The 131,109-nt window shown below is 40.5% G+C and overlaps 5 protein-coding genes across 6 annotated transcripts; 2 read left to right on the top strand and 3 right to left on the bottom strand.

The window, feature by feature from the left end:
• Window positions 1-57,838: 57,838 nt before the first annotated feature.
• pus7l (pseudouridylate synthase 7 like) lies at window positions 57,839-64,661 on the bottom strand. Of its 2 annotated transcripts, none has more exons than XM_022749484.1 (10): window positions 64,600-64,661; window positions 63,313-64,124; window positions 62,653-62,812; window positions 62,224-62,443; window positions 60,767-60,865; window positions 60,461-60,542; window positions 60,001-60,166; window positions 59,070-59,205; window positions 58,577-58,630; window positions 57,839-58,492 (listed from the first exon to the last, which is right to left on the bottom strand). In XM_022749484.1, exons 2-10 carry the CDS (start codon window positions 64,100-64,102, stop codon window positions 58,160-58,162), a joined length of 2,040 nt encoding a protein of 679 aa, XP_022605205.1. In that variant the 5' UTR covers window positions 64,103-64,124; window positions 64,600-64,661; the 3' UTR covers window positions 57,839-58,159. The 2 variants fall into 2 exon arrangements, with proteins under 2 accessions (XP_022605205.1, XP_022605206.1); XM_022749485.1 differs by having other exon boundaries at window positions 59,079-59,205.
• A 3,915-nt stretch (window positions 64,662-68,576) lies between these two features.
• LOC111224900 (tetraspanin-8-like) lies at window positions 68,577-74,933 on the top strand. The gene is made up of 9 exons (XM_022749597.1): window positions 68,577-68,781; window positions 69,704-69,772; window positions 70,221-70,328; window positions 70,496-70,573; window positions 71,578-71,673; window positions 72,577-72,669; window positions 72,780-72,851; window positions 73,326-73,409; window positions 74,145-74,933. Exons 1-9 carry the CDS (start codon window positions 68,722-68,724, stop codon window positions 74,268-74,270), a joined length of 786 nt encoding a protein of 261 aa, XP_022605318.1. The 5' UTR covers window positions 68,577-68,721; the 3' UTR covers window positions 74,271-74,933.
• A 1,505-nt stretch (window positions 74,934-76,438) lies between these two features.
• LOC111224942 (tetraspanin-8-like) lies at window positions 76,439-81,966 on the bottom strand. The gene is made up of 9 exons (XM_022749648.1): window positions 81,790-81,966; window positions 80,942-81,007; window positions 80,229-80,342; window positions 79,946-80,020; window positions 79,706-79,804; window positions 78,610-78,696; window positions 78,263-78,322; window positions 78,016-78,099; window positions 76,439-77,910 (listed from the first exon to the last, which is right to left on the bottom strand). The coding sequence occupies exons 1-9, from the start codon at window positions 81,907-81,909 to the stop codon at window positions 77,806-77,808; spliced, it is 810 nt and encodes a 269-aa protein (XP_022605369.1). The 5' UTR covers window positions 81,910-81,966; the 3' UTR covers window positions 76,439-77,805.
• Window positions 81,967-83,746: 1,780 nt separating this feature from the next.
• Window positions 83,747-89,906, top strand: LOC111224709 (ras-related protein Rab-19-like). The gene is made up of 4 exons (XM_022749308.1): window positions 83,747-84,639; window positions 87,289-87,472; window positions 88,478-88,581; window positions 88,682-89,906. The coding sequence occupies exons 1-4, from the start codon at window positions 84,445-84,447 to the stop codon at window positions 88,862-88,864; spliced, it is 666 nt and encodes a 221-aa protein (XP_022605029.1). The 5' UTR covers window positions 83,747-84,444; the 3' UTR covers window positions 88,865-89,906.
• A 1,223-nt stretch (window positions 89,907-91,129) lies between these two features.
• LOC111224966 (leucine-rich repeat-containing protein 17-like) lies at window positions 91,130-115,212 on the bottom strand. Its single transcript, XM_022749683.1, has 5 exons — window positions 115,141-115,212; window positions 105,878-106,262; window positions 103,925-104,423; window positions 94,760-94,915; window positions 91,130-91,898 (listed from the first exon to the last, which is right to left on the bottom strand). Exons 2-5 carry the CDS (start codon window positions 106,148-106,150, stop codon window positions 91,462-91,464), a joined length of 1,365 nt encoding a protein of 454 aa, XP_022605404.1. The 5' UTR covers window positions 106,151-106,262; window positions 115,141-115,212; the 3' UTR covers window positions 91,130-91,461.
• Window positions 115,213-131,109: the final 15,897 nt, after the last annotated feature.

Below are 131,109 nucleotides of genomic sequence, written 5' to 3'. Positions count from 1 at the left end.
AATGCCATTAATGCCTGGATCAAATCTTTGACCATACATATGACTGCTCATCTACTTCTCTGTGTATAGATTTTAAAGTTAGTACCTCACTCTTTGAGTTAATGCTAAACTTCTCCTATATGACACTGTCTAATATTTAAGCCTTTGCTGACCCAAAGACCACCACACATGATCAACTCTCCACGGCAGTCAAACAAAGGAGTGTATTTTACATGGATTCAACATTGGGTGTATTTGAAAGCTGCAACCTACAATATTAATGATGATAGATTCACCTTGTGTTGCATTTGTTAAGTTACAATTATTTACTGAACTTATTTACTGACTCCTGTGACAGTTATGTCACTTATTTGTGTTAAACACGGTTTCCGAGCAGGAGCTCCTCCGAATACAAACTGAACTGTGTGTGTGTGTGTGTCTGAGAGTGTATTGGTGAAGGGGGTTAAACAAATGAGCCTTTTGGCTTGGCGCTTACTGAGGCGAGCTAAAAAGCAAACAGCATCAGGCATTTAGGCACGATGAAAACACACACAAACACACACACACACACACACATGCATACATGCAGATAGAATGACAAGGGGTGGGGAGCCTCACTGGTATGTTTCAGTCTAATAAAGAAAGAAGCCCGCATCGAATCACCAGTCTTTCACATACATCAACTATACGTGCGTACCGGAGGTTCTTGTTGAATTTTATGTGCGTTCTGTGTATTCTGTAATCACAACTAAAGATTTTATGTACCTGTGCATCTTTTTATGCATTCTTTGAAAGTATTTCAAGCAGTGAGCCAACCTCCCTCCTCCCCCTCCTCAGGGGTTTTGGCCTCAGGGAGGAAGTGTGTGACAGCACGTAGCTCCTGGACCATACTGAGGAATTTGCCTCACACATACACACTCGCTTATGTACGAGCGCGCGCACACACACACATAAAATCCAAGGGATATGTTAGCCAAGAGCAAGACTGGAGATCAGAGGGAGGGGGAAAGCGGGGAAGGAGAGGAGGATGAGGGATCAGGGAGAGGAAAGGAAAAGAAAAGAGAGGAGAAGAAAGACCTTCGGTTGCACTCTCGCCTTGGGAGGCCAGATAGAACAAATGTCTTCGACAGTCCAGAAATGAATTTTCCTGCCGTTGTAACAACCGCCGCCAAATACGTCAAACCCTCCCTACAGTCCCCAGACCACAGCATGTCAAAGACAGATAAAATATTAGGAAAATACTTTATTTGAAAACTCTTTGAAGGCTCCCTAACTGAGGTGTCCCAGGAGACTCTGTGTCTTTCTCTTGCAGACGAATTGTTCGATTTTAAACGGCTGTATAAAACAGTTTGGTATCCACTTGGAAACAATACCATCATTTTGCCCATCAAGTTGCTGACTTTACGAGATGATGCTCTCTTTTGGAATGGCCCGCTTGACATGAAAGAAAGAGTTAGGCATTTTGGGAAATTTACACATTTACCTTTTTTAATTTGTGAGCTTTAGAGTTGCTGGAGGGCAGATTTTATTTACCTTCACCTAGCTGTTTTCATGTACTTTGTGCTAAGCTAACCCACTGCTAACAGTAGCTTTAGATTTACTTTATGTTCAAAGTTTATATTCATATTTATTGAAAACTTTATATTTACTGGGAATAATTTCTCTTAAGTCAAGAAGGCTACTGTGGGTGGTCAAAAACTGTCAAGTACTCTTCCAGCACCCCTGCTCGCTGTTGTTCATTCAGTTATACTTGCAGTCAGAAGCATTACGCTTCTCTTCTTTGCATCTACAAGGTCATGTAACACTAGAGGAATCTATTTTTCAAACTTGTCTCATATCTCCATTTGCACATAAACCCAGCGGCTTTAGAGGTGAGAACCTGGCTCAGATTGGCAAATGAAACTCAATGGATCCCAATGAGAAACACATGTTACACACACAGACAGTCTCCCTAATGTACAAATGAGTGCTCTAACCCACACACACTTGCGGAAACTCATAGCCGTGTTTTGTTTCAGATGATATATGCGCAGAAAGTATATACACAGGGTGTAATCAGTGATCCAGCCCTCTTAACATACAGGTTATGATAAATAAAGTGATGATGCAATGCTGTGTTTTATGCCTTCCTATCAACCTACACCCAGGGAAATGTGCGCTGTATGCCCTTAACTAGCGCTCACAGCCATGTCCAGCAGAAAACCAGGCTCCCACAGGATCAAGAGAGAAAACAAGTGCAGATTTGGGCCAGATAATGCAGTCATTATTTTCCTTGAGGAGAAACAAAACACTTTTTGGCAACGAAAATGTGCCTGGCAATTTCACGGAGTCCTGCACCAAATCATATTGATTTAATGTGTATGGTTTCAGGAGTTCAATGAGATAGTTTGATGCATCTTTTTTCTGCATTATGTCTGTTGCTCACCAGTTTAAATTACTCTAGAAACTGTCATCCGGTCCAAATCTTTTAAAAAATATTTTCATATCCGATATCAGTTGCTTGATGACAGCAAACTTATTAAAAGCCCAGGGCTTTCCAGTGGCTGTGTAGTGTTTAGCAGAAACATTTTCAAATATAATACTCAGAATTGCTCTGTATTAACTGCCAGATAAGGCACAGTTACAAGACACAACCCAGATAAAGATGAAAAAAATCGAAGAATACTATTTCTCTCATATGCATGATCATATTAACACAAGGGGGACATCCACTCTCCAAGTTCCATTAATCATAAAGAAATCAAGAAGGTGGAAATAAGCTCAAAACCAGATGAAGGTATCCGCATTAGCTGGCTTCATTATGGCTGCTTCAAACTTGACTTGCAGAAACTTTAAAGCTACACAGCTTTGGCCCTGTCTACACTTGGCAGTAAAATGGATGATGAAGTCACAACTGGACAGCTTTGAACCCTAAGAAGCAAAATGGGATTAGATCACTAAAGACAGTAGTTCTCAACCTTTTTTGCTGGTAACTCCTTAAAACAAACGGCTGTTCATGTGAACCTTTTATCAATGGTTGTAACCAGTTGGAACAGAAAACGATCAATGATCATGACCCCTTGTGTTGATCTTCCAAATTCAATGAACCACTTACTTAAGACACAATCGCAGGTCATCAGCCATGCAATTTGTCCAAATTTGTAGTGTTGTGTGAACAAGATAATCCTAAATGATCAGCTTTTCGTTACAGTACAGTTGAATTTCCAAATCTTCTGGAAAAATGTATCAAGTTGAATGCAGATGAAGGCACAAACGTCGAACTGCGTAGATCTGATGATCACTTAAGGCACATCATGTCAAGTGTGAACTGCAGTTGTAACTTTGGTAGGTGTGTCACTGACACCGCACTCTGTTATCAATACAACTGGGGCTTATATTGAGTAACCCAAGAACGTATTTGGTCACATGGTCGGAACAGGGTCTCCGTGGTGGAGCCCGTGGGGTTTGCTTCTGTAGAGCCTCACATTTTGGCTGCATTGCACAAGTTTCATTTAGCAGCCTCATGAACGGAGGTGACAAGACTTGAATCGTTTTCAGACTGAAAAACCAAATTTGCATGACATCAAGGTCAGTTCGCTTTCTTGCTGAGATTAGATGTACAGATGCCACTCTTATATCTGCATGCCATTGGGCGATTAGCTTAGCTTAGCACAAAGATGCAGCAAGAGTGATTAAGTATATTTCCTAAAATGTTGAACTATTCCTTTAATAAGAATTAGTCTTACCGGCACTGATTACAGGAGAGAAGGCTACTCTACTGTAAGGTCAGACAATGCATCAGCACACACACAGGGACAACATGGACATCACAAAAACTCATTGAAGAATCTTTCTGTACGACATGCTGACTGGCTCTGGTCTTCACTATATATTCCATCACAATCTCCCCAGCCCAGGTGGGTACGGTAGGGTTGAATTAATCCATTCAACATGTGTTCTGCGTATGGGTGAGCATGTGTGTTGGTGTGTGTCCAGAGGCTCTGGAGGTTCGTCTGTGCAACACGTGCCCGGGAAGTTCTGTCATCACCTCTGTGAAGAGTGGAGCAGAGAGGGAGAGGAGCGGCGAGAAGGAAAGGGAAGAGCGGAGACAGATGGAGGAATATCAGGGGAGGGGAGAGCTATAAAAAGAGAAGGAAAGAAGGGGGAATATGAGGGATAGGGGAGATACTGGTGGGACGTACAGAGTTGTGAGGAGGGGCCGGGACTCTCCAGAGGAGGATCTGAGAAAGCTCTCCCTGTTGCTCCTCCGACAGAAATCTTGGCTTGTATCCACTGAGTATGCCTCCTCAGTGCCTGGCCCATCTATCATTCTGTCTCTAACACCCCCCGCCCCTTTCGTTGCCTCGTCTCTCATCCATCTCTTGAAAGTATTGAAAGCATGGCCGAGCCAAGTCCGGACACTCTCATAATCAGACTCTGAATCACTCTATATGCCAAGTGCAATAAATGAACAAGGATTTGTTTTGGTTTAGAGACCGAAGGAGAGGCAGATCAACAAATAATGAGTAAAAACAAGCAAACACTGGAATGCTTGGCAGAGGGGCATCAGGATAGTACAAAATATATAACAGACAGAATGCTATATATATCTCTATAAATACACATTCAAAATTCAAACTGTCGTTCTGCAGCTGTAGAGAAGCTAGTCTCCACAACTGACTTGGACAAGGGCAAATTGTAGTCACTTATTGTACACTGAGCTAACCCTAACCCGCTAAATATGTAGTTAAATTACATATAATCTTTTTGTAATTTGCAGAGTGTGTTTGAACACAAAGGGCATTTTTAATATTGACATTTTGTATATTTTCCACCAATTTTACACACACACAAAAAAAAATCCAACTGTTGGCAGGGCAGATAAACTAATAAAACAGTATTTAGACCCTGTGGGGGTTCCCTACCATTACTAGCTTTGAATGAAGAATAAATTAATAACTTTACAGAACAGTCATATGATCCAGTCATGTGCAAATACAAAAAATAGTTGCAGTGTGTAGCTGCAGTCAGTGATGATTCCACGTGACTGCCCTCTGGGAACTTTATATAACTTTATCTGGGTTTTGAGTCTTATCCTGGTTTTGCTCATATTTGGTTCAGCATCTGATGGTCTGTGTACAGTCTGTGTCATCTCAGCCGTTCCAATAGAGAATGTTCAAAAAACCGGGATAAGATGTTTACGTGACACAGGATCCTGGTTTCTCTTCTCCCGGTAGTATATACATGTTTTCTCATAACTGGGATAAGATGTTTACATGCACGCATACTGGAGGTGGGGTGAATTCATAATATAGGGTTTATCTTCCACTGCACTGTATTATAAACAATGGACAACCTACATATCAACAATGATGGTGCAACATTTTAACTCACCATACCAATATACATGTCTCCTCTTGTCTCAATCTATGGATTTCTGTCATATAGTCCAGCTAAAAATTACAACATGTCGTACAACATGCAGATTTAACACCACCTATTCTCCAGCTGGCTCAACAGAAAACACCTCACATCAACATACTACAGTTTCACAAGTCAATAAGACTGATGGCTCAGCTTTCAGTGAAGTAATAACAACTCGGCAGAGTTAAGCGCACAACTTCTCAAACAGTGATTAGTGAGTAGAGAGGCGCCAGTTTACTCTAATGAGCTGTGGCTAATGGTAAAGTGTGTCAGTGATGTAACGCTACACCTGCCTGAGCTCTCCTGGGGCTGCTGCTGGGGGTAGAATAACACACTCGCAGGTGGGCTCTGGTGTGTGTGTGTGTGTGTGTGTGTGTGCAAGAAATCGAGCGAGAACTCTTAGTGAAGGCTGCTCTCAGTCATCCACAGTCCCACAGAGCATCTCCCGACAAATTACCTTTAAGTAAAAGATGCCACCCTCGGGAACCCATATGTTGTTTACGAGCTCGTCTCTGCGGCACGGGGGAACACGAAATAGGTGTCATAATGACTCTGCATCTTGTCGGATCGTTTCATTTCACTCGGTCGGTATCTGAAATTGTTTGCATTTGTAGTGCGTGCATACTGCAAACACTTTCATCACAGTGATTTACAGCAGAACAGCCGTAACTGTGAGTGAATACTTTGCTCTTTATGGCAACAAATGAAAGGCTGTTTGGAGTGAACTTGTGACCTCTATGTTACAGGAGAGTTTGCACCTTCTCTGCATGTGAACAGTACATCCAGTATGATTCACCATTACAGCATCTAAAGTGGTATCTACTAATGTGGAAAGGGATCTAAAGGGTAATCGGAGCAGGCCATGCCATTTTCAGATGATGACTGATCTGATTTTGTGCAGACGTTCTTCATTTGAGATAAGTCCGCTCCCTCTACCTGATCAGTGCTGCGGCTCACCATGCTACATTAGAGACCAATGAGGCATCAAGCCAACAGAGAGGAGCCAGAGCTATTCTGTGCTGTGCTAACCAGCCGTGCTCCCCTCAGCTGACGTTCACAGGTTGCCCGAGTACTGGAGAGTAGGGAACAATCATTGATTTTCCAGCTTTATCACGTCTTTAGATCATTAATAGGGGCTTTTAATGCGATCTATGAATGCTGCCGTGTGCATGCAGGCGCACAGACGCTAACATGCACGCACACATTTGTGCATGTGGCGCACCACCATAGATTTCTGCACCCAAGCACAACATTCCCACTGCCTCAAGTATGTAAACAAAGTGATCACCAGGAGGCTTAATGCCGCCTTCTGTCGAGGTTATTTGTTTGGCTGATTGTTCACTGGCTGTTGAGGCACGGTGTTTCTATGGGTTTGAACTCATGGAACTTGTTGAAGAAGAAATAATTACACACAAAGAAGAGAGAGAAATATACAAACTGACGGAGACAAAAAGATGGAGAATTTAAGCTCATTAACATACTGATTCGAACTTCAATCAGAGAAACGTCTGCACTTGCACTGCACCTGGTTTCTTCCCTGTCTGGACCCCTGTGGTGTGTGTGTGTGTGTGTGTGTGTGTGTGCATGTGTGTGTGTGTTGTAATGACTGGGTGCCATGGCTCCTTGCTGTGTTCTTGCGAGCTATGACTCACAGTCACTGCCGCACCAGGCTGCTGCCTTGGCACCACACACACTGAGCCACTGTGGCAGCCAGCTCCCACGGAGTGTGTGTGTGTGTGTGTGTGTGTGTGTGTGTGTGTGTGTGTGTGTGTGTGTTATGAGAGAGAAGGAGAAAAAAATAATTTACACTGAGAGAAAGGACAAGAGCTGATGAAAAATATATTTTTGCTAAAGCCCAAATCTTCCACTCTGATAAAGGTGCTTTTTAGGGAACTGTTTGAAGGAACATAACCATCTGCGTGCAGCAGCAGGAAGACAGGAATTGAGATAAAAACCTGCCGCTGAGATCAATGAGTCCCTGAGGACTGAAGCCATCAGAAGATGCCCCTGTGGATATGCTCTTAATTTTGTCCCAAATGCTATTCAATCCCCTGCACCCTTTGATTTACGTCTAATTTTGGTTCATTTCCTTGAGAGGTGTTTAAATGTTGTTTGGCTCACAGTGAGTGCAAAATACAGAAAGGAGGCATGTCAATAATACAAGTAATTGTTTGGATAGTGCTTTTATGCAAAACCAAGGGGTGCTTAGTAAAGATACAATCATCAAGACAAAATATATAATATGCTGTTTCAACTTGTTACAACTAACAACTTTGATTTAAAAAAAAAACAACAAAAAAAACAACATAATCCTGACTTGCTTATGTATGAGCTAGTCAGTATTTTGTATTTTGTTTTTGCCGATTTTCCATATCTCAGTTTAACCTAACCCTGGCTTTAGTATTACATAAAGGAACAGCTTGAAGGACAGCTTGAAAAAAAAAAAAAAGAGGCCAGAGATGGTTCAGTGCAGCAGCAGGACTTAATGATTAATTTACTAACAGATGACAAGCCTACAGGATATACACAGATTACATAAGGTTAGAGATCCCTCTGTCTACACGCAGACACACACACACACACACACGGAGAGACTCGCACTGTTAATGATGAACTGGTGTTGTCTGCAGTTAATTGGCTGCTTTGCACCGGCGCTGTGTGACTGTGAGCGAGAGAGCATTTGTTATAGTTTTGTCATGCGTGCGCTCACTCACTGTAGCTTCGTCCACAGGAAGCTAAGCAGCAAACGTGTAGGCAGAAAGCAATTGCATACATTAGCATTTCAGTGAGATTGTGCTGAATAAATGAATGCATTTGTAAAAAGGTCATTTTCAGTCATGGGGCAGGTGGCCTGTAAAAATATGAAAAGTGGATGAGGTGTTACTCGAAGAACCTCTTGGAAGAAATTCAGAAAAGTAATTCTTGCTAATACATGAATTTCTGTCATTAGCATTTTATGGTGACATTTGATTCAAGAACCTAGTTCATGAGTTTAGTTATTTTCAAGTCAGTTTAAACATTGTTGACCTAAAGACTTTCTCCATTCAGTTAGCCTAACCTAGCATCAGCATGCTAATATGCTCACAATTGAAACCTTTCCATGCTGATGTTTAGCAGGGTAGTATGGTATTTGCCTGGGTCAGGTTGGTTTTACATGCATGCTAATATTTTTCATTAGCACAAAAACACATCAGGGAATCACCAAAGATATTAGTATTCATCCTCTGGGGACCCTGAATGTTCAACAACATTTCAAAACGGAAATACTTCTCTAATAGCTGTTGAGATATTTCATCCTGGACCATAATGGTGGACTGAATGGTAACATTTCCATTCCTACTGCTAGCATGGCTAAAAATGGCACCTGTGCCATTAGCCTTGGGCTTTGGTTTCCCTTTAAAGGGGAACGCCACAGATTTTACACATCAAAGTTTGTTTACAGGTCTTGGGGAGTACTACTTTGCATGTGACATAAAGTTGTACAAAGCATTTTGGGACTGCAGAGAGAGCTGCGCTAAGTCTGATAAATAAAAGGATGTAGCAGAATGCATTGAATAAAAAAGATATCTCTGGTTTTGCTGATTTTCTTTTTTTTATAGTCCATCTGGCAATGTTATAGGAGTGCAATGCAATAATCAGTGGAGTACTCTTCTTATCTAGTCTTTGTAATTAATAGGTCGATGAAGCCAATATAGCAGAAGCACAGAAAGGTACAGTCACTATAACCCAATATAGCAGATAATGAACACTTAAAAGATAAACTTGATGGATTCAAACAAGTTGAATTAAGCATAAATTAATTTCAAACTCGTTTTAATGTTTTATCGCCAAATTTTTTTGGGTATTTTTTCCTCATCTAAGAGTTATTCAGTATTTATCACAGTCTTAATTTAGCTGAATGAACAGATAATAACCAGGCAGAAAAGCAGAGGGTGCAGGAGAGCCCCCTTGGGCAAAAGGCATCTTCTGTAAAATTAACCAACCACATTAATCAGATCCACTGAGTAAAACACTATTGCATCACATCAGCACATAGTAGCGTGCTGTACTTTACCAGGCTATCATTAAAGCCTTGGAAAATCATCAACCTGCTGTATAAAGTGCTGCATGTATTGTACACACAGCAAGCCTGTAACCATGAATCAGTGGACTGCAGCTTGAGTGTATGACAAAATGTAAATACTGGTACATGAGGTAAATAACCTGGTAAATTAATGCATTTGAAATGGAAACATAGCGGAGGAGACAGATACTGCATGAGACAGGTTATGTGAGGTGAAGCAGAAATGCCCCTTCTGAAACTTACAGCGCTTTCACTTTGACCTGCCAAAGTCATCAGCTAGGTCAGCACTTATTTGAAAGGTTTGGTGGGTGAAGGTGAAGCTGGGAGGAATGAATGAGAGGTTAAGATAGGGAAAAAGAGAGCAGGGAGGGAGAGGGGGGGAGGGAAGAAAAATCTCTGAGTGTGAGAGAGAGAATTCAGCCTAGGGTTGATGAAACTTGTGGTCTGTTGCCAAATACAGCAACCCTGATGAGAGAGAGCGAGAGAGACAAACAAAAGCCAAGTGAATGGGTACACATACACAAGCATGTGTGCGTTCTGTCGTGTACATCATGCTGCCACAACACACACACACACACACACACACACACACACACACACACACACACACACACACACTCACACACTTACTCACCTTTCACAACCAATCCTCCCTGATTCCTAATGAAAGCTTTCATTATGTGTATATGGCCACTACTTAGAGCGTCTCGCAGACTAATGATACCTATTTCCACCACTCTAAACCCTGACACCAAAGACTCGGGCTGTAAATCACTCGCTACTCATTGCGCTAATTAATAAAGCCGTGCCAGACTTAGTGACTCTGGGGAAATTTAATAATGTTCACACAAAAACCTTCAAAGTCAAACTTGATTATTAAAACGAGGCAGTTTGTTTTTGTTGACTCAGCAGCAGAGCGCTTGGGAGGTATTTTAAATGTGTTTATGCATGTGAATGTGTGTGCATGTGTTTGTCTGAATGTGTGTGTCTGTGGCCTTGGGGTGGGGGGTGGGGGGGAGTGGGGTTGCAGGCCTTCAACCCTCTCAGTGGGAATGCACCCTTGTAACTGCTGAGGTCAAAGCGTGATGACCCCCAGGCTACCAGGGGGGTCAAAGGTCACCCGTCCTCAAGAGAACCAGTGGCGACAACCCAGACCTACAGGCTTGACTCAACAGTGTGAACACCACATCGAACTTGACAGCCCAACCAAGGAGGAAAAAAAATTAATCTCATTCATCCCAACAGATTTATTAATTGCATAAATTGCATGGTGTAGGACCAGGTCTGCTGAATAATCAGCTCTGAGACCCTTCAGATGGACTTTTGTCCTCTTTGCAACTCACCGGGCTCATTTAGCTCGCTATTAGCCTGGGGACAAAACACACAGTGACCTCAGTTCACCACAACCAAAACAAAGACATTTACAAGGTCGCGTGTGTTAAATTAAATGGTTTTGAAATGTTTTGGAGCCAACAGAAAATGCAGAGGGAGCAGTTTCCTGTTTCCCTGCCAACAGTTCTCAGAAAAAGAAGAGATTTCAAGTTTCATTCCAAAACTTTTGGAAAACATTTGAATACTTATTGGTCTGTATTTTAAAAGTAGTGAAGGTAATGCACTTAAAGTGATAATCCTAAAGACTTTCATTTTTCATACTATTTGTGATCAGCCTTTTGTTCTGCAAAAACCATTTAAATTTTTTTCATTCAATAATTCTCTTTCTATATAATAGCTTTTATTTGTGGTGGTGGAATCTGCCATTTCTGTGCTGGATTCATGTAACCCAGCACACGTTTATCTCATTGATACTCTTTACATGTATCAGAGCTGTATTAATTACTGCAAACAATGCTCTTCCTAATGCTGCTGCTTCACATTAAAAACATTCAACTGGTGAAACAGCCTTTTATTGTGAAGCAGCCACAGGAACCGTAAAGTGTTAATACAGGAAAGACAGGATGAGGACGAGCCTGATTTGGGCAGTTTGTCGAAACATTGCTCTTGTGAGACTTTCCCATTCTTTAATTGGCTTCTTTATATAACGTGAGTTTGTTTGGCAGAAATTCAGTTGATGAGTAACTGGTGGATCTGTTTGCAGCCAAAGTAGTTGCTCAGTGAGTTGGTATTACTATTAAACCACACTTTCTGTCAACTTAGTAACCATGGGTGTCACAAAATCAACCAGGATTAAAATTTTGTGGAATTACAACGTAAAGGTAGTTGATAAAATTTACATTCCTACTAGCAGTGCCAACTAGTGGGTATTTTATGTTGGGAAAAAAAAAACCTAAATGTACTTATTTTGAATGACCTTCAACTGTCCAAATGCAGTAACACAAAGGAAGGCTACTTATTGCCATCACGTGCAAATTTCGTTTGCAAATGCCCTTTTGCAAAAGTCAATCAAATTAGACACAATTTAAAGTGTTTTGTCAGAGACTAAATAGGTTGGCTGTTGGTTTGATGGATGTGCATTTCCTGCCAACCGGCTCCCAGTCCGACACAAAACCATACATCATGTTTGATTATGTCTCGCTTTCTGTGCCCTACAACTCTGACACCTCCTCTAGTTAAACTGATTGCTATACCAAGAAGTGTCAGAATCAAAAGTCTGCAGCTTTTAAAGTCACATGTATGTGCCGGCCAACAGGCTGGTAATCGCATCACAGCTTTCTAATGTTGTTATTGAGCTTCCTCCAAACGGCACTTTTTTTCAAGGCAACCTAAAACAGGTTTTATGCACAGCTAATCTTGTCATTTTGAATAAAAAGGCGAGGTTTCCGTCAGTAATTCACTTGACGGCTACAGTCCGCACTTGAACCAAGACCACCTAGGAGATATTTTTGAGTAGATCTTTGCTGCAGCCATCCAAGTGGAATAAAGACAGTATTCACTGACTTACTGGCCCGATTACTGTTGACTTAGGCAGAGGGGGAAAAAAACACGAAAACATATGCTGATTTAGACTCCCTGACAACCTCCCTGCCCTGCCTGAAGTAATTCCAAAGTGAGTCCTGAGTAAGCTAGCTCAAATAATACAATTTCTCAGTGCTATCCATTTCATATGAATTAGATCAAAAGCAGTAATGCATGAAACAACATTACTAAAAAGACATGAAGAAGAATGGTTTATGTCTGTAATCCTCTTCTCTTTGACCCTTCTACTGTATTGCGTGATCTTTTAAGTGTGTGTAAACCTCTCCAATCCTGCGCAGTTTGTCCCTCACACCCTCTGATCCTTTGTTTACTGCAGATCATCACTTAATGCTCAACTGTGTCCTGCAGAAAGCCCATGCTTGTTATTCACACCCTATCGATTCACAATGGAGCCCAACGTTGGGCCAAGCACAGCATACAGCAGCACAGCCATTCTCTGCAGGCCCGGGGGGGGGGGGGTTCAGTACAGAAAGGAGGGAGGAAAATGACCATTGTGAAGAACACATGGTACAGCCTGTATGCTTTTGCTCCCTCTCGCTCCACATCATAATGTCCTCTTCTGTCAGCTGGCACAGCTGGGGAGGAGGGCATCTTAAGAGATTGCCAGAGAGTGGGCTAAAGGTCACAGAAAAGCTGTCTTAATGTGAATGTAAAATCAGTGTAATACTCCTACTTTGCCTTTCACCTTGGTTCTCAGATAATAATTTGGCAACACTTAACAACATCCTGGAATATTGTGATGATTTTTCAGTATACTCAAATTTACTAAACCCATCCTCTTGACGGAGACTGTTGGTCAAATTTTCCATGTCTTTTACAAGGATAATGACTGTATGTGGCCACCAAGTGCATATTTAGGACCACAATGTTCCTGTTTTAAACTAGAAACATTAAAAAGTGAGAGGCTGAGTTTTCAACCAACTCATGAAGCCAAAGTTAGCTTAGCACAGTGGCTACAACAGAAGAAAAATCTCATAGGAAGAAAGGTTGCCAGCTGGGAATGAGCTGCTTTTGTCTACCGCTGTCACAAAACAAGAACCCATTGTGTCAAAAAAAAATAGAAAAGGATTTCGAGTGATAAATACACCACATTTATTGTAAAACCGACTATGTTGAGAGAATCAGAAGCTTGACCGGTGTACCAACTGTAACTCAGGGTGTGGGTGAGAATCAGCTAATCGTGTAAAGTGCTTAAACAAAGTGGTAAAGATGGAATCAAGCAACCCAGCTTCACCACAGACTGAAGAAGGATGCACTCACAACAATTACAGCAGAGGGGGGCTGAATCATGCTAGCTTGATTAACCTGGTTTGCTTGAGTGACCATGAGTGTGTGCACCACACGCATACGTGCGCTTTCTCTTTGTGCGCAGCCTGGTTATGCTGTCTTTTGTGTGCATGCAAGTGTGTGTTTATGTGCGTGTGTAACTGCCGGCTGTTGCAGCAGCATTCATTAAAGCCGTACCGGTGGGGTGGCTCCCTGCAGCTCAAGGCGTAATGTAAATACAAGAGCCGGGAGCTAACGGGGGCCGTCTTACAGTCGGAACCTAAAGCTCTTCAAATATCTGCTGGGCTGCAAAGCATGAAGCTAACCGCACATCCATCACATCAAGCGACGTCAAATTTATTTATAAAGCATTTTTAAAATAAACAGGTTAATTACAAGGTGGTATGCAGAGCAACAGGCGACATCACTCCACAGCCTGGGGGACTATGTCAGCCAACATCAACCACATTAAGAGAGGCATTGTAAGTAATGTGGTTAAAGTGTGGCGCAGTTCTGAGAAAGTAGCGACAGTCTTGTACAGTGAGCTCTTTAATACAAAGAGCTGCTGCACATTAACAAGTGATGCTCCAAATTCCACAGAGCCCCAGGATTAGTCGAGACTTTATTTTATAATCTATGCATTCCGGATTAAGGGTGCCGCACGTTCATTATATAGATTTACTGTACATTGAGTGATTATTTGGCAAGAAGGGCAGGAAGACACAAAGACTTCATTATGCTGTTATTCTTAGCACAAACAGAAGTGTCTACAGTTTTCCACCACCACCATGTGAACTCTCTCTTTTTGTGAAATGTGTTTATTTGGTAATGATATAAATTATATGAGCAGTTTCCTTTCAAAATAAGATATCCTACATTTCCTCACTACGTTTACAAGCACTTAGGTAATTTGGTTGTTGTTGTATTTCCACGGATAAAGCAGATTTCTTAAATGCAAAGCCTGGTAAATTGGGGTAAGGGATTAAGAGAAAGTCGACATTACTGATATTCTGGTGTCTCAAAGGGTCTTTTATCATGTACATGAGCATGATAAAAGAAAGTAGTACATCAATGAAAGTCATTTTAGAGATGTTAAATGATGATTTACTCACATTTGCTAAAGAAAAATGAAATTGCACAACCTCTTTGAATTAAAACAACGGGATTAGTCATTTTTCAGTTTCCTTTTTTGTTGTTTAGATGATAAACGCTTCTTTATTTGTTTTTGTCCAACAGGGCTCCACTTTGATGCGAAGCCTTTACATGTTGGATTAAATCATGTGGAATTCGCTGTGGAAAGCTCTTACATTGGCAGCAGTGTGTATCAACATCAGATGAATCCATCCAGTCACATGTCTGCCCAGATCAGCTAAATCTAGTATCACCATGAGAGCTACAAGGCCAATCCATCCAGTCAGAATGATAGCAACAAGATGGCATGTTTTCACCTTCACACACACACACACACACACACACACACACACACACACACACACACACACACACATAGAAAACACATTTCCCCTATCTTGGTTTCTGTCCAGCAGAAATAAAGTAATCATTATATGCAGGCTAACAGCTAATCTGATATCTGTGTGTGTGTGTGTGTGTGTGTGTGTGTGTGTATGTGTATGTGTATGTGTATGTGTATGTGTATGTGTATGTGTATGTGTATGTGTATGTGTATGTGTATGTGTATGTGTATGTGTATGTGTATGTGTATGTGTATGTGTATGTGTATGTGTATGTGTATGTGTATGTGTATGTGTATGTGTATGTGTGTGTGTGTGTGTGTGTCTGTGTGTCTGTGTGCATGTGTGTGTGCACTTCAGAGCCTTGCATCAATAATATCCTTTCTTTCACCACGCCCTGTTATTATAGTCTTGCTGTGCCCTGTTAGGCCTACTGCTGTTTTATAATGCTGCATATAGTTGGTAAAATGTCAATATCATGCCATGGAGTTTGCATTCCCGGCTCACCAGCTTCAGCTATTTCTGGAGTCTCACTGGGTTTGTTGACATTTACTCCTTTTCCGGTAATGATTGTTTGTCTGGACTGAGGGGGGACTGATCAAGAGACATATCAATCAATAGAAAATGTATTTATCAATGGTTCACCACTGTTGTTTTATTCTAAAATTTAGTGTCTGACCACTCTGTTTTGGAATTACCTCTCTATCATCATCATCATCATCATCATCATCATCATCTTCTTCTTCTTCTTCTTCTTCTTCTTCTTCTTCTCAAAGCTACACATTAAACATTTTGTTTTTAAGTCCTGTCAATGTTTTTGGAATTTCTTAGACATTGATGGAGACAGACAGATCTACAAATCACTGCGTCCGCTTCACATTCCTAGTGAGTTTTCCTCTAACCTTTTTAATATGTGTGACCTTCGTGGCACTTGAATGCCAAAAAAAATTCCCCACAGTTTCAGTACCGAGCTCTCCTCAGCGGGACACACTGAGCTGGAAGTACAAACCTTGTTGTTCACTTTTAGCTGTGCCCTTTCTGCACGACTCCGCTGAGATTTTCACATTATGCGGGAGAACACTTCGCATCGATCATCTGACAGACAGACAGACTGACAGCTGTGTCTGAACTCCGGGTGACTTTTGGTTCGTCCTGAAGCAAAAAGCCCATCAGTCTCAGCTTGTAACTGTCAAACTGCAGTTTTACTCCACCTATGACACATTGAAATTCATGTGCACCTGTAAGAATGATGCTTTATTTTTAACAACAGCTTTATGAACTTCAGGCCATACATAGACTTAACAAAATATAACGTGATTTATGATCGAATGCACACCTGCTGTTATTATTATGATTCATTCATGATAATAACAGCAGGTTATTAATGTTATGTTTTTTCATACAGAGGATATTTTTCACTCCCACTCTTCAGTGCGTCCCTGGGCCAATGGCATTTTATTCATAATGCAGTACAGATTTAAGAATATTTTCTTTTATTGTGTATGACCTCCTTTCTGTGAATAGACATCCTGAATTAGGATAATGCGTTGACTCGTCTGACCACAGTGGCCCTCATACAAATCATTTGTGACAGGTTCACCAGCCTCACCTTCACTGATTACTCATCTCATTACCAAGTCCTGTTTGGTGAAGGCAAAAATAACTGAATCTCATTGGAAATGACAAATGTTACCTGAACCGCTTCAGATAAATCCCCGTCCCGCAGCTTAGAATCTGGTTTAAAAGTGACAGAAACATCATGAAATTGGTTTTAATTAAAGATAAGCTCAGTAGGAAGTACGCAATCATGACATCATAAGATAACAACCCGAGTAGCCAATCGAGGTCACCAGGGCAATGACTCCTCGGGTTCAGGTCACCATGGAGACTGATCAATCGTGTATGTCATAGTGTGGTTGTGGTTGGCATGGTATTGACACTTCAGCAGCATCACATGGGAGGAGAAGGCCTGCGGCAACGATGTGAAAGCAATCATAGGTTTATGTAAACCACATATACACAAGCCCGGCAAACCCCTAACACTTACATGACTACGCACAAATGACAGAAAAGAATAAGCGCATACAAAAACAGTAAATAAAATGAAAACTACTTCTTCACAGTTATAAAGTTTTGCTACCCAGGCTCATGCAAAGCAGAAGCTGCTGATATTTTTGCACATCTCCCCAAAAATGACAAATAATAACTAAAACTTTGCTGTCTGTATTTTTCTGATGTGAGGGTGCAAAAACTTTCAAACCAGCATCTTTTACTCTAAAATATCCATGAAATACAAATGATTTTCTAGGCTCCTTCAGGCGTGGGCCACCTGAAGCTCCTGTGTAACTATTGTTGAAAATCACATGTCAATACAGAGTTCAAAGAGTTGTTGTGTCAGTGGTTACAGAGAAACCCAAAAACCACAGTACTGTCAAATTGACAAACTGGTTCATTCTTTGTGAGAACTGTGAATGTTTTAAGGTATAAACATAAAAAAAAAATAAAAATATAAGGCACAGTCGATATGACTTACAGAAGAGACAAAGTTTCCTGAACTTAATACCCATTTCCTTTTTACATGCACAGAGAAGATTTCCTATGAGTCCCTGGAGGTTTGCTGTCAGACACGGTCCAAGTACCGGTAGGTCAAAAGCCCATCCCAGAGACCTGCATCTGCTGGGCCCCACAGAAAAAAGTTTTATCTCACGATGAGATTATCCACCAAAGACAAGACCTGTCTTTACAAAATGACATGACACAAAATGACACATTGTCACTAGGTTCTAGGGGTTTTCTAAATTCCTGAAATATGTCTGGAGCAATGAATAAGCCAGTATGTTTTAATGAGGCAGAATCCACAAACAAGTGACTCAGTTCATTCATTTTCAGCGATGAATATAATCATCCTGTGTCCCACATACAGGAGCCCTGTCTACTGTTTTTCCTCATTATCACGGATTACACAAAGACTGCGAGCAAGTAACCGTCCAAACCCCCTCCTTCCGCTGACGACTCACCCTTATACTGTACACTTACTTGTGATGCCCATCCCCCACCCTCAACCTTTTATGTTTGTGACGCTGCACCCTGCTATAACTGGTGGACCAAGTTTTCTCCATAGCTCTCATGCTCTACTTTTATATTTTTAGACATTTTGCAGATACTTTTATCTGAAAATGACTTCCAATGAGTCAGTGAGTGTCAGATCACATGTCCAAACCTTGCTGAAGGACACTTCTACTGGATATACATTAAGGCAGTCTATCTAATCACTAGACGCCCCCCCTCCCCATCCCTCCATCATTATCTGCCTTCATCCTAGTAATATACAGACTGAGCCTCAGCCTTAATTTGACCCCGGTCGCATCCCAACCCCCCAACCACTGTCTGTATGTCCAGATGATGTGGGACAGCTTGAGAAACAATAGGGAAGTTTTCGAAGGTCTGTCTGTGCCGTTTCTTTGTTTACATCCTGCTGGTTATGTAACACCTGATAGATCGTATCTCAGTATCAAAACAAATTAAGTCCTGAGGACGCTGTCAGTGGGTTTCTTAAAAGCCGTGAGTCATAAACCTGATCGTAAATCTTCAATTAAAGTAAATAAAGTCTAAACATACTACAGAAGATTTAGGTGACTGTAGTTGTGACCATTAGTGAACGACAATAATAAAAAAGTTAGTGGCTAGATAGTGAACATAGTGGAACATTTAGCAACTGAAGAGCCTAATATCTCCCTCTGGGGTTGGATTGTAAAAAGAAAAAGTTACGTTTAAAGTTAAGTGGACACAAATATGACTCCAAAAGAATGCTATATTCCTTTGCAACTGCTGTATGTGTAAATCAGGGCTACCAACTCTAACGTGAGTGCCAATTTTTCTTACACTAAGTTTTTGGTCTTCACTCCCTCTGATGTGAAATGTCTGATTTTCACGTGAACGAACAGCAGTGTGTGCAACAACAAATCATTGTGATGCGCTTTCTGGTGGAACAACCAATCACAATGGTTTTGCGGTTGAGCTACTAACCCGCTGAGCGTGAATGGAGAAATGTTCAGGAGAGCCGGACTCATTATATCAAATGATAATTTTACTGTATGTGGCAGTAATGTGCCAAATGGTGCGTAATCTGCCATTAAACCTGAAGAAGAAGTAACTAATTCATGAAGAAGTTAAGTGTAATGGTCATCTTTTGTCTAATGGGAACAAATCTCACAGCAAACTGAACTCAAAAGTTGGCGTAAATAAGCGACCGTTAGCTAACATGTTTGCCATACTGTGTCAGCTTTATAAGCTTATATGTGAATGCTGTGTTAAGAGCTGTTTGTTGTGCTGCCTTGAAGTGGCTAAAAAATGGGTTTTGAAAATGTTATTTACCAAAAATACTAGAATCATTTCTTAAACTCAGCTGAGCGACGATTAGTTTATCCACTGTGTTTTTTAGCTGTATAGACTAGCCACTAAATTCACTTATCATGGAATCAAGTATATTTTTTATTGATGCTCTATTCCAAACTTTCCAACTCCTTCACAAAACTGTCAAACATGGATTCATTCATTATAAAAATATCTTTCAGCCTTGCTGCTACAAGTTCTTTCTCACTTTCCAGACAATATTGTTACCCATTCTTTGTGAATGATCGATTTGGGACATATGGGTGACTTTGGTGCCTGAGTTCTCATCACTTCACGGGGATCCCGAGCAGCAGACCTGAGCATATTTCTTTAACACAGACATGCATCTCAGCAGACTCTCTGAGGACTGGAGATTAACGAGGAGAGAGGCTGAGTTGGAGAGGTTTTGGTGACAGCGCTCTCTATCTCTGTCTCTCTCTACTCGACCCCCTGGAGTCTCACAAAACTCAGAAGGGCCCCAGTTGGAAGCGGGAGCTCTGCATGAAGCCATACCGCACACATGACAGAGGCAAACACACATTGTCTTTTCCTCTGTCAGACACACTCTCCTCTTGAGGCAAGTATATAAAACATTTAATTGCAAGCTTTTCTAGGCAGGGGATAATCCTTGAGTGTATCTGCCCAGCAAGGACATATTTTGTGGACAGCTGGAGGATGAATCACTAAGAAAGAAAAATAATAGGACAAGACCAAGAGAGAGAGAGACAAAAGAGAGAACAAGCGAGACAGAGATCTCCTACATGTATGATTAGCAGAGGAAGAAACAGTTTTGTGAATGGATAGAGCCTCATGTGTTCTTCATGTCAATTGTCATTTGGCACCAGAGCACAGGAAAGACATACAGCTTTAATTTCAGTTGGTCTCGAGGCCACTTTGCCCTGGCCAGTGTTTGTGCTCCGCCTGATAGAAATCAGTTACATGTGTGGAACATTTGTAGCCTAATCCCCCAATGATCCACTTTACAAATATGGAATATATGGTTTTAATTGATCCCAGGAAGCTTTTCATGGTTTTAGATCAATTATAGGCAAAGGGATCATTGAAGGTTTGTATTCTAAGGTATATCTATATATCAAGTGATGGCAATGTGATTGTGTAGGTGCGTCATGGTCATGAAATTCAGACATTCATGGTCCCCAGAAGATGAAACCTACCAACTTTGGTGCGAATGCATTCTTATGACTTTCGTGATCCCTTGACCTTTCCTCATGCACCACCAACAGGTTGACATTTTTGATATGTTATTCACAAACTTAACAACTATTACAAACGTGCATGGTTCTCAGAGGATGACTTATACAACTTATAAACTAGTGACATCCCCATCAGCCTCAGCTGTACTTTGTGCCCATAGTGCTGATTAGTGATTATTAGCATGCCAAGCTAAACTGAGATAGTCAGCATGATACATTCTAAGTATTAGCATGTTAATGTTTGCATGTTATCATGCAGACTTTAGCATTTAGCTCTAAGCACTGCTGTCTGTAAGTACAAGAAGATTATAGTCTTGTTCTAATACAGCATATATAAGAGTTAACATTGGTATAACATGGACAAGTGGAAAGTCAGTTTGTAGGACCATATGTGTAAATAGTGGTACTAATGATGGGGGTTATTATTTAATAATATTAAATATCTTGTGGATATATTCATACAGTATGTATATCTATATGTACATAGTGGTTATTCATTACCAGAAACAATAGCAACAGGAGTAATAGAGGTAGAAGCAGAATCACTAACAGTGCTGAAGGTGTCGACGAGTTTGAGTTTACATGTACATTAGTAGGTATATGTACATATGTGTGCATGTACATATGCGCATGTGCTGTACATGCTCGGATACAGAGAGAGGCTGTTCTCAGGACCCTGTCCCTCCCCATTCTTCTACAAGTCCACATGTGTTTTATTAGCAGGCAGGCCCATCGGACTGTAAATTCCAATGGCGGGCTGGCCTGGGGATACGCACAGCCCTGAGGTTGAGAAGCAAAGATCACAGAAAAAAAGAAAAGAAAAAAAAATGACAGGCATGGGAGGAAATCATTTCTCTCCTGTCTTCTCCCCATTTTCCTTGTGTCTTTTCGCATGCCTCCCTGCTTCTCTTCCTCTAAATTTTCCTTTATTTTTACTCTTTTGGATCGTCTCTGCCTTTCATTACATGTATATTCCCTCTCTGCTTTTCCTCTTTTTTTATGTATCTGTCTCTCATTTTTCTCTCATATAGTTTATTTAATTTCCAACTCTGGTTTGCATGCAAATTCTTTCTGGTTCTTTGTCTTTCTGTGTCTCATTCTGTATGTGTTTTTCTCATATTTTCTCTTGTCTCTGCAGCTCTCCCTCTCCCTCTCTTGCTCTCCTGTTCTCTCCATCTGCTTTCCTCTCCTCATCACTTTGTTTCTGATTCCGTTAGTGTCACACTACGTTCTTGTCCTGTGACTCCAAAACCGCAGCATTCCCACTACAGCAAACACTTAAGAGACAAGAGCTGTGGCTTAAACAATGGTTTCCGTTTGCCCCGGGACAAAATAACTCACTCTCCTCCACCCCTACGCACACAAACTCTCTCTCTTGCTCTTTCACACACTCACACACATAGAGCAGTCAAACACGCACACACTCCCACATTCAGATACACATAACCACAGCCCAGTACCTATCATTAAAATTTATGTTAGCTTGCTAATTTTCCAGTCTCTTTCCTCTCCATCAACATGACAATCACAATTAGAGCGTGACATAGCAGGTCATGACCTGCACCCCTCTGATGCCCCCTGAACCCTGACACCCTCCTTAGGGTGATTGGCTTACACACACAGAGAGAAGAGAGCCTCTGGGTGCAATGGTGGGCTCTCGCTTTGACTGTGGAAGTATGGTGCAGGCAAAGTGTGAAAGAAAAAAGTGCAAGTGATAGGGTTTAATCAATAAACTGGATGCTGTTTTATTTCTCTGCATGCAATTTGCATATATGTTTAATAGTGATCCTAGCTTATCTTAGCCCAGTTAGTGGATGTCTAGGGATGCCAGTGGCAGTTTCACTCAAAGGTAGCAAGATACATCTTTACACCTATCCAAAAATAACTTTCAGTACAATAGAACTTTATTGTTCACCTTGAAATTTATCTTCTGAAACAAAGATGTGGAAGTTGCATTAATGAATTTTTTTTTTTTTTAAATTGGTACCTATTTAAACATCCACCAGACACAAGGAGTCTTTTTTCTGGCCAGCAAATGAATCTAAATCCAAAATTCACTCTGCTTTTAGCAGGTTCCGACTGCTGCTGGGAACAAAGTTCATTAGAGCTGTCAGAGTGAACCTAAACAGTAAAGTTACAGGTTGTAAAACCAAAACAATGATCTGAAAGATGCTAAAATGTCCATAGAGCTGAGGACAACAACAGTTGGGTGATAATTCTCTCTGGATTTGTCACGAGGGGCGACATTCCACAAGTCCCTTCATCCATTGTTATTATCAAAACACAGCCTAGTGCAGCTTCAATAATATCATCTATAACATTAAAAAATAATGATATGTACAGTGATTTCCGAGATGTTAGGGTTCCGGTTTGAATTTGAGCATATGTAAGGACACCCAGTCACATTTTACACTGCTGTAGGAGCTGAGATTCTCCACTTCTGAACACAGCTACTACTTGAATTGCAACATAACATACAAGACATCCAGTTATTTGGCTAAACTTGGCAAATCTTATCCTTGGATGGTCTTCCTCCAAAAACTAAATTGCAAGCAGATATGTAAAAAAAAAAAAACTGCATTCATGAATTTGACTAATAGGAAAAACAGTAACATTCATGAAAAACCAAACTATTTCTTCAAATCCTATCTTGGCAGAGATTCTTTTTGTACAACAATATTTCATTGTGCAGAGGTTCAAGTTATATATGTCAAGTCATAATTTGCATGTGATAATTTAGAAATTATAAGATATGAGGATAACAACTGAAAGAAACTAAAAAATGAAAAAGAAAAACAACAGCAGCAAAAGTGTTCAAAACACTAGTCCTCCATATTTTGGTCTACCTTAGAAAATTAATCTTTATCCAGGGACTTAGTGCGGATTATGCTTCCTTTTGCACTCTACTATTAATGATATTAAGCTGAACTCTGTCACCAGATTCAACGTAATCCCTTCTTACAGATACACCGGAGTTGATAGGAAAAGTAGGAAGAGTTGGGGGGGGGTAAAAACTTCTCTTGAAGACTTTATAAGTGGTGACGCCATTGTGCTGTGCAGTTTAATTACCTCTCTACCAGCAGGTCTGGTTCCCATTATGTCCGCTAACAGCCAGCTCTCCTCTGCGCTGCTTTCCTCCCCGCTGCCTTGTCCTCAGTTGGCATCTGTTTCGCCACAAAAAATACTCATCTCAACAAGTATTTCACTCTGGTATTCTGATTTACAGTCCTAATGTAAAATGTCATTCACTATGGGATACCTGCATCATGCTGTGCCATAAACAGCGTTAATCAGAGCCGTGATGCTGGCTCATGAGTATTTTTCCATAAGACAAACTTGGCACTGGAGAAGGTATTGCATTGATGATGTGTTTGAAGCTTTAAATGCGACAGCTCACTGGCACGAACCCAGAAGATGTTAAGATGGACAGTGTGTGGCTCCAACGTACATGCATGTGAACCAAACAGCAAATGCATGCCCCTCTCCATCTTTTTCTCATCCCATACCAGCTTCAAAGACGGGATGTGGACACAGTGTTATACCACTAAGCTAAAGACAAACAGCATTGAGGAGAAAAATCAAACCGAGGGGATTTAACACAAGCCTTCACTGACGAGAGGATGTGGTTGCAACATTGCTTCCCTGAAACAAAATAGTGTTATTCCATATGATATCTGAGTGACGTATGTATTGACGTTTGCGACACTGCATTCTAGAGAAGGATGCTTTTGTTTTCAGAGTTTGGGACAATGAACATTTGTCTGACCTTTCAATGCATAGACCTATGTTGTCTCAGTATGTGGGTTGGCCACCCAGTTGGGCTCAGACTGAAATATCTCAACAACTATTGGGTGGGTTGCCATAGAACTCGTTCAGAGAATCGTGGTCCCCAGATGATGAATCTTACTGACTTCCCTGATACCCTCATCTTTCCTCTAGAGTGACAATGATGTTGACATCTTAACTATTGGATAGACTACTATGAAATTTGGAAGAGCTGTTCAGGGACCCCAGGGGACGAATCCTAATAACCTTGCTGATCTTCTGACTTTTCTTCTTGCACTACCACTGGGTCAGAAATCTCCAGTGAAATATCTCAAAATCTGCAGGATGGATTTGTACAGAATTTTTGTACAAACATTCACGGTCCCCGGAGGATGAATCCCACTGACTCTTCTTGTAGCACCACCATGAGGCTGTCATTTGTGGTATTGAGTAAAAGGTCTAAACAACAATTGATGAATTACCACAAAAATGTATATTAATGTTCCTCACAGGATGATTTTTAATTGTGTTTGTGATCCTTTAACTTTTAATGCTGCAGGTCTTGATGCTGCATTTAACATCTGTGATAACACACATGCACATACCTCTGTTTGTCATTACACACTCAGCTGGGGGGAGTCTCCCCATGCAAACAGTAAAATAGTGTAATTACAAAACTTTTCCACAGGTTAATACACAGGTTAATGAACTGGAATAAAGCCACAAGTTAATATGCTGTAATAAAATGCAAATAAAGACACTTTCTCTCCAAGTTAAAGCAACTCCTCTCACACAGTCTGCTTAAAATTGTCTTTAGGTACTAGGAAGGGATGTTTGGCAATGAATCTTGCTTGCCCATGTCATCTCCTGCTGCCCCTTTAAGAGGTAACACCACCCCTGTCTCATTACCTGCAGGGCTTTAGGGTGAAGAGGATGTGGTCTGCTTAGCCAGGATTTACTAATGTTTTCCCCCCAACACAGTGAGCAGACTCCAGCTGTGGGCACAGACTCACAAGTTCATGTACCTCTGCATGTACTGTATGTGCACACACACACACGATTAGTCCATGACGCATGCGTGCCGAACACTGACCCTGCGGTTACCTGTGGGGGAGGAGGAGGTGTAAAGAGACAGCTTATTAAAAAAAAGATAAAAACCAAAGATAGAGAGGGAGAATATGAGGGAAGTAGATGTGCCACTATGTCCTGACCTACATAGTCTAATCACAGGTAATCTCACACATCACAGTACATTATTATTCAACTGTGAATGTGTGTTTATCAGTGTGAGTGGGCATGCATGTGCGGGCAGCTATTAGTTGCTGTGCCTTTGCATTACAGGATGGTCATAGCAGGGTCAGCCAGCACTGTGTGGGCAGGCACAGGGATATAATTCATATACCCACATGAAGGGCTGCTCCTGTAACAAGAGTTACACTGTGAATCAGGGTGTCACAGGGCATTTCCTGACTCTTTCTTTCTTTTTTCCAAGCGTGTGAGAAAGACCCAAAACACATGAGGGAGGTAAAAAGGGTAAAAGTGGAGGAAAGGGCAGGAGAAAGAAGACTGAAGCAGGAGCGTAGGATGTGAAAAATGGAACAGGGAAATGAGGAGTGCGGTGTGGGAAAGAAAGGGGAAAAAGACACAGATATGATTGGTGCGTTGCCTTAGCTCTCTTTGTAGCTTGTCCAGGCCTTCTCCTTATCTGGGTTGATGCCACATTCCAGACAAATGCAGCACTATGTCTCCTCTCTCTGTCTCTGAGATGCTGCTAATGTAGCCATTATCTCTGTGATTTGGTGATAGGGGCTGTCCAGCAACTCTCTTTCCAGTTAATTACAGGCTAGCTAACCTCAGCCAGGTCAGTGTAACTCAGCTGCCTTGTCAAAACGGTGTATCTGAAGTTTACCACGAATGAGAAAAAGTTGCTTCCCTTGCTATTGATTGTCACATATTTCAGAAAATATGCAGTACATGTCAAGGGCAGTCATGTAATATACCTAAACACACTTTTAAAAAAACCAAACAAATCACAGACATTGCAATTTTCACATGACAGTAACTTGCAAGTCAACATTAATCGCTATAAACTCCCTGAATGTGAATTATTAGCAGCAATTTGTATGAGTCACTGACAACGTTACCAAACTTTGAAAAAGGTCAGACATGTCTAAAGATAACTTTTTAAAGCACTGAGAAGTGGAGCTAAGTGGGAAAAATAGCCTCTGTGTAGGAATACAATTACATTCAAGAGCTCATCGCTCATTCCCAGGAGGTGAAATGTAGCCGTGGGCAAAAGGACCAGCTTGACCCTGCAGTTGTCTAAATAATTGCTCGAGTGAGAAATGTCTTTTTTGATACTTGGGATGAAAGAAGAGGGAGACAAAGAGAGAAACAGAGTCAGACAGGTGGAGGCGAACAAATTAACCACCATATAAAAACCATTAGAAGAATGAGAGAGATCATGGACTAATGGACTGGGATGGGCTGTATAATAGGTCTGCAGGTAGGGCTGATACTATCTCTCTGGCAGGCATTTTCCTCACCACAGTAGACCGTAAATCACTCACACTGACTCAGAAATGCCTGGGGTTATCGAGCTTTCACAAATGCTAAATCTTTAACGTTACAATGTGTGCATAGTACAGTAAAAGCACAGTTTGACTGGGTGTGTGTGCTTAGCTGTCTATACTGAAAGTTTGAGGTTCTCACAATGAGTTAGATGAGAAGATTGATACCACTCTCACACCTGTGTGCTAAGTATGGAGTTGAAGCCAGGAGACGGTTAGCTTAGTTTAGAAATAAGACATTAACAGCTAGCTTGGCTCTCAACACTCAAGCTCACTTTGAACACCAATTAACAAATTGTGTCTTGTTTAATCCGCACACAAACTGAAATGTAAGAATAACAACTTGTGGTTTTACAGGGATTTATGAGTTGTAGCTATGACTTCGCAAACAGTAGCGGTATGCTTAGCTAGGCTACTTTAGCTCTAGGTCCAAAACGGACAGACATGAGAGTGATATCGTCTACTCATCTCTACGAAAGAAAATGGATGAACTTATTTTGCCCAAAATGTCAAGCTAGTTCTTGAAGGTACAGATACCAATGGGTGATTATCATGAAAAGTTCAGTGTGTTTTTTTCCCCCTTGGTCACTCATCAAAAGGAAGTGAATGGACTTCTGCTAAATTACTGATGGTGTTGCTTGCAGCAGGAACATGAAGTTCAGCCCTGTCCACCAGCCACCTCTTCTTTTCTTTTTTCTTTTTTTTAGCTCGCAGTGTTTAACAGATGCTTGTGGGAAGTGTAAGTTTCAAAGTGACTACTGGAAGAGCTTGGATCTTGTTAAAAAATATCATACATGACCAAATTTCTTTGATGATTTACTTTTCTTTGAGAAAAGCGGAAAACTACAGCACTGTATAGATATTCCTATAGTAGTCTCACAGGGGTTCATCCCACCACAAGATTCTGGCTCCAGACTCCAGCTCTCACTGTAACACATAAGTGAATAAGGACACAGTTGGTTGACCAACGTGTATGTGTTTTTTCATGACTTGCAGGAAAGAGTTGTGAAAATGCTTTTCACATTGGTCCAGGCATCCTGCTGGTTTTCTGAGTAAGTGTGGAGAGGCTCATTGCAGAACACTTTGGAAGGCAGTATTTCTTCTTTTCAGTCGGCCATGAACGCTTCACGTCTGCCCAGAATCTTCTAGCTTGTGTGCAAAATTAATAATAAAAAAAAGAGAATAACAGAGGGAGGTGGATAAAGACAGGATAATTTAGAGCAATAGAGGGGGAAAAGATGGATGAGAGAGAGAAAAATTTAAGTGGAAAATGCAAGAAACAAGACAGTGAACTTTTTATTGCTTTGATTTAAGAGGCGGTGATCCATCCAATGGGAGGAGGATGTGTTTTTTTATAAGACAGAGCAGTAAAAGTGAACTGGATACCCGAGAGCACTTTAAATCAATAAAGATGTTTGTTACAGAGTAGGCTACAGAGGATGTGGATGCTGAGGACACAATCTTGCTGGATCATGAAGGTGGACTTGACTGATATTAGATCAGAGTTAACTGATTCTTGCAAGTTATGTATAAAGGGTGATGCTTTGCTAGCATAAATGATTACGCAAGCTACGGTTTTACTTTGCACTATGGATCATTTGATTTCGTTTTACGTTTGAACAACTTTTACGTTCTTCAACAAATCAAATGCGATGCACAGACTTTATGTCTGATGAGCCGGTAAAATTAACACTGAACCATAAACATTGCATGATAGTGGTATAACAGAAAAACACCATCTGATTCATGTAACACGGCAGCAGGCACGAAGCAGGGCTGGGTAAGACATACAATGTCAGCTGTGCTCTCTCTGTGTGTTGTTTTATAGCTTCACCATTCATCTCCCCATTCACACAACTATGCACTACCATTTGTCTGTGTTATGTTGGAGGATGTCATAAATCTGACCACTGTGAGTGTGTATGCACATATGTGTGTGTTTGTATGGTTTAAGTTACAAAACAGACATGATATGACTAACTGTGTTTTCTCGGCTGTTTTAGGATCCTGTTTTCTCCAGTTACATTAGCCCTATCAGTAGGTTGCCTGGCAACACCTTGGCTAAAAAAAGAAAAAGAAGAAACAGGATTATGCTCATTTGTCCATTCAAACACAGCTTTGTTTTAATGACGCTGAGGCCCATAATTGTTTTAAGATGCGCTTGTACTTTCTGGCCATCTTGAGAGGCTTAACAACAAATATCCTGCAAGATTTAAGGAATACAGACGGATTTGGAGAATGCAAATGGAGGAGTTTCGTTGGAAATTAGAGAACAACTAAATAAAGCACTACAGATCAGATTGATTGGTAGCATGAAATAAAGAAACCGATATGGCACTTTTTTAAATCTAAATCCTAGCTTGACAAAGCTGCAGAACTTAATTACTTTAAAAACTTGAAAAAAACTTGGTGAACTACTGCAGCTGGAAAGCTAACTGCTAACATGCTGGAAAGCCAGGACTTGCTGAGCTCCGAGCATCTGTTTACTCCCACTTGTACTTTGTTTCTAGAATTCACTCATTTCATTCATTCATTCATACCAGAGTTATACATGAGGGGGAAAAAGCCCTCAAAGCTAGTGAGCATAGCTTGTGAATCATGTGTCTTTTGTGGAGCGATTTATACTCTGGCTCATCTTTCTTCATCCCAAACCTAATTGTTTCCTAACACCGCTTACGAATTCTCTGTCATTATGGCTTTCATGTCAATACCACTCGTTTCCTTTTCACATTTTTATGTTTTTACACATTTAAGAAGAAACATGACAGGATGGACACGCTGGCTGTTACAGCAATCATGCTTATGACTTTACAGGCTGACCTCTCTCTCCCTCCATTTTTTTCTGTTATTACCCCTCTGTCTCTGTCTCTCCCTCTCTCTCCACCTCTCTGCGTGATCGTCTGGTATGGCAGGAATGTCACACATCACACACGCAGACGCAGCAGCCTTCACAGCGACCGCACACTCTCGAGTTTACTGCCAGTTGACAAGTGGATTATCGGACCTTGAGGTACAGGGACACCAGGCACGTACACACACACACACACACTCAACAGCTATCTATTTGGAATATGAGATGGGAAAAAAAGAGCTCTTTCCCATTTGCAATAATGGGAAACCCTTGCCGGGAAAAAAATCTAACCTTTGTAGTATTATTGACAAGTACCACCCATCACGATACACACGTATGCAGAAACCAACCAATCCTTCCTCCAGACACTTCAGATGATAACTATCTCACTCTTCAGTGTGCTTGTTGGCTCACTGTTACACCCCAGACACACAACCCTTGGAGCAGGTCAGCAGACAGGGGTCAAAGGTCAGTCTGTGTACCTACTGAGAGACGAAGACTGATGGAGTTACCACACCAAAGGGAGATGATCTGTATCGGTGTGACATCAAAGAAAAATGTCTTGAGCCAAGAATGTTTAATCTTCAGATCTCATTTTGAACATTGATCATTGGAATTTAAAATCTCATCCATAATATTTGACTGACACATGGACAGTCTCTTAGTCAAAAGGGCCACCCAGCTGGAGGTACTCAGAGCAAAAGTGTGGTTTATATCGTCAACATCATGGAGCGGATCACCGTCCAGTCATGTAGATATGTTGATCTTGGATTCAGCCGTAGGAAATGTCATCATGCTTACTTAAGAGTTCAGCTCCCATCTGATGAGGAGCATATAGCCTCATGTATTAGGTTAATGTGATTTCAAGAACCACTTTAATAATATGGGAGTGCACAGAAGAGTCGTGACTCCTTCGCAGAACTGGAGAAGGAGGAAAGAAAAAGATACATGAAGATAAAAAAGACAGATATATATGTGGATAGCTAAATTAAAAGAAGAAGAGAGGAAGAGATCACAGGGGAAGGAGAAAAAACAAAAGACAAAGGAAGTGGAAAAATAACTAAATGACATGAAATGAATTCACTGGGACGGTCACAAACTGAAGCCACAATGGGACATTTAGATGAGACCATGCAAATGTTTTTCTCATTCAGTGCCGCCTTTATGGCTTTGTCTAATATTGCGTTGCATATTTCCTAATTGCCCATCTCTTTTTCCGCTGCACACAAATGACTTAATGTTTTTCACATCAGATACATTCCTTTAAGCCATGCGGGCATCATCTGTGCTTCAGTGTTTCCATTGTTGCTGTATGGATTAAAAAGGAATGGGATTCTACTTGGATGAAGACAATAGAAATGTAGTTGCATCATACCGTCCTCAGCAAAGTACTCCAAGTGTAGTCACTTTACTTTGAACCGTTGTCACCATTTTTGCTAATGACATGGCTCCGGGAAGATTGATTATTTGGTCTATCTAATATCCTGAAACAACTCTGCAATGGATTGCTATAAAAATTTTGTAAAGACATTCGTGGTCCCCAGAGGATGGATCCTAATGACTCTGGTGATTCTCTGACTTGTTCTGTTTTGATTGAAATATCTCGACAATTATTTAACATGTTACCATGAAAGACTTACAAGTGAGGGACAACACTAAAGCTTCAATGAAGGAGGAAACCTTGGTGTAATAAGTGCTACAGCTATTCAATAAGTGCAAGGAAATCATTCACTGAAATAATATTCAGTGTCATCAGCATAAGATGTATTTGTACATGTGTGAAGTGATTAGTAATTCGAAAATATTAACAAAACAATTAGTCGAATGTTGAATATCAGCATGTTTTCATCAGCACTGTCATTATGTGTATGTTAGCATGCCGACATTATCATTTGGCTTAGCTTAGGTACAGCCTCACAGAGCTGTAGCATGTACATAGATTCTCCGTAGAAAAGAATGCCTATTTACCAAAAATGGCTAAAGAGACATAAATAATGATCATCTAAAAGAATTTCTTCTTTTTCACCACTGCCCTGGAAAAAAATTATAGATAGATTCCCATTCTACCTAAACACATGTACTAACACATGTGTGTATGCATTTACTTGCAGGTATGCATTTATTTGTAATACCTATATCAGCTAAAAGGGATAAACTGCATCAAGACTTATAGGCATGTGTGTTTAAACTGCATAAATCCATTTGTGTTTTGAAGTATTTTTGTCCTTGTGAAGACCAGTCCTCTTAAATAATAAAGGACAAACACACTACATGTACACACAAACTTAAAAAAAGGCAAGAATATTTCCTGATTTATCACTAAGAATGTTTTGAAATTGGAAAGCTGAGAAAGGAAAACATTTTCATTTACCATAACCATTAACATCAATGATAATATCAGTCATCTATTAGAACACAGTCCTGCTGCTTCACGGTTACTGTGTCTGCCACTGAAATAATATTCAGGGTCTCACTTCATGGTAGATTTATGGAAGTGGAAAGAAATAGTTTTCTGGTTCACCAGGATCCAAGGGGGAGTGGAAAACTGCATTGTCCTTTATCTGCAGATCATATACACTCACGCAAATATATATACACACTTGGGCCTCTTTCAGGGAGATCCCTGCAGTCTGTCTGTCATAAAGGAATGAGTTTGGACCGATGAAAGAGGAAGAGATAGTCGCATTAGATGGTTTGTCATTATATCACTAGAGAAGAGTAGAGAGGAGACAAGTCGAGGGGAAAGTAGGGAAAACAGTGGAAGGTCTGGGGAGGGGGAGACTGAAATAGCCCTTGGGCATTCCTCAAACATCCATCAAGGCAGCAACATATGATTCATGGCATTGCCAAGAATCTCTCCCACTTTAAACAAAACCCCCAGCAGCTGCTCAGGAAAGACACTGACAGGCAGACGAGCCAAAACCAGTCTCCCTCTTTCTGCTGCGTGGAAGATCTCAACAGACGGAAATAGGTTGAAAAAAGATAATGAGTGGCAGAAGTTAACAACTGTACTGACAAGGTGAGTGACGTAGAGAGAGAGGTCAGACCAATAGAGACCGTCATGAAGAGGTTTACATTTAAAATAACGACTGATGAGATGACAGGTATATGGAGAGGGTGCAAAAGGTGACAAATCTACTAATGTGGTCGTTTGTCAAACATGCAAAATAGTACAATATGTAGAATTGTTATGTGGTTATACAGTGGCATCTTTGAGATTATTCTGATGGAATTTTCTTTGTTTTTAACAATTCATAAAAATTAAAGAAAAGTTACTTTCAGCCCTGCCTTTACCACAGTGTCATTTTTGATACCACCACTGGGGACACCCAAGGGGAGAATTTCCCCCATTCTTCTACTGTGGCTTTAAAGTGGCTCTAGAGTGACTGTTTACGCATCCTTGAGGTGTAACAAACTTGTCAAATGCATTTGGTTTTTTCACAGAGCATCTAGTCTTCTTCTTCCCTGCCTTCATGGATGCTTGTCTGAGTAGCCTAAAACCGGTGATGTCTTTTATGTTTCTTTCCGACTAAGAGTGTTCTTTGGTAAGAGTTTTCTTTTCTTTTGCTAATTAATACCATTCTGACGTGGAGCCCTTTAGATGTAAACATAGTGTGTTGTCTTTCTTTATTGATGAGAATTTGAGCACTGGAGTGTTTTGCAGTACATGTTTAGCAAACACACTTAGCATACCTGTGTGTGGAGTGTGTGTCTGTTCTGATCTCAGAACTCACCATCACCTCTAGCTCTTTCTGTTGTTTTCCTCCAGTCTCTTCCTCTCTCTTTTTTTCCCCTGGTCTCTGTTTGTTCATTAATTGGAGTCATAGATCCTTGGTAAATACTTTAGCTGAAGTCGAGACATTTCACAGCTCAGGCAAACAGCTCGGTCTTCACCTCAATTTGTGCTTGCGTCCACCTTTCGTGTCTTCGTATTGACTTCACATGCAGCTGAGCCGCCACTGAAATTCTCTCCACATGCCGACTGAACAGAAGTTTTTAAATGTGTGCTAACAGTTTGCAGCAATTTTTTTTTTTTTTTTTTTTTTTACAACTAATGATCATTCTACCTCTGACTCTCTGTTTAAAACAAATCTGGATACATTCATAATTAAAAATAAAAAAAAAGGTTAACAGTGAACTATTCGCAAAGAAAAAAAAAAATCTTGTGAACTCCTGCCAGTTTCTTCATTAGGCCCTACATTTCATGCAACTCTATTGCAACTTTGTATTCTTTGTATAAACATTTACATCTTAGGCGTCTCCCTGATGCTCTTATCCAAAGTGAGAGCAACAATGGAGCGAGCTTCATTTCTCAGATGTCCAACTTTGCAGCCAGCCAGAGAGCTGAAAGTACATGAAAACAAATATCCCTGTTTCCCTGGAACAACCAGGGAAGTGAAGAGGTTAGAGCAGAATAAGATCAAGAACAAGAAACAAGCTCTATCCACAGGACGACTTCATTTTTTACTCGTGATAGACACCAAAAATGGAAGCAGAGTTAAACTTAGAGAGTGAAAGTGATGCAGAACAAAAGAAAAGAGAGAAACACAAGAAGGGAGAGTTAAGCCACAGTCAACACAACCATGTTGAAATGATCAGATAGACCTCTCAGCAGACATCTTATCAATCAGGGACAGGAGACCGCAGCGTGTGTGTGTGTGTGTGTGTGTGTGTGTGTGTGTGTGTGTGTGTGTGTGTGTGTGTGTGTGTGTGTGTGTGTGTGTGTGTGTGTGTGTGTGTTAGAGAGAGAGAGCATGTGATGTGATCTGCCAAGAGATGTTTGTCTTAAGGCTGAGTACAAAGAAATGCTAACAAATGCTGTGGCAGAGGTCCGAGTCGAGTGTACACAGACTAAGGCTCAACACACACGTACACACACACACACAAAGATACACGTAGAAAAAAAAAACACACACACACACACACACATGCAATGCATGTACAATCGCACTGAGAAATTGCTCTCTGTAGTCTGCAAATTTGATAGAGATCTTGCAGATTCAGGGCACTTAGCCTTGGCAGCTGAACAGACAGAGTGATTGCATCTGTGCGTGTGCGTGTGTGTGTCCACATATGTGCGCGTGTGAGTCCTCTTGGTGAAGACACTCTTCACAACAGGAAGAGATGATGAGAAAAAAAACCAAAAAAAAAAACCAAGATGATAGATGCTCACAATGATCTCACTGCTGGAAACGTGCACAGAGCCAAGGACAGGCCTGCTTTCTTTTTCACGGCCTTCTTTCACGTCCTGCTAAAGTTTCTTTCTAAACTTCTTCCACTAAATGTGTTGTCTGCCCTTGCATCTCTTTAAAAAAAAAAAAAAAAAAAAAAAAACTAACACACATTACTTGGAGGTGAGCGCACAGAAAGGATTTGTCATCCACCAGATCCTGCCAAACGCTCTCTGGGAATCAATCACTCTGACACAGCAAGAAGAGAGATATTTAATCCTGGGATTTGGATTTTAACTCAGAATCCATGGCTTCAATTTATCGCAGTGTGGAGCCACACTTGGCCGGCCTTTCGACAACAACTCCATTCTTTGTGGAGAGAGAAGTTTTCAGAGTGGATGTCTGAAAAGGCAGCGCATGAAACTCATCCACCTGAATATCATCACTCAAATGAAGATCTAGACTGAAGATTAAAGCGTTATTGCCTGCCATCGTTTCTAACATTTAAATCTTCTGGAAACATCGGTTAAATCGCTGTCTGACTGTCATTTTTTAAGCTAGTGTACATGTTTCCAATAATGAAGTTTTGAACCATGGATTTGATCCAGTTAGGGTGAATGATAATGTGTTGCAAGAGAATCCTTGGATACATCTAAGCAGTACAGTATGAATGAAGAAAGAGGAAATGGCTCGGTGCTCTACTAGATAGGATTCAATCTTATTTTGTTGTTGTTGGACAGTGATTTTCCCAATTAATTGCTTTGTCTGCAAAATTCCTCAATGTGACGTATTTAAATTGTCTGTCCACAACCCAAAAATATTCCATTTCCTACCACAAAAGACACTTGAGAAATTTAAACTAGAAAGGTTTTGGCATTTTTGCTTAAAAATGGCTGTGTGTGTACATGCAGTGCACTGTCCTAAATATATTACCTCTCAGCTTTCATGATTGCTTATATAACCAGATGTACTTCTAGCACAGAAAAGGGCCCTTTCACTGACAAAGAACATCAACAGGTGCAAAAAAAAAGAAAAAGATCTGTTCATTTTCTATCAAAAGGGTGACAGTGAGAAAAATGAAGGGGAATTGTGAAAAATAATTAAAAAGACAGGATATTAATGTAAGCCAGTCTCGATAGCTTTGTTTGTTTGTGGATAAACAAAACAATGCATAGGCCATAAAAAACTGAAACTCAAGCAACTAAATGTAATTAATTACACCTGTTGTGACGAGTCACAAAAGCCTGTTCTCTGCAGGCTGCTTAATGAGTTCATTGAAAACACCTGCTGCCTCTCACCACCTTCCTCCCGATTGGCTGTTGCTCGCTGTGTGACAGCTTATTTAAGTCTGTAGAGGCACAGGGTCTGTAAGCTGCGCTGAGGGTGGTTTCATAGCACCTTTACCCCTCCCCATTTTATCACCTTGAAACAAATGTTATCCTTGTGTTTGTATCTGAAGAGCTTCCTTTATATTCTATACGAAGGCACTGTTCACTCTGGCTGCACACACCTGATACCACTTCTTGATAAGCCTGGAGACAAGAGCACAAATTGTTCTGACCTGTCAAAGAACTGAAGTGGATGACCTTTGAGCACGTGAACCTAATATTTAACGCTCAGTTTTAAGATTGAACCGTATTCACGAGTTAATGGGTATTTTTGAATTTGCATAATCTCAGATATTAGATTTTCATTAAGCGTGGAGGTATTGCCCAGTCATCAAAAATGGATCAGATTTTCTATTAGCTTCAGTCACCTTGAGATGATTTGTTCCAGCATTTGACATGTCAAGCTAATTAAATCATTTTCTTTCTCGCTCAGCATATTTTATCTGCGTGTCGGACCTTGTCTTATCTGCTGCTGCTGCCGCTTTGATTGATTTTTTTTTTTTGCAACACAGCCTGTCATTATGGCATCCATACTAAGTAGATGGACTTAATGGTGGATTAACAGATGGCAGCTTGATATGTGACTTAATATGGAGACAAGCAGTTGTCAAGGAGGGACGCAATAATATTGTGGCCTTTTTTTTTTTTTTTTTTTTTTTTTTTTTTTAAAAGCAAAATGGACAAGGAGCCAGACAGATAAACACAGTGCCCTGTTTGTGCCGAGTTACAAATGTTCGGAGAATTCCAGCCAGGATGCCACAGTTTATTGAGGCCCGAGCTGTTGACACAATACAGGACTGTGATTCGACCATCTGCAGATCAGACCCTCTTTATTTTCTAGCGCTCACGTGGATCCAGCGATTCTCCACACAGCTAAATGCACCCTCATGCCAAAAAAAAGAGAAAAAAAGAAAAATCAGAGCACCGCCACATTGTGTCTCTCTCTCTCTCTCTCTCTCTCTCTCTCACTCTGTCTGTGTCGCTCGTTCCCCCTGTATTTCAGAAATTGCAGCCATATGTCTGAGGGGTGGGGGGGGGGCCCAGGTTCAAACACACACCTTGAGAAACAACACTATTATCTCCAATTGACTTTCAACTTTGGAGATGGAGCAGTCTTTCAGGGAGAGGGAAGGTGGCAGAGGGTGGAAGGAGATAGAGAGATTAAAAAAAACAAAAAACAGACGAGGTTAAGAGGGGTGATGTCTCCAAGTGTGTTTGTATGTGTGTGTGATGTGTGTGTGTCCGTGTGTGTGTACATTTGCCCCCCTGCGGTCGTCTAAATCCCGGGGAAGATTGATTGCCTTCCAAGGATAATCTGTCCCAGACACTTTAAAGAACCCCCCCCTTCTTTTTCCTCTCCACCTCTCATCCACTTCATACTCCTCTCTCCTTTCTCACTGTCGTCTACCTTCCCTGCCCTTTGCTCCCCCAGTTGCCGTAACCTCCCCATCCTGTCTGAGCACCCTGAAACCCCTTGCCCTCCCTTTAGCACTTCTCCTACCTCCCTTATGATTTGTTTTCTTCATTTGCACACACACACACACACAACTGTACAGAAGAGGAGGAAGTGCGAAAAGCATTACCCAGATCCTACATTTCCCCCTAAATCTTTAGGTGAAGGAAAAGCTTTATGTGACAGTTATGTCCAAAGGAAATGTATCAGCCGTCTTCAACTTTCTCTCAGTCTGTTCTGCTGTCTCACAGAAGAAAAATATCACACTCTTTCCACGGTCAGTGTCTTTAATAACCCTTGATTTCTCTCTCCCTCTCTCTCTCTCTCTCTCCATGCCCAACCCTGAACCTATGTCTCAAGAATTTATATGACAGGCTGCGTAACAAACCTCTTCCATCTGGCTGTAAGATAGAAAATGAATAAAACATCTGACAGACAGAGAGGCACCTTTTTTACTCCTCCTTTTCTTGTCCTCTTCACCCAGCCACCAATAAAGATATAGAGAAGACAAGAGAGCACCTTTTGAGTGATAACATAAAGTCAGGGTAGCAAGTGAACCTTTGCGGTAAACAAGACTAAGGGCTTCATTTACTCTTGCCATTTCAAGTGTCTCGTATCCAGATAAAAATCCAGATGCAATTTAAGAGACTTTCATTCAAACACCCAACCTCACATATGCTTCTCTTGTTGGCCAGGTCACAAATCTGATTGCAATCCGTCTTGGTTCTCACAGACTACATACAAATCAGGGTTGGCTCTCCTCCAGTCCTTAAAGATGTAGAGATGCACCTGAAGCTGTTTGGTAAATGCCAAAAACGCCAGAAGAAAAAGAAATGTGCACACTTCAGCAGTTTGATGAACTAATAACAATGAATCATTTCTGAACTGCGAGCAAAATAAAAGTTCTCATCTTCACAGGCTCTCATTCATGTCGCTCTCTCACCTACACAGATCATTTAGTCGTTGACCTGTGTAGAAGTCACTGAAGCCATTTGTTCTTGTTACTCTAATAAGACAGATAAATGGCTAATTTCAGTGTAATTTTTAGTGCAACTTTGGCAGCTGTTATCAGGACAGAGGAGACAGACAATCAGACAGTGAGTGGTTAGCAATCATACCTCTTTAGCAACAGGCTAGACTGCATCTCACACCACCTTGGGAGGTGTTTTGAACAACCCAATTTCAATCTGTCTTGAATACTTCTTGGATGCATTGATCCACCCCAGACAAATGAACTGACTAAATTAGTGTTTAAAAGTCTACAGCCATGCTTGTGAGGTTGTACTTACTATAAGCAAAGCGGTCGAGTGAGCTAAATGCTAATGTCAGCATGCTAATGACGTTGATATTTTGCAGGAATACTGTTAAAAAATTTCACAAGCTGTCTAAAGTGGTGGAAAGCAACCGTCTGGTTTTGCTTCTATTTCTAGTGCTTGTTTTCTTCTACTGAGGTTAGCATGCTAACCAGCTAGCCACAACCCGTCTGGATCATCTTGTCACTGTATGACGCCGAGTCAATGTAGTGTCCAAGCTGCCCTAAGGAAGTTGTGCTGCTCAGAGGGTATATTATAATAACCTCTTGTATTTTAAATGCAATGATGGCTGAAGCTCTTAGTGAGACTGTTAAGGTAGCAGCTCTTAATGCTAATGTTGGCTAAGTAGCAATAGTAAAACTTACAAATAGCTCCCTTAAGAGATCACCAAAACTATTATTCAATGTCTAGACCAAATTTCATGCAAATATATCCAATAGTTGTCCAGATATTTCATACACAACCTTGGGTTGCTGGTAAAGGAAAAGTAGCAACATCATTATAACTCAGCCTCTGGGGACCATGAATGTCTGCACAAAACTTCATGATAATCCATTCAAGAGTTGTTCAGTCTGGACCGAAATGGAGAATGAACCATTTGACAGACAGATGTTGCCATGATGTAAGCAAGATAATGAAAGCACACTTTTATGCTTTATTTAATTAAAATACCACAATTTCTGTCTGCAAACGCCCTAATCCACTATGACGCAAGTAAACGCATACAGACACGCAAGCACACCTAGCACCTGAAGCATAGTTTAGCCCAACAAACAGAAACAATAAATTAGACAACAGGAACTGGTCAAACCAGCTCTGATTCAGCCATAATGGAGCTCATAAACACCAAGCTCAAAACCAAAGGCCTCAATCATGGCAAAGGGCCTCAGTATTTACAGCAAGGCTAATTATGAAAATGATGCCCTGCTTCCCTTGAACTCCTCCTGAACCTGCTCACAGCTTTAAAATGATGCCCCCGTGTTTGTGTGTGACCCCTGCATGGAAACGACCTCCCCAGTTATCCTTGGAAAATTGCAGGGTGTGAGCGGAGCTCGCCGGGAGCGCATATGGCTATCTGCTGCTGAGGCGGCGTCTGCAGTGAGAGAAAACACATTGTTGCCATTAGCGTGCGACTCTGCCTTTTAACAAATGGCTGATCTGTTGTGACATGCTCTTCTTTTTCCCGGTGGATCTGTGACAGGGTTGCTGCAGAGATAGGCTGCTGTTGGCTCGGCTCGGCGAGTCATAAACTGTGATTGATGAGATTTGTTACATGTTATTTGGAATTTAAGCTTGTTTATTATCTGTAAGTATTAGGTCTTGTTAGACAAAATTAAGCGGAGGAGTTTTTTTTTTTTTTTTTCTTCTTAAAAGTTTGTGCCTCTTAGTTTGAGGAAATTGCAGTAGATTTGTCAGTGTGTGTTGTCATAAAAATGTCATTAAAAGTTTTTTGCATGCATGCATTTGGGTTAAAAAAGGTGTGCATTCAAGAGTGAATACATATTTTAACTTTCACTTTGCTGTTGGTGCATTAAACTGAACCTACCAGGTGTGCAAGGTGAGACACGTGGACTGCATCTGTTGTCGATTTAACTCCAAAATGAAAGAAAATACATCACTTCAGAGAAAAAAAAAAGGTGACAACTGTTCTTACAAGATGATTTATACTGAAGCACAAAATGAAAGCACACTGAGGTTACTGAAGCTGACAAACCAGACAAAGTTTTTATAGGCTGTTGATAAACTGATAGACAAAAGTTTCCTTCACTGGAATGTTAAATCACATGTGTTTTCAATCTTGAAGGGCGATGCAGGACTTAGATGTAGATGTATTATCTTTAAATCTAATTATGCTGATGGATGTTTTCATACTTATCTCATGTGTCAAGTGCCTTCAACGACACCGCTCGCTAATTCTTTTACAGCAAGTACTTCAACACCATGAAGTTGTTTTCAACTGTAGGTGTCACTCTTGTCAGATGGAGGATATCCCAAGTTGGCATGAACCTGCGTTTTGTCTAAAGTATACACCTTTTGAGACAGGAGTCGGATCTCAAGATAAAGCTTTGTTTTGGCGTCAGTCTGTAAAGTCTGCAGTCAGGATCACGTTTTTTAAAAGTTATCCAATTGATGGGTATTAGGTATTTTTTCTGAAGGCGAAAAGTCTCTGATTAGGGTAAAATAATGTCACTTCTGGCCAATTAAAATCAACATTTTCATAGTAGGGGTACTATTTGAAACACTTGAGGTATATGCTTTGTTTAAAGGTGCTATATGCAATATTTATGTTAACAATGGACCAAATGTAAATGAAAGGTGTTGGTTCAAAGTGATGAATCTACTTATTATTACCATCAAACGTGTGTTCTAGAGTCTTTCAGCTCACTGTTCTTGTTTTTTGGCCCAAAGATTTACTGTTTTGTTTCACTCTCACTTTTCTCATGAGCATCATTTCAGCTGGTTTCAGTGATTAGAAACGCTGTAAACTACCTGCCCAGCACCAGTTGGCAACTGTAGTCGGTTAGTAGCTTAGTAGAGAGATTAGCAGCAAAAGAGCCAGATATTTCCCTCAGGGACTTGTGCAGCCAAAAAACTGAGGTAAGGGAGAATGAATTTTGCACTTAAATTCGTCAGGCGGAAGAAATACAGCTTCAGATGAATGTTGATAACACATTTGTCGTATCAACTGAGCGGTCATTCATTTCTACTAAAAACCAAAGACACCTGAGGGGAAATAGTCAAAAGAACATTTTTTGATGTCTAAGGCCTGAATACAACAATAAGCATTTGCCCATCCCAATTCTCTAACACATGATAGAGCTTTGCAATGAATTATCATATTACCCAACAATAACATCCAATAATGACGGAACTATTAACATGATCCAGTTTGTATTGGCTGGTTGTGCCTTTCACATGGCCAAGGAAGGAAAAAATGGCAAAGTGAAAAGAAAAAAAAAAAAGTCAGAGGCATTAAGGCACTATCACACGCTAATTTAGACGCATTTCACTAAATCCTGTCGTATGGAGTTTAGTCTGGAACATTACTCAGGGTCTTTAGGGAGATTTAATCCAGGCTGAGGGTGATGGCCTGTGACACTAATAACAAGCCACCCAGTGACATGGACCACCACTTTGAAAAAATGTCCATACACTTTTTTTCCTTAAATTCAGACTGAATTTTAGATTTTTGCACCAGTAATATGTTGCCAGAAAGTGAGATCATTTCATTTGATTTCCAGTGCAAATCGATTTTTAAGCAGTGGTTCTCCTCAGTGGACGTTAAGCTATTAGCAGCCATAGACCACCATCTAAGTGCTCTGAGAGCCATGGGTGGTGCAATCAGGGCAGCGGTCCCTTTGGGTTGACCAAAGGTCTAGTGGCCAAACATATGAAGAAAAAAAAAAATGTTTCCATCACATTTATCCCTTAAGTCTTACTTAATGTGGGGAATGTTTTCTTAAAAGTTGGCATAGCAAGACGGATTCCACGCCTCAGGACTATACAATACAATCAGTGATGTATCAGTAACATACAGCATAACCGGCTCCTTGACTCTTTTCCCCACAAAAACCAAGGCCTTTGTGCTTTTTTAACAACAGTTGAGCTGTCTTTTTTTCTTCAATCTTGTCTATTGTTACATGCAGATCTGTCCTTAATCAGCACTGTGCTCTGAGGGGTGATTCAACAGTACTTTTCATGATGAAATTGTATGCTCAATGGTAAAACCTCAAGCCAGAAACAATAAACATCACAAACACATGTTTGTTTACTCGCCAGCCAGCGCTGAACATGTGGATGTGGTGTCGTAAAACCGGTGATACTGAGACGTTCGAGAGCCTGATGCTTGTGGGAAATGGATTAGTTACAGATTTAGAGTAAGTTCCATTTTTTTCCCCTCACTCGCAGCCACTCGCACAGGCACACATGCAGTGACCAAGGAGCACTAAAGTCTTCCCTCAGAGGCGTGTGTGAAGCAGTTCTTTCCGACTGTAAAATGGCCATTGTCGGTCATGTGACAGTGCCTGAACTTTGACGCCCATTTCTCACCCTTTTACTCTGTCGACCTGTGGAATATGAGTCCCATGGGGGGTATTGTAAAAGCACAAGGCTAGGTTTCTTTTTTTTTTTTTTTTACAACAAAGGTCGCAGTGGGACCATGAACATCACAGACACTTCACAAAACTCAAGGACCTCAGAGCAGTGTGATCAGACATGTAGTCCAGCACTGCTGCACTGTGTCTGTCAGATGTAGTTTAGGACATTTTGGGCAATACGCTTATTTGCTTTCTTGCTGAGGTTTACATGAGAACATTGATATAATATCACTCCTGTATCTGTATGAAGTTGGTTAGCTTAGCATCTAGCCTGGCTCTGTCTGAAAATGACAAAATCTGTCTACCAAAACTGACTAAGATGTTATATCTCATTCATTTCATCTACACAAAAATAAAGTGTAAAAACTGTTTTCTGCACATTCTCATTTCATTCACTTTTTTTTATATTTCTTTCTGTTATCCAATTTCTCTTTGTTTTGTCAGTCTTTCTTTCCCTGTCTAGAAAACTGTTTGCCATTTTCTCTCACATTGATCTGATAATCATCTTAATCATGGTCGACAGCCTGAGCTTGTCTTCTTTCTTATCTTAGCGTATATGTGTGCATGCCTTTTTCATTTCTGGTGTATTTTACATGCTGCATACTCTTACAGTTTGCACACGCACAAGGACATCACTGTTGATCATCTGCGTAGGTGTCTGCACCCCTATCTATCGGGGCCAGTTCTGACAGAGGCAGCGAGGCACGTGTGAGGCCAGATCGTGTCGTCTCGCCCACCCATACCACTCTCCCTCGCCTGACTGGGAGTGTGGGAATGTGTCATCCGATACCATACCTCCAGCAGGACCTGTGAGGACAGGGAAGGTAATCCAGCAAGGGGGGGCGGGGGGCGTGTTCTAATCTGATCAACAAAACAATGTAGATAGGAGGAAAGCTAAAGGAGTCATATTTTATAGGGCGCTACTACAGTATACATCCCGATGCAAGGTAGTTCACAACCTTAAAGTGAAGTTGGGTCTTGTTTTAGCAAGCTGAAACAAATGATCCCCAGCAGATGTAGGAACTTGGACTCCACATCAATTTAAATTCTTTAAGAAGGGGTAACAGCTGCTCAGGTGCTGCACCCTGCCTCTTGAGCTACAGTGGAAACACCCTCATGGCTGTCCCAGACCTCAACCCAAATGAACACTACTGGGATAATTTGATTCGGTGACACACACTTTATATTGAATCGAGGCCAAAGCATACTGAGGCTCTTTTGGCAGTTTGTAATGGCGCAGCACTCTATTAAGACACGTGTAGGCGTTTTCTTTTAATTTAGGGATTTCCCTTAGTCCAAATCAGCAGGTCACACCATTAGTTTTTCCAGTGTGTAAGTGTTGCATACGTAACACACAGTTTGTACAGTATCTCTGTCGACAGAGACTGTGGCCAACCCTAGTGGTACATGGGAAACAGCAAAAGTTTTCCACTGCAAGAACTGACTGTCTTCACAACAAACTGACTTTAAATGAAACAGGAAATACACTAAATGAATAGGTATTATGTTTTTTTTTCTGTCTTTTCTCAGATCTCCCTGTCTGTCCCATTTTCCTTCTCACCTGACACTCACACAGATAACAAAGTTGCGTGACAGTAGCAGCAGCTTTAAGATGTTATGGCACTAATGTAAAGTCGACATGGCGAACATGTCAGCAAACAGTTGCTCATTTACACATCTAGCAGACATCATTCAGCCGCACGGCACCTGACGTGGACATGAATGAGCTGTGCATGTGCAGACTGAATTGTGTAAGAGAAAGGAACACAAAAAGGTTTTCTGTTGCTTTGAACATTCTCTGCGAGTGATCAAGTTAATATAGCTGAAATCACACGCACAGCCCTTGTCTTTAACTTCTGTGTTTTGTACGTGTTTGGTGATTTTTGTCAGACAACGTCGCCGTCATAAAAATCAGAATTTTAACAGTGCAGAGCAGCAGCTTGGAAATGACTTGACTAGCAACTGCTAGTTAACATAGTGTTAATGGGCCACATTTCAGTCACTATTTCATATCTTTCCCGTTGTGTGACAACAGAAATGGAAAATATGTAAATGAGCGAACGGCTTTATTGGAAATTTGGCGGTTCTAAACACAGTATATGTGAGTGCAGAGAGTAGGAGAGAAGCAAATGGATAAAGGGCTGAAACCAGTGGACACTAGACAGAATGTGAATATGACGCGATGATGTCATGTAGCGACATTTAGCGACTTTTCAGGCAGTATTCGGTACTTTCCATTGAAAGTAGTTGGCAACACAGCTTCTGCTGAAGTTAGCTAACTTCAGTAGAACTGGAAATGCAGTGATGGCTGAAGCTCTTGGCAAGACTGGTAAGTAAAGAGCTGTTAATGTTAACGTTGGCTACATAGCAATAGCTAAACTTACATTTAGATTGCTAAGCACTGGATGGATTTACTTTGTAGATCCATGAAAAGCAGATGGACAACGCATGAGGTACAGCTCAAGTGCAAGAATGGAGGAGTTAATTTTCAAATCCGATTTAATCCTCAATATCTTCATTAAAAAGAGTCCATCTGTCAAAGTTTGGTCATTTGACAACTCAGCCTCTTTGTGGACTCATAAAAAAAATTGAACCTCTCCTCTTAGATGTCTTCGAGAAGTAATAATATCCTCTTGCGTAATGCAGATGTGTGACAACACCTCAAAACCAGCCTGCCTGACCATCACATGCTCTCCAAACCACAGAGGTCTGGCTTTCTTAAAAACCCATTCAAAGTCTATTAAGTCACTCACTTAACAGAGGCGAGGAGAAAGAAAAGGCAGAGAGCGCAGGGAAGCACACAGAGACAACACAGAGAGACAAGAAAACCCTGAAATGAGACAAAAAGCAGAGACAAAGAACATGTTGTGAGTAAAACTGTACAAGAGAATATGGAATACTATGTTATATTCACTTTAACGTTTTGGCAACGTGAGAAAAATAGGTATTAAGCCATCAGCTCTGCCAATCCCATTGAGCTGTTCACAGGAGAGCACAGGAATTAAAGAGAATTAAAGAGATGAGTTACGTAATTGCTCATAAGCGCACTGTTTTCTTTTTCTAACTCTTATCGGCCACATCGTTTAGATAATGTTTCTTTAACCATTCAGTCTAAATATACCCAAGTAGGGTGATTTCCCTTTCTCTCCTCCTCTGCCTTTGGTCCCAGTGGAGCTGCAAGAAAACACATGAAAAAGGTTGATGCAATTACCCAGACGTGACAGAAGTGAGGAAACCTTGTATTAGACAGTATGTACCCCAGCAGATCTTCAGATGCATTTATGTTGAAATCTGCCTTGAATGTTCCTGAAATGCTGGATATTCCTGCAGAGGAATGTTTCTTTGATGTGCTGTGACGGATTGTGCATTAAAAAAAGAAAAGAGGAAAAAAAAAAATCCTTAGATGTAGGCAATGTAGACTCCTGTCAGAAATCAACTACACTCCACAGGTCCACAGTTGCTCAGCCCTTATCTTGATAAATCAGGCAGACTTCACAATGAAAATGAGCGTCAGAGTCAAGAGCTTCAGCCCTGAGTCATTCCTGCGATCCAGGCCAACACAATATGAGCAGCTTTTTCCACTGCCTTATGATTGGAAGTAGTAAGTCAAGCGCACTTTTGAAATAGACTGATAAATTTCACACCCTGGTTTGTTGCCACTGTGACCAAGACTGGCAGAAAAAAGGTCAAATATTGGATGCATGGTTCTGGTTTACAGTAGCACAGACATTTGTCCACTATGGATAGACAGTGATATGCAATACAAGCCTTTTAATTACAACAGACAATAAGATGATGTAGAAAATATTGTACAAGACTACCTGAGTCTAAAAGCCACATGAGCAGCTCTATGAGGACATACTTGTGCACAGCGTTTCCATGAGTTAAACCATTAATTAAAACAATGCTGCTTAGCAGGTATGATGCTCACCATGTTAACCATCTAATTTTAGCATGTTAACATGCTAACATTTGCTAATTTGCATGCTAAAGCATGCTAAAATTTGATATTTACAGTAGCATAAAATACAAAGTAAAGCTGAGGCTGTTGAGAATGTCATTTGAGTTACAGGTTTGGCCATAAAACAAAGTATTATACAAATAAAAATTTTTGTTCTGATGTCTGTATATGAAAAATTAAGGGTTCACCATAGTTATTAAAATTCATCCTGAGGGTAACGTGAACATCTGAACAAATTTCATGGCAATCTGTCCAACAGTTGTTGATAAATTTCACTAAAAACCAAAAATGTTAGCCTCATGGTGGTGTTAGCAAAAGGTCAAGAAATCACCAGAGACAATAGGGATCATCTTCTGGGGAAAATGAATATTTCCAAACCATTAATTTTGTCCCAATCTGCTGATTAGATATTGAGATATATTACTAAATAAGTCAGAATTTTGACCTGAACTAGAGGAAATGTCAAGGGATGACCACAGGCTAAGGATTCACCCTCTGGGGATCATGAATATCTGGACCAAGTTTAATGACGATCCATCCAGTAGCTGTTGAGATATCTAAGGCTGGTCCAACCGACTGAACAACAGACTAGGCGACATCCAGTAAGCGCATTAATCATCATATCGGCCTTTTCATATACAAACCTTCTTACCCTCTGTGTGTGGTGTGATAAATGGGATGAAGTCTCTTTCATTCAGTGGAAACACTGAACATTTTAGTTATTTTATTATTTTGTTTACTTAAACAAATGGTGATCAAAACCTTCCAGCTCGAGTTCTTATGTTTATTTTACAAGCAGTTTGGGAAACATTTTCTCCAACCTGCTATCATGAGCATTGTCAGGCTGGACCGGTAAAAGTTTATCTCCATTAAAACTGCATTTCTCCTAAACACACTTTAATGCATGACTACTCTAAATCATACATCCAATCCAAAGATGACCAAGCGTCCTGTCCTCGCCCTCCGATGACACTTCTTTTGACAGGTTGAATATGTTAATGTAGATGAATCCATTTAGGATAAATTGACTGCAACGGATGTTCTCATGTCTCTGTGTGAATGTGTTGAACTCCCATAGGTGATCAGTGAGACATGCAGGCTTTGTGCTTCTCCAAAGAACCATGTCACTGAATAGAAAAGGAGGGCATGGCGGTCCATTGAGCCTGTGTATTTACACAAATCGTAGCAAGGACCTGATAAGAGAGTTCAACAATGGAGGGAAAATGGCTGAGGTGTTTTGCATCAGTCATGGTACAGTTATGTATCACATAGCAGCAGTATGGCTATGTTGTTTTATCGTTATGTGCAACAACAAGCAATTCGGTATCTCTCTCCCTGTGTGGGCTAAACTGTTTTATACCCAAATCAACGACATATCATCCCATCTGTTGTGCTCAGTTGTTTCTACTCAACAGAAAGCCACAGTCTGATGATGAATGACTTTGCTCTTTCTCTCTTTTTTTTCTCGTCCTAACTGCACCAAATCCATTTCCTCTGCAGAGCGATGGTTTTTAAAGAACCACACGCACAGATGCATGTCAGATTTTTCCAGATGACCCAAAACAATGGCTCCATTCTTGGCAAATCCCCCTCATATTCAATTTAATTAGACAATGACCCACTGCACGCTCTGTACTTTCTGTTCTTGCTTCTCAACCCCCTTTTTTTTTTGTGTCATCTCTCCCTCTGTCGCTTCCTCTTCGCTGGCACTTTGTGTCATTTGGGTTTATAGACTAGCCAAGTGATGCACATTTAGTTATAAAAGACTATTTTTGAGCTTCAGAGGCCTGAATGGAGTGGTACACTTTGGGGAGTATCTCTGTAAAGTGTTGCAATATAGGTCACATCACATAAGTCTGGATGGGAATACAGTGTCTATCATATTACTGTGGTGATCCTCTACGTTTTAACCTATCAACAACATATTAAATTACATTCTTTTCCTCCACCTTCCAGGACTGTTGGTTTCCATTCATAACACATGATTAAGACATTTTTTTTTATCTATTTTGGTGCATTCAAGTTCTTGGGGGAGACTCTGACATCTGAGACTTAATATCTGAGACTCCAAAGGCACAGAGAGAATCAACATTAAGTTGAAACACATTACTAAATAAATGTATTTTTTGATGTTCAGAAGTTATTAAAATCATACAGAGCAAGAGACAAATACTGTAGATGGCTTAAATATAAGGGTATAGGTAACGCATCTTAAGATCAAGCTGTTCCGTTGGCAGCATTAGGACTGATTTTCTAACAGTAAAAGAGCCCCTGCTTGCATTTGGATTCCCATGGCTGTGACAAAAATAAATAAAGATGAGTTCATATTTATTGTGATGGATTTCTGATCTCAGGGTAGTTTCAAATTTGTGCAAGTTCATTTTCATACTTTTCTTAAATTAGCTTAAACCAATGTTTGCCTTGAAGGTAGGAAATCAATCTAAAAACCTTTGGTATACTTTGGCAGTCACACAAAGTATGCATGCTTTGTGGTCAAAGCACTAAAAGAAGCTCACAGTACTTAGTGTATTGCATATGGAGTCACTGGAGTGCCATAATAAAGAATACATCTGTAAAAGAATAAGAAAATATATGTGGAAATATATAAAGAGGAAAAATAAAATAAAATAAATAAATGTGGAAATATAAAGAGAAATAACAAAATATATTTGTTCATTCATGTATGTATATATTAATTTGTATATCATTAAAATGTGCATTATATTTATTTTATTTATATTTATTCATTTGATTTTTTGATTTACATATTTAGGCATTTAAATTACTTTTCTTTCTTTATATTTTTTTATTACATTTTTATAAAATACGATTTTTAAAAAAAAATTTTATCCCCTTATTTTTCCTTAAACTATTTCCTCAACATATGAATGGGGAAATAAAGAGGGAAAAGTGTGACATTCTGGGTAGTATGCTTATTTACGTTATAGCACAAGTTAGTGAATAAGTGTATTTCCCTCTTCTTTTGTGTGTTTGTTACAATGTAGACATGAGGTGGGAAAGAAAAAAATAGTAGGGTAGGAAACAAAAAGAGAGAGCAAGAACAGAGAGTAAAACTGGAGTTAAAAAAAGAGGGAGTAGACAAACATTGTTGAAATATATGTGACAAAGGCCTGATGCCTGACTGTGTGTATAGACACAGAGAGAGAATAACAGTATTATGTATATGCCACAGCCAATTTTAGCAGGCTATAATGTGTCTGTTAGCCTACATCTATGATAAATAGTGCTTTTACTTTCTTCAACACATTATCTAATGGTCTTAGCATGGCTGGATGTGAGATACTGTGTAGATAATTTGGGGTATGGAGATATCAGCAGGCCATATGTAAACAGTATCTGTCATTCCCTTGTAAAACAAGAGGGAGAGTTAGGGGAACGGGGCAGGCTTCGTACAGAGGAGGGTGAAAGGAGTGAGAAAGTGAAAGAAACGATGGAGGGGGGTTTGGGGAAGATTGGAGGAGGATATTTAAGAGCATCAGGAAATAACGATGGTCCCTCGGAGCTCCTCAATAACCTCCACCAGGACAGGAAGCTACTCCATCAATCACCATGAGGACAGCTCTCTCTCTCTTTCCCTCCCTCTCTCTCTCCTCCTCAGGCTCTGAACCCAACAGGCTCACACCGGTGCAGCTGCTCCAAAGTGGCCTGCCTCCCATTTTCATTCCTATCTGTCCATGAACACACACACATACGCATATTTTGCAAATACACACACACACACACACACACACACAGCTGGGATTTAGTCAACATGGTAATTACAGGGCTACAGTCAGGCCCCAAACCAGCTACACCACTGAGACACTGACTGATGTAAAAGAAAGAGGTTGATGGCAAAGAAAGGATACAGGACGCCAAACCTCAGTGATGTGCCCCTCAAGGTAGGTGTGTGTGTGTGTGTGTGTGTGTGTGTGTGTGTTACTTGAGGAGGTTATCTTGAGCAAACTATTTCATGTTTGGGAATTTTGATAATATAAGACTACTTTATAAAAAATGTAATATGTTGTCATAATGCAACCCTATGAAGTTATTCATCGAAATAATAGTTTGACATTTTGAGATACACACTTAGCAGCTTTCCTGTTGATACCACTCTCATATCTGTATGCTAAATCAGTATGAGGCTAGAGCCTGGAGACAGTTAGCTTAGCTTAGCATAAAGACTGAACAGAGCCAGGCTAGCATTTCCCCATTGTTTCCAAAGTAGTTTGAAAGTAACGATGAGGGGGCAATTAGGTGATTGGACTCATATTGGCCTGGACTGAAGCCGGCTTTGTACTCCATCTGTCCGACCATTTCTGTAACTTTCAGAAACAGACGAACCGAGAACAACCAGGCAACTAGCCAAAGAATACTTAAGTGGCTAAGAAATAATTCCAACACAAAACTGCTTACTTGTACAAGATACATGTTTATTAGCTGGAAGGCAGATTTTTTTTTTTTTTTTTTTTTTTTAACTTCGGACAGAGCCAGGTTAGCTGTTTCCCCCTATTAAGCTAAGCTAAGCTAATTGTTTCTAGCTCTTGCTACAAATATAGTACGGAGATATGTGAGTGGTATCTTCTCAGCTGACAAGCTAATGCCAAAATGTTCTTTTCCTTTTAATCGAGCATTTACACAATTCACTGCAGAAGGTCTAAACAATGTATTTACAGTATGATATATATTATTGTGTTTCCGTGAAAGATGTTTTGGGTAATGTGTTACATTCATAAAAATGAAATCGAGAAATGATGGGAATGTTTAACGTACTGCAACCTCCATGTTTTTTGGTCGTTATAGGTTAATGTCATATGCTTCGACAAGGTCTCATTATTGTAGTCTGTAGCTAGCTCAAGTAATATAATGGTCCATCTCACTCTCTTTCTCTCTCCTTCTCTCGATCAGCGGAGAGACGTCATTAAAAATAATGAGCTTTCCTTCACCTCCCTGTGCTTTGCAGCCAGTCAACAGATTCTTCCACTCTGCCTGGGTACAGTGAGCACTCACTGCCAGAGGTTTAACAGTTTTTTTTTGTTTGTTTTTTTTGCCTTAACTTTTACAGTGTGAGAAAAATTCCCAATTGTAGTGAGTAACCCCATTAATGGCTCATGTGCAGGCAGTTTAGCGCGACCCCGCTGATGTTGTGCCCAAGTGTGTAAAAAAAAAAAAAAAAGCTAGCTTGTTGGTTGGGTCACAAGCAGGGCAGGAAATTAACTTTTTCCACTGACTGGACATGGTGACTCTGATCCAAACGTCCACAGCCACTTTTTATATTTTAGCAGCCAAATGTTTTATAGCTTTTTATTTATTTTATTGTAGAAAAGAAGTGTGTTGGATCTGTGCTTCGTTCACAGCCAGAGATAGAATTTAGCAGCGCTTGGCGTATAGCTATAACATTAATTTTCCACTCTGGCTTCAACCGCATTGTGCCATGATTGCTGTAATAAAGTAATAACTTGATAATGAAAGACACAAACTGTGGAGCATCCCAAAACTTAAACTTGGCTCAAACACCCATCATGTTATGGTTTCAAACCCTCGATCATGACGTCTGACTGAGCATGATACATCTGATACAGTTACACACACCCACACACTTTCAAGTACAACTGTGGTTTTCCTACCTGGAGATAATCTTTTTTTATTTTGTCAGATACATGAAATATTTCATTTCTTGTTTCCGAATAGGTTAAAGGTTATATCTTCATAAACACTGTAGATTGACATCATGGGAATGTTTTGTCCAACATTCACACGTTCTCTTTTTGTCCCGTGGATCCAGCTTCACCATATGTGCAGGATCCAGTGTCGCTCTCAAAAGCACTGCAGCATTACCTCTGTCCATTAATCAATCTAATTTCACGTAGGTTTTGCTCTTTTCCACTTGTCGATAGCTCCGCTGCAGTTATCAGGTCAGTGTATTTTCCACATGCAGGCCTCTAACATGTGGGACACTGACTGGAGTATGCTAAGTGGGTGAGAGAGCAGCCTCTGGGCAGCAGAAAAGGTCCCATGGTTTTTACTGTTGAATGACACTGTCCCATAACGAAGAGGTCACAGGTTAAGTCTTGCACATGGCTCATGCGTCAGGCCATGTGTGCTTTTGAGCTTTACTTGAGTTCTTATTACACGCCTTTTTACACGCAGGCAAGGTCCATCATGAGTTACAGTTACTGTGAGGTTTCTAAAACCCGTGCCAACAAAAAGGTTATGTTTTCCAGCAACAGAATCATCTATGTGTGAAATAAGAATTTCATGTGGGAAAACCATTTCCAAATTATTTCTGGGTCTGGTTTTAACTTTTCCCCTCCATCAACTGCACCCCCGTTAGTTTGTTGCAATCAACGTACCAGAATCCAACCCAAGAGCCTTTGTGCACCGACTCTAAACTCCGTGAATGACACTTGGAGTAGGTGTGACAGTTAAATAAATCACTTCAACAAAAAATTCCTGCAAAGCAAGTGTATGAGCTCTTAAGAAAACACTGGAAATCCCAAAGACTAAACGGAGGATATTCACATTTATGTGGCAGCTCCAAACGTGAAAAGGCACACACTGTAAAAAAAAAAAAAAAAAAAAAAAAAACGGTGCAGGGATTGTTTTCTTTTCCTGAGACTATAGTCAGAAAGCATTTTGACATTGTAACAACAGTATTGCTCACGCTTATCCAACCTCCAGACTCTCACGTCTGGACAACACTCAGCGGCGGCTCCTGCAGCAGCGTGGTTGATGGGGGCCCAGAAAAAACACTCACTCAACTCATTCTTTCGCTTTCTTTTTCACGGTCACAGACAAGCTCAAAAACACACACACACACACACACATACACACACACACTTAAATATACATTTTGCACATGCACATTCTGGTATCAGGGTAGTAAAAACACCGCACTGTGAGCCACTTGCCAATCAAGCGACTGGAGGACAGACGGCTCAAGCAGGTCAAAGGTCACTGGAATGTTTATATGTCTAATCATGAACAAGGAGCCGTGTGTGTCTGCGTGTGCGTAGGTATGTATCAACTCTTCACATTGCCATAAGTGTATTCTGTTTTTTTTTTTATCACACCAGAAACACCAGCTGTGCATGACAAAAGCAACGTCGTCCTTAATTCCTCCATCACTTTCCTCATATTTTAGTATATTGCTGCTGATAAAAAGTGATTTACAACTGATTTAGTCCATTTTCCCGCCCCTTTCATTGTCGCTTGCCATTCTGTTCTCACTACGCCATCCATCATTCTCTTCCTTCATTGTTATATTTCCTATTTTCTCTGTCAGCCTTTCTCCATCTTCTTCCTCCTAGGTGTAGCAGGTGTTTCCAAGACCACGAGCAGCTAGATATTCTTTATATGCGGTAATATCGCTCCCCCAGTTAAAACCCCTGAAAAAGTGATTCCAAGTCTTAAATTTTTCTTGCAAACGGGAAATACTTGTGACTAAATAAACAGCAAAGACAGAGTTTTGAAAATAACATCCAACATGTGTTTTCGGGGCCTTTTTTAATAGGCTGAAAAAATGAAAGGCACTTGATGTCTTTCATAACCCTCAGCCTTCTCCCAGACCTCTCATCACGAGGAGAATATATCACCGTACATCCATGTCACTTGTCTTTCACAACCCTTGACTCTCCTTCTCACTCTCAAGCCCTCGCTCTGCTTCTTAACAAGGCGAGACGAGTAGTAAAGTTGTCATCTTCGCTGCTGAAGTGGGTCAACATTTATCCACGGCCGGCTGGAACGGGAATGAGCCAGAAGATGAGGGAGAAGCCGCTCGACCCTTGTCTTTCTGCGTAGAGGAATCACAGCTGACGAATACTGTCCTCACTATCTGCGAGGGAGAATCAGATCAATTACTTCTCGCCAGTGCTCTTCTCGGCTGCATGTGCGGCTGGACCTCAGCCACGCAAGCACACTGCAAGTGAAGTTCCAGTGTAGCCATACCTGTATAAGTAATCTTTCAAAAACATTGTAAGGCAGAATGATCTGATCACTCCCCTACTATCATCACACAAATCAGACTACTTGAATTTGATTTGTTCAATACATAAAAAAAAAAAATAGCTTACAGACCATACTGTATAAGGGTTAGGAGATTAATATTCTTACAGTTTATATGGTGGCCTGTTATTTTAAACTTCCTTTTAAACGTCCACCATCACAACAGGGCTTCACTTCTTGACTCACACACAAAAGAGTCTGTGCCGATTCCCTTCATTCATCATCTCATTAACCACTTTAGATCCTAAAACATTAATATTTTTTAAATATTGTGAGAGTGTACTTTTGCAGCTGACATAAAAAAAAATGAATCTAATTTTATGTCATTGTACTGCCAAGATCTACCTTGAATAAATGCCTTGTTTAAAAGGGATTTGACGTATAGAGAGCAGTCGCTCCACAGTCAGTCATGGAAAGCAGAGGGTACAGAGCGAACTTCACAGTGATGCTGTGAAATGCTTCTTTCAAGTATTTGGCAGGGCTGTGACATCTACTGTAGCTTACAGTAGTTTCCCTTCAAACATTTCCAAACTGAATTTAAGGAAATGGAGGAAGTGCTGTAAAGATGTTCTCATAGAACTGAGGCAGATTGACAACTAACTACCGAACACACAGAGTCACTCAGAGACAACATGGCTGGCCGAACTGTCACAGCAACCACAGCCAAAAATGAGACGGACCTCCGAATAGAGGAGCCATTCACACAGATCTCATCCTGATCTGATTCTTATGGTTTTATGTGATAAACGTTAATAGTCGAGACATTCTGGAAATGCGTCATTTGAGTCGAGACATCTGCAAGCACAGTAAGACCAAAGTTTTGAGAATGTAATGAGACTGCAGAGAGGTCAACGAGTTTCACAATTAAACATACAGCCTTTATTTCACTTGGGGGACATGGGGGATTCCCCCAGCACATGACTACTTTTTAATATGTGAGAACTATATAGAAAAAAAAGAATCACTTTATTATTATGAGTGTCACAATTAAGCTGAAGTCTTGAGGCTAAATAAAAAAAAAAACATAAAAACTCTTACAGACTGAATCCTATACTGGATATTAAAAGTTTTAGTAAGTGATACTACAAGGATTTTAATTATACACCCTCCTTTCTGGTGGATAGTGTGTCGTTTTGTAAGAAAAGTCTTCAATAAGTGAAGAAACTCATTACTGCTAATACGCTTCTTTGGCAGACAATTTAGCTCACAGGCAGGCACTTTATCACACAGTGCTATGGGTTGATGACAGGCTGCATGTCAGAACCCACCTCCGACTAAAACATCCATATAGTCAGTCACTTTTCACTTTGCTAACAGTGTAGCGGGTATTAGAAATAGCCCAGAGGTAAATCCAGTGTGAGTTATTCATGAGGGAGGTTTTATATGCTGCCGTCTTTAAACATCCTCATCCAAATTGCATAAATTAGTCACAGGACGCAAAGCTGGCTCAATTCTAATACAGATCGAATGCAGCATAATTACACCATGGGTGTTATGCTTCATTATATTATGAATAGATTCTTAAAACGGCTTTCTCACCAGGACATGACTCTGCTTCTCACATGAGAGTGGATCATATGAACTGACACGGTGGATTTAGTCTCTGATTGAGAACGTGATTCACTCTGAAATATCATTAGCTTATTAGTCATGTGGCGCCGGTGCTGTTTTCACTCAGATAAGGAACTTCATATTCTGTCTGCCAGCTTGACCAAGAGGAAACCGGTGGACAGTTAAGGAAACTGAAGACAAATTACTTTAAAACTATCTTTATATACAGTATGACCATTTTGAGCAAAGCATTACCAGTGGTATGTGACTGACAATTATTGTCTGTTGTCTCCATCTAGTGGATATTCCTTGGCACTGTCTACCATGTTGGGATAAAAATCTCCCATAGGTGTTCAGTTGGGTTGAGACCGGGTGACTGCAAAGGCCCAAGCATGTGACTCACATTGTTTTCATACCAATCAAACCATTCAGTGACGGTCAATATGAACACCAAAACCGCTTTGTGTGAGTGCCGATGGACACTATAATCCCACAATGCAATGCACAAAGAAAACGTTCACAATTAGAAAAAGATGGACTGTGGCAATAAAGAAACAACAAAACAGACAACAGAAAAAAAAAATTACAATGAGAGGAATGAACTCTGGAGAGACCAAATAAGAACATTATCAGTTGTGAGAACTTGGAGATTTATCAGTATGCGGAGGAAAACTGTCAAATTGTTTCAGTTGAATTCAAAATTGCTTTCCATTTTTGGTATTTTTTCCCCACTTTTTAATTTGAAAAGAATCGAAACGTCTTTGACTCTTTAAGAACTTGTATATGTATGGATGGATTAATATATCAATTTAGAAATTTGTTTTATCATTTCGGTTTTCGTTGTCCAATTATATATCAATTAATGAAATGCTGTATAACTATTTCGATTATGGTGGTCCTCCATACTGTGTTAGATGGAATCTGGACTCAGAGGAAAAGTTCACAAACACACAAAAACAAACGAACAAACAAAAAATGAGAAGTACAATGATTTCTTATCTGAAAGTTTTATTGATGGCACAAAACACAATGACTGTTTACATGCTATTACATTTAGATATGTTCACATTTGGCAGTGGCCCCTTTCATTAGAAGTTTTATTAACTAACTGCACATTATGCTTTTTCACTATGTAGCCTACAAACAAAATCTTCTGCTCAGTACTTCAACAACAAACTAAAGTGCTACTGATACTGTATCACAATCACTGTAGCGTCAATAAAGTTAAAAAATGTTGTTGGTGAGTTACAAAATGCTGACTCTTTTACACACAAGTATACACAAATACAACAGAAACAATTCCCCTTGAGTTCTACGGGTCACACTTCATGATCTCTCTGAGGCAGATGGTAGCGTAGCAGGAAGAATCCAGGTCGAAGTTCAAGGTGAGAGCGAGCGAGTCCTGCTTCCTTTCTCCTGTCACCTCTCCTCCTCCTCCATCCCTGCAGGCTGCTCTCTGGAGCTGGTAGCTGAGGTTGCGTGGAAGGGCCAGCAGGGGGCGGTAGCAGCCAGGCAGATTCAGTTTCAGGCTGCCGACTCTGAAGCGACAGTCCTCCAGTCCATCTCTGGCCAGTCTCTCCTGGTACCAGGTCCCCATGGCATTTTCTGGATACTTCACCGTGTTTCCTGGCATCGGCAGTAACACCTGACGGCATAATAACAAACAACTATAGTGATAAAAGTCGAAACAGTTGCATTTTAAATAGAAATATTTCCCTGAAATACATACTTGTCCTAGTTTGTAGACTCCCCCTTGCTCCTCTTGGTCTGTCACCACATGGATCTGTAAAATGAAGGAAGTAAAAGTCAGATATGAAGTGTTAAACTGCAGAGTTGCAGTTTGTATGAGAACCGAATGTAACATTTAACCACAAATTTCAGAGTAAAAGTAAATAAATACAGAGGCAAGATTCAACCACTTTTTCCAGTTCTCTTCTCTGATCTTTTATCTATCCTAAAAACAAATCATTGTGAAGGTGTATATACTGTATATTTGCAATTCTATGTAATTCCATGACTACTGTGTATATTCCATGGGATACTAACTGTATTACAGATGAAATACAATTGTAGAATTTGTGTTTTCCTATTGTATAAATTATGAAATGGGTATTACAGACGATTTTAACAGCTTGTATTCTGCCAACAGGCTTCCTCTAGTATCTAAACACAGTACATTTCCTTTGATGCAATGCAATTATATTCTTTTTCCATGTTCTAACCTTTCTCACCTGAGCAGAGCTGGTTTCTCCAGTGTCTTCTGGTTTGTTGTGCCCTTCTTGCATCCAGACTAGGTCTCCTCGCCTGACACTGTGGCCCAGAGTAGCCAACCTGTGAGCCGCCGCCTCGTTCCACACTCTGACAACCATAAACACAGACTGATCAGCGCAAATCACATTAATATTCATGTTAAAAAATAACACAAATATTGGGAGCTGGCTTAAATTTGAATTCATTACGACTCATTTTGAGACAGTTATTTATGATTATGTTGAATCCTTTCGTAAATAGAAAATAAATCACTGATTGAGGGCGGAATCTGTTTATGAATTACAAAGACAAAAGCAGGTGATGCTGGGTTAAAACTAACGCTACTTATTCCTGTTCATGTATCTCCATTACATGTGAATCACAGTGCTAGCATCAGATTTTCCAAAATTAATATTTTGCAATCTTTGCACAATTTGTACATTTATTTGATTTTATTACCAGATACACGATTATTTTGTTTAATTTATGAATATTTTGTCTGTTTTTTTTGTTTGTTTTTTTTTAAAGCAAAGGATATATAGTTTTATACCTCCCTGAATTCAAAACACTGTCTCAACTTGGGAAAACTGAATATTTATTTCTCTCTGATGCTTAGAAGAAGATGCTAAACAGCAGTAACTGTTAAACACAATTTCACAATCAGATCTAGCTCTATGACACACAAACTGGGGCTAGGTTAAACCCCGAAACTTATTGGATCTATCTAGCTGTGGAAAGTTTAAAAAAAAAACACTCTTTTTAAAATTTCTGACATATCGGTCAGTTACTACAATTTAGCAGCTCAATGGCAAACAGTAAAAAGTTTGTGAATCAACCGGGATGATGACTCTCGTAAGACTGTGTTGACTGTGCGTGTTTGGGGTTATCTTCCTTGCAGCTGACCTGCTACAGTAGGCGTGTGGGTAGAAGACTCTCATGCTGTGGGGCAGGCTGAGCCAGGCTTGGGCACATCCATCTGCACCTGTACCGTAGCGGTTCAGGGCCCGCAGCATCAGCCGCTCCCTGGCCTTAGACAATGGCATCAAAGCCAGAGACTCCTTAGCATTATCTGGTGTGGAGAAGCAGGAAAGACAGAAGTTTAAAAAAAAAAAAAAAATTTGCTATGTTGGCATGATTGTTTTCTACAGAATAGGATTCCAGCTGATTCTTTAAAATAAAATAGAGGAACTGGGCAGTTCATGTAATATTAACTGATTCAGAGTTTCCTCAAACTCACTGACTGATTCAGAGTTTCCTCAAACTCAGTACTGAAAAGGTCTTCTGAAGCAACTTTCACATCATCTTATGCACTTTAAGAAAAAAAAACAAAATCACAATGGTCAGTTGTTGTTCCAGCTCCCACCTGTCTGGAGGAAGTGCCTCTTTGCGTGGCTCTGAGGATCATTGCCTTCGTCTGGAGTGAAGAAGAGGCGCACAGCACTGACCTGACACACACAAGAACATACTGAGTACAAGCAGCCACACAGGGACTGTGCAGTCTGACAGGACATGATTATTTTACTGGGATGACACTGTTCGTCCTTCTGGAGACGCTGCACGCTTCCTGCGGTCAGACATGAACTGGTCACTTTGATGGACCAGTGGCAGCTCACCCGAATTTGACAGTATTAGGGGTAGTCATATCCCACCCTGTACACGTAACACTTACCATGTCTTCTTTGAGTAAAGCCAGTCCCACTCTGTCAGACTGAACGCTCTGTCCACTGCCAAACCTCTGTGGTCCATAGTAGTTGACAAAACCTCTGGCCTGCAACAACAATCAAAGTGAGCGTGACGGTGGCTATCCATTGGTACAGTAGCTAGTTTCAACCGAACAGCAGGAGTGAGACAGAAACAGCAGGCATCCACTACTCATTTTCATTAAAAAAAAAAAAAAAAAAAAAAACTAAAGCAACAATGTGTTAGTTTTACTCCAAGTACCTTTCTGTCTTTCCTGTCCTGTCTGTGAACTCAACACCAAGCCCTTTTTGTTCCTAACTAAGATGTAACTATGAGACAACAAGTCACAAAATATAAATTATTTTGAATAAAAAGCTGGTCACTGCAGTTTCTAGTAAACGTTACTCAAAATTAAGGAACTTGTGCATTTGTCGGGGATTATTTTTAATCGCGAATTAATACAGTTGGTGCTTTAGTGAGTGTTTATTGCAGCAGGACAGTGCACGTGGGATTGAGTCAAAAAAAAAACATTGCTTTGAGATTCTGCTCCATGTTGACACATGATTACATCACATCCTTTCTGCTAATTTGTCAGCTGCACATTCGTGCTGCCAATCTCCTATCCTATCACATCGCAAAGTTGTTCTACTGGGTTCAGATCTAGAGACTGCAGAGGCCACTTAAGTTCACTGAACTCACTGTCATGTTCCACGGCTTCTGCTTCGTGACACGGTGCATTACCATGCTGGAAGTGGCCGTTAGAAGATGGTAAATTGTGGCCATAAAGGGAGGCACATGGTCAGCAACAATACTCAGACAGGCTGTGGCACACTAACCATGATTAATTGGTATTAAGGGGCCCAAAGCGCGCCAAGAAAACATTCTCCACACATAACACCTCCAGCAGTAGCCTGGACCGTTGACACAAATTCTGACCGTACCATCTGCATGCCTCAGCAGAAATCCACATTCATCAGACCAGGCTACGTTTTCCAAGTCTTCAACTGTCCAGTTTTGGTGAACCTGTGTCCACTGCGTCACTGCCGCTCACTAGATGTTGGCACCATTCTGAGTGAAAATCCCAGGAGATCAGCAGTTTCAGAAATACTCAAACCGCCCGGCACCAACAATCATGCCACTGTCAAAGTCACTGAGATCATATTTTGTCCCCATTCATTCTGATGTTTGATGTGAATATTAACTGAAGTTCCTGACCTTTATCTGCATGATTTTAAGGTCATCCAATCACAGGATTGGCTGATTGGATATTTGCATGAATAAGCAGGTGTACAAGTGTCCCTAATAAATTGCATGTGGATTGTAAAAGTCTAGACATTACTTAAAAGGTAGATATTTTATTCTGGTTCACATAAAAAGTTACATTTGTGTGTGTTTACATTGGGACAATATTTGTTTAGGTCGACAAAGGAAAAACCTGAATAATACCTTGACATTCTCCACTGCTTCCTTTACCAGCGCTGCCAGGCGAGCGTGTCTGTCTGCACCAGAGGAGTGTGTGTCACTGGCTCCGTGTGGTCTCAGGTCGCGGACCACCAGGTCAAAGTGGTTCCCCTGCAGTCGTCCAAGCCTGAGAGGCTCGCTGACAGAGCGGACCTGAGACAGACGCATCCCTCTCCTCTCGAACTCGCCCGTCTTCTCTTTCAACCTAATGACGCATAACATCAAATAAATAAAAACATTCAGATTTCTGCCATTAATTACGAGGCTTCAAAGCGAACACAAATGATAGTAAAGAACCTTAACATCTGAGGGCTGTTGCAACCCTCCGTCTTGCTTTTTGTGTCGCCTGTTTGTGAACAGGAAAAAAACGTGAAGACCAAACCAACCAAATCCATAAGAGAAATGCAGCACTACCGTTGAGGTGAGACCTTCTTCACCACCATGGACTGATAGGTGATGGCTCTCTTATCTTTGATCCCAGCGTAGGTGAAATCTGACGGTAGGACACCGAGAGCTGCGGCCATGTAGCTGATGGCCTCCAGAGTCTCCAGGTTCTCCTTACACAGGGTGAACGCTGAAACAGAGGGCACGCAAAGGATAACACATTGGTGGTTTTCTTTCTTTCATAAAAATATTACAAAAAGGTATCAATAGGTGTGCGACGTTGATGATGGAAGCTAAGTAACAGAAAAAGTCCTATGTGTGCCTTCCAATATTTTTCCAAGCTTTTTCAGCACTTTTCTTGTCTTCATTTTCCAGACCTGAAAAAATGCCAATTGATGTTAGTTCAGAGTCGGAACAACTACACCCTTTTCCCCTCACTACAGCTGAAATGATTTTTTAGAGGAAGACTATCAGAAGAATATTAAAATGTCAGTGGTTTACTAGTTTTCTTAGTGTTATATGATAATAATTTTAATATCTTTGGGTTTTGAACCGTTGGTTAGGAAAAAATAATCAATTTGCAGACATCACCTTAGGCTCTGGCACATTTTTTAAATCTTTTTTTCTGATGTTTTATGTATTTAATAAGAGAATAATCAATAATGAAAAAGTTGCCGTCCTACACCTTACCAGTGTACACTTCTTCTTCCTTCCGCTCATCTGCGCTTCTCTTCTTCGGCCTCCCTCGCTCTCTCAGCCTCACTGAGATTGCTGTGCTCCCCTGATCGCTGAAGCTTTTCGTCTCCACCAGTTTCCCAAACCTGCGGCTCAGGAAGTGATGGACCGCCGTCCTGTGCTCCTTATTGTCGTCAGGTCCAAACGTGTAGGATGAGCCCCGCACTTTGGCATCTATGAACCTGAAGAAGTCCTCTGCTTCGTCCTCTGTGACCAGCTGGGAGAGCTCTCTGTAGTCGGGGTCCTCCCTCACCCTGATCTCGGGCTGAATGGTGACGGTCATGAGGAAGGGGAAGCGGTGTCTGACGGCCCGGTGGACGTTGGCTCTGTGGTGTTTGTCAGTGAAGGATCCCAGGGATAACTCCTGCTGGGTTGGCTTTTCGTCTTTGAGAGTCAACACAAACTGCTCAAGCTCATCGCTGACTGACTGGCCTAAAATCACACCTAAATCAAAGCTGCCTGGACTAGGTGGGGCAACATCTACCTCATAATCAGCTGGGACATCTGTGTCGTGTGAGACAGAGGACTGATTATTATGCCTAAATTCTGCAGCGGTCTCATTGTTTTTATATGAGGAGGCGCCACCTGGGCTCTGTGTTGCTGTAGCTTTATTAACCTGCTGTCCATTGACATCTATCTCAGTCACCACAAAGTCTTTGATAAAGTTTTTGATGCTTCCGAGAAAACCTTCATGGCTTGATATGAAGCATGCAGGGACGTTCACAGCATCACTGTCCTGCTTCATGGTCACTTCATCAGGGCTCCCTCTTTGAGCAGACAGAAATAAGAAATGTTGGGAGGCAAAAAAAAAGCAAATTTATATGTACAGCACAATTCATACACTTGAGGCTAAAGGAGAATGTAAACATGTGTCCAAAATAAGAGACTATCATGGAGAAGATAAACATAAGGTGATAAACTTAACATTACACGGCAGCAGCGAAGAATAGGATTTTAAGCCTGCTCTTAAAAGGTAGTCAGATTTGTGACACAGCTTAAAAAGCAATGTTAATATTCTTAGAAAGATGATAGGTGCTTTATTTCTGCATAAGCATAGGTTATACATGCGAAATAGTCCGTCTATTTACAGTAATATCCGTATCCTACACATTATCCCTGCCTCGACTATGGTGACAGAGAGCTGTACCTGCTTTAACAAAGACAGTAAAGCACATTTCTGTCTTTAAACGGGAATATAAATGTATTATTAAGAAATAATAACTGTTTATTTACTCAACGAACCTGCATGCGGTGTGTAAACCAGAGGCTTTTCATGTAAACACAACCACGCCGACACAATTCAGTCTACTTCCGCGCCATGTGACCGTCATGTGACTTTTCTTAAAGGGACCGACAACAAAGTCAGGAGCGGATTCATTTCTGCAGCCCACACCCCATTGTGATAAACACGTGCAACATGTTGTTACACCTGCTACGTTACACTCACAACTGTAATAAACTCATGGGCTGTTAAGGTTTCTTGTCGGAAGGCAATGAAACAACTACAGAGAATTCCTATTCCTTTTCCATGATTTCTTTTATAAATGTCATTGTAATATGGCAGTCATTCCAAAGACATGGTGTGCTTCCAGAGAAATGAAGAGCAGCACCCCAGTAGGTTGGGGTGGGATTTCCTTGCAGTGGGTTATTCACTGGTACTTTGTGCCCTCCAGTTAATTCTTGCTTTGATACCACACGCAATGAAATGTTCGTTTAACACAATGGTTTAACTTCAGCAGTTCCCAGAAGAAATTAAGACAGGAAACAGTAAATCAATTGTATAGCAACAACTGAAAGTCACAACACACACACACACGTTTGTTATGCATTTTTTATCCAGTTTCTTGGCATTTTGTATGACGAACTATTCAACAAAGAAGCAAGAAGTCTTGATCTCCTCTGTGGGAGTTTTGTGCAACATAAAGGGAATGTACTATTACTTTCTCAAAGATAAAGATATACACTAATAATAAGTGGATTACACTATGCCATTACTTGGCTCCAGGGACTGCCTAAAAGGCAATAGGGCAGTAGGGCAGAGTCAGAAGCATTTCTCGAAATTAAAGGGTCCCTTGCCTGGCTGTTGTTGAAATCTAAGCTTCATTTTAAATTGTAAATCCAGAGTAGTTGCACAACTCCAAATTTTGCAATGATCATATTTATTGCAATATGTTCTTAATACTGGCTGGGAGTTAGGGTCGAGTCAGGGCGATGTCAGAGCAACCTACTCTTCAAACTTTCAAAACTGCTTTTCAGAAACCAAACGGTGATGTAACAGAGTGTACGTCCATCTTGATATACAGTCTATTAATTGTAGTTCTCACATAAAAATCGATGGACTTTCCCCTCAGCCAATGCTGAGGCTTTGAATGATGATCAATATATCAGATATTAAAATGCAAAAGCTGTCATACATTTTCTTTCCTGTGTATCTCTCCAATGTAGCACTTACATATACAGACTTCATGTAAGCAGATACTTAGTATATTCCCACATATCCTCAAGATGTTGCTTTGGTAAATTAAACTGCACAACATTTATCGCTAGAGAGTGGATCTGGTCCAAGCATTTCCGGTAAAGTAAATTTTCTTGGTCTTTTGTTTCAATCCGCCCACCAGCATAATCTGCGCCAAAGAATGCATCAGTGCAGTTATGTCAACCAGATGTGTGAATTTTTGCCAATTTACACATGTGTGTGCCAAAGATGTTGTGGATGTGCACTGGTGAATTTGACTAAAGCAACTGGAAGCATGGGGCACTAAGAAAGCTGCTATGTACTTTATGTGTATATTGATGTCTGCCTGAGAGAGTGATGTGTACAGCATGTTTTCAGGAAGTATATATGTCCTGCAGGACATGCTCTACTCTTGATCTGTTTTGAATGTTCAAAATATTTTGGTAGTTCTCCAGTGACTACTAATGTTACAACAATGTGCATCTGTGTTTGTGTAGGGATATGTGATAGATGGATAGATGGTGAGAGTGTTTGTACTTGTGTGTGGGACCCAGACAAGAAGTCATGTGATGCGGCCTCTCAATCGTTCCTTTGTTTTTCCAAAAAAGGACAAAAAAGTGTGAAGGCAAGTTCTGTCATAGAAATATTCACACACAAATAGGTCTCAAAAAGGAGAGATATCACATTCTTATTTTGCTGTGTTCTTCATGATCAGTCTCTTTCTTCCTTTCCTCTTTCAGGGAATCCGCTGCCTGTTTAATGTTATGTTCCTGTTTATGTCTCCTTGTGTACCAGCTTCCTGCGTGTTGCATCTTGTCATCTGCTACTGCCAACTCGTCTGCCTGTTTATCCACCTCTAAGCCTGTTTATTCATATTAAAGTAATTTCACCCGTCATGAACTTCATCAACCAAACTGTAATACCCTTTCTGAGAGTACACTCCCAAATTTTTTTGATGAAGTCAGCACAATGAACTAATAAAGCTTGTCTGAATAGATCTTTTTCTGGTTAATTCAGAAAAACACTTGTGAGGTGTGCATGTTCCTTCAGGGGCATATTGACTGGGCCCTCTTTATCGTCACTTCTTGCATCCAGATATAAAAAGAATGTGTCTGAGATGTAGATTCCTCAAAAACATGCTCTGTCTTTGGTCTCCACAACTCATTAAATCTGTTTTCTGCTGTGTTCATCGCAGTGGTCAGTACCTACCAATAGTGATCAAAAGACGGACAACCTAAGAACTGGCGACAGGCTCATTGATGTACGTGGAGAGCCGACTGGCCCATGTGGTCCAATCCCACAGACGTACGACTGTAACACTAACTGAGCAGAAAAATGAGTGCTGGCTATGATGGAAAGCTGCAACTTACCAGATTCAAAAGACATGCTGCTAATGTCTTGGTGCTTGATGCCAAAGGACCCTTTCAGAGGTCTTGTGGAGTCCATGCCTCAACAGGTCAGAGCTGTTTTGGCGGCATGAGTGGGACTTACACAATATTTGGCAGGTGGTTTTAATGGATGCATGACTTTAAACCCCATCTTAGGCCTCCTTCTATATTGTATATTCAATATTAGTCAGTGCCAAAAAGACCATGATCACATTTTCTATTACAGCGTGTGTTGATGAGGAGCTGGGTTGTATTTATTTGCTGTCCCCGAATAAACATTTCTGCTCCAGCTGATGATCACCTGTAATCAAATCACCCTACACATTTTAGCATGTGAGTGAATGAGATCACACATATACCCTCTATATTTGATCTATGAATTCTTCTGAACAATAGGCCTCATTCACCAACCACTCTTAAGAAGAAATTCCTTCTTAAAACCCACTTACGCACTTTTTAGAAAGATTCTGATATTCACCAATTTTTTCTTAGTTGGGATTTGTTCTTAGGTAAGAACAGAATCTAAGCACACTCAAGAGCACTGCTACGCACATTTGAGTGCTGACATGTTTGAACACAATAAGTGGTTATTGCGTTTTCTACGGTTCTACAGTAATATTATAGGCCTATTATATTATTTAAATTACAATAATATTTTTGTCATTAAAATATATTTTTTAAAATAACTTTTGTTATTTTACAAAGCATTATGGTCTTTTGAAATAAATGAACGCTACATTAATACTTAACGCTCTTTTCCGGCTCACTTCCTGCAGCAGTACCTTCACTGCGTTTTGATTCCGGTGCTCCATCTTTAGATTTTCGTATCTCTTTGTGGCTTCTTTCTGTGTCTGCACACGACCCTTCAGTCTCATGCCCCTTTACGGGCATTTTCGGGCGTTTACCTATGCTAATTGGGGCCAACTGGCACACGCTTTCAATTTACGAGGAGATTGGCACTCATTAATCTAAGAAAACAGATGCGCACAATTCTGCAGTTTTAGAACACGTTCATGAACCTGACGTAGAACTTTCTTAAGAACTTAAGAAAGAATTTAAGAAAATATTTAAGAAGATATTGGTGAATGAGGCCTACTGTCTTTATAACATCATCATTTACATAAATGCCTACAGTGTGAGCACACCGAGCAGCTGATTCCAGGCTCCAGACCAGAGCCCTCAAAGCAGAAATAAACAGTTTGGATCACCTTTTCTTCCGTTGAACAATGTGTAAAGATAAACTGTATCTGTGCAAATGTTCCCCAAAGTTCTGTTCATTATTTCCTCACTTCTCCAACTCCACACACGCATACACAGTCCCCTCTCTCCAAAAGGGGAGGGGCTTTCCCAGAAGAACGTGGGGATTCCTTCCGCTTTATCTGTTTATAAATATCAACAAGACATGAAGCCTCCCAAGGATTATCTCTCTCTCTTTCTCTCTCTCTGTAGGACGTGGATATCTTTTATAAGAAAGCTTCAAACGCCATTAAATATACTGATCGCGAATTCAAGAGAAACAAAATGGGGAAAGTGAACGTCTATTTGAAACGGAGTTACATTGCTGTGGCCAGTTTGATCGGTGTAAGTAGATATTTCTCTTTTAACAAGAAATGAAAGCCCTCTGTTGATAACAATTTGAAATTGTCATGTGACGTAAGAGGAATTTATATGTGTAGGTAGTGTACTCAATATTATAAGCAGAGGTGGACAGAGTGCACGACTCCATTTGAAAGTATAATACAAGTGAAAGTTGTTCAAATTTTTTTACTTGAGTTAAAGTACAGGCGTAGGCTGCTTACTTTTTAGAAATTTTAAAAAAAGTATTCAATTTTTTTAATGTCATCACATTGTTGCATTGCTCCACTTTCTAATTTACAGAACCGAATGACTCTGTAACAACCTACTGAATGTACTTGACTGACTTGTAGAATAAAAGGCTTGTAGAATATCCTATAGAAATGATCATAAAAACACAATTGAATCAACAAAAGGACCAACACAACTACAATAAGCTGTCTGCTTATCTGGAATTAAACAAATGTTAAATACCTTGACATGCTTCCTCAAACTGGAGGCTAATTTTTGTAAGCAGTTTTGAAGTTTGGTCACAATAAACACAGCAAACATTTTAAATGAAAGGAATCTTTCTTTATTTCTGAAATTTCAAACATGGACTTAACTTTACTCAAGTAAAGATAGTTGAAAAATGTACTCAAGTACCGTCCTATAGTAAATGTACTTCGTTACTGTCCACCCCTGATTATAAGATGCCATTACACAAATTACACTTTATTGTAATGTCCTATGTATAATGTTTCCAAGTTGCTTGTTTTGTCTGGATAACAGTGAAAAATCCCAAGATATTCAGTTTACTGTCACACAAGACAAAGAAAAGCAGGAAATCCTCGAAACTGAGAAGCTTGAATTAAAATGTTTGAATCAGAATAGTTGCAGATGAATTTCTGCTGATGTTAAATAATGCAGTGTGTCGCTTCTGTTGCAGATTATCGGTGCTCTAATGTTGGCATACACTCTGTTCACCCACGGACATTTATACAGAGATGACTATGAGGTAATATTTATCAGTCTATCTTCCAGCTCAAATTGTTTTTTTTCCTATCGAAAGTTTTTATTCTCACAGTATTTTCCTCAACAATACCACACAACTAAACACATTTAGCACTAAAAATATGAGTTAAAGTCCAACTATGAATCCACTTTGATCCTTTTATAAGTTGGTGCAAAATATAGTATTCCAATTCACCAGATAGGGTGATAAGGTATAGCTCCAACTAGTCATCATTTCCTCAGTAAAAGTACTGGAATAATACTGCTTTCTGTATGGTTGATGTATGTCTAAACTGACCTCGACATTTCCAGTGATCCAGTTACAATGAAACTGCAGGAACTATAGACAGCAATTGAGACATATCAGTAGCATGCATGCTGACACTGGGCATCGAACTTTTTCAGTGTTCACTGAGCCCGTTGACCTGGTTCTCTCTCAATTTTCTCCACAGATAGAACCAACCATTTATGGCTTGTATGGTTTTTCCATTGCAACTCTGCTCCTGGCCATAACTGGTTTGTTTGGTGCCTGCAAAAAGAAGAAATGGGCGCTGATATTGGTGGGTAAATAAAAAAACTAAATTTGTTTGGTAGTAGTAGTGAACAATTATGATCTACAACAAACCCCTTCACCTTTTCCCATGATGAAATTGCTCATACGTGTATATATATATATGTGTGTGTGTGTGTGTGTGTGTGTGTGTGTGTATGTGTGTGTGTGTCTCAGTTTGCAGTTGGAATGATCCTGAGCAGCCTGTACACAATTACGCCTGCTGTCATAATTGGACTGTTTAGGAAACCTCAGGTATTACAAAGCTGACTTTAAAATGTGTTGTGTTGTCCATTCTTGTATGGTGGCTTACAATTTTAATGGTGGCAGATTAGCTACCACTTGAAATTCACGTTAGTTTTTCAAACAGTGGGTTATTGATTTCACACCAAAGTAAACAAAATAGGCTTCCCATTTCTAGCTGCTTATGTTGGATTTTCGAGGCTGAAATGACCATTGCTAGCTGATTTGATCAGCTGTAGCTAGCTATCGTAAGCAGATGCTAATTCTACAAACTCTGTGAGCTGGTTGAACGCTCAATCTGTGTTTTTAATGTTTCCAGCAGGTTCATTTTAAAATAAAAAGCCTGTGAAAGGGTTTAAATGTGCACATAGTGGCTAAAGTTGCTCTTCCCTATCAAAAAGTCAGCATCGATTCATAAAGGTGGAAATCCCACATAATACAAAATGGCTCAGCCTGTGGATATAACACTAAGTTACTATAGTAGGAAGTAAGTTAGCTAGCTGATCCTGTGAATAACACTAGGTTGCTATAGTAGGTAGTATGTTAGCTAGCTGGGTATGCTAATGTTTGCAATTTACATTATGGCTCATAAACATACAATTTAATCCATTCCTTCTGTTCTAGTGTTTTTGGTTTTGAAAAGGTAACCCAAAAAAAACACCCTCCTACAAACTCAACTACCTTTAATAAAAAGTACTTATTTTAATTAACAGAATATGTCAGAGGAATCAGGAATCTTGATGAACCTACATATCTGTATGTGTTTTTGAGATAAATTAAGCGAGTTGCATAAATTTCAGTCAGATGAGCCACAAATATTCAAACAGAAACCTCACAGATACCTTCCAGATTTAGATTTAAATCACTGTAAACCTATTCCAGCAAAATCATGGCTGCTGGTGATTTTAGGTTTGGCCGAATACATTTTATCAATCACAAAAAAAAGCATACATTAACATTTTCAAATAGTTTTTTATTCCTTGTAATTTTATATAACTTTTTTTTTGTTTGTGCAGGTGGTTAAAGAACTGAAGGAGATGTTCGAAGGTGGGGAACATTCGGGTCTTTTAAACGATGTTCATAGAGCCCACCTCAACAACACACAGATGGAAGTAGGTAACAATAGACCTCATACAAATACTGGTCATACAGATTTGTTCTTAAGTGGGATGAGAATTTGTGGCTGCAATGAGTTGCCTCAGGGTGTTTATGCAGATCACTATCTAGTATCATCACCTAGGCTGTTATATAATGTAGTCTAACATCTCATTGACTTGTTGTCCCTTTGACCACCTCGCACATTAGTCATGGACTGTTTTGCTGCCGAAATATGTTTTTACCAGTGAACTTCATGTTGCCGTAACCACGTTGTGGTTTCCCTTTCCCCTATTTGTTTCCGCCCACAGTACAGTGGAAATCTGATGACATATCATCGACTGATGTTTGAGTCACATTTTCTAATAATTTTGGGTCCTCTAATTTGACTAATGTCTTTGCTAAATTTGTTATGTTTTTGTTCAATGATAAGCTTGTGCAGTAGAAAAAGAAAGAAAGTTTGGTCAAATCTGACTTGAAACATGTACAAACAAATGTCCTAGTTCAATCTTATTTTTATGGAGCACAATCTCATAGAGAAGCAGATGAATATGCTTGTAGAGGATCAATACAAAATGATCAACTTTATTACGCTGTTACCACATATCATGAAATGTCTTGCAGCTGATGAGACAAGATGAAGTTGTAGTGCATGGTAATCATCAGATCTGCCAAAAACGATGGCTCGGACAAGCCGTTTCTTAAGGCCCTGCTTTCCTGAAAGAGGATTCAAACAGAACGCACAGCCTCCTGGCACAAATGCACATAGGTGTGACAAACAAATTCCTCAGTAGCACAAACCTGACACAGTTCAGTAAATTTAACTGAGTAGATTGTTAGTAGGAGGAATCTGGAGATGGGGTCGGGATTTTGCAGTTACAAAATCTCTTTACACATTTTAATTTCCTCCTCTGTCTCAGTTGCAGTGTTGTGGACTGAGTCAGGGCTACAAGGAGTGGGGCAACGACATCCCTGAATCTTGCATATGTACTGAAGCGTCCACTAATCCATGTGTGAGTGTGAAAGCAATTTCTGTACCAAGCTTACATGGCTAATAGACTCTTATCTTGCTGTTGCATCACCTGTCAGCATTCGGCTAATGATTCATGTCTGTGTATTCCAGGTGGCAGTTCCTATAGACAGCCTACACTCTAAGGACAAGATTGATGACCAGCCCGTCATGGTTTATAAAGAGGTAACAACAACATTACAGTTAAAAATGTTTGTTTATATATTTACAGGTTGATGTGAAAACTGCATTACAACTGTAATGGAGGCATTTAAACTCGGTGAATATAGTATGTGTACATAAAACAACAGTTGTTTAATTCAGAAGATAGTTATTTTTTATTCTCCTTTTTGCAGTTTGCAGCTCACATCAATCCGAAAACTAGGAGCAGAAAACAGATCATCTCTGCATGGGGCTGTATTTTCAAAGCCTACTAATACTAAGGGAAGGTCATAATAGAACAGTGCAACACAGTAGTTTCCAGACTTTATAGGTTTGTGACAAATTAAAAGGAAGAAGGATTTTTTAATGTTTTATTTTTCATATTCTAAAACATAAGGAATATCCTCTCCTGCCTGAACTCTTATTAGATGGAACTACAAGTTTGTTTCATAGAACATATGAAAAGTTACACTGATGGATTCACTCTCTCTCTTTCAGCCATGCCTTCCATACTTGATTGATAGATACGTTTTCCTCCTGAATGTGACTTCGGGCGTGTTGCTGGGACTCACATTACTCTCGGTATGTACTGTCAACCTCTCTGTCTCTGTCATGAATGTACCCACCCACTTTCCCATGTCCATTTCACTTTTACAGTTTCTGGCTGATTTTCAAAACCTGTCTGATCATTGCTCTCTTGACTACCCAGCTGCCAAAATCCAGTATTGGGCAGATAAAATACGTATACACTCATCTGAGTCATCTCCAGTCAGCACTGTGTTGCTCAGGACAGTAAGCTTAAGAAACAGCAGCAAGTGGACTTTTTTTTTTGTCCAGGATTTCACCTCCTCGGGTGGGAAACGCGCTGCGAGATCTTGCTTGTGAAGGTTGTCAGATTTGTAATCTGCAGTTCATAGTCTCATAAACAAAGACTATACAGAGCAGTGCTCTCTTTGTTGTAAACATGCAAATACATTATCTTTTATACAGTACTATTGGGAAAATAAAATAATCTTTTTTTAAGCCTTTTTGACTTGTGAGAGTAGGGAAAGTGCAGGTGTTGTTAAGGATATTAATGATGGCTCTGTATTTAAATGGAATTCAGCCATTTTTTATCTTAACTTGTTGTCATTAAAACCTGTCACCATGTGTGAAGTAAAGCCTATATCTCACTCTGTCTTTCTGCTTTGCCTTTTCTGCCCCCCTCAGTCTCTTTCTGAAATTGCAGCTCTATTCAAAGCAACACATTGGCATATGATGAAACAACAAAAGATGAGTAGGAACTAAAGACCCACCTCTGTTTCTCTGTCCTTTTAGGTTTTGTCAGTAGTGCTGAGTATTATCATCTTGTGTCAGCTGAACAAGAAGGAAGATTCCCCTGCAGTGGTCTACAGTGCAAAGGCAAAAGCGGGCAACTACACCACTCTTACAGAGTTAATCTGATTTCATTTTTTTTTCTTTGTGGCTGCTCTTTACATTGGTGAATATCATCATGTCAGCAAGTGAGAAAAAACAGTGGGAACAATGGGATTTTTACAAGTGTATATATGTTGCTTGAATATCCAAATGTATTTGTTGCTCGGTTTTCTGTCTCTTTAAAACTTAGACCCTTTATTAATTTTACTCCTGCCTGAATATGCGTGTTTTTGAAATTGGAGACTCTGAAAATAGCAAGAAACTGTTAAAAAGCATTCCCTTTTCATTGTGATAATCAAAAAAGATGATGAAAACTGAGATACATAAGCTACACATTAGCTCTGAATCCAGTTACAGAATAATGGAAAGAGATAGTTCAGATAGTTGGTATTTTCATCCCAGATTGAAATCGTAATTTTGCACATTTGATTGAAGATATAAGCCCTCAGCACAGCAAACATACAGCAAAATTAGACATTTTGTACGATATGTAAATAGAGTAAAACATTAATGTGAGATGATTGAAGACTGTGTGCGTTTAGGAAAGAAGCACTGATGAAGACATGAATGCAGAAACGTGAATGTATTACAACTTGAGTGAGAATAACTGTATTTTAAAGTTTTATATCTTTTTCTGTATTATATTGTGCCAGATTTTATGTAAACTTTGTTGTTTTCAGTTTTTCTAAATTTTCGGTGTCATTTTAATTAAAGAAACTGTTTGAGTACGTGGGGTAGTTTTAAAGTCGACGTATATTCATATTTTGACATTAATAATTTCATTTCTGATAGGGTGGGATACTTGCACACTGTCCAACCCAGCTGTCATGACATTGTAGATGTTGAAATGTCCCATTTTTTTTTGAGCACTTAAAGGACTTCTCTTTCATTAAGGCTTAAAAGCGAAGGTTCAGAGTTCATTCTGGACTTCAGAAACTGCAACTGACAAAATAATCTCACCTCAACGACTTTAATAACTGTTCTGGAACTTTTGAATAATTAAATTCACAGCTAATTCACACTTTTTTGTGGTTTCCTTAAGGGGCTGGATAAAAAGGATTTGGGAGCACAGTGGAACCTTATGGTCAAGTTTAAAAAAAAACAAAAAAAAACAGCAGTTAAAATTTCTTGAGTATGGTTGGTAGATAGCTAGGTTGTCATTAAAACATCTCATCGTGTCTATGTCAAGATCTCTCTCACTTCATTTGCCTTGCCTTTTCTGCCCCCCTCAGTCTCTTTCTAAAATTGCAGCTCTATTCAAAACTATGTATTGGCATCGGATGACGAAACAAAAGATGAGTAGGAAGTAAAAAGACCCATCTCTGTTTCTCTGTCCTTTAGGTTTTGTAATTGTAGTAATTGTAGTATTTTCATCTTGTGTGGGTTGAATCAGAAGGAAGATACCCCTGCAGTGGGCTACAGCGCAGAGGCAAAAGCAGGCAACTACATCACAACTCTTGCAGAGCCGGCAGAGTTCACTTGATTTCATTGTTTTTGTTTTTCATAATGTCAGCATAAAAACATCGGAAACAACGGCAAATATACAAGGTCACATGGTGTATTTATGATGCCTGAATATACCAGAAGTTGCCTACAACATGTAAATATGTAGATATGATTTTAACCTGATTATATTTACACATGGTAATTAACATGTGTCTGCAGTGTCCACATTGAGATCCGATCACTCTGTCCAAGCTCAGTTCCAAGCTCCTCTCATTTGTGCGGGTCAAAAAAACCGAACTGTATGTAAAGTAATTCAAAGTAGCCCCACCTCAACCAGCTACAAGAGTAAAATACTGCTTTCACATTGTTTCATCAGAGAATACTTCTGTACTTTTACTTACATGGAATTAATAGTTTGTGTTTTTTTTTTGTATTTTTATTTAAGTAAAGGATGTATGGACTTCTTCCACCACTGAGTTCTTGTTTTGCAGGCAGAAGGCCCCATTTCTGTTATTAGATATTATATTACTGGATTAGTATTACTGAGGCATTCATGTGTAAGCGGGACTTGTTGGTCAAGGTGGGATGTCTAAAGTAGCCTAAGATGGAAACATTTTACTCAACTACAGCACTTCAGTGAGTTTTTAAACTAAGAAATGATTTGATTTCAAAATAAAAGCTAAGACATCAAAGGAACAAGAATCACATAGTTTATTCCTGCTATTTACAAAATATCACATAACTTCATTCCATAAAAAGAAAAAACGGTGTATGACAGAACTAAAAATACCATACATTTAAGAACATATTAGAACATATATATTAGGCATTAATGGTTAAAGTGCACAGGTAGACATTGGATCTGCTGTTTCAGACGAAATTCATTTTGACAATACATTAGTCGAGGAGACATTTCAACTGCGGGCAGCTCATGCAGCAAGTCGTATATGGAGCGATGTGGCATAAAGGCCTCTTCGGTGAGAGCGGCATCAGTTGCGAAAGTACAATCTCTGTAAGAATATTGATGACACATCTTCCTACAGGAGCCTCTCACAGCCTGTCTGCGGTGGCCTTGCCAAAATTTCTCCAAACCTTGAAATCAAATTTTGGAGGCAAAAAAAAATAATTGAGGATTTACTGGCATGTCTACTGAACGTGCAACCAAACAGAATCCCCTCTCCTCCTAATGGACACGATCACATATCTTTTACTCGCTACGTGTGCTTTAAGAAAAACTGAACGAGGTGATGAAGTTACAAATATACAATGTGCATAACAAGGCATCAAGACATTCTGGTATCCTAATGAGATCTTTGACTCATTCTTTTGTCTAACCTGATTATTTATCCAAGAAAATCATTGCTCAATAATAAATAAATCATTATATTTCAATCAAAGCACTTTGTAAACTCCGTTTAAGAAAGATGCTACATAAGGATTATTAATATTATTACTTATTCAAAGATTATTGGTTGCTTTAGTGCTGAAAATTCAACATGTGTGCTTAAGACAAGTACAAATATATGTATGTTTGAAAGACATTGGTCCAGTTGACAACCAAAAATGGGTTTTGTGCATGTGTTTGAGATTGTTACGGACGGTAGACGTCATTGGATTATAATCTGCCTTTACGAACTCACTGATGCGTCCGAGTGTGAAGGCAATGGAGATAAATAATGTCAGAATATTATCCGGATACGACGACACTTACTGTAGATAACAGAATGCAGAGAAAAACAGATGGCTGATTAAAGCTCGGTAAGATATTCAGAATCTAAGGGCTAGGCCAAAAGGCGAGTGAAAATGTGATGATTACTAAAGATAAAGCTCATTTCATTAAACTGCATCGTTCAGTCATTTGAAATTGATCTATGCATGTCGATTACTGTTCAACATCAGTTACATGCATTAACACTTAGAAAATAATGATAATATATAATAATGATAATAATAATAATAATAATAATAATAATAAATATAATAATAATAATTTAACATATGTTGCTACAGCACAAATTAGCCAGGTTATGTTATACAGCCTAATGTGTTTACATGTGCAAATTCAAACAAGGTACGCTTGATAATAATTTATGTATGTATTAAATGTACTAGGTTACTAGAAGGCACCAGGAACATATCTGTTTGATTGTAGAAGAGCCATGAACTCCTGTTTTCGTCTTATCTGGCCCATCAGCTTGATGCTCATGACAAGTAAAACCATCTGGGGAGGGAAGCACAGGTCAGATCGAGGCACATAATATAACATACCTGGTGACTGTCATTTTAAAGTAGGGCACAAGCAAACATATAAATGAAACACACATACCCAAAACACTCCACTTCCGAACTGTATACCCATCGCCAACGAGAATGCAAGCTTTAGTTCGGAGACATAAATCGGTAGGCAGGGCTGTGGGGGGGGCAGTGCAGGTTTCAAGGTGGTGGCAAAAGTAGTTACAGTGTGAATGAAGCAATAAAATCTGCGAGAAGCTAAGAGGTTACTGCTCCAGCAAGCCTCTCTATTTTTTTTCTAAAAGAAATCTCAATTACAATTTTTTTTTTTTTTTTTTTACCTCTTGATAAACGTACTGGTTCTTCGGAGCCCCAAGTGTGGCGCTGCCCCGTAGTCGAATCTGGTGAGGAGAACAAAATCCCATTACATAATATGACAAAAATAGAGTTCAGTCAATACTGGTGGGAGCTGGGTGCAACATAAATAGTATGAGGATAAATTAACATTTAAAGGAATAAAAAAGTTCCTTTGATATCATGGGTTTTCATTTTCATAGATGTGGTCATCGTTCCTCTCGGTCGTGGAGACATTTCAGTTCCCAAAAGACAATGTGTGAGTGCAGGACCAGGAATCGTGATGAGTCATCTTCACTGCTTATACTCTGCTTATATAAAGGGAGATACTCACGCATTTTCCCGGATACTGACAGTTGCAGGAAGCAGGGATGAAAGAGCCCCAGTCTTTGTAGCCTTCGATAAGACCACAGCACTCAAACTGGAGGTGAGACACACACACACACACAGACACACACACAGACACACACACACATACACACACACAGGCCAAATAAAAAGTAAATCCAAAACAAATAAACCTGAACAAAATGCATAACACAATATCATACCCAACAAGCACGTAAACATGTCCGCACCCATGAATGATGCATCCTTTCTTTGGATTCCTTTCATTTGCACAGGTTCTCCCACAGCGGGGCGATATACCTTTTAAGATAAGACACACCTGCTTGCCCGGCCACACCCTCAAGACTATATATGCTGCAGGTGTGGCTTCATTCAGGTTTGATTGCCACCTGAGTGTTGAGTGCGATGTGTGTGTGTGTGTGTGTCTGTGTTGGAGGTTTCAGCTTTTAGTAAAATCCAACAAGTGTGTGTATGTGTGGAGGAGCTGGGTGCCCGTCTTCTTCGAGCAGCCTGTTATCCCTCTGTCTTTTCAGGCAGTCTTCCATCTTACAGCAAGTGTGGGAGCTAGCATCTCTCTGTCTCATGAGGCCAAGACGGTAACCCTAAGCTAGCAGTAGCCTGCTTACGGGAGAGACGCGAGGGCTGAGCAGCTCTTTTTCTGAGTCATAACTCAGTCATATATTTTCAGACTCCAGATCAAATACATGTCCGTAAATCTGAGTAGAAATCAAAGAAAAAGACTCATCTCAAACTTGCCTGAGAATCATCACGTTTTTAAGTTTTCTTCAGCATCAAAATGCTCCAGTGATAGTTGTCTGTACACACATGGGTTCACTACAAACTGCAGCTGCTAATGGCTAATTCGGCATCATTTTAACAAACTTAAACAAATATATGCCTTAAAAAAAACATGGCTCAAGATGTAGGCTGCAGCTAACTGACTCCATTGTAACATTATACTTCCTGTTCGACCCCCCCCAAAGCATTGTGGGAATTGTAGTTCCAAAACTTTGAGCAAACCCAAATCCAAAAATCCAAACCCAATGTGCATCAAGTTGAAAAAACAAACAGTAGCTGCTTACCTCTTCTTGAATGCTGTACAGCAGGGTCCTGTTGGCTTTGCTCGTGCCACTGAGTGGCATCATGGACAGCAACTTTGCCTCCTCACGGACGACACGTTTCTGAGGAGGGAGAAAGCGCACTGAACGCTGTTCTTTGCATATCAAGTCGTACTGTCATCAAACCTGCTGTTTAAATAGCTGTATTAATTAAAAATCATATCAGGATTAGCTTGTAAAAGCGGGGGTATTCAAGTACCGTACCTCATAGACATCTTGGTAACTCAGTGCTGTTCTGACAATTATTGTTTGACTGGCTGCGGCCATCCCAGTTGCATACTGTGCGCACACACACACACACACACACACACACAAATCAGCAACACTCATTGAAAGAGGAGCATCATTTGCAGAAACCACTTTTGAACACATACACACACTGTCCTATACAGGTTAAAATAAAATCTTAAAATTATAAGAGTTGTAAAAATTGTGTACATGCACACACACACTGTAGTACAAAAGACACAGAGCAGGTTTTTTTTACCAGAATCAAACACCATCTCTTTCCTTTACAGGCTCCAAATATGCCAAGCACTGACAGCAGCAGGCAGCCGATCTCTATGACATACATTAACACTACAGAAACACTGGACACCAGCTGTGGAGAAAAATAAGATAAGTGTTAAAGGGATCTTGTGTTTTGCTTTTGGCCAATACATAAAACAATAACTGTTTATCTGGGTAATACATTTTTTTTAAAAATCTAAGATTAAAGGATCCATGTAAGAAGTAAAGCTCATCTGAGATATTCACTTACACTTAATATTAATATAATTTTGTTGTCACAGCAAGGATAGCATGGCTACAAAAGAGGTCAAAGGTCAGGGTAAGCTACAGAACGGTACCCTTAGCGTGTGAAGATAATTCACTGTCTTGCCCAAGGACACTTCAACAGGCAGATGCTTGTTATTATGAGGGCTTGAACTCAGCTCTTCCAGAGAAAAGACAATATATGTGTGTGTATATATATATATATATATAAAAATTAAAAAAAAAGCAGCTGCTGAAAAGTGTTCAGGCACTATTGATGGAAGCCCGAGCAGGCCCATGCATTAATAATTCCGCAGCTGTACTTGGATATCCCAGCAACTCCTTTGCTCCTTATTAAAGTCTGACAAGACAAGGTTATTTCTGGCTCCAGTAAATAATATTATATTATTTTCATCCAGTCAGAAAAACATGAGAAATCAGTCTTACTTTGCCAGTTTGTATGAGGTCTCTGTGCCAAGTTATTGTCATTGTCAGCATGAAGAAGCACAGCGCCTTTTTAGTGGAGAAAGAAATTTGTTTAGACATGAAAGTGTTTCAGGATATACAGACAGTGGTGGGAAATACATATGACCATCTCTAAATTCTTAACCAATCAATAGGTGTTATTTCGTCAGCCCTTTCAGGAAAAGTATCACCCCATATGTTTTTTAAAAGTGCTGCCTTTTGGTGAACTCGGAGGTGTCACCTCTGAGGAGCAGCACTTCATTTAAAGAGCAGATGGAAGACAGCAGCACTCAGCCATCCAGGATACCTTCACAGGGCAGTAGTATCACAACCACAACTAGGCCTATACTGCATATGACTCCACACTCACAGCTGAGACAACACAAACACACTGTAAACATTAGCATCATGACAATAATATAGATACTGTCTGGATGGTGAGGTCAGTTTGGGATGGAAAAAAATGATGGTTATTCTTTGGAAATACAAATTATAACCATCCCTATGGCGTCTTTTTATTGCAGCTACCAGTGATTTTTCTTTCTCATCACTTTTTTTGTGTGTATCTCCTTTAAGATGTGCTGCAGATATTGCAACGTTGTAGGCTACATACATTACATTTTGATTGGGGGGGGTTTCGCTGCAGCATCTCCCTGAGACAGACGTATTGTAGAGCACGAGTCTTGTTTAGGTTAATTATAGACTGACTGATGATTTTAGGTCAAATAACGGCAATAATTCAAACATACAATAAGAGAAACGGGCCATATAAGGCGATCAAATAGGCCTCTTATCTTGAAGTGCATTCGAAAGCAGTGGTGTTTACCTACCATATGCACAGCATTGGTGAAAATAAACGGCCTTTTCAGGGTCGTTTTCTCCGCCACCACGACCACTGCGCTCCGCTGCATGCTGCTGCGTCTCTCCGGGGCGTAGAAGCAACCTTTCATAAAGCAAATATTTCGGCGACCACAGACCTGTGATGTTAACAGTAAAGGGCACCTATGAATCCGCACCGGACGTCACTGTGATGTGCTGTGGATGAGGGGTCTGTGCCGCCTTCAGGTGCCGTCGGAAATAGTGGAATCCAGAGGATTAGCGAACAGGAAACGGCTGTGATTAAACGAGTTCATTCCAGACTGATTGGTGTAATGGTTGCGAGCATTACGACCACTTAAATCGTATATAAATATACCTTTTTTTTTTTTTTTTTTAAATATTTGGATTTCTTAAGTTTTTATTTTTTCATGTAACTGCTGAATGAAGAGCAAAAATCACACTGTACAACATGAAGGTGTAAATACTGTTTCACCTTCTTGTTAGTTGTTATAAAAGAAGTCGAATGTCGATGTTGAATCTAAAAATACTCGAATCATCTCATTCAAAAACTGCAGAGATCTGCAGAACTATCATATTTACAGTGGTGAAATGTAACTAAATACACAATACTCAAGTGCTGTACTTTACTGATTATATTTTATATTATATTGTACTTTATACTTGTAAATTACTTTGCAGGTCCAAATAAAATATTATAATGTATTATTATAGATTGAATTACCCAACAAATACTAAGTAGTTAATATTAGCCCCACCTTTACCATTAACTATATGCTTTCATATTAATGCATAAATGCACAAAATCAATAATTAATGTATATATTTTTCTGAACTGGCCATTCTGCTTAATGCATACTTTTACTTTTGTACTTTAAGTAGGCTATATTTTGATAGTAATATATCTGTACTTTTACTTTTAAATGAGTATTTCTAGACTGTGGTATCTGAATTCTTCTTACACAAAAAAGGGAAAAATGGAGCACATGACCTCACTGTCCTAATACAGCCTGTAATAGGAAGCTAGTCTTCATGCTGGCTTCCTCATTTTATTCAGCTCTTGAATAAACTAGGAAGCTACTCTTTCCAACTGCCGCCTATCAATTTGAAGCCTCAGTTATGTTGTGTCTGTGTCATAAATCATAATCCACCAACCCTTGCTATTTTTAATCTCCATGTGTCCATGCTAACAGCGCAGTTAGGATTCTAAAGCTTCAAAAGATCCTAAATGCGTCTGCGCTCTTCACTGTACAGGACACAGACAGGAGTAGCTATGAACTGTGGCTATTTGAACAGTGCATGGTGCTAAAACTAAGTCATTAGCATGAGATAAATAAAACATCAATAATATATTTTGGTCTATTTGTCTAGAACAGATTTACAATTTCATTCAACCACAAATGAAGAACACACTATTTATTGTGTGGAAAAATGACATTTCCCACTCTCATAGGAAAACAAAGAACATATATCCATGTTAACAGTCTTTATTTGACCTATGTTATAGACGAGCTGCTGTAACTCTGAAAGCACAAATGTACTAATGGGAAATATGGCAAATATAGAAACTGTTTATTCATTTCTTTTTAATTCATTCATTAAAAGAATAAAACAAAACATGTTTAAAACAGCCATAAGAATTCACTGCACCTGTAACTTGAACTGTAAACTGCCCTGCATGAAATATCACCTGAATAAGTTCATGCTGAATATTTATGGCTCTACCACTTTATTTGAAAAGATTGTCATGTACTTTGTTGTAGTTAGTAAATTTGGGAATATTAAACAGGAAACAGAGTTCCTGTCAAAAATGACTGCATTTCCCAAGATCCAACTGTGGTAATGGGGCTGGGCTACTTTCCTAGGACAGGTAGGGCGGGTTTCTATTGTTACCACAGGTGCTGTGAGGCTGTAAGTCAGAAAGAACAGGAAAAACTGATGAGAGAAGGACACAAAGAGAGCGAGGAGGAAGGAGAAGCCAGTGGAGACACGTGAGAAAGATCAGCAGGTGGATTGGACAGCAAACCTGATTACAGACAAGCACTTTTTTTTTTAAATCCTATTTTATCTAAAGGAAGTTCCCTTTTTTTTGACAGATAACTAACCAGAACCTGGGCAGGAGGACAAAAAGGATGTATTCATGCTTTCTTTTGCTGCAGGTCATAAAGTGGGTCAACACCTGAGAAGGAGCTGAAAGGAGCAGCAGAACTGAGACAGTTTTGTCCTTCTGAACGAGCACTGAAAGAGGGGACGGACAGGCTGAACTGGCTGGAGACATTAGACGGACAGAATGCTGAGTTATAAAGAAAAAGGTTTATTAGCTTTTATTTAGAGGATACCGGAGAGGTAAATGGTTTCTAACCTGTGAACAGCACCATTTTTACATCTTGACAAACAAACGTAAACTGGTTTCACAGGCTACATGTGGACTAATTCAACTAAACTGACCCTGCTGCTGGAAAAACAGCCTGCTAACCGTCTGTAGCTTTCACTGGAAGCAGTGGGAGTTCACATACTTTCTTTCCTATGACCCAGCATTTTAAATTCTTATTCAAGCATAAAGATAACCCAGAAAGTATAGGGAGGATCATTTCCTCCACTCTCACACATCCAGAGAAAGAGACGCATTACTCCACTGCAACTCCACCATGCAGACCCCAGGACCCGAGCACGATGACTCTTTTGATTTCCTGTTTAAGATCATCCTGATCGGAGACTCTAACGTGGGGAAGACCTGTGTGGTTCAGAATTTCAAGTCAGGGATTTTTGCAGAGAGGCAGCAGAACACCATCGGAGTGGACTTTACTGTACGAACCCTGGACATCGAGGGCAAGAAAGTGAAGGTTAGTGCTGTGTGTGCAGTGGACATGAAAACATATGTGCACCTGGAGTCTTGTAGATCAGCACCCCAACAAAACACCCGTACACAAGCCTTTTTTCAACAAGCAGCCATAGTAGGGAGTAGATTCAGAATTTCTTCATCAAAACGCAGTAAATGCTGTCGTCACTGCAGCTATGAACAGCTTTAACAAGAGTGTCAGAACTCATGGGGCCTTCCAGCATGTGACTACAGGTTGCAGTAAAGGTTTGGCATTAGAGATGGATAAAGGACTACAGTAAGTCAGTGATGCACATAATCTTCAGGTCTTAAAAGAGCCTCGAAAAACATTGACATCAGTGACCTCAAAAATGCCTTAGATGGTTTAAAAAAAAGTCTGAATTATAAAGGTTGTTATTATAAGGGCTGTCAGGACACGTTACGCACTTACAAGCTGAACCTGTAGCAAGTACTGTCACTGCTGTTAGCCACAACAGCTAGGAAGCTCATTGTCTCATAATGGGCAAGTGTCAAGTTTAGCAAAAAAAATTTAAATTAACTTGAATTAATGAATCATTTTTAATTGGTTGACCCATCCATCCATTGTATACCTGGCTTGATGTCACATGAATTTAATTAACTGTATCATTAGGAAATATTGTTTTATGCTGTTGGGAAGTAATTTAAAAATGTGATGAATCATCCTAGGCCTATATGACAGTGAAAAGGGTAATTAACTATTTAATGTGGTATTAAAAACTATTAAATGTAATGCTGCAGGAGCCCTAATTATGCTCCAGTGATGCCTGATACATGCCCTGATCCTCATCGTGGGTGTTGTAGAGTCAGCTGGTTCTGACAATGACAGGCTGCACAGCATGGCCGCAGGCATTTTGATGAAATATTCAATGAAAAGTGTGAAAAAATGAAGCCCATGGTGAGTCTAAAAGGAGCAAAACAAATGCAGGTTCAGTTGCACATAATGGCCTTTTCTAGCTCCAGGAGTAAATGACACTACAGTGAGGTGTCCTTTGCTGACAGTGTCAGTTAGACTCAGTTCCAAAAACAAGTCAGACCAGCTGCTCACATGAAGAACTTGTTCTTCAGGTTTCGCTACTCGAGTCTTCGTACGACAGACAAAAATAAAGGAATCACTTCTCTGCAGGGTCATTAAACTACAAAGGGAACTAAATGGTTTGGGTGAACTGTGATTAGTAGACACACACAGGCACTGCAGTAACTGCTACTCATGATACTGTCAGGTATGGGAGGTAAGGTAAACCCTAACCCTAACCCAGAAAGGTCAAATAAACTCACTTTCTGTACTAATATACCAAAATTTAGTTTCATTTTTGATCTGTCTGTCTGTATAACTCTCTATTTGTCATAGCCACGGGGGGAAAGACACAGCCTGTCACACACACACACACACACACACACACACACACACACACACACACACACACACACACAAACACACCCACAGCAACTGTATTGTTCTGGGGACAAGTCAGTTAGATGACTGTAAGATAAAAATTCATGGCATGCGTTCTCTCAACAAACATGCCATCAGGTGATCTTGAACGCAGGAAGAAATGTTCCATCAATGCGTCATAAATCCTGCAGCATTAATGGTTATGTGGAGTAATGTTGAAGGTGACCGCCCCTGACATCTGTACTGAAGAAGATGAATTTCAGTTTTGATGACTGTTTTCCTTGAGTGTCACTGACAGTGTTTGACAGTCTAAAAGAATTATATTTTTCAGTAACTCACAACATAAGGTCATTATAAAGTTGTAAAAGTAACATAATAGAATTAATTACAGTTGAGTGTTCAAATGAATCCAATGATGAGCTCCTGTTTTCTCATTTGAGCACACTCACATTTCAAGGCCGAGGTTGAGCAAAATTGAGAGCCACCCAATATTGAGAACAGTTCACTTTTGTATTTCTAGTGCTACAAGAATTGCTAATGCTAGGTTTTAATAAACCTAAGTAGTTGTGAGTTATTTTGTTTATTTTGCTTTGGTTACTGTTAGTCACTACTACCAACAGACCACTGCTAAAGAAAATCTGTTAAACAGCTTTATGAGTCAAGAGTTTTTTTTATTCTTATTTAAGAAATATATAATATTATAATTTTTTTTAAAAGTAGACAAAACACACTGCCAGTGTCTTTTTTTTTTTTGAAGGCTTGTTCAAAACAAAAGAAATAAGTGTTATACACTTTGATAGCTTTATATTGAGAAATGATGTGAGACTCACACAACTGAAATGTATTACCTATATGGCCAATGCTGCTTCAATAAAAATACATGACTAAAGATGTGAGATTTTTATTTCATTACTAAAATGTAAAAAAAAAAAAAAAAAAACATGTAATGATCTGGTTTTTAAGCTTTTCCACATAGCAATGAAAACAAAATAGGTTAAGCTGGTGAGTTTGGACTGGTTCCTATGACAGCTGTTGCCACGCGAACATAGCCTGTCAGATGCTCAGGGGAATATTCTGCAGAGGGAGACTGTGTGTGTGTGTGTGTGTGTGTGTGCAGGTGCATATGAGCCATACAGTCAGTCATGTGTATTTCACCAATGTATTTGAATGTTAAATTTCATTTGTTGCTTTTGTGTGTGTGTGCGTGTGTGTGTGTGTGTGTGTGTGTGTGTGTGACAGATGCAGGTGTGGGACACGGCAGGCCAGGAGAGGTTTCGTACGATCACCCAGAGCTACTACCGCAGTGCTCACGGCGCCATGATTGCCTATGACATCACGCGGCGCTCAACCTTTGACTCGGTGACCCACTGGATCAAGGAGGTGGAGCAGTTCGGGGCAACCAATATAGTGTTGGTCCTCATAGGTAAGAGTGGATGTGACATGTAAAGTGAATGCATGAAAACAGTATTTGTCTTTTTGTCTGATTTGTGCAAGAGAGAGGAAAAAAGAGAACATGTGAGAATATGAAAATGTTACACCATTTAGCCACACCATTAAATTTCCTGTGACTAGTGTGAGTAGTTGTAGGGAATGTGTAATGTGCCTGTCACAGTTGTTGGAAATCACCTGATGAGTTAAGCGTCTCTGTGAACAAATAATGTCTTTCTGGAACACACAGAGCTCCCGGGAGGTCGTCAGAGGTGACTAAATGCTAATAAGGTAGTTAGATGCTTTTAACATAAGTGGCATGTGTTTGCAGCAAAGCCTAATATTTTTGAGCACAGGCTGTGCACACGTGTGCAGAATGCTGGGCGCATTGCACCTGCACAGGGAATCCCGATGGGTTTCAAGTCCAACGCCTTAACCACTCAGCCGTCTCAGCTCCTTTTACGCTTAGTATGGCAATAATACGCAACTACAGTGCTTTACCATTTGCATGGAAAAGGCGTCTTACTACTCGCTGTGGATTTGCAAGTGTACAATATACACCTTGTGGGAACCTGATGTCTAAATTGTTAGCAGCCTTTCCGCTTAGCACACTGCCAACTTGATCAAGCAGCACATCATTTACTTCAATTTTTTCATCTCTGCATAATTCATTTTCTAACTTTAAATGGAGCTTATTCCTTCAGTCGAGTGAGTGAATTTACACACAGACCTGTATGTGCTACAATGGTTGTGTGATGTGAAGTATTGGACTTGAAGTGGATAAATTTTATGTGAGTCAGTATTACACTTAAAAATATATGTTTGCATGTCTGCATCATGTACAGGACTGCATTTACATGCAAGTACGTTAAGGTGTTGGGCTTAGTATGTAAATTATGTGCATTGATAATAAAATGAAATACAGTGACTCCTGTTAGGTGTTTACAGTGATCTTGAGGTGTTGTGTCCATGTCTCAGCTCTCTGATTGTCTCTATCCAGGTAACAAATGTGACCTGGAGCCGGAACGTCAGGTTCTGTTTGAGGAAGCCTGCAACCTGGCAAAGGAAAGAGGCGTACTAGCTGCTCTCGAAACATCAGCAAAGGTGATGAGTGTGCTCACACATGTAAAACGCAGAAGAGAAGTTTTTGACTTTGGTTAAAATTTGTTATCTGAACTTCTCCATCTCCCCCCTCTGTGTGTAGGAGAGTCAGAACGTGGAAGAAGCCTTCATGATGACGGCCAGAGAGCTGCTGTCCCGTAACGGCCTCAGTGTCCAGCAGGGAGACTTGGAGAGCACGCCCCGGGTTCTCCTCCGGGCCAACTCTCGGCCGGTTAACGGCGTCGCGGCTGCCTACACGCCACCGGAGAAGAAGTCATGTTGCTGACACAACAGGGACGATAAAAAAGTGTGGGACCGCTGTTGGAGATTAAGAGCTGTCAGCGGATGAGGAAGCAGGCGAAGGACACTTTTTAATCATGAATGTTGGAGAAGAGGAACGGACGATGCATAGATGTGGATTATGGCCCTCAAGAACTGAGGATGTTTGAATTGACGAAGTTATAGCAATTATTGGAAAGTATTGAAAAATCAACTCAGTGTACTTTTCTGTGAATTATCTGACATGAGGAGAATTAGAAGCTTGTTCATCTGGTACTGCAAAGACAAGAAAGTCAATGCTTCAGCTAGACATGCTTAGCACTGACAGAATAAGGGCCAGCGGTGAGTGGTGATGGGTGTGATCAGTGTTGTGGTGAAGCTACAGTAAGCCAATCTCATTCATATCAACTATATCTAGATGTTTTTTGTTTTTTTTCTCCTCCAGTTAATGTCACATATGCACAAACCGCTGTGAGACCGTTACCTATTGTTTGACTTCGCACTGGCATAAATAATGGAAATCTGAATGTAAAGACGAGAGCTTTGATAAGGCAGTTACCGCATAAAGTGAGCATTCCCAACAACCTGCTCACCAGCCTCAGCGATGTTAACTTTAACACGCCCCAGTCAGTACAACTAGAGCACAAACATTTCCGTATCTGCTTTTATCTGGAAATATTACACTTCTTGGAATGCGTTTTGTCGAAAATGCTGTCCCCCATGCTTCACTCGACCGCCGATGAGACTTGAAAATCTGATCCGAGCTGTGATCGTCTGCTGCTGCGCTCTGGGTGAAACCATCCTGGAGAACCTGTTACAAACCAGAAGGCTGTGAATTAAAATGTATTTTTTTGTTTGTGTTTTTTCTACTTTCTCCTGTGAATGTGTTGTAAATGGATTCTTTCAAATTCTGATCGGATCACGTGATGAAAAGGGTGGCATAAAAAAACTTCAATTCATCTTGGGTTATTTTCTCCAATTCTCTTGAACTCTACTGAAAGGATCATTTTAAGAGATATTCCCTCATTTTGTGTGTTGATGATTGTGGGGTGGGGATTGGGGAGAGGGGGGTGGAGTGGGGTGGGGTGGGGGGTGTCACCAGTCCAAAATCTCATCCAACTCGGTTGAGATCTGGTGACTGTGAAGGCCACAGTATATGATTCACATGATATTCAAACCAATAAAAGCCTTCAGTGACCTCATACCTGTATGTGGGCATCTGTATCTGTTATGTATCTCCACTCGTTCATGCAGGTTTTTTGTTAAACTGTCACCCATCTGTATGAGAAGTGGCTTGAAGGGCTGGGGACGGGGAGGGGGGGGGGGCGCTTCATTGTGAGCACTAGAGGGCAGTGTGCCCTTACACATGAATTCAAAACTGCAGGTTGGATGCTCATTTCCAAGACAATAAAGATCAACCTAACTTAAAACATCTGCGACTGCTCTAAGTTTACATGCAACACAGTAAACAAAGAAAGGAAAAAGTCTAATCAATTCTCAAGTCTGAACTATGCCAAGCCGACTTCCTGCAAACACAACAGCCAAACTTAAGTAACTAAGCTGACAGGGCTCCCATCCAGTATATAAACTTAACTTCTAATGTGGTCTGTGTTTCACTCCTTCGGTGGCAGTATTCCGGTTTAACCACATCTCAGGACACAAAATATGTGTCAGAGAGGGAACACGGCAATTGGCTTCCAGAAATAAATAAATAAATAAAAAAACAATCATCCACACAACTTCACCAGGGCTCATGTAATGTCTGAAGCAAAAGTCTGACAGGGACAGACTCAAAATTTCCATCGTCATTACTGTTTGTTGAAGTCTGATAAGATTTGGTATGTTATGATTAGTTGGCACTCGGCAGATTCCCAGTAAAGTATATGGAACTTTCATGTCCTCATCAGACCAGTGAGTCACTGATGATGCGATACATCTGCTTCCCATGATACGGCGGCCAACCGGCGGCCAACAAAGTTCACTTACCTACCTGTTTGTCTTCAATCACGTCTCTGTATCACTTAGTAAAACACGTTTTCAGAAAAAATAAACCCGATTTTATTTCCAGAAAACAGGTAGACAATATCATACATCAATTATGAAAAAAAGGACCAAAAACTACTAGTTTATCCTGAACTCAATATTGAAATTACTGTAGTAGAAAAAAAGAGAGCACCTGCAGTTCACTGTGTGGGGAAATACAGAGACATTTTTGTTGGGGTTATTAGATCTGATACAGACTGGATTGAGAATGTTCTGCAAAAAAAAAAAAAAAAAAAAAAAAGATAAAACAAAGCTCAAACAGCATTTCCTTAACGTTTTGTTTAAAGGTAAACTTAGCAATATGACATTGTGACTAATGTTCTGTTGTCATCCACACAAAATGGGAAACGTTTAAAAAGACATCAAATCAAATTAAGCCCAAAATACATTTTTTTTTATCCCAAATTTGTACTTCTTCTTATCACATTTTTATTTGAACATTGAATCACTGAGTCTACCTTTAGTAATCCATTCTTTAGCCTGTCCACAGACCGCCTTGTGGCGTATTTCGTAAATTTCCCTCCAAACTAAACCACACCAGTCCACTGATCCACCTCCTCTCTAACTCAGCCGGATGATCTCAAACTTGTTGAACTTCTCTCTCAAGGGCCGAGGCAGATGCTCACCCTGGTCCTCATCCGTCTCCCCCACCTCCTGCGCCTCATTGTCCGACCCTCCTTGTCCTCCCTGTCCTTTATCCGTCCCTCCCGTTTGTTTATCCTTGGGACATTCCCCGTTGTAGGTCTTGACGTAATCCTCAACACGCCAGCCCCTGAACTCCTGCGGCTCTGAGCAGATCAGGCCACTGTAAAAGACGCCGGGGTGGTGCTTAAGCCAGTAGATCAGGTAGTGGATGTTGTAGTCGCAGATCCACGGGTTGTTGCCCAGCGAGAGCTGCCGTAGGAAGTAGAGGTCTTCCAGGACACCATACTGGAAGTAATGGAGGCTGTTGTTGGACAGGTCGAGCTCACGGAGGTACAGCAGGCCTGCGAATGCAGCTGGCGAGGGGGGAGAAAAGAAAATAAAAGAAAATGAGGTGGCAGCTCATACTGCTGTCTGAATACATTTTTTGGGGCCTTCCAGGGGCAACACAACAAGCTGCATTATTATCACCTAATAAAGTTGTTGTGGTGTACTTGTTAGCAAACAGCTGCTTATTTACACATCCTGCAGACACAAAGTAACATTAGAATTCATTTGGAGTTGTGTGTCTGGCTCCCTGGTGAATGTAACTCCAATCTTCAGTCTCTTTTTTTGCTTTTTTTTTTTTTTTTGGTCTCCACCAACTCCTGAGGGAAATATCTGGCTCTTTAGCAGCTAAATGCTCCACTTTCTTCACAGGGCTAGTTGTTCATTTTGGAAGCGTACAGTGGTGGAACAGTTGAACAGAAAACCAACAGACCTGAATTGTCATCATTTTGATAATAAGACACAGTTGTCTCTCATAGAGCTCTCCTTATATGGATGTGAACTCAGCTTGGCGTCAGGATCATCAAAATCTAACTAACCTGAGTTAAAAAGGTGACTGTTGACGTCCTTAAGAGGTTCCAGACATTGTAAGCAGTCTGTGTTTCTGTGTTTGAGTAGGAGTAATGGGACAGTGGAGACTGTTTCACGCTGTCCACTAGCCTTGGGCCCAGCTTTGATCTTTACAGGGTGGAAGAGAGGAGGGGAGGAGGAAAAGAAGAAGAGGAGGACGGGAGCGTGAGGAACATATAGAGGTAGACAAATATGGTGAGAATAAAGGCATCGCTGAGAGAGACATGAAAGAAGAGGAAAAATGAACACCAGGGACCCGAGATCCTTCCGGTTTCCATTTTAACAGATAAGTTACTGCTATTTCATCATTTGACCCTGAAGATGACACAGATAGAGGGAGCTGTAGGAGGGGACGGAGGAGGCTGACTCTCCCAGATTAGGTCGGTGTAGTTTACCCAGTGTGGACTACTTTCATGGTGTTTTCCCAGGCAAGTGTCATCTGCTTGCTTTTCCAATTTTGGCCTCTTGTCCTACAGTCAGCATGAGATAATGCCTGCTCACATTCTTGCCAGCACCTCTATACTTTATACATTATGTGTCATTTGTTTGCTAAATGCTAAGTTTGCAACCGTTGGACAGAGCCAGCTAAATTTGCCATTTCCCTCTTTTCAGCCTTTGTGCTAAGCTAAGATAAGCTAAGCTAAGATAAGCTAGGCTAATTGGCTGCTGTGTCTGGCTTCATATTTACAGTGCAGACATGAGAGAAAGCAAATAAGTGTTCTAATGACCACGCTTCCCTCTGCGACATGTCAGTTCTTCCATGACTGTTCTTTCCATCTGCTCTTTCAAACCGTACTTTGAGACTACTGTCAATGTTTTTGTCATGGAATGAATTCAAGCAAAGAGAGTAATCTCCAAGTATTTAAATCAGCACTCCCACCAGGATCGCAGAACCATACAACGCAGCTCCCACTGAGGTTAATGCTTTGAACCCTGTCATTAACTTTTCCAGCTTTTAATGTACATGCTTTAAAATTCTCAGTGCCAACAAAGAAACAGGCTGAATGGCATGAAAACATCCAGTCCAGTGCTGCTTAATTTATCATCTGACGGACGTGATAAATTAAGGTTTTACCCCTCACCCCCCAGGGTTTGCCTGAATCTGGGCCGATCTTGCCTACAAGTCTCCATAACAAATAAACACAATTTTCAAGTCTTGAGTCACCATGACTACAGATATGACTGTTGCATAAGTCACACTATTAGATGTTCCTTCATTGTTGCTTCACTTACAACAGGGAAGCATATTAAGAAATGTTTTTTCTGCAGTTTGGAGTTCCAGGAAGGTGGAGTCCCCACAATTCCTAAAATGTCAAGTTATTAGTCACAGGGCATGTGCATAGAATTGACCTTCAGACATACTTTACTTTCCTGTAACTCTAAATTTTATTGTTTTGTGTATTTCAGTGTTGTCCTGCCTAGAAAAGCCGCAACAATCTGGCACAAGAATTGGCCAAAACAATGAGAGACTGCTTCTACAAAAAAATAAAACCAAAAAACGCATCTACAGTACTAATAATAACCCCAGCATGCCAGGGCCTTTGTGTTCATTCATTTTTCTTTCCCTGTCTGGCCATCCTCCACATGAAAAGCCTAAATAAATAACCACATGAAAATGATTATAATCATTTTTTATTTTACTGAATAAAAAAAAAAAAAATGAATTAGGAGGAACAGCCATGAGTGAGACCATATGTCACCTATCACAAGCTCTCAGAGTAACCCAGAGTGTACTTTCAGTTTTTAGTTTTAGACACACTGGGGTGAGCTTCAGTAGATTGCAACATGTGTTGCAGGGTAATGAATAAAACTACAAGGTTTTGTGAAGGATTTCCCTCCTGGGCAGGAAGACAGGACCCCAAACATCATAAGTCTGGAGAAAGTAATGAGTCACTTTTTTTTTTTTTTTGTGGTATTGCTTCAATTCAATAAAAATGACCGTTCAGATGTAAAATTCACCAGAAAAATCCCAAGATGAGAGGAAAAAGATTTTCTCCCACTCCTACTTCTATTGCGTTGATCAACTTAGGAACCTAAGATTTATCTTGAAACCCCTGGTAGGGGTCTTGACATCCAGGTTGTGAACCACTAGTTTGTTTCAGTTCAGCTCATTTCATTATTAAAGTTATATGGCAATGTAGCAGAAACACAAGTGATGTTAAAACAGTAGTTTTTAGTCTTTTGACATGTATGTTTGCGTGTCCCTGTTATGTGATTTTAACAAACACCTGCTAGCCAATCAGAAAGAAGTATCTCAAAGAGCCCAGATATATGTTCTCAGGTGTGTGTGAGGTTACAGAGGGTGGTGCTCTTTTGTTACCTGTGTCTACACGGTGCAGGCTGTTGCCGCTAAGGTTGAGCAGCTTGAGGTCTTTGGACAGCAGGAACTGTTTGGGCCTGAGATGTTTGATACTGTTACTGGACAGATCCATCTTCACTATGTCAGACGGCAGGTCAGACGGGATGTGATTCAAATCTGCAGGGGGAGAAAGACAAGACAAACATAAGGTCTTCCACTCTGAGAGCAGATGGAAGGTAGCAAGAGAGTTGAGAGGAGAGAGAAAGCGCAGGAGCGTAAAAGGTTAAACTTAATACTCAAATGAAGATAATATTTCAAATAGACAGAATGAAATTCAATGCAAGTATTTATAACACAACAAATAAAGATGCATGTATGCCTGTTGATAGTTTTAAAGGATTGAGGCAGATGTACAGAGCACACAGTCTCAGAATCAGCTGGAAATCCAATCTGTCTGCATCTTTATACATTTTTCAAGATGTTGTGTGGGTTGTGTGTTTTTGTGTTTTCAAGATTGAGCCGAGTGTGACAGCATGGCTAACATTATTTCACTTCTGTGCCAGGGAAGAGTGTTTCCGCTCTTTTCCAGTGTTGTGTTCCCAGCCTCACACACACACACACACACACCTTTTCCCCCCGTAAGAGTGTCTTTGAAAACTCTAATGTATGAAACAGCCATTTCCCACATATTCCCATCTCGATAGTAGATCCTCTCTGGAGCTTTAAATCAAAGTCCCACGCTTGAAGCACATTTCACAATTGCTATAACGCCACCACAGTGCTGGGACAGTTATAATGAAGATCTGTCACTGCCAACAAAATTTTATCCCAAAGATAAACACAACAGAGAAGAGCTTTAATCTTGATATGTGGATCTTCTCTGCAGATAATAAATAGAACCAGATTCATGTTAAGATCGTTATTGCACAACTTCAACTTCTGGGATTTTTGGCTGTCCGATCAAAACGTTTTGGAGTCAAAACCTTTTTATGGATTTTGAATGATGGTATAGTTCAGCAGTTGGTCCCTGCAACCTGTATCATCGAAACAAACATGGGTGATTGTTTTTGCAGCAGTTTGGAAAAATGGTTGCAGGTGAGAGGAAACTGAAGCGCGTTTAGGCAGTGTATACTGACTGAGACATAATCAAACGATCTTTTCTCTGACTGCTTTATTTCCTCAATTTAGGGGAAAAAAAGTTGTGTACAATATGCGTGCGGTTGAGCATTCATGCATACATGCATACATGCATACATGCATGTGGACTGGTTTCCTGCCTGTATTTATTTACACAGAAGAATGCTTAAGGACATTTTTATAGTGCAGATGTTGCAGTCTTTATGCACACACTTTACTGCCACAGATGTTGGGGCAAGTTATCATGAAGGCATGTTGCCATAAATCACCAGCTGAGATAATATAATTGCACAGACAGACAGACACACACACGACATGCATATACAGCATGCACATACACCACCAATACACTTAGGAAACGTGTTATTATTCTTCAGCGTGTTGCAGTGGTAGTTGATGAAGTGTGCAGCAAATGCAGGAACAGACCTTTTTGGAGGCCGTGAAGTTTTACATTACAAGCACTGAGTCCTCCACAGTGAGAACTTTCTTCTGAGAAGTCCAAAGGGAATCCCATCCTGCCTTAGGTGTACTACATATGTCTGCAACTTTGTCCAAGCAGATTTTCAGATGAGGCAAAGCTGGGGGAAAAATTCTGGCATAAACATCAGACTCAAATTCCCAGGCTTCCCTTTGAGAAATCAGTCAGACTTCAAACTTTTTGAGCCAAAAAAACAAACCCTCTCCATGCAAGAGAGATACATCTGTGGTCTGCGGTGTGTTTTACAGTCTAATGAGGATAATCTCCTGCACTGTGTCCTCAGCTGTGACAGTGGGTTAGGACTGGGCAAGTGGTGTCTGTGACCTGGTGGACCTACAGTATGTTCCTCTGGGTAAGAAAAAGCTGAGGCAAAGGTAGAAAGAGCTATTCTCCTCTTTATCAGCTTGATTAGCATTGCTTCCTGGAGCTAAATGTTTTGCCAGGAGCTCATTATATCAGGGGTATCTTGTAATTTTTAATGGAGCAAATCTTTTAGATAAAGTGTTAGGCTCTTTCCTACTTTAACATCTGCTATGTGCCTCTACAGAGTGGACTGCTGAATGAAGGGAGTGAGAAAGAGAGTGAACATGTCAGGAAAAGTGAAAATCATTCAGTCATTACTGGTCTAGGACTGATTTTTTTTTTTTTCTTCTGAATCTGCTGGAGTCATTACTTTGGAGCACATGTGAACATCTGTCCCTCTTGGATTTTTCTGTCCAAAAAAAAAAGAAAAAAGAAGGAGAAGAAGAAAGTGCTTTGTGCTTCATTACTACCAAGTTTTAATCCGGACAATTACCTGTTACATTTTTGTGGGATTTCATCATTTATTCTTTGGCATCTAAATTATAGCACCTGCTTTAAGTCAAAGTGCCAGGCTACACTTACTTACTGCAGCAGTTGAGTCAGTCATTCATCAAAACATCCTATGGAGGTCCCCTTATAAGTAAAACACATATAGGCAATGCATTAGTGTAACAAATGTACTTAATACACAGCAGTATTAACATAGTTTAAATGGATAGAGTTAAACTATTTCCATGATTTAGAAGCTGTGCAGAACATTAATCTGGACATTTATCTATATACTGTATCCTACTCCAGAGGCAATGGGTTAGCACTGCTGATGATGTATACGAACACATAAGTTACGAGTTACGGGAAAAAAAAATGTCAGTGGTCTGGTTGTTTATCCCTCATTTCCTCACCATTTATTCCATGAAATGTCTTCCAGTGGTGCTATTATTTATTCTCATTTTTGCAAAAGGTGAAATATACAGCTACATCTGCAAATATATTTCGTTAGAGCATTAATACTGAATCTGTTTGGAGCAGATGGTTCGATATGTTTCGTACTGTTTGGACAGTAGAAAGGGAAGCAGTTAATTCTACTTTTACAGTGTTGACATGATTACTCTGTGGGTCAGCTGTGCGTAGTGCAGTGAATTTTGTGGTTTGGACCCACTCCCCAGACTTGACAGGAGGAGTCTTTTCTTAACAATTTTAGGCACTAGATGTGCTGCATGGTAGCAAATAGGTAGCTGTGAATGTGTTCATATTTGCCTTCCTCAGTTTAACTATATTTCATGTGAAGTCATTTGAACTCCAGCTGCTAAACTGCATGTAAGACTAGAAGTATAATGGTTTCCGAGGAAGGACAGTAGGTTATATACAGTAGAGTTGCTTGTCTAACATGAAGACATATGCAGCCTGGGTGATAATATCCTGTTTACTATTTTCATCATCATCCTCATACACAGGCTAAAGCAAAAGCCTGAACATGGTTGGGATCTATTCATTTATGTTTAAGAGAAGTGTCAAGTTTCCGTGTGTTTCTAGGCTCTGGGTTTTTTTCACGTGAGTTATGTTTGGGCTTTATGCAATATAGATAAATCTCTGTCATCATTCCGGCAGAAGATATAGAGGCAGAGGTAAAGCCTTTTCTAAACATGCTGACATCTTTGTTTATATGATTTCACTATTACACTATTACAGTGTCATGTACTCCCTTATGCTGATAGTGTAGGGGGGTTAAAGTCATGCTACATTTTTGAAAAAAAACAAAAAAAAACCCGGTTTCGTGCCTTACTGCTTTAACTCACAGTGACAGTCAGCAGCTTAGCACACTGGAAACTCACAACAAAGCACATACATTAACCCCACCATAAAAACCACATTATGTCATGTTAAAAGATGAGATACTTAAATACGATAAATATTTTGTGAGCTTTATAGTTAGCTCTTGCTTCCAGCTTTTATGCTAAGCTAGGCTAATTGGCTGTTGGTGGTGTAACAGTTGTATCAATCATCTCATCTGGCTCCATACATGAAGGTGATCATGTATATTTCCCAAAATTTTGATCTGTTTGTTCACGCATGGGAACAAGTGTCATCTTTGCTAACATAGTTACAAACACAAATATGCAATCCTTGATTTTGTTATAGTTCCCAAAGGCACTCCCTAACAGGCTCTTTGAAAAAAAAGTTTGATTTTATTTTTTGCACACATAATCTTTTTTTCTCTTTCTACAAACCAAAAAAATGAATAAATAACAGAGGCTGCGTCCCAGGACTGAGCGCTTTGGGAAGGCAAAATCCCTATAAATCTTAGGCTGGACAGTGGAGACAACCACCTAGCATAACAATTGGTTTCTCTGGAAATTCTCAGTAACTCATGGTCTGTTTTCAGTGACCTCTTTGCCTCTGCCTGAAAAACGTCTTTGGAAAAGTCTAAAGCCCAGAAGTCGAACATAAGTACAGTTCCCAAACTACTGCAAAATTTCTTTGCATCTGGCAGAGTCTGCAGCTTAATCCTCCTATTGTAGAGAGTGATGTTTGATACTGTTGTCTTTTTTCATTCATGCTCTCTACCTCTGTGTATCGCTCAAATGACATCATGGAAGATACATTTTTTCTGCTGACTAACTGCCCACTGACTGTGCGCCAGGACGTCCAGGGAGAGCCTGACATAATATCATGCATGTGGGTGTGAGTGAGACTGGGTAGCAGCCAACACACCATATACAGTACATGAGTCACTTTTCAGTTGCCATTTCAAATGGTCTGAAGTTTATATGGAGGATTTGTGGTACTTCTGAAACCTATGATTTCTTGACCTTATGAGCACAGTCTCGAAGGCAAAGTCTAAAACCAGGCCAAAACAAAACCACCCTGTAGACGGGTTTCTGAGCAACATCATGTGTGGAGAAAGAAAAAAGTTGATTTTGCATTAATATAACATATCAGGCAGAATGAGGGGACTTTAATCACTAATTTCATATATGCTAACGTTACTTTTCTTTAAGCTAATGTTAATTTTGTTAAGCAAATGTTACCTTTTTATGCTAATGTTACTTTTTAATGCTAATGTTACCTTTTTCATACTGATGTTACCCTTTTTATGCTAACATTACTCTTCTTGAGCCAACGTTACTTCTTTTCATTATAATCTATAATCTATTATGCTAACGTTAGTGGAGTGGCCTAGTTAATTCATGCTACCTGTTGATAGATTTGGACACGTCATTTCTCGTTCTCACATCTCTCACAGCTCACTTCATGTGGCCTTTGTTAACATTATCACTGCCCCAAGCTTTACTTTTGTAATGTTGGCTAAATTAGCTTAAAAGTAACTCCGGTGCAATACATCTGATGGTCACATCTATATTTATTGTAGCTATATGGTCCCTTACAAGTAAAATAAACCAGAAATGTGCCATATGTTGAAAAAATATACATCTAAAGAGTAATTTCACTGGTTTTCAGGATCTGTATTTCCAAACACTGAAAATATTACATCGTGGCAATAAGGTGTGTAAAATCTTTTATTTTGAATAATAGCTTCACTATCGGAACTAATTCAGAATAAATACAATTTTGGAGTTCAACAATGTGTCCACTGGATAGAGGGGACATAAAGAGAAGTAATTTGAAGGCATATTTTGATACTACCACAGACTAAAGTCCACATTCCATCCTTGAGAAACAGAGCCTCAAGAGCTCCCTTATTAACTCTGACCACTCTGTATCGCATTGATCTCCAGTAAGCATGGTGTGGAGCCTGAAATCTGCTGTGGTTCACCTCAGAGAAACCGTCTTTTAACCAGAGAAAGGGAGACATGCAGACTGGGGACAAAAACAGGGAGAAAGAGATCAACAAGAAGAAAATATAGGGTTCATAGACCTAGAGATCAGAGTATGTTTCCACCCATTTCATGCTGCCTGCTTTCTTTTCAGTCCCATGTGAAAGAAAACCATGTTCCCCATTTGTTCCACCTCCAGACACTTCAACCCTCTCCAAAATTTCCTTTCACTTAATCACTGTATTTTTAGATCATTGTCATTCTGATATTTAATTCATCAGAGTGGCTGGAGCTGGCTGAAGTTAATTAGATTTTTAAAGCTGCCAGCCCTGCAGCTGCATTACATGGCATGTTCCTGTGCAAGACTGGATTTACCAAGCAGACAAAGTATACACCTGCGTTGGGACCCCAGGCCAAGAGGGGCCTCAAAAGCCCTAGGTCCAGAACATTTCCTTTGGTTTTGGTCATTTGATTCAAAGCAGATTTGTTTGCAGAGTATTTGCACCACTTAAAGGTGCCCTATGGTTGTCTTGTAAAGAAATCAAAGGTTATGTTTACATTCAGCATTTCCTGCATCCTTGAGGTCTAACAAATGTGTTCTATGGATTTTTCTTTTAGTGCGTTATATTGTACATTGCTTACATCGTGGTTGCTTTCTCACAGTCTTCTTCTTCATGGCCTTTTGTTGGTGTATTTTTATGTTTGTTGGAACGTTACCGTCACCAACTGTTCAGGGCAAAGACCCACGCATAAAAACTTTGCTTCATTGTGCTACTGATGGTCAAATTCCCCACAGGGAACCTTTTAAGTACAATATGAACCAAGGAAGTTTAGCTTGTTTTGTATTTCTTATAGAGAAGCCCTGTGTCAAACCACAGTTTTATGAGCTTTATTATTTTCATTTATATTGTGTTCACATTATAAATGTTCCTAATAAAATTGTGAGATCAAATTACTACTAACAAATCACAAGTTATAGAGTTTTTCCAACATAGGAGTACAGTTTGCAGTGAATTTAATGAGAACTTGGAAGCAACATGGCACATACACACTGCACAGGGGGCTTTAGGTAGGGTGTCAGTAAGGGGCAGACAGAAAAAAAGATTGCTTTGTGGAACCCTAATCAGTTGTTTTCTCTTGTGGCTGGAGAGGTAATTCATTATGGAACATGGAGAGAACAGCAACGCTCTGATTTTCTCAAGCGACTCCACATAATCTCAGAGAGACAGAGGGTCTTGAGAAATAATTTATAAGAGTCAACTTGAAGAATGTAATATGCTTTTGATTATATATTGCATTAGTTGGCCCAAAGTTCTCCAGGCCATATCATACCACAGCACACCAAACTCTGCCAGCATCTGTAAGTGTTTAAGATCATTGAACGGACCCAAAGGGGCTAGAGAAGAAATAACATGAAATGATCAATTTATCATAATCTACCTGTGATTAGATTTGCACTGTGATTGACAGCTAATACAACCAATGCAACTAATGAAAACACTAATGCTGGAATCCAGCGAAGTGAAAACAACGAAATGAAAAGACACTAATCCTCAACTGGTTTCAACTTACAGTCGAACTACATGGGTGTCCTTGCAAATCAAAAGCACAGAAGACCATGCGCTGAATATCATGCAAAACAGCTGCAATATATTAGGCAATAATCACACATCGCCTTCGTGGTGGGGGCATGGATTAGAAGGAAGCAGGAGAGAGAGAGTTATTATCAGGCATAGAAATGATGCGGAGAGATGGGTGAGAGAACCAGCCTGTGAGAAAAACAGAGAAACCTTATAGTGCCTCAGATAAAGAATCGATTCAAAAGTCCTACTGTAGAAAAAAAATAATAATTAGGAAAATATGCGAAAAGCTTCCTCGAGCATTTATACAACACAGACGCTGCCTTGTGTGGCTTTGGCTTGTCGATTCTCTGTGAAGGATGGCTTTCTCCGAAGGGCATTAGCTCTCCATTTTATAGATGCATTCAGTTCCTCATGTAAATCTGGGAGCTAACTTGGTCTCAATCATGGACACAGACAATCTTTCAGTTTAGGGTGCTGACAGCGGATGCTATTTCAGAGGAGTCGTGTTTTAGTGCTTTTTAAGAAGATAAAAGGATAAAGAGGGGGGTGAAAGGGAGAAGATGAAAGAGCAACAAAGTATAAAGAGCCCACATAAAAGTAACCAAGCGTGAATTCTCTGCACAAATTCAGAAATCGTCATTTCTGCTTCTTCTGAATTGCAACAGTGAAACAAAAAACAAAATGTTTATGTCGCCCCGGGGAAGTAACAGCTGCAATGATGGCAGCTTTGAAGTGGCATTTTTTACACCCAGAGAACCAGATGTGAAAACTGGAGGAGCTGAAAGAAAGTTGGAGAAGCATTTGCCTTCCTTTATCTTCTCCAGATTGATGTATGCTTTTTAAAGTCTTTTCTGCAGAATTCTGCCTATACTGACTCAGGAAAAACACAAACAGATTGAGATGCTGGTGGTTGTTCCTGTCTCCTGAGATCTCTTGCAGAACACAAATCTGCAGGAAATTAATAAATGGTATGATTCAAATTAATACAACACAATGGTGGCGCTGCAGTCGTAGAAATCAGAGGAGTGTGCAACAGACCACACAAGATCGCAAACACGTCAAACAAATGCAACTCATCAAAAAGCCTCAAGCATCATAAAGTGAAAGAAGAAAGTGGTCTTTGAATATAAATTAAACCCTTGAACCAAAAGCTGCCATGTGCCACTTTTACAAAGCAAGAATTTGAAAGAACAGACCGCGACCAGCCACAGCGCCTGCTCCTCCCCTCCCCCGTGAGGGTCCGGGCGCCCCATGTGGCAAATATAATGAAGAAACACAACTGGGCTTACTCAGCTTGTTTGCAACCAAAACATTAGGCAGCAAAAGTAATTCTTATGGCCAATTTCACTGTATATGCAACTTTCAACTGGAGAGTGCTGTACAAACCTAACAAATACACCTTTTTATACAAGACATTCCTCTGACCGCGTGGGCAGTCTATTTGTTGTTTTTGTCACACGTCGTAGCCACTGAATAAATAGGAAACCCTGACCCTTCTCTGTGGACATAATAGCTACTGGATTTCTAGAAAAGATGAAAGGGCTAAGGATTCAAACTAGTCAGCGCATGTGTAATTGGCAGGCTGGATCATCAGAGTTACTACTATTCTTCCTGAAGGGAGCATGGACGTCTTTCATGGCAGATATTTCACTAAAAACCAAAAATGTTGCTCGAGGAAAAGTCAGAGGATCACCAAAGTCTACGGAGCCATGTCAGCAGCAAGTACCCACCCACACAGATACTGTCTTAACAGTGTGCTAATCCTTATCAGGTGCCGGACAGGTTGTGTGTTATCAGTTATTCTGAAACAGCATCCAAAATGTGCGACCTCTGCTTCAGATGATTCGACTGCATTTCAGCGTTAACATGACACAAGATAAATTCAGATACAAACTTGAGATTCTCTCACCTTTGCTGCTGCAGTCCAGCAGAGGTTTCGGGAACATGTAGGTGTGACACATAGACGTGGCCTCTGGCTTCACTTGGAATGGTGGAGGACGTGGTCGACCCCCACCTCCACCCCCCGGCCTGATGTCCACCTGGTTGTCATCCACACACAGCGAGTCCACGTTCAGCTTCTTCAGCTTCTGGCCCGTCAGTAAAAGAGGCTCCGCACACTTGGCGTAGTTGCCCAGGTTGCGGCTACTGGGTATCTGCAGCTTCCTGACCAGGCTGTCCAATGAGCACCCGCAGCTCCAGGGGTTGTCATAGAGACGGAGGTAGGTAAGGCGGGGCAGAGGGAGCAGGACTTCCTCAGAGGCTGTTTTCAGTCTGTTGTGCTGGAGGAGCAGGGTGGTGAGCTGGGAGAGGCCGCTGAACGCTCCGTCCTCCACCATGGAGATGTCGTTCTGCTGGAGGTCCAGGCTCTTCAGCTTGGTGAACTGAGAGAACATGTTGTCCCTCAAAACCTAAACAGAGAGATATGAACTTTAGGCTTTTGTGTTTTTTTTTATTTTCTGCAGTGTACTGTTTGAGTAGCTGCCAACAACCTTGGCTAATATGTTAACTGTTGACTCTGTTTGTAATACGAATTGATCCAGCTAACATCGACCGTCTGCGTGTCCCAAACTTCACACAGCTTGTTCCTCTGAGTAACAGAGCTCCATTGTTATAAACGCATGAGAGGGCTACAACGTTGCACTGGCACATGTGTTCCTTCGTCATGATGAATACGTGCACTGTATTTTAAATTGATACCACAAAGACTGCCCTGCTGTAAATACTCACTAGTGCACCAAATGTGTATTAATCCGCAGCTTAACATAGTCCCCAGCGAAAGCATTATTTGATCTTATATGAGTAGCTTAAACAACAGTACCTGGCTGTTTTTTTTTTCAATGAATGTTTTTATACTTTTATGAAAGTATGTATTTGTCATCCCTTGTTGCTGAGCAACACACACAGGGGAGTCAAAAGGTTGAAAGAAGGTCTTGTTTGCGTACTGAAGTCAGCAAATTGACAAGCAAAAACATTCATGTATTGTGAATAGTACACTCTTTCATCCAGTGGTTCATTCAGTAATCATCTAATGGAGAGCACTAAATACTGGCTTCCAGTGATGAAAAGCTGTCTCAACTACTAAGTGAATTTCTGAAGTCATTACTGCGCAATCAGCATCCTATCTGGCCAGCATGAAGCGCTTTTAACAAAAACAAACATTCTTGCTAGAGTTCTAATATTCAGCTCTTTAGCTCATAAGTGCTCCACTGTGTTCACCAGCTGGTCCCTACAGCTGTTTGGTGTTTTGGTGCTTTACAAAGTCATTTCACCCATTGGAAATGTGAAAGTATGGCTATATTGCAACTTTAAGAGCAAAATGCAGTAATATTCCATAATATACATTTATGCAAAATCCAACAGGGCCAAAGATGCAGCTAAAAATAAAACAAAGCCCACTTTGTTCATTCTTTCCCTCACAACTCATTTATTCAACGACCCAAAGTGAAGTTTAATTACGCTATTATTTTACCGATTTGATCAGTGTTTATAACTCATTCGTCCTCATTTGTTACCTCGCTGGCAAAGCATTTGGCTTCGTTCCTGTCAACACCTGTGACACACATCCTGTGTGCGCACTCAGACATGCAGAAACCTACACACATATACACACACGGGGTGGAAAAGTGTGTCTTTGATCTCGAGACCAAATGAATGGTGCACAGATGCTCGTGGCATCAACAACCAGGCTGGGTTTATGCTCAGAGTTAGAAGCTTGAGACACTAACTGTTATGTAAAACTCTACAAGGCGCTCTCAGAATCTGTTAAATATCATTAGCAGTGTCTTGTGTCCAACTGTGGCAGGTGGTCTGTGTCTCGTCTCTTCTTATTTACACTATGCAAGTGCAAACTGTCTGTTTGTACCTGAATCTTATTTCTTGCCAGCAGCAGGTGGTGAATGTCTTTGGGCCAGTCTTGCATCACGGTGGTCAGCTGCCTGTCCTGACAGTCCAGGTACTTCTCTCCCGCCTCCATGTATTCCTTACACTCCTGAGTTTGACGCCTCATGACCCCCGCCCTGCCTCTGCCTCGCACACGGCCCCTGGCGCCCCTCTCCGCAGCCCCTGACCGAGGGCCTCTCCGGGGCTCCGCTGACCGGAGGAGCAGGAAGAAGAGAAGGGTGGTGAGGAGACGCATGATGTGGAGAGGAGAGAGAGAGAGGAGGAGGAGGAAGGGAAGGCCTCTCGGTAATCAGGTCAACCTTGGAAGATTGCTGTCGGATGTATTGGTGTGACTGGGCCGGTCACAGCTGTGTGTATGAAGAGAAAAACAAAGGGAAGAGAATGACAGCCATGAGTGAATTAAGACCCACAGCTCTAGCAGTTCCACATTTTTCCCCTGAAGCTCTGAATCTCACCCCTGTCAGTTTATACGGGATGTGGGACATCATTCAAAGCATTATGGGATAGTAGACAAAACAGGACTGACCAGCAGCACAAACACAGGAGGAGGTAAAATAGCACGTTTGCCTGGAAGATGGATACATTTATGCGTAATAGAGAGATTAACGGTAAACAAATGAGCATATTGGTAGGACACAGAAATGATGCACGGATAAAACGTAAGAAATAATACCTGAAAAAGAAAAAAAGGGTTGTATATTCTGTTAGTGAGACTCACAGGTAGAGAGAATCAAGTCACAAACACAATAAAATATACAGGGATTTCTCTCGCTTGCATGTGGAGACATGCTGACAACTGAAATGGTAACAGTGCACATGTTGAAAGAGTTAGTGGAGAGGTAGAGCGAGCGGTGAGAGAGGGAGAGGAAACAGGAAAAGGGGGTTTTGAGGGAAAGAGAGATAGACATTTGTTACATGTTAACATCTTAAGGGTTAAAAATGTGCTTGTAGTAAAAGTGCTGTTTTCTTTCTGGGATGTTTTCTACTACCGACGAACCAGGCGCAGACGTTCTCTCTTCCTGTCCCCCGGCCATCTTTCTAAACACGCCTTTCCTCTCTACCTCTCTGCGTCCTGATCTTATTACATCACTCTAGTCCACCTCTCTTTGTCTCTCTTTCCTCTTGTCACATGTTGCTGATTCCGTCTCACCCTGCTGTCATTATTGATTACTTCTCCTTAAACATCCATCCACCTGCAGGATGTTTACGCTCGTGTGTTTACGGGCGCTTATGTGTTCTATAGGATGTATCTGTTTCTATTTGCAGAAAAAAAACTTGTCCCGACCTCACTCATAGCCTGCCACCACTTTGGTTAGGATATGGTTAAAGTTTAGGTATATGCTGGATTATTCCTCACCAAGAAATAGTGACAGTTCACAACCTGCTGTAAAACATGAAATTATCATTTTCTACTCTGCAGTCAGACTGCAGAGCCCGACTGGCTGTTTCCTTCTATTTCAAGTCTTTTATGCTCAGATAACTGGCCACCGGTTGTAGCCCTATAGTTAATGGTTGGACATGAGTGGTGCCGATCTTCTCATCTCATCACTCAGCAAAATCAAATAAGCAAATTTCCAAACATGTCAATCTATTGTTTCCAAATCACTACCTGGCTCTTCTATCCTGATTTACTGCCTGTCTGTACGGCCAAACTGGGAAACTATCATCAGCCACAAATATGAAAAGTTCAAGACTGGAAATATTAAAATTTATAGCTTGATAATGATGGGGATTGTCTTTTTTTCTTTTTTTTTTGCTACACAACCACTTGTTCTGGACTCCCTGCTCTTCCTGATAATTTTAAATATGTGTGTCTGCGTGGGTGGGTGAGTGTGTGTGTGTGTGTGCAAGTTCTATGGTAAAATAAGTGAGTCATGGGTCCCTTGTGTGATCGGAGGCAAAAGGGCAAGGCCCACAGCTCTGCCAAGACGCAGTGCACACACACACACACACACACACACACACACACACACACACACACACACAGACACAGAGACACACATGTGCACACAGTCATTCCAACTGTACCCAACCACAGCCCCCTTACAGTCTTCCAGTCTCTCACACAGTGGAACAAGCCTGTCAATGCAGATGGTGCCGTTCCATTGTGAATAACAGACTGGGCATGTTAGTGAGCTACAGGCAGAAACAGCTGAGAATGTATCTTTCCAGCCCATTGAGCGCTCCTCAACTGTCACGACTATCAATCGACTCCAACGAAGCAAACAAAAAAAAAAGTTTGATTTCCTCCACTGCTGTAATATACTTCTAGTGAGCTGTTACTCCGAACCCAACAGAAAGTGAATGAGCCGGTCCTCTCAGCCCCTGTCTGTCAGTGTGCGCAATACTGTGTCTGTCTTTCTTTTTTCCCCATGTTTACATGCAAGGGATGCCCTTTATACATTTGCGTGTGTTTGTCTGTTCGTACGCTCGGGTTCTGTGCGAGCACATGTTCTTGTGTCTGCGTCGCATGATCGCGCAGCTGATGAGGGACATGTTTCGACACAAGGCGGGACTCGCACCAGGCCAAACAGCCAGAGTAGACTAGACTGAGGCGTCTTGAGTAGACCCAGACACATCCTCCCAGGCTAAGTCGTTTGGTCTGGTACAGGTGATTGATAAACACTACTGTGACCCAGCTGTACCAATAGTCCTGCGCAGATCAGTGGGTAAAGCATTAAACACACTCTCCAGTGCATCATAGCCACATCCGCCAAAATACACATAATGTAGAAAATATTAGGGATGTACTGGTGACAAATTAAAGGAAAAACCAACAGCGTCCACAGTGTCTTTTGGCATAGACTTTCCAAGTTTCTGGAGCTCTGCTGGAGGAGGAACATAATTCTTCCCCCCGTGTGGAGTTTTTGATTACTGTCACGGGGAGTACTGTCTCACATCTTGCTCTGAACTCTCTCACAGGTGTTTCTAGGTTAAGATTTGGTCACTTTGAAGGATGTAGTATACTCTAATGACGTCTTTCAGAAAACAAAGTGCGTTTCATTTTTCTGAATTTACTCACATCACTGACAAAGCCTGTCTTGTGCCAGTATAACATCTCATTTCCAGCTGTAGAGGTAAGAGAATTGCATGTTACAGTGCACAAACGCATCTGGACTGGTTGTGCTTCGCTACGCGTTTGTTCAGGGTTTTTCTTTATATTCCTCACCCCTCTGAAAGGTTGGTTAAAAAAAAAAAAAGGATGACTAATTTAAGTGCTTTATTTAAAAAGTTTTAAACTTACAGCTCCTCCTCATGTTTGGAGCATGATGATTCCATGACTCCTTCCCTGATCCCTAATCAGTTGGTCCGGTGCTGATACTGCTCAGATATTTTTCCACATCACAGCTGCTGAGCAATGAAAGTTCAGCCCCCTGTTAGAAAACTACAGCCACGGTCAGCCTGCAGTATCCCAACACACATTCCAGCTGGGACCATAACATACACACTCAAGCCAAACCCATCCCTGCGGTTCACCTCATGCCCATACCAGCCGGAATTAGCCCCTCCAGTCTAGTATTATTCCCCACCCCAGCTCCTTCTGGTCAATCCATGCCAACCCAAAGCCGTCTCGAAGAAAAAACTGTCTCCCTCTGTCTATAAACATCCAGCATGGTGCAGTCAGATATTTCCTCAGGGGCATTGCTCTAAATACTTTAGGTATTGCTGCCTCTGTCATCTGTCCTGAACCAAGTTTGGTCTGGACATGAAATGTGGCAGCATCATGTCTCAGTTCGGACCCTGGAAAAACAAGTTTGTGGGAAGAATCTGGCCTTTCTGTTAAAAACAAGATGTAGGTGAGTTACAGATGACGAAATACAGCATGTCCATGATAAATAATGGGAAACCACAGATGAAGTATTGCGGTTATTATTCTTAATTTTATAATTCCTCTTGGGCCAGCTTGAGGTTTTTGTTTTTGGCCATGGCTCTAGGGAGGGGACTGTCAGTTAGCTACACCACTATTTTGGTCCAGACTTAAATATCTCGGCAAGTATTGAATGGCTTTCCAGGAAATCTTGTAGAGACACTCCCTATGCTCCTTATAACTTGATCCCTTGATTTTTTTTTTTTTTTTATCTAGCGCCATCATAAGTTAAGTTAAAATGACCACACCAAACATTATACCTGCTGAACATCAGCATGTTAGCGTTGATGTTAGCATTTAGCTAAAAGCACTGCTATGCCTAGTCTTGACAGAGCTCTTAGTCATAGTAACAGAAACTTTGTAGAAAGGTAGATTACAGAACTAAGATCACTGTCTATTTTAACATGCTCACTATCCAGCTCCATCATTTGAAAGTCATAATTTAGCTTAGCTTTAGAGACATGGGGTATTATTTGACAAGTATGATGTTTTTATTGTCTGAAGACCAAATGAAACAGACTCTCAGGCTGAAAAAGTTAAACAGATTATCCCATGAATCATATACTTCATGTAGTGCCGCGTGTGGCTGACAGTTTTATCGGTTTGTTCACAGTAACCTGCATGCGAACAAGAGTGTAGCTTAAATACCTCAGGGTCATTCTGTTAACAGAAATGCTGTTATATTGGGTGCTAATTATTAGACATTTTATTTTTTGAAATCACGCCCAGCTCAATTTTCAATACTTTTCACATTTCAACCACATGAGGTAGGTTTTTTTTTTTTTTTTTTTTTTTTTTATTTTACAGGGAGACCACAATCGGACAGCACTGCCAGAAAACCCCCCGGAGAGAAATGTAGTTGTAACAGCGAGTATGATTGTGTCATCAGTTGTGATAGAGCTCCAGTTACCGAACAGACACTCGACTGCTGGGCAAACTGCTGAGCAAACGGAAAAAGTTTTCATTTGGTAGTTTGCCTTAAATCTTTCAAATGGTTTTTCAAACCAAAACAATTTCGCTAATCAGTCTTTTAGACAAGGAAGGGACGGCAAATACTCAGCACCAGTGTGCTCTCAATCAAAACAAACCACTGAATAAATGCTTTAGTTAGTGTGGAATTTGTTTTGGTAACGGGGTGCAGGGAGTGAAGACTTGAAACTCCAACTCCAACTGCATATCATGTGTCTTCATGCTGTAACAGCTTTTTTGATCCTAATACTCTGTATACAATACTGTAATTTGATGGGAGAGAGTGAGAGATCAACTAAAGTGATTCAGTGACTGCATGTACAGTAGCACACCACTTACATTATAATGATATAAAGCAGGGTAGTGAGTGTTGCAGTGAAGTATAACATGTAATTTAACCAGTTGTAAGGAGTTCAGTGCTGACAGAGGAAGTTATACCACTCTGCCCAAGAACCAGAGGTCAAAGTGCAAATGTGCGAATGAAGCACCTCAACATAACACGCACATGTAGACACATATAACATAGTATATTACAACAGTATATTCATACAGATAGACAAAAGGGAGGGACATATACTGCAGGTGTCCATACAGGGACAGTGAATGGAGATAAAAAAAAATAATTAAAAAAAACACACAGAAGAGCCACACCCTGACGCTGTCTGTGTGTCTGTGTGTGTTCTCTGAACTGTCTGTGGGTTCAAATGGGTCATTTGGCCTCAGCAGACCGGAGGAAACACAAACCGGTTGGCCTCGAACATCATCCCGTACCACCTACATCAGGAAGAGGGGGCGAGAGAAGAAGACTCACCGACTCGAGATTAAGAGAAATACAGATGGAGGCAGTTTACAAATTTGAAAACCATTTCCCAAATAATGTTTCAGCGGAAAAAAAAAAAAAAACCCCCCGGGGGGGGGGGGGGGTGAAAGACAGAATGGAGAAGTAAAACCAGGCTCAAGACAGGATTAATGTTAGACGTTGAAGTTGCATGGGAGAGAAAATATCATGATGTCAGCTAAAGGGAAGTTCCTCCTGGCAAAAAGGGAGAGACGGATTTGTTTGGTTTCAGGTGACACCGCTCTGCTTCTGTTGTTCTAGGAACACATGAGCGGCCGAGGAACAGAGGCAACAGCACATACGGCGGACCCTGTCTGATGTAAATTTGCGGGTCAAACTACAGAATCGCTTTCAGTTTTGTGCACTCATAAAAATCAAACATATTTTATGCATATTTTATGGCTCTGAATGGTCCGAGGCTCAATCCGGTGGCACGACATCAATCCCCCTTTTTTTTTTTTTTTTTTTTCCACCACTGCAGGGACATTACATAATATGTGTTCTTGGCTTAACATATACACATGAACATGAAGAAAAGTTGGGTAAAAGGGCACTGCACACTTGACTTGCAGCATTAGGAATAAGCGAGGTCTACCTATAAAAAATCTTATCCAACACTTATCCATGTCAACACCACCCTCACCCGCAAAAACTTTGAAGCTGCTCAGTCTCTTCCTGCACTAGCTGCCCACGGAGGCTTTTCACGCTCCAATAACACTGGACAGGCCACTGGGGATGGAAAGAGTTCAGACCTCCAGAGGAAACACAGTGCAGAAACACAAGGGCCACTGTGTTGCAGGGAGAGAAAGTGAGAACAAGCAGGGGAGGCTGCGAAAACAAGAACGAGCCCTTTCTCCTGAGCTACTAATAGAAAAATGTAAAGCATTCAGCTTCCATCCAAGTTGCTTGCATAGATACGTGGAGGGAAGCAGGCGGAAAGTCAGTCAGTCAGTTGTTGCAGAAAAGACAGACAATAATATTGAGAGTTGAAACAAGGAGCGAGTTTATAGGTGAGTTTTCTCTGCCAGCTATAGCCTCCCAGTAAGCTCACCTTACTTTGTTTCCCTTGGGCTCAGTTCCCTTTGTGTGTGTGTGTTCCCAAATGTAACAGCCCCACCATGAAGCAAAGAGACAAAGAAGGACATAAGGAAAGAATGATGGCACCTACAAGGATGTAAGGAACCGACCCTAAACCCGACACCAGAGGACGAGACAGTGACAGAGGCAGACATATACTGTGTATGTAGAGAGCGAGCGAGAAAGAGAGAACCCTTACACATCCCTGAGAGCCTAATTGGAACCAGACAAGTTCATTTCTGCAGAAGAGGAGAGGCAAGACAGGGGGGGGGGGGAGTTGGAGAGACAGAAAATGACAGCTTGGTTTTTACCGGCAGGGTCAGAGGTGATGAACTCACAAAAAGACCAACATCTGAAAGTAGATGTTCGATGGAAACTATAGCCAAAACCGTGTGTCTGTGTGTATGCTCCTTTATAGTATACCCATGTGAAATCTGTTTTCTCCTTATTCTCCAGAGGCCAAACATACCAGCAAGAATAGCAGCTGCGCGCCTTGATAGAGGTCAGTGTCTCATGCACAGGCGTCTGCGCGTCCATGCAACTCCTAATGTGCTTTCAGCTGAGGGGTTATCAGCCATTGGTGTGGTCTCCCTCCCGGTTTCCTGGCTGCATCTACTCGTGCTCTGCAGCTAACTATGAGAACAATAACCCCCATCATAAAACATTAAACCCGGAATTACTGTTTTGCTGAAATGTGTCAGGTTTATAGAAAAAAATGAAGAGTTGGGGAAAGGTTTTATTTTAATCTTATGCAATATTCTCAAGAAATCCTGAGTGCAAACTGCTTCATTAGAAACAGGGAGTTAAAAAAATGTCATGAGATGTTTCACACACAGTTTTGTTTGCATTGGCGCCAGACACATCTGCACTTTAAACACACACACACGCGCGCACACACACACACACACACACAGAATTCTCCCTCCTCTCTTACTACAAAGTGTCCCACTTAAACTTAACTGTGGCTGCAGCTGAAACAGCAGAAACCTAAGTAAAAGGGTCTCTCTCACTTTGTAATCAGAGTAAACTTGCAAGTCAAGCTTTTTCTCCGCACACCCCCCCACCCCCTTTTTTATTTTGTTCGGTGCAGAATGCCAGAGTAAAACCGCACGTCGCTCCCTCTCTGCGCTGCATGAGGCTGGAATTTTTTGTGAAACTTATACAAGGGGCATGTAACTCCCTGTGTGGATGTACATACAGCTGCACACATACACACACACACATATGGACACTTGAACAACCAGCAAGTACACTGTACAAACAGTGGTGCAATACACCATGCAGGCATCCTTTAGAGGATTTTGAAATCTTGCCCATAAAATTTTGGAAATCTGCTGAAGATCCTTCTGGCAAAATCTCATAGCTGACACCAAATTCTCCAAATCCTATTTCTTTTCTTTTTTTAAAAAACATAGAATAGGCTGAGTATTGAGTGAACATGAGTCATTTGTTGGCCATGGCTATCCAGAGTTTCTTACTGTCCAAAGAGGATCCAAGTGGGTAAATGAACTCTTAGCTCTCTCTGCTGAGCCACACTGCCTCACCATGGCAGTGTTTAGTGCTTTTTTAGTTCTGGTGCATGGGACCTCCAGCCAATTACATGACAAAAGCATTAAGGAAGCATCTAAAAATAGCAACTAGCCTAACTCCGAGGGGAAATTAAGATTAATGTGAGGTTGCAATGACCCTCCGTAAACTTGGCACAAGTTGAACAACTTCAAATTGGAGTTTCATATGAGAAAAAGAGAGTTGACTTCAGCAACTCCTCAAATACAGAGCTGAAAAAAGATGCAGATCAAATGTAATGAAGACAATAATTCATTTCTTGTTTTGATTTTTTTTTCTATCAAACAGTACAATCCAACTGAGATATTGCATGTTATGCAACATTCTTGTGAGTAGCTCAGCTCGGTCCATTCATATCTTATGTTTCGAGAGTCATTGCGCTCGTGCAGATACCAATCCAATTCTGATAATGGACACGTGTTCTAATGTTGTGCTGCTGCAGCTTAATTTTAAATGACTTATCAGAAAACACAGTAAGTTTTCAGCATGGCAGCACTGCATTCATTCTTTGTCTATGAATTCACTATCAGTGCCTGTCTCCAAGGAACAAAGGGAAAAGCCTAAGAAAATGGGAAAGTCACACTTCTAGTAAAAACTTTAGGAAAAAAGAAAAATCATCCTCTGGTGGGTTTTATTACATATTATGCAACCTTGTAACCATTTCAGATCAAGATTAAAATAATATGCTGTGGGTTTTTTTTTCTAGCCTTGATGGAATCAGTTTTTATCACCAAGAACTAAAACTCTGGTGCCAAACTTTACTTGCCAGAAAATCTTTTTGAGTATTGAATGTTGTATCAGGAAGGATTTTGGGGAGGGGGTGGGGGGGGCGCACGTTTGCTTTCAGCTGCAGAATCTTTTGCCGATAGACAGATCTGATGGTACAATGTGAGGGTTTCAGTCCTACCTGTGCAGGGAGAGAATCTGGCTCGGGCTCGTCCACTAGGACCTGCAGATCTCCGGTTGGTCCCGCGTCCCCGGCTCCTAATCCTGTCATGAGCGCTGCGTCCAAGCCAAGAAAATCCTGCCTGGCTGCCTGTAAATTTAGAGCCCGGAGTGAGGGACGAACGACTTGCTGCTTCTACTCTCTCTCTCTCTCTCTCTCACTCTCTCTCTCTCTCTCTCTCTCTCTCTCTCTCTTACACACTCTCACTCACTCTCTTACTTTTCACCCACTCAGCTGGATCGCACTGAGAGTGTGAAGAGAGAGTCGGAGAGAGAGAGAGAGCCTGCAAGCAAAAAAAAAAAAAAAGAAACTCAAAGGATTCTCAAAGCTGTGTCTGGTTTAGCATTACACACACATATGCACCGCACGCACACACACACACACACACACACACACACGCACACACACATGTAGGAGGGCTGCAACCTTGCACTGGTCGCCTCTGCTAAACCAATGGACTTCCTTTAGGATATTCCTGCTAATTGGCCTGATGGACTCTGAGAGCATCTGGGTGGCACTAAAAACACTGCAAACACCCATGTGGTTTTTCTGTGGTGTCATGCTCCCCAGCAGAAGGGAAAGGCCTTGAGGATGTTAATTTTAGCAATTTTAAGTCTGGGTCTACTTCCAACATCTGCCTTTGATTGCTGTTTTGTTATTAGGCCTTGGATTGCCTTTCATTTCTGCCCTGCTACTTTTCAGCACTAGCTAACAGCGTGGCTCTGGGAATGGCTATGGCACTGTCAGTCTTGTTAGTCAGCCGGCCCAGCGCTATGATCCATACTAAAAACATCTCAACAACTATCGCGGAAAGTGACCATTAACACTTAAATCCATGATCCCCTTGAAGCGAACGGGGAAGTTCGCTAAATCATGACTTCCAAAAAGGATGAAACGAGGGTAGTGAAGTGTTGATGACGCTCGTACAGCCACAGAGCCGCTAACACCTCTGTGGATTTATGCTTAATCGGGAATAACATGGTCTTCCCATTTGTGATTTTGCCATTCAGTTCTGTATCACAAGTTTTCAGACACAGATTTATTCAAATCCCTTTCATTTCTTTGACATTTATGATAAATCGGATCCAGCTTCCCGAGGCCTCCTCAGAGCTAAACCCTGTGTAATTGCTTTGCACTGTAGTACATCTGTATATTTACTTATGAGGCACTGAGGATTCCCATAGTAGCTGGACATTCCTTACCACTTGTTACTAACATGAACCAGTTGTCCACTGTGACACAAAACAGCTCCCATGGGAATAGTTTTGACAACTAGTAAAGGGCATTCTGTGTAATTTTATGGTGCCAGAAGACAGTGATCCTGATAATCAAAATACCGCTGCCTGCTCCTTCTCTTCTCTTCTCTTCTCTTCTTTTCTTCTCTCCTCTCTCTCCTCTGCATCAACACTGAGAGAAACAGCTCCATATTAGGACCACCCTTCTGCACCGTCCTAAATGGATTGTTTACTGCCAAACACTTGAGGGCACTTACACCAGAACAAGTGTTTTCGGTAGACAGGAGGGGCCGAGACAGACACCTAGGGAGTTTTTCTGCAAAGTCTATAAAACAGTCAACCTGTCTGTTTAGCAGCAGATAGTGAACATACAGTAGTCCCACCTACAAACACGCAAAACACCTACTGTACGCACACATCGCAACACTCTCTGCCTGTGCCAGTGTGTGCGTGCGTGTGCATGCGTTTGTGGGCACCTTGTTAAAACGCTTCAAGCACATTCTTTAAAGAACCACATTGACCTTTGAGCCCAATGCAAACCTTTTAAGACGTTTTTACGGCCTACGTGCACTGTATAAATGTCTAAATAAATCTTAGAAAGCAAAACGTGCGAACAGGTCCAATTCAATCAGACAAAGCAGTTTCAAGTTTCATGTTTATGCTTTGTTATGTCCTTAAAAACCCAATATCTTTACTAGATGACATAAAAAAAAACAAACAAAGTTTATTGTGTCTAAAGCAAGTTTTCAAGCCGCTGCACTGAAATGAATGAGAACCAGTGACTTCCTTGGAAGTAGGAAATTCAACTAAATGCGATTACAATGTATTCTAATTGTATGCTTTGGAGACTGGTTGGCAGTTATGTAATGTAAACACGAAAAACTGCCCTCTAATTAGGCCAAAGCTGCATTTCCTCCGTCTCCAGCCTTCGCCACAGGGAAAACATGTTGCGCACGGGGGCTGCAGTGCTTCCCTGCCTCAAGAGTAAAAGAGCAACTCCCTAAATCCTGTCAGACAGACTGCAGACATCCTCATTCCTTTAATATCTCTGATTCAAATGACAGTGTGTATGTGAGAACGGTTGCTCAATGAGACAAAACCTGCGGAGAATTATCACCCAACTCTGCAGTTTCCCTCTACTGAGCGTTTTAGCATCTATCTTCCAACTCGCTATTTCTGTTTTTCCGGCCCATAACGTTACTGCTTTGGTTCGCTTGCACGACTTGAGCATAGTTTCCAGCAGCTGTGAAAAAAGCTCTTATAAACCCACTCTACACCACCTGCCCAGCACCAAATGCCAGGCAGTGTCTATCTGGTGAACACAGAGGAGCATTTAGCAACTAAAGAGCCAGATATTTCCCTCAAGAGTTGGTGGAGACCAAAACGGAGCCAAAAAGAGAGTGAATATTGGACCAGAAATACAGAGATATAGGTTATACATAACGTTGTATTTGCATATTTACAAAAAATAAATCTCTCCATCACTACCTTGTCTTTAACTAGTGTTCAATCAAAAATAAAGTTGCTTTTTCTGCCCCTTGGCAAAGTTTGAAGGCTGCCTTAACATTAACCCAACAAGAAACTCCAGTCTTGCGGTAAGAGCTGCCTGCATGTAGCCTGAGAGGAAAAAAGAAAAAGAAAAAGAAAAGTCAGACATTAGCAGCTGCTGATGAAGCTTATTGGCGTATATTAACATTTTTATCAATTGAGAGCTTCTCTCTTTTGTTTTGAAGGTCGGACAGCGAGAGCACACATTTCAAAATGTAAATTTAAAACTGTGGAAGTTGGGGGAGACAAAATTTAGGGTTGTTAATTAAAAGTGAAAGAAATGGTTTGTATTGTTGTAAACCCCACTGTTTGATTTGGTCCATAAATGTTTAGTCAGCTAACTCTGATCCTCTGCGTCTGCTGTCTTTCTCTCTGGCTCTCTCTCTCTCTATCTGGCCGTCTTTCTCAATGTGTGCCTCGCTCCCTCTGCGTCTCTGCGTCAGTGTCTCAATGCATCTCTATACCTGGCCACAATCCACGATGTACTGGAAACACATTGGAACAACACATGTACACACAAACACAGCAATACAGACTATTTAGACAAACCAGATGACCCCGTATCTCCATCTGCTGTGGCTATAAACTCAAATCCCATCTAATCAAAGCACCATACACTGAATCCCTCTGATTCAGTCCACGCTCTACAGGTAATTGCTCACTTCGAGGACAACAATTATCAATCACTCGTTAGTTCAGGAAATCATGTCATCTTCTTTTTCCCTTTCTCTATTTTCTCAGTCTTTTTCCTCTGACTCTAACACTTACTCACTCTTTATCTGTCTCACTCTATCTTGCTGTGTGTGTGTGTGTGTCCCCTTTCCACTTCTCTTGGTGATTTATTTGTTTTGCATGATTTCTCTCTCTCTCCTTCCCCTCGCTTTGTTATTTTCTCCTCGGCTTCGCTGAGCCAGAAGACGGAGCAATGAAGTATACAAGAAAAATGGAATAAAACTTTGATCAATCCGTCGGCCCGAGTGTCGTGTTACATTGTTAACAGCTGAAACAGAAGATCTTGTAGTCGTGCATTCAACTGAAGAAAATTAACCAGCACAATCAATGAATCCTTGTATCTTAAGTCTGCAGGACCAATTATGTAATAAACTTTGGTGCTTGTTACAATCTCTGTCTCCGGGTGTCATGGTGGATTAAAGGATCATAACACAACAGTGAGGTGCAAAGACAAATGAAGGTTTGTTGGAGACAGAATAAATAGAAAGAGAAACATTAAGCCCATTTAAATAGGTGTCGAAGAAGAAAATTACACATCTGCCAGTAGTTCAATCTGCTGTAATGACTAGAAAATGACTTAAGTGAACTGTGTGTTTAGAGTAATAACAGCCATTAATCCAGTCTAACAGGAGGGCTGGAAGGGAGATTGTTTAGACACATTTTTATCATCTGCCACTGTCACAATTTGTCATCCTGAGTGCCACAACAGATAAATGAGTTCCATTGTAATGTACTGCAGGTCATCTTTCCTGTTGTGAAACACACTGGAATTTCTTTGTTTTACTTCGCCAGACAATTACAGGGGATTACAAAGAGCATGGAAAAATGGTAAATTTAAAAATGTGAGAAAAATATTACATAAATAAGAAGGGGGAAGATAATAAAACTGTCATATGAGAGTCCATGTGCAGTAGAAATCAAGGTTAAGATGAAAAGTGAGCTGGTCTAACATAATTTAAAGCTGCTTTAATCAATGTTTTTATATTAACAATAAATTGAACGGCTAAGTTGCTTGTGGTGACAAACCCACAGAGAATTATCACCCAGCTTTTTTTCTCTTTTAGCGTCTTTCAGCTCAGTGTTTTGTTTTTTTACGACCTGCAGCTTTATTGTTTTGGTTCATTCTCATCACTGCCATCAGCATCGTTTCCAAAAAATAAAAAGCTCCGATACCCACTGTGTACTACCCACTGATAAATGAAATGGAAGCATTAGCACTTATGCAACAGGGTGCCTTGTTATTGAATTCAAGAGTACATGTATCTGCATTGCCATCTGTTACTGTCATGCAGGAGTTCACACAAATCAGTGACAGAACCCATGAATCATTATATCAGTCCTTGTGTCAACTTTATAAGCACCAAAGTGGATTTGTAGTGCTTTTGCTGTTCCTATGTTGACAGTGATGAGTGTGTTGATAGCAGCTGTATTAAAAAATTGTTTAATCATTCTGCTTTCTCCTGCCCCCAAATGACCATCTCCTGTTTCAGAGTTATCACCAGAGCTCCTCTGCATAGCTCCCTGATGTGATAAAATAACAAACCAGGGGGAATGTCTTATCTGTCTCCCTGTGCAGAGAGATTCTTCTCTCTCAGGACCCAAAGTGATAAAAAAAAAATTATGCTGAGAAAACACAAGCTTATATTACAGCTCAAACGTTCAGGAGTACTGATGGTAGAGAGGATTAAACGCTTACCCAGCTTTGTGGTACTACAGTTGCTGAACATTACTGAACATTCGATTGTCCTGGATTTCAAAAGCGACCTCCAGGAGGTCAAAGCCATGCCTGTGTAACCCTGAGCAGATCAGACGAAAGCTTAAATTAAAGTCATTTTTAGCCCCAGAAGCTACATATCTGTTCTCCCTGTGAGGAGTAAACTGCAGGGTCAGCAGGACATGTTATCCAGCGCCGGAAATGTGAAGCAATGCCAAGCAAACATTAGTCCACAGAAGTGCAGTGTTTTCAGTGGCTGGAAGAAAATCAGAGATATATTCATGTAAAACTCATTTGCATAGAGAGTTTGGCTGCTTCTATGATTTTTTTTTTGTGTTACGTTGCCAAGATAGGGTATGTACTGTGTAACCATTACAGGCATTAGGTGATCAGTAACTGAGTGATAGAAAGTCGCTAAACGAAAAGTAACATCAACAACATGTGTGATTTGTGTCACTTTTTTGTCACTCTGTGTCACAAGTTTCAGTCTTTTGTTACTGTTTCTTTTCCCCACCACAGATGAAGGCTGATCAACTGGGACCACAGAGTACAAATCGTATTTCAGTTCAATCATAACCAAATGCAAATGTGTCTCCAATTGAAAACAGTCTGTATTTATTATCACTTTTCTTCTGTGATTCATATTTGTGGGTCGCTTAACGCTAATATTGGCCATGTCTAATCATTTAATAGTCCATATAAAGAGGAGGTGGAGTTTTTAATGAATCAAATTTTCTGATTTATAAATGGCTTTGTCGTTGAGAGGAAGTGTTTTGTCCACCCATCCATCCACCCCGACCTCCTCCTAACACAGACTCTATACACTACGTCACATGACTTCCTCCTTTGCTCCTGTCATAATCACTACGGCCACTAGAGTTCGCCTGGCAATAAAACGTAACTGTGGGTCGTAATAAGCTGGAGGGCAGTGTCAATTAAAGCCATATGACAGCATCATGGAAAAAGAAAAAGTGAAAAGGATCATCTTGGCATCTTTGACTGAGGAATCATTACCCCCTCTGCTCAGTAAAGGATGATGTGTTCTTTAGGCATTGGAGTCTGTATGGAGAATATCAAGGAGTAGACTGGATTAAATTAGTTTTGAAAGACTTTCCAGTAAGTTTTTTTTTTTTTTTTTTCACCCCAAAACCCATACGGTGTCAATTTGGACTTATCATAAAAAAATTATCTAACAAGTTTCATCTCTAGATGTGTAAAAAATGGTATTTGTCACCTACTGGCTGAACTTATGTGTTGCTAAGGTATTCAATGTCCAGGGAATGAAGTAGGACTTGGCTGTCTTTAACTGCGGCCATGGGCTGCAGGATACACAGTATTCAGTGTATACAGATGTGTTCTCTGGCTCTGAATTGCCTTACGTTTTAGTTGAAATTGTTTCAATCACCTTCAGGATCCTAAACTTGCATTAGCCCAAGACCCATAATAAATACTCCCGTGTGTTCCAGTGTCACTGGTTCCAGTGTTTCCACCCTTTTTCTGATGTAATGGCCCTGTCCAAAACAAGAATCAGCCATGACATGAAAAGCCTCAACTTGGCCCCTGCCAAGGAGTAAATTTAATTTAGTTAATGAAAAAATATTAGTTGTGTCACATTATGTGATGATCCAGTAGAAACCTTGTGACCCATTAAAAGATGTAAACCTAAACCGTTTGCCTGACTTTGTGTGGTATAGCGGATGGAAAACTATGTCACTTTTCTTTTTTAAATGGAAACTGAATGATACACAAATGTAAAATATTGAATCCTATATAAATGTTAAATACCAGAAATAATGCACTGAATGCATTACAGTCATGGAAACTAACAAAAAGGTAAAATTGTTTCAAATGTTTTAGTATATCAGATTGGTTGGTGTTTGGATGAAAAATCTTTTCATAACTGAGAAACAGAGATTTAAAGTTCTCTAGAAGTCACTACTGGAGAGTCGTAATGAGTGGGAAGCCAGTGAGGGATCATGTCTTTTACCACATTACCACCTGGTATTAAAATGCGTTTTGGGATCTGATGGGGATGATGTAAACCTCCAATTAATTTCTGACTTTTATGAACCTCTATCAATCCAACAGAAGTGCCTGTCGTGAAAGAAAAAAACAGAACGTGGCTAAACCTATCACACTCCATACGTAGACATATAGGCTGCTGTAGCTTATAATGCTAATAATAAAAAATCTAAATTGCTGCTCATGTCACTGTCAGATGGTGAGAGTTCACACTTTGCTATTTTGTATGACTAAATAATCACTCCTGTGTAAAGACATAAGTCATCCATCTTGTTGTTAGCCAGGGCTCACAGAGAGGACTGAGACCTTTTGCACTTCCTGTTATTATCAAGAAGACCACACTGTAATGTGAACATTGTCCAAAGCTGCTATTCTGATGCTGGTACATACCACAGCTGCTCATCTCAAGATGACTCGGATCCCTCCACCTCCACCACCACTGGTGGATAGACAGGGGAGAATATATCACAATAAAAGTCTGTTTGATGAATAATCATGTTTTCCTCTGGGTTCGATACAGGATCCATTGTTTATGTTTTGTTTTTTTATCTATGTGCTTCCTTAGTAAGTGTGCATTTCCAATCCCTAGTCCTGTGTGTTGAGGCCTGTTTATGTGACCTACCAAAGGCTGCGGAAAGCATTTTATTTTGAAGCGTATTCCACAATTCTGTGCATTTCATTATATTTTTGTGGCTGGAAAGGTGAGCAGACTTCTGATGTATGTCTCTTTCTCTACTTTAGCTGCCATTTGGAAGTGATGTAAGACTGTCACCGTTACCAGTACTTTTCCATTATACTCTCACTCCATTCAAACCACTATCTGCTTTGGTTTTCCCCATTTTCAAACCCAGATGTCTTCCTAAAGTTCCGTCGCTCAGGGTTTGCTGCATCTTTGTTGCCTCAACCACTTGGTTTGGATTCGTCTGTGCTGACTTCTGCAGGAATGAAATAGAGGACACATAAACCACAGATTGACCTCTTTCTATGTTACTGCCCTGGAATACGAAAACTATTTGTTATCTCTCATTTCATACCATATATTTACCAGAATTTTTCCAAAGTTAGCGCCTACATGTACACAGACACAAACATACACAGCTTTGGGAAAGAAAACACTCGTAATTATTTGCAAATGTATAATCTTATGTCAAAGCTTCATTACTGATGAAGCATGACTAACCCTGGATACTGTTTCTTCATAATCCACTGCTGTTTACTCAAACGGTAACAAAAGAGAGCAAACCGTGCTCGGAACACTTCTGATGTGTTTATGTCATCACTTTCGCATTTAAAAAAAAAAGAAAAAAAAAAGTAATTGCCACACAAAGACAGAGATAACTCTCTCCTCCCTGAGGTTGCCAAAGGGGATTGGATGTTCTTCTTTGTTGCAGCTCCAGTTTATTTTACACTGATAAGATTTTGCACATACTGGAACTTCAGCTAAGTGTAATATAGCGAGGTTGCAGTAAGTTAAAGTTTAAGGAAGTCTTGTACTTGAAGGTCAGTGTTATCTATTCAGTAACAGAGTGCATATTCTCAACGCAATGAATGGGGGCATATGTCACTGAAAAATTCTATCACAAGATGAAATCTATCTTAAACCTGCTCTGCAAATAGACACCAGTCTGAGCGTCTCCTTATTTCTTTTGCAGCTTTGAGATGACCACTGGCTTTGCAAGCTAATTTTTTTTTATTTTTTTTTTTAAATCTGTTTAACTACATGTTTCTTTAATTGGATCTTTTATAGAGTAGTTTTCTCTCAAAGGCTGCAATCTGTGATTTTAATAGGACAACAGCACCATAAACCTCAACCGCTAATAGGAGCTGTGGTGTGTCACAGTGCTCTGATGCTTTTGCCACTCTGCGGGCCATTCTTTAATGTCGCCAGCTGTTCATAGCAGCTGTCACACAATAGCGCACCAACACGTGTGCGCCAACTCATGCATCTTTGAGAATTTCTCTCAACCGTGGTGAGGATCGTTTTTACTGTACCTTAAATTTACTGAAGCTGCATGCGTGGATATTTTTGGAATAATTAATTAGAAAAACATTTATCATTGAAAATAGTCACTGAACACAATCATTCTAATATCAATACTCTGTTCAGCCAGTGGGTACTTTCAGGGCACTGTATTAGGAAAAAAAAAAGAGCTCTGCAGAGGCCATAAAAAGGAGGCAGTTTATGTGATTTTACAGTCTATAAATCATTCATCACTGTCGCAAATAGAAGCATGCAGCAACTATTTTGAATGCACAAGTGCTTGCAATAACTTTAGAGCTGACTACGTTGTCAGTAATGGAATGAGCCGCTTAGAGAAGCAGATTGATCATACCTTCTGTGAGCATGTCTATATCGAGCCAAACTGGATAGTGCAACATTACAAGATCCTCCTCTAATCTCTGCGGTCGTCCCATCCGAATCATTACCGAAAAAAAACCCTCTCATTCAGCCCACATCCCCTCTCTTCATCTCTGCCATCTCTTCCCCTGCTGCTGTCCCTCATCCAAACCTTCCATTTGGACTCTCCATAAGGGATTCTACTCACATCCCTTTTCCTTTTCTCAGTCCCTCTTGTCGCTGTAATTTTGCACATTTTACTCATACAGCTGGCACCTCATGGGTGACTTCATTAATTACACTGCAGTTTATTGTAGGGGCTTTATGGTGCAGATGTAAATGTGCTCTGTTATGACTAACTGATATACGAATATACAGTATATAGTTTGCAGATAGCCATAAGGGAAACGTGTTTTTGTACACGAGGCCCTTCCAGATATTTAATTGTCCTCTGAAATAAATTTACAGGAATACTGTAGATCCTGAAATAAAAATTCCTCATCATCCGTCTTTTGCAAACGCATTTGGGATGCTGAGCAACACATTTGCTTTTATCTTTGTTTGTCTGTCTGATGCCGGTGGCAACATTCATCAACCCACTGTAAACACATTCAGTAATTTCAGGGTTTTATATTTAGAGCTTAGGGGAAAAAAGTGAGAGGAAATGAGAGAAAAGAGACGGGGAAACGAGACGCTCATCAACAAAACATGGTAGCTGCCTCCAAATGTAAATCGCTCTAATGGAATAAATAGGTGAATCAAACTCCTTTTTCCCTCCATAGTCCTTCATGCTGTCTTCTTTGAAAACCTTTTTCTTATCTTCTGTCTTCACACCACCCTGTTTTTCTAATTTACTCCTTTTTTTCCTCTCTCTCTTCTTTCAGACCTATATGGTATTGAGTTTAGTGTAAACAGACAGGTTTGGACACATGCCTGCTCCATAAATAAATACACAGTTATCTCTGCCAGAGAAGCCATTTGATGGTTGTTGATCTGTGCATAGTGCAGTGAACAGATCTCCTTGTAACTCTTGGTGATTTAAGGTCCACTGTGCAGTGGAAGTGTTGTGCATGAGTGTTTGTGTGCTGTAAATACGTCGTGCAAGTGGTGTGCCTAAAGATGATTTACCATGAAGGGTAGGTTCTCATTGGAACATCTGTTTTCCAGCACTGACTAGCACCGACGGAGCGATAACGACATGTGCACACGCACAGTACGTGTGTATTTGTGTGTGTTGTCGACCCTGAAGAGGCGCCAGCTTCGCGTTCTCCCGTCTGTTTTGTCCTGAAAGGAATACTGCATAGTCTTTTGCTCGTGTACTGTGTTGCTGTGAGAGATCTTTGCGATAAAGCTGGTGACTGAAACAATCGATGAATCAACAGTGCATTGACATAAAATTAATATGGTAACTTAATATGTTACTCGTTGATGTCATTTAAGAGGCAAAAATGCCTCGTCCTGTGGCTCCGGGTTGGGCAGAGAAAACAAGTTCATACACATTCGAATCGTGTTTATTTTCCCAATTTACTCAATGAGGCACACCTCTCATTAATCGCGCATGTAATATAAAAGACATAAAACTGGTTAACTTTGAGTATTCTGGCACATTCTGCCCTGTTTTCTGAGACTGCATGACCAAAGTCTCACTACGTCTAATTCACTGTGACCGCTCAGCTAATGGTGGAAATCCATAACAGCAGGAAGACAGGAAAGAGCTCCCTGGGTCAGATCAACCTCCCAATCCTTTATAGAGCAATATATACCATCAAAAACAGCACAGGAGAGCAGGTGATGGGTCAAAGGTGGCAATGATGTCAGCGCGCAAGTTTTCCCAAGCATAGTAAGAGAAACAGAGAGAGAGAGAGAGAGAGAGAGACAGTGGAGGTCTGAAGTGAAGGAATTTACAGTTGGTCTTGTTTTGTAAGCAACCTTTTTTTTTTTCATCATGGTTTAACAAAGAGGCTATTGTCCCATCATTTGGTGTGCAGGCCTGTCACTAAACTGAAAAATATGAATGAACTTCAAACAAGTAAAAGAGAGTCAAGGCTGGTTTTGTGTAACAATCTTTCACAGCATTGGTTAAAAAGCGCAGCGGTAGTGAAACAAAACCTATAAAAAAAAGTCATATGCTCATATGGGGTTTTGTAAGACTGCGACCCAAAAAAACGTCTGTGAACTAAACCATTTCTATCAAGTCCATTATTTGAAAATACGAGCCAAAAAAAATAAAAAATGAAGAGAAACCTCACTAAAAACTCGTCAAAGGGTTCATGTATATTTTAACAGAGGATTTGCACAATAAAGAAAAACGGTTTCACACAGATCACAGAAGCTGGTCCCACGCTCTCGAGACGCTGTTGTTCCAAACTCATGTCTTTTTTTTTTTTTTTTTCAGGTCTTGCTACATGTAATTGAGTTTGTGAAAACACAGACTCTCTCTCTCACACACACACACATATGCACACAGTAAATTTTATAACCTCTGGAATTTCTTTTGCTGCGTAAACTCTCTACATCTGCAATAAAAGAGTGAAAGAAGGATTGTGTTCATGATGCGTAATGTAATTTTAAAACTTTGAGACTCAAATGTCAGATATAATACGATTATATGTTTTGCCCTTAAGTGGCCTTTTTAATTTAGTTTCACAGACTGTGGGCTGACAACAGCAGTTGTTTCATAAAGTAGTGCTAATAAGTAAAGCAAAGCAAAGGAGTGGGACCAGCTGAATGAGGGTTCAAAGGTCACCGAGGTGAGCCTGTAGCTGACCCCCGGAGCAACCTCTTTTCGCCGTGATCTCGACTTCTGCTCCTCCTCACTCACCTTGACTGCGCACGTGTTAACTTGTTGACTGACTATTATTAGCTAGCTTTTTCTTTTAAAACATGTTTCTTCCATTTACATTATTCTGTCTCTTTCAACGTCTTAACTCCTGCTGCTCGTCATCTGGTTCTGCGCCAGTGGCGAGGTCCGTGCCTCTGTTTCCTTTTTCGTCACTCAGGGAGGTTTTAGGACCGACTGGCAACTAAATAGTGGACTCAGGAGGATTCGGGAATGCGACCGACTGCATGAGGACTGGGTCACTGTGGGGGGTCCGTTTACAGCTCTAGACGGTAATGGCTACGTCGGGACCCGCCAGAGAGAAAGGGTGTGAGTCATGACCTCTTTCAGCAAAAGTGGCCTCTGAACAGACATACAGTCACACACAGATTTGTTTTGTTAGCTCTTCTCTTAAGGATTTCTCTTAATTAACTAGATGGGGTCTGTTTTCAGGAGAATCAGATTGTTTCTTTCATGAATTTAAAATGTTTAAAAGGAGCTTAATTGTACTTTTGAAGGACAGACATTTGCGTTCCCTACCTCCACCCCAGTCAGAGCTCTCTGTAATTTTGGTTTTGGGGTGTAGGCTTTAGTCCCTGAGGACCAAACAGAAAACTCTCCACACTACAGAGAAGCATTTCCAGCCTGGTTCTTACCACAGACAGGAAAGAAAAAAACACACACACATATACACACATACACACACACACACACACACACAATAAGTTGTGGATATAGCAAATCATGCAGTAAAAATCAAATGTGCCTTCTTCAAGATGGTACCACCAGCCATGGAAAAAAAAATCAGCGTGTTTTTACAACAATTGACATAAATAGAGACCAGATGACTGGAGACATATGTATGTTTATTTTTAGCCACAAGACATGATTTCATGTGATGTGATTCCACAAAAGAGAAAAAGTGATTTAATACACTTCCAAATGTTAAGAACAAGCAATGCAGACTGAGGGCCTCTTTTGCATAGATCAAACACATTACATGCAGTGAAACTGCTATATAATCAGCAATTTTACATTACAAATGAATCACATGACCATATTTATGTGAAAGGGGACATTTATCGCATTTTAGCACCTTTCAGCTTATTGTTTTTGCTCCCTCTCACTGTTCTTATTAGCATTGTCAGCAAAAAAAAGCTACAATAAACCTACTGTATAGCACCAAACGGCAGACAGGTACAGTTAGCGACAACCTTGATGAACATAATAGAGTATTTAGCAGCTGAAGTGTTTGACAGTTGGGCGTAGACCAAAGTGAAACTAACAGGAAGATGAATATTGGACTCAACATTCATTAGCTGGCCAGAAACACCACTCCAAATGAATGCTAATGTTGCTCTGCATCTGCTGGATGTGTGAATAGCCGCTTTGCTAACACAATCATCACATCAATCTCATAAGGTGATCATATTAATTCTGTTTGCAGTTTCTTTCCGCTGCCCCCAAGTGGCTGAAAATCAGCTATTGCTGGTTTAAATTTAGAGTTTAAATTTAGAGAAAATCAAGGACTGTTTGATACCAGTCCTTGATGTTCTTGGCCCAGTAAACATCTGAGGGCTAATTAATGCTGCCCTACTGAAAAACCTCATATTGAACCGTATGATTTTGTTTAATAGGAGCTATTACAGTATCATTGTGTGGCCACCATGCTCAGAACACATACGGATATTTCCATAACACTGAATACCAGTTTTCCAATAGGAAACATCAGGCAACATAGGTTTTTAATGAGCCTCATATAGCCACTGCAGAAATGTGGAATGTATAATTTTTCCCTTAGAGATTTTGCTATTATCATTTATTAGTGGTGACGAGTGACAATGTTCACCAGATGTAGTGTTTTCGTGTCTGTATGTGTGTGTGTCCAAAAGAGAGAAATAGACAGAGAGAGAATGATTCATGATGAGAAAAAGTGACGTTCAAAGACAAAGAAAGGACAGAAAAAGAGAGATATATGAGATAGAAGATGAAACATAATAAAAAGCAAAAAGATGTGGTTGAAATAGATTGAAATAGAAGGATAAGAAGAAAATGAAACAGAAAAAGTGGGAGATGATTTGTTCCCTGGATGCTGTGCAGTCCTAACCATCTTAAGCGGAGAGTGCAGCGTTTGCATGGATGTGGCTGTCTGTGGATAACTGTGGCTGGGATGAAAGGGAAGGAAGCCAGGCGGCCGTGGGGAATTTCTCCCGGGATCTGTGGGAAACACACACATTAACACACACACACACACACACACACACACACACACACACACACACACACACACACACACACACACACACACACACAAAGTGAACGTGTATGTAAATGAGAGGCTATCCTTTAGATCTGGCGAACAGATGAAGTTAATTGTTTCCATCCTCCTCAACAGGCGATGTGCAACTCTCAGAGAAATCGAATTACACTACACAAACATACATCATGTGTATTTTCTGTCTCTTTCTTTCTTTCTTTCTTTCTTTCTTTCTTTCTTTCTTTCTTTCTTTCTTTCTTTCTTTCTTTCTTTCTTTCTTTCTCCTCTCAGTAGACATTCCACTGTTACCCATAAAAGAGGTTAATACCCTGGAGGATGGGTCAGCTACAGATGTTTTGTAGGTGATTAAATCTCCCCTGACGTGATGAAACATGCATGCATGTCTCTTCTCACTATTGTGTTGTCTTTGATTTCCTGTATTGTACTGTAGGTAAAAATGTGAAAAGGTATTGACACACATGCATGGGTGGAAGTGTTCAGTTCCTCCTCCACTTAAGCCGTACTAATACAACAATAAAGTCCTGTGGTTCCTGGACTACAGTAGGGGTAAGGCCTCTTGCAAACAGTCACAAGGTAACTCTGAGGGGTTGTGAGATGTTTAATCGGGTTGGAAATAAGAAAAATGTAAGAAATTTGTATTCATTTTGGGACTTTTCTCTAGTCTTTGCTTTTTAGCTTATTCAAAACGACATTAGATTTAATATTCATGGTGATACAGTTGGGTGATATGGACAAAATGTGACGGAAGTAAATCTTCTCTCTATAATGGCACCGAATTTAACTTAACTGGTAAAGTCTAAACCAACCTGAAAGATGTTTATGTAACTCGAGTCTGTCTCCGTGAGAATCAAGTCAAGCTGACTCATCACGTGTGACAGATAAGACAACCTGACCGGGCCTGTGTAATCAGACTCAACATTTCAACATTCGGCTAATGTGACCTATGTGACCTCTTCTGTGCTCTTCTAATTTCCCCCAAATCCTTGACCATGAAATCCATACAAGTTTATTGGAAAGCAGTAAAGTAGATACAGGGCTATCTCCCCTCTCCTCAGTGGAAACAGGAAGGTTGTGGTTATTTCACTCTAATCCCCCTGGACATTTGCAGGGTGTCCTTGGATAAATTCCACCTCAGAGGTCATGGAGGGTCACATACCTGCAATCAATTAACTCGCTCCGCCACCGGCTTTCAAGCAAGGATTTATAAATGTTCTCCTCTGGTAGTTGGTTTTTGCTACAATATTA

This window comes from Seriola dumerili, unplaced genomic scaffold (assembly GCF_002260705.1).
Source record: "Seriola dumerili isolate Sdu_G_001 unplaced genomic scaffold, Sdu_1.0 BDQW01000138.1, whole genome shotgun sequence".
Taxonomy (NCBI): Eukaryota; Metazoa; Chordata; class Actinopteri; order Carangiformes; family Carangidae; genus Seriola; species Seriola dumerili.
This window is presented reverse-complemented; position numbering and strand designations above follow the sequence as displayed.

Coding starts and splice junctions, on each gene's coding strand:
- pus7l (XM_022749484.1), bottom strand. CDS start 64,102: ATGAAGCAGGACAGTGATGCTGTGAACGTCCCTGCATGCTTCATATCA. Junction 62,444..62,652: donor AAGAAGGTCTCACCTCAACG/GTAGTGCTGCAT, acceptor ATGCGTCATTAG/GTTGAAAGAGAAGACGGGCG. Junction 58,631..59,069: donor GCTCTGCTCAGGTGAGAAAG/GTTAGAACATGG, acceptor TTCATTTTACAG/ATCCATGTGGTGACAGACCA.
- LOC111224900 (XM_022749597.1), top strand. CDS start 68,722: ATGGGGAAAGTGAACGTCTATTTGAAACGGAGTTACATTGCTGTGGCC. Junction 71,674..72,576: donor TCAACAACACACAGATGGAA/GTAGGTAACAAT, acceptor CCTCTGTCTCAG/TTGCAGTGTTGTGGACTGAG. Junction 73,410..74,144: donor TGGGACTCACATTACTCTCG/GTATGTACTGTC, acceptor CTGTCCTTTTAG/GTTTTGTCAGTAGTGCTGAG.
- LOC111224942 (XM_022749648.1), bottom strand. CDS start 81,909: ATGAAAGGTTGCTTCTACGCCCCGGAGAGACGCAGCAGCATGCAGCGG. Junction 81,008..81,789: donor TCACCAATGCTGTGCATATG/GTAGGTAAACAC, acceptor TCCACTAAAAAG/GCGCTGTGCTTCTTCATGCT. Junction 78,323..78,609: donor GTCAGTATCCGGGAAAATGC/GTGAGTATCTCC, acceptor TCTCCTCACCAG/ATTCGACTACGGGGCAGCGC.
- LOC111224709 (XM_022749308.1), top strand. CDS start 84,445: ATGCAGACCCCAGGACCCGAGCACGATGACTCTTTTGATTTCCTGTTT. Junction 87,473..88,477: donor TATAGTGTTGGTCCTCATAG/GTAAGAGTGGAT, acceptor GTCTCTATCCAG/GTAACAAATGTGACCTGGAG. Junction 88,582..88,681: donor CTCTCGAAACATCAGCAAAG/GTGATGAGTGTG, acceptor CTCTGTGTGTAG/GAGAGTCAGAACGTGGAAGA.
- LOC111224966 (XM_022749683.1), bottom strand. CDS start 106,150: ATGCGTCTCCTCACCACCCTTCTCTTCTTCCTGCTCCTCCGGTCAGCG. Junction 104,424..105,877: donor TGGCAAGAAATAAGATTCAG/GTACAAACAGAC, acceptor CTCTCTGTTTAG/GTTTTGAGGGACAACATGTT. Junction 94,916..103,924: donor GCTGGACTGCAGCAGCAAAG/GTGAGAGAATCT, acceptor CTCCCCCTGCAG/ATTTGAATCACATCCCGTCT.